The sequence below is a fragment of the Hippoglossus stenolepis genome, chromosome 3, assembly GCF_022539355.2.
Source record: "Hippoglossus stenolepis isolate QCI-W04-F060 chromosome 3, HSTE1.2, whole genome shotgun sequence".
Taxonomy (NCBI): Eukaryota; Metazoa; Chordata; class Actinopteri; order Pleuronectiformes; family Pleuronectidae; genus Hippoglossus; species Hippoglossus stenolepis.
This window is the reverse complement of record NC_061485.1, coordinates 15,870,038-16,004,344: the sequence shown is the minus strand read 5'-3', so window position 1 is coordinate 16,004,344 and position 134,307 is coordinate 15,870,038. Positions and strand designations below refer to the sequence as shown.

General features: G+C 41.8%; 3 protein-coding genes across 4 annotated transcripts; all 3 read right to left on the bottom strand.

Moving 5' to 3' along the window:
• Nucleotides 1–36,211: 36,211 nt before the first annotated feature.
• LOC118105405 (PAK4-inhibitor inka2) lies at nt 36,212–39,077 on the bottom strand. Its single transcript, XM_035153135.2, has 3 exons — nt 38,925–39,077; nt 38,797–38,834; nt 36,212–37,337 (listed from the first exon to the last, which is right to left on the bottom strand). The coding sequence occupies exons 2-3, from the start codon at nt 38,812–38,814 to the stop codon at nt 36,336–36,338; spliced, it is 1,020 nt and encodes a 339-aa protein (XP_035009026.1). The 5' UTR covers nt 38,815–38,834; nt 38,925–39,077; the 3' UTR covers nt 36,212–36,335.
• Nucleotides 39,078–43,467: 4,390 nt separating this feature from the next.
• LOC118104649 (guanine nucleotide-binding protein G(i) subunit alpha-2) lies at nt 43,468–93,370 on the bottom strand. Its single transcript, XM_035151682.1, has 10 exons — nt 93,169–93,370; nt 92,518–92,682; nt 54,316–54,358; nt 51,789–51,930; nt 51,163–51,323; nt 48,073–48,201; nt 46,011–46,140; nt 45,662–45,815; nt 44,521–44,733; nt 43,468–44,411 (listed from the first exon to the last, which is right to left on the bottom strand). The coding sequence occupies exons 2-9, from the start codon at nt 92,633–92,635 to the stop codon at nt 44,543–44,545; spliced, it is 1,068 nt and encodes a 355-aa protein (XP_035007573.1). The 5' UTR covers nt 92,636–92,682; nt 93,169–93,370; the 3' UTR covers nt 43,468–44,411; nt 44,521–44,542.
• Nucleotides 93,371–95,294: 1,924 nt separating this feature from the next.
• On the bottom strand, nt 95,295–131,190 carry LOC118105401 (sodium-coupled neutral amino acid transporter 3). Of its 2 annotated transcripts, XM_035153122.2 has the most exons (17): nt 130,906–131,190; nt 116,950–117,182; nt 115,623–115,655; nt 115,322–115,415; nt 114,861–114,976; nt 109,478–109,551; nt 109,198–109,290; nt 108,925–109,006; nt 104,551–104,633; nt 102,821–102,879; nt 102,291–102,437; nt 100,908–100,987; nt 100,407–100,507; nt 99,890–100,014; nt 99,629–99,773; nt 98,901–99,004; nt 95,295–98,211 (listed from the first exon to the last, which is right to left on the bottom strand). In XM_035153122.2, the coding sequence occupies exons 2-17, from the start codon at nt 117,084–117,086 to the stop codon at nt 98,107–98,109; spliced, it is 1,578 nt and encodes a 525-aa protein (XP_035009013.1). In that variant the 5' UTR covers nt 117,087–117,182; nt 130,906–131,190; the 3' UTR covers nt 95,295–98,106. The 2 variants fall into 2 exon arrangements, with proteins under 2 accessions (XP_035009013.1, XP_035009014.1); XM_035153123.2 differs by lacking the exon at nt 115,623–115,655 and having other exon boundaries at nt 130,906–131,189.
• Between the last annotated feature and the right edge of the window lie 3,117 nt (nt 131,191–134,307).

Here is a 134,307-nt window from a genome sequence, read left to right as displayed (position 1 = left end):
CCCTTTCCAGAGGAGTAAAGTGAAGTATCCTGTATCACCAGCAGAGGGAAGCACAGGTCAGTGAGAGTTTGTGTCATTTATAATCACGAAGCTCAACCAACTCAACTCTGTAGTTAGACATTGTGCTGTTTATCTTCTCTTTACATATAAATGTTATCAATGTTGAAATGGATCCCATGAAATCTGCTGAAGTCTTAACTTGACATGTATCATGTTTGTGTTTACATCATGTGGCTGCAAAATAGACACAGAAAAAACCACCTTGGAATCTTGTGTACTTTTGTCAAAACACTGTGAAAACAACAAAGAGGAACTGAACAAACTTCTGCATCTGGAAATACACGCATATAATAAACACACGTTGTTCAGGGACACTATAAACTATATTGCCTCCAGAGGGCAGCAAAGGTTCAGCCAGAGATTTTGTCTTTGAGATCAACTCTTGTTTTTGTTCATGTTGCCTTGTGTTGATCACAAATAAAGAATCATCACGTGTTTAGGGAGAAAGAAAGAATGGAGGTCATGCAGAGTATCCAGCTGACATTTTGTGCTGTAAATGTCAAAGTTGAGTTTACTTACAGAGGATTTAGATGCTTAAAGGAGAATGAAGAGCTTTTGTTTTTCAGTCAGGCCCGAGTTCACTGACCTTTCATTTTAAATCAACACAAACACCAACCTGTCTGAGAGTGAGTGTGTTGTTGACTCATCATCAGGCACCAAAACATGTGTCACAGAATAAAATCATTTTAATTAATGATCTTATTACAAACATCCAAAGCTTTTCCTTGTGTTTGTTTTCCACCATTTTTGGTGTTTATCTGTTGTTGCCGCCATCATGTTCAGACCTGTCAGTTTATGACACTGCAGGCAGGGCCCTGATGAAAGTCCCTGGACCTGCCCATCCTAATGTTTTTGTGCAATCCAGTCTGGGTCATTAGATTTTAATTCATCATTGCATGTTTGCAGTACTCAGACACACACAGCTGGTGACTGAGCCACTGCTGTGCTTTTATCACTCATACATGTTGTGAGAGCAAATGAATAGACATCCATTTTTCTTACTCAGACTAATACACACACCCATCGAGATGTGGCTTTTTTCATTCCTCTGATAAATGAGTTTTGCAGTAAATAGCACACAAAGATGCACGGGTCAAATCTAAAGACGGCTTTAAGCTTCCTCATAATGGGTGAAAAGTCTTTTATATCCTCAAGAGTCTTATGAAAAGACTCCAGCCTGCTCTTTTTTCTTCATAATCACATACACTTCTCCTTGTAATCCTTTCAGCCCTATTGGACACTTGGGGCGCAGTGAATGGCAGCTTTCCTCCCTCTGCTGAACTGTAGGGTGGACGAATGTATAATAAGGAGCTGAGAGCAGAGTGAAGGGGTTTGGGGGGGTACAGATTTGGAGGGAGGTGTGTGATGAGGTTCAGGCTGTTGATACCTGCTCAGATGAGAGATTTGTGGAAATGAAGGGGAGTTCCAGCAAAATAGTGATTTCCACACATACGTACGTGTAATAGTATCTGGTCTTTGAGCTCCTGGATCTCTTCAGATCTCACAACATGGGTGATACATACAACCACTGCTAAAATGTCTTTTAATGTTTCCATCATTTTGACTCCTTCGTTAAAATTTTAAAAGCTGGATTCTAACTTTCCATTTTACCGACAGTCTCTTGTCTGACTCTACGACTCTTTTCTGTTGAGCTACCCCAATCTGTATGAGTGAGATTTAAATGATGTTGTAGAAATCAATATTTGGAGCTGTGACAGAATACTGAATAATTCATTTATATTTTAATACTTGAACTAATTATTAACTAACCCAGACATTAAAAGTATAACCCAGACAGGGAAAGTGCAGTCAAGTTTATCACTATCGGGAAGGAAGTCCAGAGACCAGGGCCCTGATGGCAAAAGCTGCCTAACCTTTACCAACCAGCCTTGAGTTACTTACTTGCAAGTGTTAGCTGGAAGATCTTAGTTCTCTGAGTTCTGTAATATAACAGGGGGTCAGACCGTGCTGAACTTGAAAAATTATTTAAAGAATCTTAAAATCAGTCCTAAATTTAAGAGGCAGCCAATGAAGGAAGGCAAGAATAGGACAGATATGGACTCTACGCTTGGTCTTGTTACAGTGCAAGCAGAGGGTTAGTTAATGGTCAAGGCTCCTGTCCAGCCCTGCTGCTTCAGCTTCCATTCACTTCCACACTATGTTCAGCCTCCTCTTCTCTGCCACTGCCTCTTAAACTTTGTTCTGTTATTTTAAAGGACAGAGGAAGAAACTGCCTCCCTGTGTTTCTTTGCAGCCCTGATGCTCAGACACATGATGACAGAGGACAGGCTGCCTCTTATTTTTTTACAGGTTTTCCCTCTGGATGCAGTCTGGCTAAGCTATCTCTGTGTGGGACTGATACACTCATATCACCCTGGCTCTTGGCTGACTGCCACATACACCCATAAATCACTGTGTGCATGATTGTGCATTTCAGTGCATGCACCAGTAGTAGACACAAAGCTATTGATATGTGTTTGCATTAAGCCTCGTGCATGTGGCCCAACACTTTATTCTTGAGAAATAAACATTAATAACTGAGTTAGGGTTAGGGTTACCGTAATAGAGTGTAGTAATTAATTATTACAGCACTAACACGTCACAGCTCTGGAGTTGCATGACCAGCTCATCCTCACAACACACACTGCGTGGAATTCCAGGAAGCGTCACTCAGTGCGTCACAGTTTCAGTGTGTGTGTCTGTGCTTGTCTGAGGTGAATGAGAAGATTCAGTCACGTTCGCGTCGATCCCCACCTCCCTCCCTCTGGTCTCTCTATCATCTCCCTCTCCACCTGCCCTCCTTCCATCTGTGCTGCCTCTTTGTTTGTGCTGCTTGTGTGTTTTAGGCTTCTCTTACTGAGCAAACACGCTCGGTTTTCTTCAGTGAGGTCTTGTCACTTTGTCAGAGCTCCTGTCCTGACCCTCAAACACACACACACACACACGCACACGCACACGCACACGCAAACGCACACGCACACGCACACACACACACACACACACACACACACACACACACACACACACACACACACACATGATTTATGTTTATGAATATACATTTTCAAACTCTTCACTTTCAAAACTATAGGGATCCATATATAAAAATCGTATCTAATTTGGTCGGTCTCCATTAAACCACATCACTTCTGGTTTATCATTTTCAGATGCAGAAGCCAAATTCTCTCACAAAAACGACTCCATAACTCACGCAAATATTTTTGAAAATCATGTTTTAACAGCATTTTATGACACACTGGTACCTCAAACCTGCATGTTGCTCTTTAAAGAGACAATAACAAATAAATAACAAAAAATAGAGAATAGACGATATGTACTGTACAGATTAGGACTTTCTAAATCAGTTTACGTAAGATAATAATGTTAAGTGATGTCCATAGACAAGTATTTATAAACAATAAAAGGTCAAGCCCAAGATAGCTATTAACCAGTCTGATGAATGAAGGCACAAAGCTTGACATACGTTCCTGACTCGTATCTGCAGCCTGAACGTATGCGACTCTATCGGTTAGACTTTATTAATCAATCAATCGTTTTCTGGTCTTTACTCTCAACAGTGTGAGAGAGCTTTTAGTGTAAAATATATTTAAGGGATGATGCTAATAACATTATATCAATTTCTTATTGATAAAACCTTCTGTGTGAACAAATGCATACTTTCTGGCTTTAGTGATTTCAGGGGATTTGGTGATACCAAGAAAATGCGTTTGTGTTTTAATTTCCATGTCATATCATAATCATATTTATGTAAAGAGCAAACGTAGCAGTATCAACCCTTCAGGGCAGAGGTTGTGGGATCACTGCCAATCAGAGATAATGAGAAACACAGAGACACACAGATACCGAGCTCTTCCTCTCACGAGCAACTGTTTGTAAACTTTAAAGCTCTGAGTCTGTATATATAGAAGTCTGTGAAACTGTCCTGATGTGTGCACCGGCTGCCTGGTCTGTTTCTGACATTGGGTGGCCTCTCGACCAGTGTTGTCTCTGTGTCGCGGGGCTGAGCCTGGCACCCATCACACACAGGAAACAGGCCCTGGCCCTGAGCTTCACATTAAACACACAGGAAACCATGTCTCAACCCCCCTTGTGCGTGGCTCCCACACTCCTCCATCCTGCACTCCTCTCCTCCACATCCCGGAGGAGGTCTGTCGGCCAAAACTCTGCCGCGCTCTCAGCTGACAACCTGTGTAATTCCTCTGCAGTGTGTACAGTCTCCCGTTCACCCTTCAACCCCTTCACCCCACATCCTCCACATCTTCCGCTCCAGACTCAGACCCACAAGTCACAGAGCCAAATCGGGTTTAGAAAGCAGGAGCGAGGGCAGAGTTCACCCCTTACCCCCTGCACCTTATTTCAAATGAAGTCATTAATGGTTGCAGTACCATAACTAATTAATTGTTGAGGTCGGAAATAAAGGGCTGATTCTCATAAGCCTTTTTCAGACGTGTCATGCAGAGGATCTCCTGAGAAGTGGGTCCAGACTTTCTCCGCAGTTTGTCTGTCACACACGAACAATGCAGCGGGAGGTTCTCTGCTCAGAAGTGTTCACAACAGCAGCAAATCCTCCGCAGGATTCAGGTGAGGGGTGGTGCAGAAGACTGAGGCAGGAAGTAAGGTTCTAATTCTGCTGAGAGCACGTGATTTTGTTGACATTGCATTGATAACAGCATCAGCCCTTATCTTAGTCGGTCGGTTCTACGTGTGTGGCTCCGGAGGTATTTATATTTCTTTTTTTTTCTTCATTTTGGCGGAGAAAGTCCGGAGAAAGTCCAGAGGCTCTCACTCGGACATTAGCATTCACACATACACCTCCTCCAGAGAAAATGCAGAGGATCTCCAGCATTCATTGCATGTCTGAGAGCAGCTTGCTGCAGTATACATGAGCGGAGATGAGATGTACAAATCGTTTAATGTTACACTTGCAACAAGGTTTGAATGTTGTATCAGATTGAATGTTCACAGTTCCAGGTCCACAGTTCAGAGGGTTTTATGTTGAGGTGAAGGCTGACAGGTGTCCAGCGTGGATGAGAGCTAATGGAGGCTGACTGAGCGTGGCAGGAACTGCAGTTAGGTAGATGATCCTAAACACAGGCAAAGACATAGAGACTCATATTCAGGTGGAGAGGTAGGTGACAGTTCAAAAAGATGAAAGGCAGAAAAAAGATGTTCTACCTCAGAGGACATTGAAGATCTGGGAGAATATTGATGAACGAGGTTATAAAACATGATCATCATAACTATGACTTTCTACGTTCATTCAGTTATTATCAGTCAACAGAGACTGCATTTGAAATTCTGATGTGTATCTAAAAATTCACAAATTTCTGAACTTTAATGCTCTGCCAACAGCTCGTAGGAATAATTCACTCTCTGTAGCTTGAAGTTAACAAAGTACACGTGTTAGATTAGTGCATGATGATAAATAATATACATTCATCCTTTTACCTTCTTGAAGTTACCACACTGTGGTGTCCTATGCTGCTGTGTCTAAAACTTAATGCTCACAGATACGTCAGAGCAAATCAGAAGACCTAAGAAAAGAGAAGTCATACAAATACTCTGAAAAAGACGAAAGGTGAACAAGGCTCACAGTGTTAAGAGCTTTGATTTGTAGATTAGAAGCTCTGTGTAAATGCAGTCTATTCCATTTATTACGTCAGTTCAGGACATCATTAAGTCCTTAGAGACTAGATAACGAAGACCCTATCTGTAGAATACTGATGAATCGATGTCATGTCAAGATCTGTTCCTGTGAACTTAACTATTTAACTGTTGCACCTAAAACCTTAGGCACTTAAAATAACCTTAACGAAGCCAGATTCATTTGTTTTCATCTATAACCAATGCTACCTGTTCATATTATGTTTCAGGGTCTGGACTTTTATGCTAAGAAAACACATTTTATCGCTTTTACTTGTCAGAAAGGACATTCCTCTCTTTTTGCTATAAATAACAATGCACATTTGTTTATATTTGATTTTGGGTATGTAAGTGTATGAGTTTGTATATATATATATATATATATATATATATAGCCATATTTTTTATTAATTATATTGTATTTATTATTAGATATATTTTTTTGCACATTATATACAAAGTAGAGCACAGGTAAACAATATATTTGGTACTGTTGACACTGGTCCTGTGATGAGTGAGCAACGTCTGAGATGGAGTCACAACATGTGACTTTACTGGTGACCCTCGATTAAAGATAGAAATTAGCTGCCTGGTGGTCACAGGTTTCTACAACTAACTGGTTAAAGGATTTGATAAAAAGTCTCTTTGTTCAGCAATTTTTCCTCTGATGAGAAGTGACTAAAGCAGATGTTACTGTAATAAAAGTCTGTCACTAACGATTATTGCGTCAGCCATGAAAAAGTGAATCATTGGCTAAAAGATTTCTAATTTCTCCAAAATCCTTCAACTGATAAATCTACTGATAGTCAGAGAAGGAGCATCTCCAAGGCAGAAGTGAACCTCACTGTCGTCCTATTCATCACCAGGCTCCTGGGTTTCTGTCAGTCTACCATCTGGTTCATATGTCTGAGTTTCCATCATGGAGCTATCCATCACTGACAAAGACTTCTCCAGAACTTTTACTCTTTTCCTTCCTGTATTTTAGGACGTCGGTTAAAAAGTTGAGGCCCGAGGTCTTCTGGGTTTTTCTCCTGCTCTTCCTCTGTCATACATGTATATAAGAGCAGGGTCGACATGAATAAGCGCGGAAAGTTCATTTCCTGAGCTTAACAAAGAGAAATAATGTAGAGCCGAGTCACAGTACATTCCTCACACGCAGGTTTACATTCTCGCTTGATGTGTGGAAAGATGTGTTGAAGCTAAAATGCTGCGTTCAGCTTTTATGAACCGTACGAGAGAGCTTGGAGGTGCCGAGTGCTCACATGTCTCTGAGTGATAAAGTGTGATAGATGGGCAGAGTCACGGTCATGTTTGACAGAGCTGCCTTCGATTCCTTTGAGCTTTAATTGCAAAGATGGATTAGGAGTTTCATCTTAAGGCAAACCAGTTGGTTGTCCATATATCCTTGTGACACTTTGAGCTGCGACTTAATTGAAAACCGACCCCCAGTGTTTCAGGCAGTTCTACCCCCCGTCAGCCCCCTGAGGTAGAATGACCTCTCCCTCCAACCCGTGGCGACCTTGCTCCGGGACCCCGGGTGCCTGACTGATACTCACCTGCTTTTCATTACTTATCAATCACAGCACCTCTCACATCGGCAGCCAATATCATGTCTTAAACAAACCTACACTGATGTTTTCACTCATCTGATTTCTGTCAAAAAACACTCCACATGGGGCATGTAACGCGATACACATGATAGTGTGGTTTTTTCCTCCTTGCAAACGCTGTGTGTTTGTATGCATGACCCCAGAGTCCGCTGACCTGGTGTGGAGAATCAGATAAACGGCAGGTTAGCTCCACGTAAAGAGCTCATCATCTGTGCCTGTATTCTGTTACTCGGTGCTGACTTACCTGCCATGTGGTCGGAGAGCAGCATCCAGATGGAGGCATGACACATATGAATAGGAATGGTCATGAGGATCCCCATTACATACAAACACAACACACTCGCACATGCACATATACTGATCTGCAGTTTGCATCTCAGCTCTGGTGGAAAGTGTCTGGTGAGTGACCTGAGTGAACCTCGTTTTTTCCATGTAGGAAAGTAACTCTTTTAGGGCGATAAGGTTGCAGGTAGTGTTCTGTATTTAAATTGTAAATCACAGCTCTACGTCGACTGATAGAGCATGTCCAGAGGCTCTCTCTCTCTCTCTCTCTCTCTCTCTCTCTCTCTCTCTCTCTCTCTCTCTCTCTCTCTCACCTGCTACTCTAAGTTATTCTATACAGCGTCTCAGCACATAAAACGATTGCTCCCTCTCTCAAGGTCCAGCCTGACCGGTGTCCATGTGCTTAATGATCCAAGCAGTAAAACAACAGTCTTCACGGGACCATTACACTCTTAACAGCCCTCTCACTTTACACCCCGGCAATATGACAAGTCTTAAAGTCACCCATCCGAAGAAAAAGTCCCCATTTGTGGAAAAATGTGTCCTAAAATCAGGTCAAAGTTACATTTATGATCCCTATACGATAATGTGGCACTTCTGGCCTTCTTGTGGTCCAGACAAAATGGATGTGGGTCTAAAATGTCCCACTTGTAAAATAGAAAATTTGGCCCAAATATCCCAACAAACATGCTGTGCTCTAGGCAACGTGTAATCTGGATGTGAACCTAAAGTGGTCAATGTGGTAAAAATAGCACTAAACAAATTCGGGCCACCTTTGGTTGACATGCGGTATTGTTCTGGCTTACTTGTGGCTGAGATCTGGCAAATTGGAGCAGACCGCCCCAGTGCTATTATTCCAGGCAGCATGTGTCCAAATCTGGGCCAATACCATTTTGCTGGTTTCATGGTTCAAATATTCATTGTGTTGTTTGGAACAAGTATGTGAACTCTGAGGCTACAATGACATCAACAAACTCAAACTGGGGTCAGGTCAGTAAAATAAGATTAGAGGTGTGGTTTAGAGCTACTTTCACTTGTAGAAACACTCACACGTTTGAAGCATCTGCTTAAAGAGATTTACATAAAGCTGGAAATGATTACAAATTGAAAGATCTTGGATCATCTGTCCACAACTCGACAAAATGTCTATAAATGGAGATGATTTATTACTGTGGCTACTCTCCATAGATGACCTCACTAAGATGAATCCAAATGCGAATGCCAAGAACTAAAGATTAAGAAATGATTGGATCATTTTTATCATCTTTGTTCATGAGTCTACCACGTGCATGTTATTGCGTATAGTTGCATGGAGCATGGAGTCCATGGCAGGACACCACAGAAGCTGCTGCTCTCCAAAGCAAACATCACCGAGGCCTGAGGTTTACCCGAGTGCACCTTCACAAAACACAACACTATACTGAGAATATATTTCATGGAGCAATGAAACTGAGGTTGCTCTGTTTGGAAAGAACACGTAGCTTTACGTATGGGGTGAAAAGGAAAAAGGATACCAACATGAAAACATCATCCCAGAGGTGAACTACAGGGGAGATCATCATCATGGTTTGGGAGCTGCTTTGATGCCTCCCAGCCTGAATAGCTTGACATTATCACGGGGGAACATTAATTCCAGAGCTTATCAAGGTATCACGAAGGATAATGTCAGGGTGGCTGTCCACCAACCGAAGATCAGTAAAGGTTGGGTGATGCAGCTTTTCAAAGTGGCCCAATCAGAGCCCAGATTTTAGCCCAGACGCTGTGGAACGACCTCCAGAGAGCAGGTCACACAAGATATAGTCTGAGAATATGACTCAGCTGAAGTTTGAATAAAATTGGTTCAAAATGAATCACAAAAGTTCTGCAGGTTTAATCTGCAGTGCTTGTTTGGGGTCATTGGTGCCAAAAGAAGTTTTGACATGTTTCTTAATCCAAACTTTGAACTTATTCAGTTATTTTTTCCGTCAGCAATGTGAATATTCAAGGAATGTATTAAATTAATACTAAATCCTCATCCTCACATTTTCCCTATCCCATCTAAATGTATCATCATCACACCTCTGATGTACTGAGGTCAACAAAGTGAGGAGGACTAATGACGATGGAGGGTTTGCAGGGTTCGAGTCTCGCTACTCGGCTGATTTCAGATCATATCTGAAAGCTTTTGTCTTGCCAAACTAACGGAGGGTGTCCCAGTGAAACAGTGGCATGTGCTGTGTATGTAGAAACAACAGTAGAGACCTGTGCCATTACAATAAACACAACGTGTTCATGTTCACTGTCTGTATCTGATCCTGTGCCCAGACTCCCTGGGTCACTAAGCGCTCACACAGTGTTAAAGACAATTTGTCAGCTCCTGCTCTTTAGTTTGTAATGTGAGATGAGACGAGCTGTGGTAGAATAATACAGTATATCTGTTTCTCTGTTTCTCACCTTGAAACTGGGTTTAACATGTATATATTCACACACAACATACGTGATTTAGACACATGAAGCTTCCAGTGTACATGCAATGAGATGTCTTGTGTCTTTCAGTTAAAATATTTGAGACTATTTTATAGATGCCTGAAGGGATCTTTAAAGGGGGAACATTGTCGTTTTTCAACCAACTCTGAATGATTGTAATATCATTCGAGTATGAAAATGAAATATTTGATTCCCTCCTTGCTGCCTGCAGGGGACGTTTCCTATATCCCACATGCTGGCTGTCGCTGGAACTACAACATGCACTTCCACATTTTGTGAACGTCCTCCCACCAACAGTCAGATTGAGAGAGGAGAGTTGCAGAAATCAAAACATCCTGTTCAAAATGAACCGACACCAATGAGACTAAAACTTTCTTGTTTAACTCGCCCCTGCTTCAATATTCACGACAGGGAACAAAGTCTAGTACTTAACATATGAAAGTTGTCATTTTTGAGCTGATTAATCTGATTCCCCATGAGTTTGTGACAACATCATCACAATGGGCCACACCTGGAAATAGGTCACATTATGCTGTATAACAGCTGGATCTACTGACGCCTCATCCTGTTCCAGATATGAGACAATGCCACAGGGAAGGAAGAGTCCAGGGTGGAGAAACACACACCATCGTTCAGCACTGCTGCCTTAACAATGAAGCTCTCCTTATTACTTTACATCACTTTTCCTCTCCCACTCGGCTTTATGACTTACGGCACTTTGCTGAGTGATTAACCCCGAGGTCAGCCGTCAGAAGGCTGATGTGACCCGGCTCCATCCGGCCTCATATTCGTTTAAATTGTGTTTTTGTGTCCTTCTTTGCATGGATCACTTGTCTCAACAGACTCTGCGACCGGGAAGATTCTTTCCTTCTGAGTGTCTTTGCAGTAAAAAGGTGAAAAAAGGCTCGTCACCTTCCAAAGCCCCCCCCAGGACTCTCCTATTGGACAGACTTGACCGGAGCTTCTAGTGTGTTTAGACATGTTAGTGGTGGAGCCAGTGTCAATATACAAGCTTGCATGAGTAAGAAAACATCTGTTTGTTAAAAAACACACAAAAGCTTCTCAAAAAGAGCAGCTCAGTCCAAACAGCATTCACATCACTTGCAGTGGCTTCCTATTTTATCCATAAAACTGGCAAGTCATCGAACCTTGACTTCTGAATGTAAATCCAGCCCCAGAGGATTCGAGGACCTGAACAAGTGAACTGATTCGAACAGCAGGAAAAAGCCTCTCTGGTTCCTGTCACATCCTCTGGGGCCGAGGCCGGAGCCTTGAAGCCAGTTGTGGTATGTGGTGGGTGCGATGATGGCGTGTCCGCTGGGATATATTGTGTTACACTGCTGCTTTTCAGATCAGAAATAAGATTCAGGGTACTCTGATGCTGGGATTTTTTGGGATCAGTGGATCAGGCGGAGGTTTAAAGAGGAGTATTGATGTCATGTTTGGATAATGACCCTTGTCATCATGTGTTGAAACAGACTGATTTTGTTCTCCCTCGACACTTTTTCCAACTTTAAGTGATCCAGCAGTTACTTTTACTTTGTGAGAACTGAACAGGAAAAATACACATTTGAGTGAAGCCTGGTTCTTTTCACATCCGACTCTGAATCTGTCTGATTTATTTAGCTTGAAAGATGCAATATGGAGCAATCCTTCATTAAAATGTCTGAAAATTACTAGAGCTAAGTTGCATGTTTTGTTTATTGTATACTTACATTATGCAACAATACATATATTCCTTTTAATGTTCAAACCCAGAGAAATCAACAATTCTATTCTATTCTTCGACATTTCATTTTGGTAGCCTTTTAATTGTCATGTCCGCTTTACCCATAGCTTTGCTCGTGTCTGCTATAACTTCCAAGTCTCATACGATGTATGAAAAAGGAAAAACACACTGTAAGCCAGTTAGACAGTGGGATGATGTTTTTCCTTCCACTGTTTGTATTTCATTACTCGTCATTGCTGTTTGCTGATTCCACGCTCCTTCACAACGTCGTCCAACTAGGTCTTTTGTTATTGTTTTGACTGAGAGACCCCTTATGGCCGGAGTTACATTAGCTGCTTTAAGACATGAGGGACTGTCCGCACAATAGAGTCTGGAGTTTCTCTGGAGTTTGCATTTCACATATGAAGAACGCTGTCCGGTCAAACATGTTCAGGCGAACATTCAATCGAGGGATGGTGGAGCAACTGACTCTCACATACAGCCGCTCCGGATAATATCAGGAGATAATCTGGAGTTCCTTGCATGTCTGAAAGCAGCTATAAGCTACGGTATGTTAAAGAGAGCTTTCAATTATTTGTCTCCACATAGCTAAAACTTCTTTCTGCACTATTGCACTTGTGTAGCGATGAATGTGTCTATTTCTCTATTATTCAATGAATCATCACATGTGGCCAAAAATCGGAACTCTGGTCTTTCACAGACTTCACATTTTCCCACAACAGAATTCAAAGCATAACTTTCCATTACCCATCTGTTTGGGATTGGTATTATTAAAAAAAAAGACTTCACTCCTGGTTTGTGGGGTGGGGGGTGTTGGAGTGGTGCAGCAGGCTGCAGGGCAGAGAGGCAGGGAGAGGAGCGCAGTAGCTCGGTGGTGTGGAGAGCTGTTTCCTGTGAACGCAGCCTCATATTGGAAACAGATTTTCTCTGACAGTTGATTTGAGCCAAAGCTCGACTGAAACCACTCTCAGCTGCTGCAGCCAGCACGCAGGAGGAAAAAGAGAAGAAGGAGGGAGTTGAGGGGGGGTGCAGCTTTGAAACTCATCTCCCTCATCTTACAGGGTGTGGGGTACTTCCTTCAATGTTTTTTTTCCTTTTTTACCACCACATATTCCCTCTCTCTGTGTATATCTGTATTTCTTTTGCTCCCCTCACCAAACGGCTGCCTCACCTCTCCTCGTGCGGGGCTCACATTTCACTGCTGAGTGCAGTTTGGTTTTTCAAATGTCAACACAAGGGAGCCTGCCTGGGTGGAGGAGTTACCCCCAGCCTCAGCGGTATACAGTGAGGGTCCACACAGGCCCCTGGTATCGATGGAGCCAGCCAGGGTCCAAACATAAATACAACATGCGACACACCATCACAGCACGCTTTTAAAACCCTCAAACAGAGGAAGTTCACATCTGAGTGTTGCAGTGCGAGCAGCCAGTCATCTGTTGGGTATATAAAACTGTCAGGAGAAACCCGTCTGACCCTGGACTCAACCCAAACACAGTCTCTCTGCTGCGCGCTGCATGTGGAGACTCATGCTTATACATTAGAATAAATCTTGGGGGATCACAAAGTGTTGTTTGGATCTGACAGAAAGGAGAACTTATTATTTTCAAACATGCTCTTTTCACTTTTCCCGTACAATTTGTACAGTATGAGCTGTGAGGATTATTCACTGCAGTAAGAACATTTCTCACATTATTGAATCCACTGAAATCCTAATGAGAGATTAATACAAAACAGTTGTGGAAAAATGTTTTTAGAATATAATATGAGAATAGAATAGAATAGAATCCTTTATCGTCCATATTTATTGACATGATCACCAACACCCTAACGTGTGAATGATACGTCTATAGCGATGCAGCGAATGACTCCTCAGTGACCACCACACCACAACCCACACTTTACCTGTGTCCAGATATCACCCAGTAGCCATCATCATCCCTCATGGGTGCTGTTACCAGGCTTACCATGGTGATAACCCTGAGGTCGAGGGAAGTGTGCCAGGAGTGGGACCCCCCACACTGCAGGCAGCGTCCCCAGGGGCCATGTTGTTACCTCTCCAGGGAAAACTGTTTATACCTCATGTGCATTTAAAGTGGTCAAATGGACCCAACAAGAGGAAGTCTGCAAGAATATTCCCTCGTGGCTCAAGGTTTTCATGGAGGAAACTACTGGAGAGTGTTCATCTAAAGGATCATAGAGCCTCGATGAAAAAACTAAATTTCATGTGACTGCCATAACTTAAAATCATAAAAGGTTTATCAAATTAAAGTATGTCCATTTCATGTGATTATCTCATTATCTTATCTAAATATAACAGTTGTATGAATGTAAGTCATTTTCTTGAGAACATTTTACAGTCGTGTCTTATGTCTGTATGATTCCATAAAATATGATTAAATTACTCAACATTATACAGTGAAGTCAACTTTGACCAAAAATACACCCTGAGTTATATAATAACTTTTGATGCAACAATACTGTTATCATAAAATGATTCATAAGGGGTGTATCTGCATTGGATACTCATACTTTATTTAGTGTTTTGTAAACAATATGTACTTTTACTTGTGTGATATTTTCAATGCAGAACTTCAACATATACAGTAGTGTAGTAAATTTGGGCAATGTAAATATGAACCTCACTGAATCAGAAATTGAATCAAGGATGTTGGATGTATAATTGGCTCATCAGTGTAAATGTATGGCCACCGATATGGAGAAATCCTAGATCCACCATGTTGCCTCTCCATTTTCAAAATATTAATTAAAAAAAGACTTGATGGAAAATAAAATTCAATCTGTATGTGTCTCCACAATCCACATCTAATTTTGCTTTAGTATAATTGGAGTTTGTGGTGCAGTGGTCCATCTTTAAGGATTTCCTACCTTATACTGAGGTGTTGTATTTCTCTATCACTAATCCTCATCTCAGTTTGTTCTTTCAGTTCCGTGCTGATTTGGCCGACTCCTTATCTTTTGTGCTGCCCTGCTGGTGGGCCGGGTCTTCCCTTACCTTCCAGGTGTTCTAAATGAGCCATGGGTATCCTAGCAACCTGGAAGTGAGGTGCATTGTGGGAAGCCAAGGCAGATGTGGGTGCACTGTACACCCACCGATGCCAGCAATAAAATAATTCAAAACAATTTCCCTAATGTGTTTTTTTTCTCCTACAGTGCCGTTAGTGGATCTGTGCTTTAATTGTAGCAAATCAATGATTTATTATTCAACAGTGCACACACACACACACACACGCACGCACACACACACCACACACACACACACACACACACACACACACACACACACACAACACACACACACACACACACACACACACACACACACACATATATATGCACTGTGACACACTAATTAAACAACAGCAGAGAGGAGAGAACACATCTGCTGGAATGGAAAGTCTCCAGCTCTTCTTGTGGGAGAGGACGACTGTGTTCACAAAGGCCTGAGCATGCAGGCTGCAGCAGGGAGCTCTAAACCAGGGCTAATGGAGGAGAGGTTTCCCCCCATATATTTTATTCACAGAAGCACCACACTGCACAACAACATGTTGATTTTTCAGACGAGACTTCAGGGCGTGTGCTGCAAACTCCTGCTGAGGAAAGAATGTGCTCCCTGTGTCATTTTGAGTCTCGGCTCTCTTGTCTATATTTGAACGTAAAAAATCTTCGCTGTGGTCAGCCGGATGCTTTGCTCTGGGTTTAAATTGGGATGTTTTGCTTGGTCAGGAGATGAAAATGCTGCCAAAGAAGAGAGCAGCTGAGCAGATTGAATCCCTCTGCTTTTTTCTCCCACACTGCACATGCGTCTCTGTGGTCCCAGCGAGATGAGAGTTATTACCTCTCTAACTGCTGCATTCAAAGTACTTTCTGCCATACTTTTCCTGCTGAATTTTTTTAATCAGGATACACAATGAAGAACCAACATTTCATTGTCCTTTATCTGGAACAACACAGCAGACAGTGATGCATTTGTGTGAGATAAGAAGGCCTCTGTAAATAGCATACATCTGTTTAAAATAGCAGTGTATATGTAAGCAAAACATTTCTGTTCAGGGTTCTGTTCAAGTGTTTCTAAGTCAAAATCCACTGAGCTGCAGAAGCAGATGTCTCCCACTGCACTTCCTGTTTTAATTCTGCATATTTTCTATCTTGCATTCCCATCTTGGTATCTCCCTCATCTCGTCGAGGCTCCTCGTCCCTGTGCAAACCTGAAAGTGCGTATGGTTGTGATTTTGTGGGCCTGGATCCAGGGAGAGTTGCTTGTTTCCCCCACTGCATTCACAGCCTTTTCACACCTGTGTGCCATGGGAGGGGCAGCTTCCCCGAGCAGCACTCCTAATAACAGCTAATGAACTGTTCACCAGCCGGGTTATAGATCTGCACGTAAAGGATTCAAAAATCGGTACTGATTTAGTATGTTAGCAGAAGGGACATGTTTAAAGACAAATTAGTCATTTTGGGGAGTGCACTTGTTTTCACAGAGAGTTAAATGAGATGATTGACTCAAGTTGTCTAAATATGAAGCTGGCATAGTATAAAGACTGGAAGTAGGGGGAAACAGGTAGCCTGGATATTTCCAAAGGTAAAAAAAAGCAAATGTACTGCTAGGCTATATTTTGTTTGTTCAATCTGCACAAAAAAAATGACAAATGGTAAGTTTGTAGATAACACAATGTAGGGACAATTTTTAAGGTGCAATTACATCCTATCGAAGCACAACAGAAGCGAGATCCCACCGTCGCGCTCAACCAATCAGGAGTCAGTCTCAGATTAAAACGTAACATCTCATCTCATTTTTATAGCATCACATAAGTAATTTAAACCAAAGTTACAAGAAAAATAAGCACGTGAACAAACATCGGTCTGATAAGAACTACCAAAAGTGACAGGAATCATCTTGGAGAAAAAAATGATTAGAAGTGCACTTTGACTATTCAGTTTGGTCCATGTCCCATCCACTACCACAGATGAGGCAGGATTTATGACCTGTACTGCAGCCCACCACCAGGGGGCAATCGAGACACTTTGGCTTCACTTTTGCAGCAGTCACGACGTCCAACTTTATCTCTTTGGTTTGGCCACAGCATATTTCTAATAGCTAGCACACTGCTAACGTGCTTTGTAAAAAGACAACAAAAGACAGAAACCCACCAAAGCATAAAACACACTGATCTATGTTTTGATTCAGTTGATGGCAGCACTGGACCACTCACTAATAAACACATGTACGAGCTCAATCCTTCCTTTGTAATATGCAGTCTGGTGCCAATTATCCTGATTGGACGGGGCTCGCTGTGTGAAGGGGATTGCATACCAACACCAAAGCCACACACCATCAGGTGTGGGACCACATGAATAACCTGAAATCAGATATGGGTGGTGGTGGTGGAGGGGTACAGGGAGCTGGACACTGGTGTGGTCCAGCTGTGATTCACTTAACTAAATTGGATTTTAGTATTCTTCACATTAAGACTAATTAAAATTGGATTCTTTAACAAAACGACAATCATCATAGCTGGAAAGACCGAGCCCTCTCATTTCCCTGATGCTTGCACCAAACTAGGTTTCACAAAGAGGCGAGCAGTAAAAACAAATATGTGGGATGTGTTACTTCGTTGGAGGGGCAGCCCATTCGTCTCGGAGAATAACCGTGGGCACACAGAGGATTAAGCTGAGGCCAGGTTTAATTTTGGGTCAGTAGAAGCACACAAGTGGTTCCAGAGGCCGCTGATGTAAGCGTTCAGTAACAACTGGGTATGAGAAGTATTTCCTCCTACAGCCGAGGGCGAGGTTTAAAGTTAAATGCTGATTCAGGCGGTTGATAGTTGGACTCAACAGCAAAGCGAACACATCCCTCCCTTTAATGCTACATCCGAGAATCCAGAGAATTTGATATGGTGTGGAAGTGAATACTCTGTAATCCAAAATGTCACCAATCAAACGACAAGCACATAAACACAGCATCTAAAACAGAGTATAAAATAGTATTACAGTAATAGTATTGTAATAAGGAAGATGACATTACCTGGCAGATAGCATTTTGACTAATGCATCAATCAAATAACCTACACAGTTCCATAATGTAAGTATTTTTAACCTCTAAGCCTTTAACATACATTGATTTAAATGCGGCCACCGTTTCAATACCAACACCAACAGCTACAATTTGATTTTCTGTTGTTTCTTTTTCCGATTAAAAAAATCGTATTTCCTAGTAGAACTGTGTGCAGAGCATTAATTCGCTCAGCACCGTCTGATTGGCTGAAATGGTGTTTGTTTGATTCCATGTTAAATAGCGAGGACTGTGTAGGAGCACCAGATTTATTCTCATTTCACAACCAGAACAAACAGCTATAGCAGACTGTGTTGAGATTTTCACTTGAAGCCATCATGGCTGAAATTATATAGGGAGTATCTCATTTTTCAAGACACTGCTGGTGGTGCTCAGGTACAGTCGTTCATAAACAGCCTGATAAGCCACAGCTGTCACTTTCTTCCAAATATGGTGTTGGACACGTGGAGTAAAACCTTTTCCTCTCTCTGTCCACCTCACTTGCTATTGTTTAGACAAGTAGTTGTAAACGTCTGCCACATAGGGAGCACTAGCAGAAGTCCACTTCCCTGTTCGTCAGCTTCTTCAGCCCTCTCCTTATATAGACCTGGATCGTAACTTTGTTCGGCTGCAGCGTATCAGTTCCTCCAGAGCAGCGGGCAGCGGCCCCCTGTGAGAGGGCAACTCTCGGGGTCCAGGAGGTCACTGTGCTGCAGGCCCCCTTTTAACTCGAGTGGGCCCTTTTGTCTTTGTGAGGGTCCCTCTGTTCCTGCAGCGTTAACATTACCAACCTTTCTTCTCACATTAGCCCGCAGAAGCCGTGTTGTAAAGATGGCCGACCAGTCTGTCACAACTGACCCTTATTGATCTTCTCCTGACGACTGGGGCATCTGCTCAGCACTAATTGAGAGAAGTTTTATGTGTGGAACAGTCGGCCTGTGTAGAGCCAGACTGCTGTAAAACTGCCAATTATTGTCCCTATGGTGTTAACAAGTCGGTGTTGTTTACTGACAGGCACCAGGCAAGCACTGGCAAGCAAAGTCAAGATTAATGTTTTTAATATTTCTCTCTGTATACAAATTTTTAATTCAGCTGCTGAATGGGCAGTTACATTTCTCAAACGAAATAGATAAGAGTGTCAAAACATTCTCATATCACATGAGAGTAGTATTGATCTCTCTCTTTGCCCATTGACCTCAACGCAAGAAGTGTATTTTCCAAATGTCAAATATTGTTGTGCTGTTTATGCCGTTTTTTTTAATGGTGTTCATTTCTACTTTTTATGAATGATGTATAAAATGGTAGAGACAATTTTCCTCCCAAGTAGAAAATAAAACTTATCCTAATCCATGTTTTTGTAAGAGTGAGCAACATTCCATTGAGGGAAGGAACAAGTTGACGGGAGAGTAAATATTAAGCATATAACAGCTGATTAAACATCAGTTTAACAATATTTTTTTTATCTTGTGTAGACCTAAGCAAATCATTTGCTTTGGCGAATTTGTTGCATCAAACCAATCAAGAAATGGCCGACAATTCCTACTCTGACCGTGTAATCCCCATTGTAACTCATGAGATCACAACAACAGGGCATATGCCAGTGTGTCAGAAACCCCAGCGCAGAGAGCAGACTGAAGGGCACACATCACCTCAGGGTTCATGGGTCAAGAGGAGCCACACTTCCTGTAGCCTGCTCCGACGAACGCCTGCTGACTGCTTTACTGGCTCTCTCATTGTTCAGATTTATCATCCCTGCCATTGATGTGGCCTCTCGCAGAGGCCATTAAAGACCAAAGAGCATCACCCCAAACCAGATGTTGCACCTAGCAGGGTCCTCGGTGAAGGCTGTCACTGCTACACACAATGTGCATGCAAGACTGATGGACCCACGAACGAGGTCCAGGAGTCACAGGCCGACATAAAGCACTGCAGCAAATGAAAGGATGTGTGCAGGTACGAGACATTCCTGCAATGGTTTTAATTTGAACGACCACCATCCTTCACTGGGAGAATTGTGCACTTACTGTATATTATGAACTAACTGGTGATGAGCTGTAAATCCCACCAGAGTGAGACCCCCTTCATCTCTCAATGAACTTTTAACATTATGACTTCTTTCAACATGGCCAGACTTTTAGATAGACAATAGAATGACCTACAGGTTGATAATTACAACCTTATGAACAAATACTTAGAGAGCAGTGGCAGCAATTAACAACTACAGAATAATGTCTGTAACGTAGCAAGGTTGAATAAAACTGGGTTAGGGTTCCTGATGTGGCAGCAATAGAACTACGTGCGTTGTATATTGTTCAAATCATAGGTCTAATTTGTTGCATAATTTGCATAATGTTTGACCCTGTTTGACAAACTGTATGTATAAATGAATGACTTATGATTTGTGCTCGTAGTTGCGTGTAGAGTTGTGTTATTACTGTTCTATTCCATATTCAATGCTTTTATGAAAGATTTCCAAAGGACGTACTCTACAGTTTTTTTTTTTATATATATATATGCTCCACATTGACATGGCCCATAGGTTCCTGTAACTCAAGGTATTTCCACTATAAACTTGGAGCGCACACCAAAAATGCTATGTTAAAGAAAGTTCCTGTATCTGCGCCTCTGTCTAATTCCATGTCAAAATTCAATAGGTTCTTCCTTGGCCCATTTACCATCCTTCCACCAAGTTTCAGAGAAATCCATTGGGAATTTTTTGCATCATCCTGCTGACAAATAAACAAATAAACCAACAAACGGACAGGGCCAAAAACATAACCTCCATGGCAAAGGTAAAAAGAAGTTTTAAATTGATTTAAATTGTTATTATTATTTTGAAGATACTAATTTACTTTACTACCTCAATAGTTACCAGTGTTTCTCATGTTGTAAAAGCACTGAAGTGAGACACTGCAAAAAATAGGAGGGAACAGATTTGTTTGTCGTCTGCTCTTTTTCCCATGTTTGATCTGCACATGTCTATATGCAGAATGCGTTGATGAGGTTGCGACATTATGTCCTGACATACCACACATGACACGTTACACAAACAACTCAAGCCACAAGAAAAAAGCTTCTCAAACCTCAAGAGAGCCTCTGTCAACAAGATTTAACTGGAGCATATTTTCTGAGACGAAAATAGACCTCCAGCCTCATGAAGCAATGTTCCCACCCCACCAGGCCGTCTGAAGACAAAGATAGCGTGGAACATACATGTTACACATAATTTAGCTGTCAGTCTCCTCCATGCACAGCTCATTTTAGAGCCACTCTGGTGGTTATGTGACGTCGTGTGGGGCAGCTGTGTGTTTGTTGTGGGCGAGAGAGTCAGAGGAAACGCACAGAGAGAAAAACGATGAAAGAGATAGATATAGAATGAGAGAGTGGGGAAAAAGAGAGTCGGGTGAGGTGTGGTCTGATGATGTGACGAGAAAGCATTCTGTCACTCTGGAGTCAGGAGGACAGAGGATCACCACCCCGCTGGTTGAAGAGTCAGGCGGGGGGGGGGGGCTAATATCATCAAGACCATTAGCAGAGTGCATGGGGAGGAAAGCAGCCGCACACAAAGGAGCACAGTCTTCATCTCTGATAGAGGAGCATTCATGCCACATGCCTGTGTGATAACGACATTAGCATCTAATCAAAGGCAGCAGCTCCGGCTGCTCCCGTCGCAGAAGATGCACATTTGTCCTTGTGATGATGGTGTGGTTTCTCATTAGACTAAACAGGATGTGGAGGAGGGCAGTAAACAAGCTGCATCATGTCTGACTCAGTGTTCATGGAAGTAAGAGCGCTCTGGTCCCACATTCTGCAACGTTAGTGATCAGAACTTATTCCGAACAATTCAATCCAATTGTATTTGTATAGCTGGAAATCACAACATACTTTATCTCAAGGCATTTTGCAGGGTAATATTGACACCTTACAATTTTATAGAGAAACCATCAGTTCCCACAACGAGCAAACACTTGGCGACTGTGAAGAGAAAAAACTCCCCTTTAACAGAAAGGAATTTTTATCAAGAATCCACTCTGAGGATTGTACATGTGTAACGGATATGGATTGGCCACAAGGATGAATGACTCAGGGGGTTGGTTTCCAGCTTTTTATTCACCTCAGCAATGTAAAACAACACTGAGGGGGGAGGGGTTGACAGGAAGTATAAGCTTTCGGAGGAACACAAAAGGTGACGCACAGCAAGGTCACTTCCGCAGGTAGCGTTAATAAAGTAAAATAACTAATAAAATTCACAAATACAAATTCTAAATAAAAATAAATAAAGTACATTTCTAACTCTGTTACACATGTGCTGTTTGTTTGTGTTGTATATTTTTTTAGACTTTTACCTGGTTTAATAAGATATTACACTCTTTGGGAGGAACGTTTCAGACAGGAGAACATGCTGATTTAAGATGGCGACCACTCCCAGGTGAAATCCCTCATTATAGGCAATAATCTCAATTAACACCTCGGTGATGGTCTCAAGCAAAGTGTGACTGACTAGGCATACGATTAAAACCAAACAACTGCTGATGTGACGTGCAACACATCACAGAGCAAACTCCCAGGAAACCATGCAGGTTGGACAACTTCTGGACAATAGTGCAGTGCCTGTTTTAAATCTGCGTGTTTGGAATGAGCTGTTTGCTTAATGTTGAACATATTGCAAATCACACCAAATTCTTCACTGCACTTCCTTGGGCCCTCCAACTACACACATTGCATGAAGGGTTCTCCAGTAATCTGAGCCACATACAGATTTACAGAGATTTCTGGAATTAGTAGATTGATGCAAATTCCAGATTGAGAACCTCTTAATAGGAATGATCACAATTAACACCTCGTGATGTTCTAATGGAGGGTGTGACTGACTAAGCATTCATGAGCTTAAAACCAAACAACTGATCCTATAGTCAGAAACAATGACCTTAAAAGAACAGTTCATCATTCTGGAAAATAATCTTTTCTTAGTTATCTTGCCATTAAATGATGGATCGCTATTCAGCAGTGATTAACATCATATTTAGTGACCAGACATGAGATTGATTGCACCATTTAAACAGTATTTGCTTTTTGCAGTTTAATTACCTCAATCTCATCTGGAACGGTGAGTTAACACATTCCTGACCTAATTCTCAGCTGAAAACTATCAAATGCTTGTGGGTTTACCACACGGCAGGAATGTGGAAGTTAACTGCCCCAGATTTTTAGTGACATTCATACTCAGCCTTGCAGAGTGACACATCGCTGAAAGCCAGCCAAGAGCACTGACTTCTCTGTGTAAACACAAGTATTATCTGGGGTTTATTTGCTCTAGTTTGGCTGATGTATTCAAATACACAAGGTGAAAAGGCGGCGCAGATAGCAGAAATGGAACATAAATCGACTCCTGATTAGATCACACAGTGTTTATGTGATTAATAGTGCTGATAAGATGATGCAGAGGGGGAATGAGGGCTGTTATTTGAGCTGATATAGTGCTGAGTGGACCCCAATGGGAGACCCCAACTGTCATATATATAATATGTAGTGTCTTTGTAGATGAAAAGACGATGACTTTCACTTTTGTCTCTTTTGTGTTTTTGGCTCAGGCACCGTGTCTGTGTCTAGGGGGACTGACGGCTACATGCTGGGTGGGTGGTGACAAGTCACAAGGGGCCATGAGGTGACGGAGCTCAACAGCAGAGTAATTAGCGACACAGCGGTCAGTCTGTGTCGTCAGATGAAAAAGCTGCTGTTAATGTTTGGCCCTGCAGCAACGCAGGCGCTGCCGCAGTCATAAAGTCACAGACATCACAGGCTTTACTACTGTGTGAGTGTGCGTTTGTCTGTGTGTGTGTGTGTGTGTGTGTGTGTGTGTGTGTGTGTGTGTGTGTGTGTGTGTGTGTGTGTGTGTGTGTGTGTGTGTGTGTGTGTGTCATATGCTCAACTCACTGTCTCAAATTTAGTATCTGTGACTCAAAAGACAAATCTGAAATAAGCAGCCCCAGCTCAGTTCAGATTGAGACGCATCTCTCGAGATCTGATTATTATTATAGCATTTCAATCCACCTCCTGTGGTTTGGATTTGCAAACATCGCATTTTACTGTGTTTTTCCTGTCCAGACTTTCCTAAATCTATCTACAATCTGGATGTACCAGCAAATATATATTTGGCCAGGCAGTTCGCACAAGTCCCAAGAGTCTACAGCCAAACAGCAGCTCTGTTTGTCCTGCTGTTTCCCTCAGTGGTGCTTTATTGCACTACATGCAAACATCAACACGCTCCCTGTGACAATGCTGTCATGCTGATAGTTACCATTCAAGATTCTTTTGTATTGCAGACAACAACACCACGAAATTGCGATGGCACTCCCTACAACAGACATGAGCTGCAGGTAAAGTCCGGAGAATCAGGTCTGGAGTTTACCCAGAGTTTGCCTTTCACACATGCACAAGGCAGTTGCACCTCCTCCTGACAAAACACAGAGGATCTGCGGAGTTCATTATCATTCTTTAATGCGTTAGGATGTTAACATTTGCTAAGTAGCACTAAACACAAAGTACATCTGAGGTGAATGGGTCATTAATTTTGGACAGATTCAAATTTTGACCTGATCAAGTCCTTAAATATCTTGGGGTAAGTTGCTCACATGTCAGCAGCTCTAGGTACGCCAGATCACACCTGCCATTAGAATGCATCTCGACATACAATACGTCTCTAGGGACCACTAGTGATCGGACCTCACTTTCCAGGCAAATAAACACAGATCATTTTCAACATCGGTTCCGATCGAATGCATAATTAGTTTTAAAAAAGTGGGAGGCAGCAAAACACTTGCTGTGTGTAGTCTGCTGGAAATGAAAAGAAGAAGAATATGACAAAGAAGAACAAGAAGACAGGCGGCCTGCATCTATTCCATAAACTGTAAATGAAAATGCACGAAGAGAGTGAGGCCAATGCAGGAGACCCTGATACCTGTGTTCTGTGGGGCGATAGCAGGAGCAAAAATAAATATGTTTCTATAGTAGTCTAATGGATAATGACCCTACTTCTTATTTTAATTCATAAAATCAGTAAATAATTTCCCTCTGAGTTCATGGTCTCAATCATTCACTTTGTATATTAGAGAAAAATGGTGATAAAGCACAGTATGCATTGGGGCGTGGTGTGACAAAGGTGTTTGACGCACACATAATATATATATATATTTATGGGCTATATGTGATATAAAAACCAACTGAATGAGTATGAACAAATATGTACATATAAATACGACCTCATCTGAATGTCTGAACATAATAGATGTTGAGATATTTAACTCTAGAATAAAGTGCTGGACCAACTGACATTTCAATCACTAGAGAAATTAGTTTCATCATGGAAAACATCCATCTGGTCTCACAGGAAGATCGAACATTGAACTTTGAACACACACACGTCTTCAGTGAAGGGACAGCGATACCAGTAATATTTTTCCCACGCTACATCCTGCTTTCCGTTTCCCCACGTTATGGAGCTGGTTCAGCCGGTCTGAAGCCCGATCGGAGTTTTCACTGCGCTCTGCCTTTGGTGGAAAAGTGATCCATCCCGTTTCCTGACTCATTATCCAAATCAAATCTTCTGTGCTCCTGCCATTCACGTCCTGGTGAAGGGACAGAGGGCGTGGCGAGAGGAGGGGCAGCAGGTTATTTCCAGACTGATTTGCTGTGGCAGTTTGGTTAAGAGGCCTCCGGGACAAAGAGCGCCCAGACTGTTTCTGATTTTACAGCCGACACCTGCAGGAAGTCTGTCAGAAAGTCTGGATATTACAATTACACCGTCTACAGCTGAGTAATGTAGTGCTCCAGTGGCACTGCTCTACGGGGAAATCTGTCCCTGGACATTTCTGGAATATCTGTATTAAAGAAACATGATATTGTAATTTGTTTCCCAAATATCAATATAATAGAAGACACAAGTTCCCAAGCTTTACACTGAAAAGGAAATTGTGTTACCAACTTTAGTTAAACAAACTTTTGTTTGTGTGTTACGAATTAAAGTGATATTTTTAACTTGGTCTAACGAATTACTTTCTTTTTGTGTAAAACAATGTGTGTCTGCTTTTGAATGTATGTGAACCTTTGATCGTGTGATGGCCTCAGAGTTTACTCCTCCATTAAATTAGCCTCAGAAGTGATTAGTGCTGATCAGTTCTTAAAGATTGGTGTCAGATGAAACCAATGAGTGAGTCCAACCACAATTCTCACCACATGATTGCATACCACTGTCCGTCTGTCCGTCTGTCCTTGTGTCCTTCTCTGCTCTCTTCCGCAAAAGTGTGACTCTGATTACAGTAACTGGTTTCATGTAAGTGAATCCTCCCAGGAAGTGCAGTGCATTTGGAGAATAAATGTGATCTGTAAAATGAAATTAATTATGATTACACAACATGACCAATCTGCACAAATAAACCAATGTTTCTGTGACATTTCATCCAACCTGTCTTATGTTGTTTAGCATTGTGATTCAGAAAACTTATTAGAAACACAGTCAGGTGCCGATACAGCTTGAAATTCTGGTTATGAATCTGGAAAACTGGTTGTTCTTGACCAACGGTCGCTTTTGTAGTTTCACATTGACCCAAATCATCAACAACTTTCCATGTCTAATTTCTAACAACAATTCAGTTATTCTGTTGGTTTCGCACACCCAAGGGGTTTCTTTTTAAACGGTATAAAGGTAAATATTGCTCACATGCAGAGCAATAATTGTCAAAATAACTGAATAATTAATGGATTACTGAATCGACAGACATGTAATGACAATAATGAGGCTGATGAATAATTTTAATTTCCAATATATAAATAAAAAAGCTATATTAATAAATTAAGCTGCTGTTTTATACCATTATTCAGTATTCTTGTTTTGTCGGTTGGATAAAACAAGTAAATCGTGTGTGTCACCAGAAATAGTTTTTGACATTTTCCTCAAACTAATAATCATCAAATAAAAAAAAATAGGACGATTACAACACTAATCATAATCATAACTAGCAATATTATATTAAGCATCAATTCAACTCAAGTTCCATGTAGCAGCTTCTTCCAGAGTTTTCAGCAGTTACCAGCAGTTAAATTCAGAGGCACCAGCGCTGGATAAAGTGAAAGGGACCTAAATCTACAGAGCGGGACAATGTGTGCAGTGTGTACGGTGTGTCGGCTGAGTGGGAGTGAGACGTGAGAGGGGTTTACGGGGGTTGACAACTATTAAGTTTAATATTTGACTCGCACTGAGGCGGTCACCGGGCCGTGCAGTCTGCGCGAGGACTGACAGCTTTGTTTAAGATCAACAGTGGTCCAGGTGCGGCAGACGGCCATCTGGTGCCTGGAATAGCGCACCTCCACTGGGCCGTGTGTTGACACAGGGGCCATGAGGAGGACGTGCTGCTCTGCCAACCAGGAGCTTTTACCTCCGCCAAAATACTGCTGCAAAGGCAGATATGTTAAAAACAGGGTTTGTTGTACAAAATGACAATATCAATAATAGATTGTACATTTCCATGTTAGCTGTGTAGGAAGCCAACAGCCAACAGGCAAGAGTTAGATGAGGAGTTATCCAAAACGTTGAAGATCCTCGTGCACAGCAGTGCTTCCTCTGCTGGTGCAGGATCAATCACAATAAGAAAATAAAAAATCGAAAGAATTCCAGCGCACAGGATGCCAGGATTTGCACTATCTACTCAATTAACCTTTAAGGGGCGAACAAGATGTTTTGCATATCGCTTCATTGGAGCAAATCTAATGAAGTGATATGCAAAATGCGTTGTTCGCTCCTACAGGGAGAAACAGCTGAACAAAAAGATGAAAGTATGTATTTTCATGATTATCATATAGATGTGAGGTTTCTGTGATGTGTACATTTTGCAGCTGCAGCCCGCTGATTGCTGCCTCTACTTCAGGATGAGGGCAGAAGCACATTAGGCCCTGTATCCTTGTACCGAGCCACAGTATCCTGCTGGAGTGTCCTCCCTCTCCTCTCCCCCGCTGGCCTGCACTCACATTGCACATTCACAATAAATAATAAGCACCAACATTGATCAGAAGTTATGAGGACCTGTTTGGACAAGGGACAAGGCAGGACGAGACGCGCACAGCCAGGACATCGGGGTTAAAGTAAACCGGAACAATCTAGATTTGCAATCTGACACCCTTGATTATTGCCCCTGCCCCACTGCTAAAGCAAATTCTAGAAGAAACACTGTGAAATCTTCTAATCTAGCCACCGGCAAGAATGTGAATCCCCCAAAATGTCAAACTCGCCCTTTAAGTACTAAAAGGAAAAAAATAATAAAATGGGAAAAGTTGAATTTGTAGGCCAAAGGGATGAGGGAATTTGAGAAATGTGCAGAGAATTACATCACACGTTCATCGTTTACTACATTCCCACCTATTTACCTTCCAAGTCATTATAATGTCTGTGAATTTAGTCAGGGGGGGGGGAGGGGGTCACATGCAACCTCACCCTCTGACCCTCTCCTCACCCACATAATGCCCTCATACATTCAATCCAGCGGATTCTCTAACACTGATCCCAGCTTGGTTTATATAACACTGCTGTTTGATCATTTAAGGCCTTTTTCAAACATTGTATCCCTGCAGACTTTCATTAAAGGTATAACCACACAGCAATGACACCGCTTCAAATGAATTAGTGCAGCTCAGTAATTGGCTGCATGCACATCTGTTTTTAATGGAGATTTCTACATTCAAACCATGTTGGTTAAACTGGTCCAAGGTGTCCAGAATCTTGAAAACGGGGTTAACGGTGGGGTTAATGTTTGGAGTCACACTGCAGCTTCTCTCTACTCCACTATATTAGAAATAAATCTCTGAAAACATAAACAAACAAACCGCCGGGCATCATACTTGATGCATCATTTGTGTGTGACTGCGTGGCCTCCACAGACGTTTCTCTCATCTTCTCAACATTTCTATTTACACTCAGCCTGTTCTGGCATACATCAGTACAAGAGGTCACTAAACAAGATCAGCCTTCATAACAAATTATCCGTAGCCAGACTCAGCGTGAGAGCACGTCAGCCGTGACAGGCCGGTCCGACGGCGCTGTAAAAGCGAATTTTGAGAGAACAAATAGCTCATCTTAAATAACAAATACCTGCAGGGGTCTATTCTGCGGGAGGCTGTGTATAAAATGCATCATCTATATTGCAGTGAATTCAGAGGACATCAGACGACAGAAAATGATGAGTTTGGGGAAGTGGGGGGGTGGTCAGCAGGAAGTGAAAATGTCAGACAAAGAAGTACTTAGAGGAAGTGAGGGACTGAGAGATCTTTGAGACCACACAATGTCTGCTTTCTGTCTGTCTCCTCGGTGCGGCCTTCGAAGACGGGAAAATGACTCTATTGTGCGAACATCTACTGAGGGGTTTCTGTGTGGAGCTGTGGATGGGACCATGCTGAGGAGCACGGCAGGAAGCCGACTTATCAAGGTCGCTCCTCTGACCTCGGCTTCCTGCTCATCATAATGACCGATTGTGTGATTGGGCAGCTTGCAGGCCTACGGTCTGATTACTGATTTCCCAACCAGACGCCGTGCTCTCTCTCACATTGCTCTTTAGCGCTTGTATCACAATCTCATCTCTTCTCGCATCTGGTGTTTTATTCCTCTTTAGCATTTATCACCTCTCTTCCCTCCCCCTCCTCGCAGACACGGCTACATCCACATCCCTACATTTTTGAAAATACATAAACTCTACAACGTTTACGCCTGGTGTCCACTAATCCAGAGTTTTAGAGCCGCTTCAATATTTTTATATACGGCCTATGGCTAAAACTGGGAAGTTTGGAAGCGATGCTGGCCCCAAAACTCCAGGGCTGGTTTTTAGTCTACAGCAGAAACAGAGATGTTTGGAAACAATAACGTTGACACTCACAACCGCTTTGCTGATTCGTCGGGCTTCAATCACATGACCCCCTTCAAGAAGAAAACAACTAGCATCAGCCTCGGCTACCAGTGTAGACCACAACATGAATAATCAGTTACAAGCTTTCATGACCCTATTGTCTTTGCTAACAGCTGTTGTGCATTTTTTCAACGACACAACTGTTTACACGTGTAGGAGATGAGCTACTATTCGGACAATCTGGACCAATTCAACTAAATGCTTCCCGTTTAAACCGGCACGCACATGCCCAGTGTACGTGAGTGGTCTCCTGATATGTGTTTTCAGGCGTGTTGGATGGGAATTAAAAATGCTCATGTGGACAGAAATCCTTTTAGTTTGAAAATAGCATTTCCAAACGTAGTATTGATGTGGCCTACATCTCTGTACCTCCTCTTATCTCTGCACCTCCAGTTCAATAGACCACGAGCTCGGGCAGGCCCACACTCTCCTTCACGGCTCAAGTCTACGACTCTTGTTGTGTCTTTGAGATTTGGGCAAGAGAGAGGTTACATTGAATCTTTGAAAGTCACATGAACTATTTACAACCCAGAAAGATGGAGCTAGAAGGTCACAGGCAGGGCACTCTGGGTAAAAAGGCCTCATTATGCCCCCAAATCACAGGACACTGAGCGTATGTTCAGTCAATTTGTTGCGCATATCCATACATCACGGTTGAATTGATGTTTCTGCCAAAAAGACGAGATTAGATCTACTAGAAATCGTGTAAAGCAATGATTTTTAAAAGAAACCACTGTTATCTTTTCACTAAAAATGCAGCAACTGTTTTCTGCTCTCTGGCTCCGGGCGAGTTCCTCAGATGAGATTCTGTTTATTGGCTGCGGCCTTCTGTGTCTATTGTGTCGGAGTAAACTATGTGACGATGTTTGTGTGTATGGGGAGTGTGAATATTTGTGTTTGGCAGTGAAAGTGTGTGTTTGACCCAATCAGGCTGCTGGAGTCGATGCCTTGTCTGTGTGGCTCTAAACACACACTGGAGCATGTGGTGGTGAAAGGACTGTGAAGGGCCAAAGACACTCTCACACACTCGCATCCTCAAACAAGCAAGAGCACGAGGGAATGTGGACAGTTCGTTGCCATATGTGCCTTTGGCGTCTTCCACAGGCTTGGCTGAGATTTCTCCTTGTGACAGAGAGCTGCATCTTGATTCAAAAATGAAAGTGATGCATTGTCTCAGACAATCGCGCTCGCCAAGTGGACCTCTGTCTTTTTTTAGACAAGGGGGGAAATTGCTGCTTTATGAGAGGGCTGAAAAACAAGGCTCTGCGAAAAAAAAGGAAGAAAAAAACATTAATTGTCTGCAGAGCAGCTAATGCGTTTTCCGTTCCCTTTACTGCTCTGTTTTTCCAAGGAACGTCACGTTGTCAGCGAGCAGCAGGAACGGCTTCTCTCTGTGAACGTGCAGACTGGTTGTTCTGCTGTGAAGGGTAAAGTGGGTCATGAAGCGACGCAGGTTCAGACAGGTCCTGAGTTACAGCAAATACAGAGTAAGAATAGATGCCAAAGAGCCGAGGTGCATTCCACAGAAGGTGGTTGTTTGTTTAAGATTAAAAAATGTGCTGCACAGCAGCAAAGTCTCTTTTTAATAGTACGAAACATGAAAAATAGCTTTCGTTATGGATAAAAGTTTATGGAAACACTTCTACTATCGTACAAATGGTGAATCGATAGGGTACCAAAGCTGATATCATTATTATACATATAATTATTGATTTCCTGAAGAGAGGAAAACTAAATCCAGGCAGAAACTAGTATAATGGTGCTCTGGTCTTATAACCCATACAAGCAAAAGTTTCATGTGGATTGAAAAGTTTCTCCTCATGTAGAGACATTTAGAATAATGAAGCCTCTACTGATTAAGTGTTAAAATAGCAATTCATGACACAGGAAGAAAACATTCTGCGACTTGAACCTCTAATGAGGCCTTTTTATTTACACTGTGGGATGCTGGGATCGCTTGTGAAGCTCTGGTGTTGTACTGAACAGAGGAAGTGGGGTCTGACCTATGGAGGCCTTGCTTGGCCATGAGAACCAAAGCAAAGTCTTCTGGGATATTTCGCCCATGTCATGTCATCTGTTATGATTCCCATGAACCCCCCCTGTTCCGGTTTATAGTGAGCGGAGGCACAAAGCAGCTGTACGGTTTCTAAATAAAGTTGGTGCGATGATTTCCCTGATTCTCTGTCCAAAGCACAACGTGATCCCGACACAGACGAGGATAATCTGGTGTTTAAGTGGATTTAGATTGTGTTACATTGTGAAGGGGCTTCAAATAATAACATATGTTCATATGTATTATCCTGGAAAGATCAGAATTGGAAGAATAAGTATATAACAGATGATGATTTCGGTGAAAATCCAGTATTTAAACTCCAGATATTCTCCTGCAGGGGTCCATCAGCAGATGTCTGGATGTAATCAAGATAAGCAAGTATCAGAATTAGAGAAGGAACTGAATTAATGACTCAGGAAATTGTTTTTTAATCCAGTTTATAAGGGGGAGTTTTGTGTGGTGACCAGGGCCTCTGAGCTGACATGTGAAGATGTGATATTAAATGTTCTTTCTGGATTTATTTAGTTAAACATTTCATCGCCAAAAAAAAGAAAGAAAAGGGGGAAAAAAGACATTAATCAAATTCATTCTTTGTCCGACTGCAGGCTAAACACCCCCACTCTTCACTTCCTGTCCCAGTTTGCCAGATGATAGGTTAATAGGAATAGTCTGTGTGTGTGTGTGTGTGTGTGTGTGTGTGTGTGTGTGTGTGTGTGTGTGTGTGTGTGTGTGTGTGTGTGTGTGTGTGTGTGTGTAGCAGTCCCTCTTCAGTAAAGAAAACATTAAGTGATAAGTTGATTATCTCTATCTGTGACGGAGCATTTCTCTGGCTGCGCGGTCGACAGGCTCTTAAATCGTCGTCTGGTTTTGTGACAGGTTTGGAAACCAAACGCTGCTTTTGTCCAACACATAAATCAGCTGTTACAACATTTAACCCTCCCGCTCCTTCCAGAGGGAAAATCTGAGTATGAGGTCGGACTTTTGGTTTCTTTTTCAACATGGAACCTTGAAGCTCCAAGTTACGCAAGCAGCGCAGTGAGTCAGTGCGCTGAATTTGAAAGTAATCATGTTGTTAAATCTTGGCCAATATCCCATTATCTGTCATGATTTACCTGCAGCATCAAACGAAGGATAATAATTTAATCAGTATTTTCCCCACGTACTACATTTTCCCTTCCGTCGAATGGAAAACTTTTTGGGCAAGGAAGCATCCCATGATGCCACCTTGTTTCTAACTAAGTTGACACATAACAGAGTTATCTCTCATTTCCCAGTGTTTCATAATATTTCCACTGATTCCTCTGATTGAAAGAAGGTCTTGTAAAAACCCTTTTACTGACACATCTAAAAGAACAAAACAATCTAAGCTTTTCCCATATTCCTCTGTTTTTGTTGTCAAGAACAAGAGTGACCTGGCCCAGCAATGAAATCTATTTTATCCAATATGCAGAAGGTATAAGTAGGAGTAAGATAAAGGAAAAATGAAACATCAAGTAAATCATGACAGAGCAAAGAAATGATTATGTAACATCTCAACAGCCACAGACTGGATTAGGATGTCAGCGTCCTGCAGCACAAACATCTGCATCCACAACATCCTGCAGTGTTCTGGGGAAGATGCTTAAAGCTTATGTGACATGTGAAACTGTAGAGATTAATAACACATTAAATGAAGATGCTGTTTTAACACCCCAGTTTAATCCTGAATCTGGCTTCATAAGACTGTCGGGGCACAGAGTCACAGGTAGAAGCTCTAATTAGAGCCTCAGCACACAAGGACTGACAGAGACGAGGAGTTTCCTAAACTTAAACACATGGCAGATCCTCTGCTTCTGTTTACTGAGGAGATAATTACAACATGGGTGAGGGGAGCAGGGGGATTAGTGAACATGAGTTCATGCTCAGGACTATCGGTGACGACCAGAAATAAAATCCTCAGCAAAACTTTTAATTAGCTGGAGATTTGTTGTGTGTCCAGCGTGTTGGAGTGGGCCACCCTGTAAGTGTGTTAGGCTTCAGCAGACCTGCTGCACATCATCTTGTGAGCCAGAGCTGTGGACCCTGTGTATGGCAACTGCTCCTGTAAGAGTCAGAGGTGCCACCGATCGTTTATAGTTTGGGAGGTAAGTCATTTTTAAAGCATCCTTTGCTGGTGGAGTAACTACTCATCTGTCATTGTTTAACATTAAAGGGATAGGTCACCCAAAAAGGAAAATGCACTCATTATCTACTGACCACTATGCCGATGGAGCGGTGGGTGAAATGTTTGAGTCCACAAATGACTTCATGAGTTTCAGGGGTAAACAGCGTTGCAGCCAAATCCAATACAATTGAAGTAAATGGTGACCACTTCTTCAAACATAAAAAGAAAATAACATAGCATGCCTCCATACTGCTCCTGTGGAATCCGTAAGCCCGGACATTCAAATTTGACTCCAAACGGGTCATGTGCACTGTGTTTTAAACCTAAATGTCCTCTGTTATCCTCCTCCGGAGCGGCGTTCATGCTTGGATCACAGTTTCTTTGCGCTTGAAGAAGTGGTCACCAGTTACTTCAAATGTGTTGGATTTGACTGCAACACTGTTTACCCCTGAAACTTCTAAAGAGTTTTGTGGACTCGAACACTTCACCCGTCCCCTCCGTCGACATAGTGGTGAGTAGATAATGAGTGAATTTTCATTTTTGGGTGAACTATCCCTTTAAGGTACGTATGCATTTACATATAGGGCTCAGGGCAGTAACTCAAAAACTCATTGATTCTAATTCTTTGCAGTGAAGCTTCATGTAATCTACAGCTCAGTGGTCACAGTGTTTCACACGCACGACCTGCAGCCTCACTACACCCCTGGATCTGGGTGGTGGTCTCCTCTGAATACATGTCAGGTGTCTCTTCACCTGTGATGCTGCTGCTGCAGACACACTTAGCTGTTGTTGAAGGAGGCGGGGTCTAATGTTACCTGGCCACTCTGATTGGATCCCCTCTTGTTGTTGATTACTTTTAAATATTTAAAAAAACAACGTGAATATGTAACGTAATGTAAAAATGTTGTGAAGTCGAAGATATTTGCTGAGTTTAGTAAAAGTGAAAAATATCCCAAATTTTAATGTAAAGTACTGATACATGAAAAATATACCTAAGTACAGTAAAGATACCATATATAGGAATACAGGGATCTATAGAATAGTGGACCATGATGTGGGGACTATGTGCTGTCAAGATAAGTTTGTGTGGATCCATTACTTCCTCTTTCCTCTCCTCCTCTGCCCTGAGATGATTCTGAGTCAGCTGGTATATGTGGTATATTGCTGCACTGAACCTCTGGGAACCAGTGTACTCAGCCCAGCAGCGTGCCGCAGTGACACACCACCACCATGAGACCTAGATAAGCAGGCCGTAAGACAAATGACTCCCAGGAAGAAACCATCTCTCTTCTCTAGCCTCCCATGTCCTTGATATCAGACGTGGCCGGCGAGAGCAGCAGAGGTCCTGGGAAGCTAAATGTATCTTTCCTATGTCTGGTGATGTTTCTCTCCTGAATTGATGAACACAGTGAATTTCTAAAGGCAAAGGTGAAGTGATCATTACCTTATCTCGGTGCATATGTCACTGCCTTGTATTAATATGTTTTTACTCTCCTCACTGAGGCCAGAACTAATCGTACCATTAACCGATATGTGAGGATGAGTTGGCACCATCGGTTAAATGAGGTGGGGACCTCTTAGTGAGGCGTTCTGCTTCGTAAAGCTAAGGCGAGAGTAAACGTGGGCTCCATCTGCAGCCAGCTGCTTCGCCTCCCTTCACCTCTCTCTGCACGGACACATGGGGAATTACCTCATCAGGCGCACAACGCTCTGTGTTGATACAGCCTCTGTTCCTGGTCTGTAAATAGCTTCGTCGCCCTGTTTTAAAGCCTCTCCGAAGGATTCGACTTCGCCTTGAGCAAGACCAGAACTTTTCTGAGAACAGCGAGTCCCCTGGAATCAAACGAGCGTGCTTCAAAACCTATTCTAAAATACTCCTTGCCAACTTTAGTCCCAGGAAGACGGCAAGTCTGCACATCTGAGATGTTATCGCCTTTTCAATTTATCTTTTTTATTGCACTAAACCATGCATCTCCACACTCATGCGCGCCCAGAGTGTTCCATTTCTAATGAAAACAAATGGAGCCACACTCATTTGCTTTAATGCAGAGACAGTAAAGGCCTCTTTTAACTCATCGGGCAGTTAGGAGTCACTGTCTGACTGTAATTGGCTGTAATGAAACACAGATGACTGTTGCAGAAGTTTCCTGAGAATTGCAAATCATGAAGAATATAAATGAGAGTAAGAAGAGTTTGAAATACGTCAGCATTTTTTATTTCCAATAGTTTAATCACAGCATATAAAAAGTGAGAACAAAGCAGTCATATCAAAATAAAGTGACTCTGAGGATTGTCCATACGTGGTTCTACATGTCAGATGTAGCCGAAGATGTCTTTGCAGATGATGGGCTGTCGGCTGCCCGACTTCATGAGGGCAGCGAACTGGTAAAAGTCTGTGTCCAGCTCATTGATGCCTGAGTGGGACTGGTGGAAAAAGGGGACTTTGGGCTGCGACGCCACAACGGGACAGGACAGACGTTTCTGAGCATTTGCAGTTCTGTTCAGATGAGCCGAGTCCGTGGATCTCATCTTCACTCTCTCCTCCACACTCTTAGAAATCCCTGCAAGTTTCCTCCTCATGTTGACCAAGAAGCCTCTTCCCAGCCTCTGTCTCGAGTTCGGCTTCAGGTCAGCGGGCTCGGGGAAGTCTGGCAAATCCATCCAGTTCTGTATGAGGTCTGCAAAGCTGTTGTCCCCAAGGACCAGAGGCTGGCGGTTGCGTCCCCTGGTCAATAAAGAGTTTGTCCAGTCCTCTGGGTCACTGACCTCAAACGACGTCCACCTCTCTAGGCAGGCATCGGAGGTGGATTTGGGTCGGATACGTCCGCTCGGCGCTCTGTTTGTGCGAAGGCAGGCTGAAGAAGAAACCCGCACGTTCCTCGTCCTCCTGAGAACAACCCCTTCCTCCTGCCACGACGCCTCAGAGTAGCCCGAATCAAACTCCAGACTCTTGTGGCTGCTGGGAGAGGCCAGGCCCAGTCGGAGGCTCAGACCCAGCCGGCTGCTCGAGTCGTCCTCCTCCACCTCCTCTTCTTCTTCCAGGTGACTCGCCAGGCAGCAGGCCGAGTCGTATGTGCTGGCCGTGCTGGCGTCAGACATCCGCAGGCGCGTGCGCCGCTCGCGTTGCATCGCACGCTGCTGACAGGCACGTGCCAGCGCTGAGGGGCACGCTAACTCCGGGAGTTGGTTGCCGATGGGAGCAAGCGGTGGACGGGCTGCGGGACAGGTCCTCCTCAGCTGTTTGAGGTCCTGCAGTGACCTCATCATGTACTGCATGTGCTCCCGCAGGCAGTCCCCCGAGTCCCGTAAGCAAAGCTGAGGGAGACAAAGCAGGAAAGAGTCAAACAAAAGTCACATACAGTGAGCTAATGCAGGTGTGACTGGAAAGATTCAAAGCCTGGCTAATAATAACAGGAGCTGAGTATCAGAGCTTCATGGGCACGCTTGGGCACGCTCACACTGACAGACACATTTCAACACAAAGCACATTGATCTGTCTGTTCCTTTACTTGACCACACCAACAAATTGACTCCCTGTTGACCTACACCCTGCACTGACTCATGTGATTCAACTAAGACACATGTTATTACAGAGCGAGCCGCGCTAACGTCTCACCTCAGCTATTTATCTACGTAGTGCGACAACTCCAGGGCCTGAGTAAAAACATCTGCAGTGCATCAAGGAGAGACGGGATCTTTATTTGGTTACAGGGGTCCTGTCTCTTTAAGGGTGCAGCTCACTTGCCTATATGAGGCTCACCAGCCACATAGACTATAAGGTACATTATACAGCTTTTTTTCATCTGTGTGCTGATTGGTCAGAATTAGCCAATCAGCGGCGGAGGCTCGCTCTCAAACTCAAACGGCGCATGAGAGATCATGTGACAGTGTGAGAGAGAGAGAGGGAGAGTTTGGGAAGAAAATTGAACCCGAATACTCTTTGTAAACCTTGACGACAGCATTATTAACACACCCTGTGCACGTTTTAAACTAAACTTTTCTACATGGGTTTGTTTGCTTCTTTCAACCTTTTTAACAAACTTTTGAACGAGGAGAAACACAGGATATATACACCCTCATGTGGCTGTAGAGGTCACATCCAGTACAACAGAACGCTTCTCTCGTCCTGTGATGCCACGACACGAACACTGTAACCTGCACGACCTCTCTGCTCTGTCCCACCACTGTCCAGCAGAGGATCTCTGACCCTTGCTCAGAGACCTTCTGTCCCATTTTGTTTTCATCATAACTCTGCTAGATGTGGCAAGAACTTGAGAAAGTAGCCAGGAGGCACATGGTCTTGAACCAAGCAAGGAATGTGATTCACATATATAAAAAAAAAAAAGGAGAGCCGGGAAAATGACTTATCTCATAATGAGCAGTATCTACTCCTGTGTGTATGATCAGTGCATGTGTGTGTAACAGTTCAACTCATCCATCTGCTGCGTGAACAGAGGAAAATAATCAACTGTCCCTGTGAGATAAGCAATTGTACAATCTGAAAGCAACATCAGTGACAGTTCAGCCTTCTGCTGCAGAGCTGCACCGGCAGATGTTGCAGACATATGTTGAATCTTCTGTTCAGATCAGCACAAATACACTGTTCACTGTGTAGAGACACATGTCTGGATGAAGGTGTAATTACTCTGTGCATTTTTTTAACTTTTTTCTGTCAGTGAAACACTTTTGTAAGCCTTTTTTTTTAGAAATGCCATATAAATAAAGTTTATCACTATTTTTAAAAAAGTGTAAAGAGAGATAAAAGGAAACTCACCATTTCATTCGTTCTCATCTGTTCTCAAGATTCAATTCCTGCAACAGAAAAGATGAACCGGATTTAGAAACAGATCGAGGTCTTTCTGTAACAAGTTAAAACAACAAGTAAAAGTGGTGAACACTCACCCGTGGTGTGGCAGCTTCAGTCCAGAGGAAACAGTCCGCTTCATGAATTAAGATCCCGGCTGGTTTGTTAGTGTCACGGAGCTGCAGTCAGGGCGCAGAGCGGGTCTGAGGCAGATGTGTGAGTGAACTCTTCTCTTCTCTTCTCCTCGTTTTACAGCTTCAACAGCCACTCGTGCCTGAATGGGCCAATCAGAGCGCAGCATGCTCACGGCTCGTTAACAAATCAGCAGCAGATGCAGAGGAAACCTCTCTTATTGTCCTCTTGTTACACCAACACAGCACGTGAGAATAACTGTTCCTCTTTGAATAACTTACCTGTGTGTGTTAACGGTGAAATTAAAAAGAAATTAGATGCTTGTCCTCTTTCAGTTTCAGTTTTGCTCAAGAGATTTTAGAACTGAGCTCAGTCAAAATTTTACAGAAGAATCCCCACAACAGTCTCATGGACATGGGTTTTTCCAATTACCTTAAAAAAATGTTTAAAAAAATTTGGTTCTGGTTTATTTCACTACACGTCATTTATTCCACAAGCAAAACAATCCAGATCTGATTCAGGTGCAATGTCAAATGTGAGCGTTGGTTAATGTCTGTTGATGTTTTTGTTATATTGCTGCTTGGAAATGTCCCGTGATTATTTCTGCAAACCAATTCTCCTACGTAGAGAAATACAGAATCTTTCCATGTCCAAAACATATGTTTAATTAACACAAAGAGCTTGTTACGCCACTGGATTTAGTTTTCTGCCTTCAAGCTTGAACCTTTTTAAATGATGTGTCTCTGTTATTATACCTAATTATTTTTCTTTTAATGATCATTTCATTGGTTTATTGTTTGGACAACAAATGTCAGAGAATTTTGATGACACACATAATCTGAATATTTCCAATACTACTACCTAGCCAAGGACACCTTATAATATATCATATTTAAGCACATGAATAATTAAAGTAAAGTTAAGAAGTAACACTAAGGTTAAAATCAGGTTAAGAGGCAGAGATCTAACAATTTATATGTGAAAACAACAGATTCAAAGTAAAACCAGGGGTTAAAGGGAATATCAACAAAAACCTTCAAATATTTTTAGTTCATAAAGCTCAACGATGTCCTCTATGCTCAAATAGAATACTGCGAAAACAAATATTCACATTAGGTTTGATTTACATGCACTTTTTCTCTTCTTTCACATTTTCTGTCTCTTCTTATTTTAGGTTCCTTTGCTTCCTCTAGCTGCTCGTAACTTTAGTCGTTTAACTTGTGCTGCTGTTGACTTCGCTGCAAATCACTGCATCACAGTGTAAACAAAGTGCTTCAATGTAAATGCAGTGATCTTCACTCTTATTTGGACATTGAGCCAAACGTCGCTCCGACAGTCATGTACTCGACCCTCCATTCACACTGCTGCTGAGTGAATGGATGCTTATGTAAATGTGATGGGCGGCCCGGCCTGTTGGACATTCATCCCTAATGGGGAGTGATCCAGGTCTGATAGTTCGCTGTTCAAGTGCAGATTTTAGCTCCACAGCAGGTTCAGCGTTAACATACAGGCTCCAGTGGCATGTCCCAACCTGCTGCAGCCACATGACCAGGTAACACCACGGTGTGAAACACAATCTCTGACATTATGATGGCGTGATGAACACGATCAGATTCATGGTTTCTTGTACAAACTGTTCAAATTTGACTCTTTGAGAACTTCAACACAAAAGCATGTGATTTGTCCAGATTGAATTCTCTTTATAATCCTTGTATTTCCATATGAGGCTTCAGCATAAGCTTCAGTGCAGATGAACACTATGAAACAACATCTGCAGGTTCCCATTTCAGGTTTTCTTTTGTTATTAAAAGACACCATTGTAAGGATGGCGCCTCGTGAAGCCCCCACTCTAAAAACCCACCCACTTATATACACTCTACTCTGTGCATTAAGTAATTACACCGGGCAGCTAATGGAATTGTGATTATTTCAATTTTCTACCCAGGTCGACCTTCATCACGAGCACCTCTGCTTTTCCAAAAGCCTAATGGGTTTGATTACTGTACGAGGGTGTGAACACAGTCCATTACAGTCACCAATGAATTGTTTCCTCTCCTTCTTTACCCTACTTGATTTTTTATCATCACTGGGATGTTTTGTTTTCGGTGTTATCTCGACATCATAAGTATTGCAGCGGGGAAGGCCATTAAAGCTGAGGGGTTTTTCCACACTTCATCAGAAAGACTCATCGCACACAGACCTCACTATGATGTGTTGTGCTCCAGATTCTATGTTTGTGTGTCATTATTACTCATTGAGTGTCACAGTCAATGGTTGTAGCTGTGATTCAAAGCATCCGAGCCCTGTCCATTCATTTAGGCCTACAATTAATCACAGACATCAGAGCTGTCAGTGCAGATAATCATTGTCGAGCTTTTACATGAACCTAACAAAATAAAATAAAATAATACAAAATAAATGAAATAAAATCCCTGTTTGCTTGATGGAAACTTTAATCTTTAGAGTTGCTTTTAGCCTCTGACAGGCTGGATGAGAGTGTGTGACTGGTGGAGTCTTCAGATGTAGAACTTTAGCGCCCTCTAGAGAAACTACTGCTGAACGATTTAGGACCTTTTATTCAATGAAATCCACATTCACTGCGCTGAGAACACTGACCAATCGCATTGTTTTTATCCTTGCTCTTTTCATTGTAATCCTTCTTTGTATTCTTTCACAGTCTTTACATGTACTAGTTTGTTTTTAGTATAAACTACATAATGTCCCTACATTCATTTATTCATATTTGGAGTTTTGAGTTACGGTATATAGTAGCTGTGTTTAAATTTGGGGGCAAAAGTGTGTGTGTGTGTGTGTGTGTATTTGTTTTTGTTCTTTTCCAGCATTAACACTGACCTCATCAGGATCAGTGGACCACATGGAGACCAAATGTCTTAATGAGGCAAAACATCATTCCTGAGGTCCAGCTCAATGTTAGTGGTAAGAGGTGAACTATGGTGAGGTTAAGGTTGGGGTGAGGCATGAACTGCTCATGGTGAAATTTAGGGATAATATTTTGATTAGGCTGTTCACAAAGTCCTAATAAGGATAGAGGCGCAGACCTGTGTGTGTGTGTTTGTGTGTGTGTGTTACCCTCAACAAATGTTCTCAGGCATATTCACTGTCCTGTGAACACAACGGCTCAATAAACTTCATTCATTAGGTAATGACATTAAGCTATTTTGATGTAAGTTGTTAACAGATGTTTCTGCAGATAACATTATACACTTAGAGAGGTTGGGCTCATTCAGTGTAGTTAGTCAGCTGCTCCCCTTCCTTCCATTCTCCAGATCAAAACATTAAACTTGATCTGATAGAATTCCAGTTTGATTGTTTGTCCCTCGTCACGTGTAATTCACTGATGGTGTCCCTCGGTCTTTGTCCCTGACCACTGAGGTGGGAAAGACTCTGGAAGCAGCTGCACTGACAGAAGTCAGTAGCAGTGACGGCAGTTTGCTCCTCAGAGTCACTGACACACAGCAGTTGCTCATTTAACAGAAGAACTGCAGATACAGCAGCAGTTCTAATTCATATGTTGGTAAAATCAGAGTTTCCTTACTCTTTGTTTACATCGTACTGTCCTGTAACTTACTCACTTGGTAAGTAACTGATGCGTTGTAATTGAAGTGTCCACTAGATGGCGCCCCCAGCTCGTCTAAAAACGTCTTCAGAAGAAAGTAATGGTTTAAGTTGACTTGTGTTGAGATGATAAAACTGAATTATCTAAATAAACATTTTAGCAATTTTTGATGAAGTTACCTGTGTTTGTATTAGACTGGTTAAATGTTAGAACCGCTGGTATTGTGTGATTAATGTTTTTTAATGTATTTTATATGTCTAGTAGTTTGCTTTTATTCGCCTTCTGTTTTTGTAACCCATGGTAAGTGTTTTTGAGCATCGTAAATACTGCTATACATAATGATTGTTATTATTGGAGTGTTTGGAAAAGGAAATGGACACTGGCTCCTTTGCAATTTTAGATTCATGTTGTTGTTTAGGCTCAAACACCAGTGACAATGACCTTTTAAGAAAAAGCTTCACCTGAGGTGAACTTGAGAGGAGGAACTCATCACACAGTTTTCTACTTGTGTTTGAGAACAGCCTCCAAACAACGTGCAACTGACATTCAAGTGAATTACATCTTTTATTATTGTGACCAAACACCAGGGCTGTTTATTTGACGTGTTCCTTCCTGCACGGCTGAGGCTGTAATGGCTGAAATCTGCTCACTCTCCAGCCTCTGCGGCTGAATGATCCACCGATCACATCTATTTACTTAAATGGTATAAAACTGTCAGACTCCTTATGAGCATAATAATACCTTTTTGTATTTGGAAAGTTCTGATCCCCCTGTAACAACATTGTAGTTGTGTGTGCAATCGAATCCCCCTGCGTAACAACAACACAAACTAACGTGTGAGACTATCAGTGTGTTGCAACACAAAAAGATAAACAACGCTGCAATAAAAACATAGAGCACCAAAGCAGAGAGGAAGAACAAGTGTACAAGAGTCAAGTGATCTCTACTTTTATTTAAATTAAATCATATAGGACTTTTAAAGCATTTTAATATTTACCAAGAAAACACTAACCTTTTTTTTCTGAATTAGATTTTCGTCTGTCATTAATAATCACTATATATTCAGAGGGTGCTAGGCAGAGAAACAAAAAGAAAAGGTATCGGCGCACAGTTGGTCAGACGGTACTGAAAGCATATCTAGGATTCGGTTGTAAACAGAAGTCAAGGCACAAACATACTGCAACAGACATGGTAATGGTACTATAAAAAAGTGAAAGAATGTTAGGTACACACATACTTTAAATATCAGTTAGGATTTCATTTCTGCCTGCATGTGAAGCCATGTTTTTTTTGTTTTTAACTTTTTTATTTTTTATTTTATTTTGTAGGAATGTTAGATAATTTGTGCAGATTACAGAGCTACTATTTGCCATGTTGAGTCATGCAGAACAATATGCGGTCTGGCTATGAATGATGAACTTATGTAAACATAATAAAAAAAAAAAGCACTTTTCCTCTATCAATCATATCTTCTGTCCATGCCTGTACTTCATGTCTTAAAAAATAAGCTTCATGTGATTAAAAGTTTAATAATTTGCACATCAGAATCTCTAAAAGTAAAATGAATTCATTTATATAAAAAAGTTTTCCTTTGCCTCCTCTAGTAATTAAAAATAAAGAAGAAGAAAAAAAACAAAAAAGAACAAAAAATACAAAACAAACGTTGATTCTTTTCTGTGGTCATAGCCCAAAGAGTTAACGATACGAGGGACTGAATCAGCAACTGTTGAAATTCTGCGAGGCCCGTCGAGTTATCAGTCTCTTAGGTGTTTTTATAAAAAGCAGATCAAAGCAGGAATCGTGGTTGGCCAGTGCAGTCATTCATGATGTGTGTGTGTGTTTCCCCCGTCGTGGTTGTTAGAACTGTTCAAGTAATCTAATGAAACACAAAAAAGACACAAACAAGTCAGTCATTTTAACACGAGATCCGTTTTGTGACTTGTTAGAGAACTGATTCTCTGTCAGAGTATTTTCTCTGAGCGCACCTTGACTTTCTCAGATGTGTTATTAGAAGAGGCCACAGTCCTTCAGGTTGTTCTTGATGATGACGTCGGTGACGGCGTCAAACACAAACTGCACGTTCTTGGTGTCGGTGGCGCAGGTGAAGTGGGTGTAGATTTCCTTGGTGTCCTTCTTCTTGTTCAGGTCCTCGAATTTGGTCTGGATGTAAGCCTGGGCCTCCTCGTACTTGTTAGGACCTGAGAGGGAGAAAAGAAGTGAAAAGAGCCCGATGAATGAAAACGATGAAAACAAATAAAAAGCCACAATTTTCACTGAACAAACTATTATCCAGCAATGTTTTAAAACACAATTTTTAACAACACAAGTATTTCCAAAATCCTCAAAGACTCTTCTGATCATCTGGATGAAAAAATATATATATATATATATTTTTTTTAATCAGGTGGCGACTCTGTTGCTGAATGTTTTTAAACAAGCTTAACTCTGTCACTTTGATGCTGCTAATCACAGACTGTGGATCAGGAGTGAAGACGTATCGTCTTGATCCCTCCTGGTGGCCGGGTGCAGGACAGGTTATGTCCACCTTGTCCATAATAGTGGATGGGACTTGGATCAAACTAGTCATAATACACATCAAATAGATGTTGACGTTAAAAAGAAGGTTCCTGCCATCTAAGTTAGTTTCATCACAAAGGTATATGTTTAATTGGTAAGTTTGGTTTTAATACGTTTTTTGATGCTATAAAATTGGGCCACAACGTCATGATTGACAGCTGAGACTGACATGTAATTGGTCAAGCAAGTGTATCGGCGGGACCTCTGTGTTTCAGCTTCACCTTTTTACAACAGGAGGAAGTAGAGCCATCCATCTTTATACAGAGTCTATTCTTCTAATACATGACGCACCAACAGAGACTAGACATAATATTTGTGATTTCAGGAACAAAGAACTGGTAACATCGTAAGTATCACAGCCGTTTAACAGAATATTTCCCTCGAGTTTAAAAAAAAGACATTTTAAGGTTTAATTTGAGATTTCTCAGACTGAAAATTGCTTTTTCAATCAATGAAGTGGTTGTAAAAACACCAACATGAACGGAAGCTTTGTAAATCAGACAGCTACGGCCTCTTTGTGAATTGAGCCTTTGAATTGAGATACTGTACCAGTGTACTCAGGGAAACAGATGGTCAGAGGGCTGTGGGCAATCTTCTCCTCGAACAGATCCTTCTTGTTGAGGAACAGGATGATGGACGTCTCCGTGAACCACTTGTTGTTGCAGATGGAGTCAAACAGCTTCATGCTCTCGTGCATCCGGTTCTGGGTGGGACGCGCACAAATGAACAGAGATGAAGAGATTATCAAACAGCACAACTAGGGCACATAAAGGAAATGAGTTTGCTCAGACGCCAAACTCCCTCCCCATGTGGGAATTATCCTGGGAACGGGCTCGGCTGGGAAGTGATTGTGAAGCTATTGATTTGAAATTGAAAGAGAAGAAGCAGCTTAAGTCACCATCTCCTCATCCTCGGCCAGGACCAGGTCGTAAGCACTCATGGCGACGCAGAAGATAATGGCTGTGACTCCCTCGAAGCAGTGGATCCACTTCTTCCTTTCTGACCGCTGGCCACCAACATCAAACATCCTGCACACACACACACACGCAGTTTTTATGAGAGAGGGCGGATGGGAGTATGCACAGGAGGAAAACACTTTTTCAATATGACAGCCATGCCAAGCAGCTTCAAGGAAATGTGTGCGCTCTCTCTCCCCCGTTTCCTGTGAATACATCTCTGCTGCTTCCTCTCTTCTGGGCAGGGAGCTCGCTGCACAGGTCTCATCACTTTCCTGGCATCTGCTTGCATTTTAGTGCACTGCAGTTGCTGTGGTAACAGGCGGGCTTAAGACATGGCGGCGACAGGGCTTTCACTCAGATCCTATGTGACTTATTCATGAAGAGGGAGGAAACCTAGATGGATGAGCCCAATCCAGCTGCAGCCAGACTGAACATTATCTCCATCTGATACTTAGAGCGTCACCAGCAGTGACACTTTTTTCATGACCCCTTCTTTCTTCCTGCCGAGCATTTCAGAGAATTTGGTTCATTAGAGACGAACCTCGATTCTCACGGACAGCGCAGCTTTGGGCTGAGTAAGCAGAGCTCATTAGAACAGTGACACAGATCAGACTGTTTACTTCTACACTGTGATCCAGAGCTGCTTACGTAAGTGAGACACATCACAGCTGCACAGAGCTGAAGAGACTGCTGGAGGTAAACATATGCTGGTCGGATGTGGTTTATGTCTCCCACAAAGAAATTAAATATATCAAGAGGTAATTAGGAGACTAATACGACATGCAGACTCAATAGATTTTTTATTAAACATTTTCATTTCTACCGACTCATGTAATGAACTTAGAGTGAAGTCTGAGTGAAAGCTTTTTTCAATAAATATCTTGGATATTTTTCCAAACAATTTCCTCTGCTGTTTTCAAAGCATTAGTTATGGCTATTGTGCCCATCAGATATGTGTGTGTCTGTGTGTGTCTGTGTGTGTCTGTAGGGGGGGGCTAGAACCATCAGATTTTATTTTAACAATGTTTAAACACTGTTACTAGCACATGAACACAAAGACACAACATTTCCACTGTGAGAAACATATCAAGTGGGTTATAATAATTAGAGGTTGTATTCCGAAATACATTTTTAAAGTTACTGATGATTATAATCCTGCTGTAAAAACTTTACAGTAGAAGTTCCTGTTGTTACACTTATGCAGGGGCAGAATACACTGTTTAGAGTAAATGCAACTCAAGCTCAGCTGCTGATACAGAGGCTGATGTGTAGCAACAAAGAAAGTTTTCTTTATTGACTTTCCAAAAAGGGAAAGTTACATACATGTAACAACTTAAGTAAATTTATAAATATGTGCACACGCACCGATCAATTTTCCTCAGATAATCTTAGATGGCAAAATTCTACAATTGCCATCATTTTCAAGTATTGTTGTTATCATAGAGAAATACAAGGCAACAGCATGAGCAGCCATTTTTTCATTATAATATTTGAGATTTGAATGATTTCAACATCTGTGTGACATTAACTTGAAACACAGTGATGCATTTAAAAACACGTTAATTGTGTACATCCTTACATGTTCCAGAAACCTGTCAGAACACTTCAAACCCGATGATGAATTTCAGCAGATGATCAGAAGCCTGATTAAATGATTGCCGCCCCCTGCTGAGCTGAGCTGAGCCTGACCTCGTCCTCATCCACACTCATCACTTTAGTTTCTATATGTCTAAACAGCAGCTTCACTATTAAACATATGAGCGGAGGTGGTTGCTACATGCAGGGAAAGTGTTGGTTATTTTATCCAGCACTTGGTCGGGTTAGGGACACTTGGGTAATTTAAGTGAGTGAATTAGTCAGTTGTGGACTTTTGTAGGTGAAATTAAAGTGTGAGCTGCACAGTGTGAGCAGATGTGGTGATTGGACCTCTAATAACACGAGTTGTGTTTCTGAAATTAAGCGTAAGCAGCTGGGAAACACCGGGAAGAGGAGACGTCTTACTTGAAGTGCAGGTCCTTGAAGGTGAAATGTGTTTCCACGATGCCAGTGGTCTTGACCCGAGTCCGCAGCACGTCCTGCTGCGTGGGGATGTAATCTGTCTTGCCTATCCTCTCCAGGTCATTTAGGTAACTGATGGGACGACACAAACATAACACATAAGTATAAAATTAACTCTGTTGTCCTCTAGTCTCACAGGGGGAAAAAGATCTTAAGCTGCAGTTGTTGTTAAGATAAGGTGCGAGGGAAGGTCGCCTCAGGGGCAAAGTCTCAACTGTTCCTTCACACTGGAAGCGCTCGGATGACGGCGCTCTGCGTCGCCTCAGCACTGTCAGTTTATAATCACATTACATGGGGAGTCCGAGTCATAGAGCATCACAAGACTGTTTATTTACCTCTGCTGACTCCATGACAGCTCACACAGCCACCCTGTTTCCTCTTAGATTAAAATCACCACTCTATCTCATTTTGAAATATTAAGTCGTAAATAATTAGTTATTGTGATGCAGTTAATGAGTCGGTGTATTTGTTTAACGACTAGAATTATCCTCAGAAACTTCTGCCAGTGGAAACACGTGAAGAGCGGCCGTTCTGGTAGTAGCAGTGTGTAATTTTATTAGTGATCCTTGTCGACAACCACAGATTTATGTAATATGGTTGATGATGTAATCACTAAATCATGCTGAGTAGAGAGTTCAAATGCTCATGAGCAAAATACTTAAATCACCTTTGGAGACAGAAAACAGTGGAGTGGACAGGCAGAACACAGGAACCTATTCAGTTGTAAAATATTAATACAATAATAATACAATGTTCTCCTGCAATAAGGGAAGAAGCCGGATGTGAGAAAAGAAACGAGTCAGTTGCTCCGGACATTTTCCAGAAGTTTTTCTGCCAACCTCCTAGTAAGTAAGTGTCAGAGTGAGCCCATGTGAGAATACGGCAGGAAAACTCACAGAGAGCGAGTGGGCGAGTCGATAATGTTTTTCACACGTGACGGATGCTAAACTGAAAAAAAAAAAAGCGGTGCCATACACGTAGAAGACGCCAATGAAGATTTTGGAGTTGGAAAGACAATGAGAGCTTTTGACCATATTTTTCAACATAATCAACTGGATAAAAAGTCTGTTGTGTAACAAAGTGTTGGTGCTGAGTGTAATCCCACTCAAGCCACACAGTGTAGATATCAGAGCCTTCACATCACTACTTCGAGCCAGTGTAATCATAATCCCTCTCCCCACAGAGAGAAGGAGATTTAGGCTGCTTTTGTCGCCCACTCCACACATCAGATTCTACGACTCTGCTTGATTTGGCCGTCGGCTTTATAAACCTCGACGATTAATTGAATTTTGACAGCTTACACTCTAAAAAGAAGAAGTGAGAAAGTGAAGGTCGACTACAAACCCTGTCAGTCCACTGGAGACAGCATGTACCCAACAGGTAGTGAGAAACCAGAGTAGACGTGTGCAAGCCATGGCCAGTTAATATTGTTGCATACAAAGAATCAATTTTCTTTTTATACACACACACACACGTGAAAAGGTTTGGTATGTTTCCTTAAATAATGTCAGCGGGATCCATCATTTTCAGAGTGTACAGTGCACGTCTCTATCAAACCTAGAGAATGAGGGGAGAGATCTCTGTTAATGTGAGTTGTGCCTTCTCACTCTATCTTTATCTCGCCCTTCCTCTCTCTGGCTCTCAGCTTGTGCTCACACATGGATTATAGTCCAGTGCCAGGCTCGTTTATTCTTCGGTTATAGCGGCCGACTCGCTCAGTGCCCCACAAAGCCGTGATGGAACACTGTGCGTCGCCTGCTTCCACCGGGTCCCCTCGGCTTTAACACGAGCAGAGAGGATGTTGTGATTATAGTGGCTGAAAACAAACACAACAATATCGCTCCCCTTGGAAATAAAAAGCCGCCTTGACTGCAAAGTAATGATTCGAGAAACACGCACCTGACAGTTTATAGCACAACCTGGAGGTGTCATCGTATTGTCAAAGACCTTGTGTATTAAACATTAAGAGCAGTTAAGTCCTGCCGCTGTTTGTGAGCAGTGGACGATGGCGAGCCTGTCGGATATCAGAGTGATATCCCAGCTCTCACCTCCTCTCATCAGCAGCCGCTCACAATTACCTCATTCTCTCCCTGTTATTATACTGGTGCATTAGAAAAAAAGCACGGCCAACAAATGCAGCACTCAGAGAAGAGAGTAATTGAGGTAATTAACAACCTGCGGCTGACGGCAGCCACATTGCTGCAGATTAGCAGCACGACAGCTCTCAAAAGTAAAAGCCAGCGGTTAAACAAAACAGTAACGTCCTCTCTATTAATGACTGTAGCCGCTCTCTGTGGATTTCTCCTCACTGGTTAATGTGAGGAGGCAGAGAAAAGTAGTATGTTGACATATTAACGACGTGAGAAATGACAGAGACACAATCCAGCACGGAGAAAACGTTCGAAGCACAGAGGAGAGGAAGATGTGCACGAGATAGAAGAGGAGATGAAAAGAAGCAATGAAAAGATATTCTGGAGGAAGTTGAAAGTATATTAAGGCTAAGCTTCTTTGTGAACAATAATAATTTATTCAACTGTACGCTAAATGTTTTCTCCATTAGAGTGGAGTAAAGTGTCATGACATTACTCAAGTCCCGTTAGCAGGGAAAGTGCAGATCTGCATAACATTTTAACAAGCTAGTGTTTGTGTTGTATCAAGTGATTATATGTGTTTAGCTCCGACATGACACTTTGAATGCACACAGAGAATTCAACTGTTGAGTAGCTAACCCTAAATATTAAGTATTCCAAGTAATGTTAACATTGTTTTACCCTTAAACAACATTAGATGAGTTTGGGAAACAATGATTGCAGTTATTATTTTTGATCATATTTGTTATCACACATCTCATGCTCCTTTCTGCATCACATGCCCCGGTGTCAACTTACAACACAGCAGACTCGGCTCCAAAAGGTAATAAAGGGACGTTGATATGACTTTAGACCCTAGCACAGCTGTGTGCAGTGTTTTATGTTGACACACAATAATCCACAGCAGAATCTTGATGTTATTTTGTGTTATTAAAGCACTCACTATGCTGCGGAGTCGTTGAGCTGGTACTCTCGGGCCCGTGTGAAGCAGCCCTGGACGCCGCTGTCGGCCCACAGTCGTTGGATGACGTTGGCCAGGTCGTCAGGCAGCATGCCCTGCTCCTCCGCTGCTGCTGACAGGGCAAACAGTTGGCGAGCATCATCCTGGCAAGGAAAGAAAGACACCAATAAACTCACACACACGCATATGCAGTGATAACAGTAGGAAGCTTGAAAAACTAATTATATATCTACATGAGACAAAGCTGATCAGCGCAACACTGAAGGAAGAAGTTTGTTTCCACGTTGGCAATATTCTCCTTGTTTCTTACAATGTTCAGAAGTAATGGACCTGAACACATTTTATTATTACAAAATATGGAGTACTTCACTGATTTTGAGTCAGTGTTTAAAGTTTATAATCTTTAACCGATAGTAAGATTAAATTGTAGTTTTGAATGTATAAGTTTAGTGCAGTATTCTCCTTGTGCTTTTAAGCTTGGTCAGACTTTCTGTGTCCACAGAGAGCTGCGGACACGCTGGACATGGTATTCACATCCTGGTTCTTCAGAGGGTGACCATGGTTAATGTTTATGCATTTCAGTGTCTACTTTACTGTTAGAGACCTACCGCTCTGGAAGCTTCCTCATAGTCAATCTTGAGGTTTGCCATGGCTTTGATGATGGCCATAATGGACTGGATTGTGTTGCTGTAGACCACCGCTCTGTACTGCTTACACTCATCTTCTGAGTATCCATCCTCGTGAATGATCCTGAAATCAGAGAAAGAGAGAGGCTGTTAAAAAACACACAAACATATTTTTTAAGCCAGATTCTAAATTTTACAATAAAACCTAATCCTGAGGTCATTTACAGCTACACCCTTACTAGGGAGCGGCTGTGGCTCAGGGGTAGAGCGGGTTGTCCACTTATCAGAGGGTTGGTTGTCTGATCTCGGGATACAGCAGACACACCAGAGGACACGGACAAAGATGTCAAGAGAGTTTGTGCTGATAAGAACCGACACCGGTGTTTGGGTGTTGTCAATAAAATCACGTGATCTCCGCAGCGGAGTAAATAGGTCACTTCCTGTCTCTGTCTGCTGCACATTTTCAATATAACTCTAAATCTGGATAAATTGAAAACCTGTCATTAATGCTTTCCTGTGGCTGTCACTTTTCTTCAAAGCACGTCATCCTTTCTTCATCACAACATATGATAGTCAACTGTCAGAGGATTTTTTTTCTGAAGAACAGTGAAACTGTGATACTCACATGGTTTGCTAAGCATTTATCCTTTTGTTTAAAATTATGAAAAGGAAAATCCTTCGCATTGTATCTCTGAGATCTATAATTTCACCATGTTACAAAAGAAGTTGTGCAAAAGAAAGATCAATTACTCAGATAACTGTCTTTGAGTGTTGTCTACATGCAGTCTAAATAACTGACATTTAAAATGTCATAGCAGGAAAACCACAGGTGTCAAGAACTGCGGAAATTCATTTAAGTAAAGATCTAGGGCTCTGATATGTGACCTCTGTGGCAAATAAAAATGTATTTTCGATACTGATTATATACATTCAAATTAAAAAATATATCTATTATTCCTAAAATAAAATGATCAAACCCTTGTGACAAAGAAATTGAGGCTTGATAATTTACAGTAAAAAAACACAAATACAACCACATATATTGAACTTAAATTATGAAATAAAAACAAATATGTAAACTGTAAAATAAACATTTTAATATTGGTGCATATTGTCAAACAAAGATCCCAATATGTCCATCAGCCGATACTCTCAGCCAACCAACCTATGAGTCGGGCTCTAGGAATAAGTTGGTATTCATATTTGTATCGGCATTTCGGATATCGGCAAAAATCCAATATGGTGCATCTCTAATGTGAAGTAAAATTAAAATATTAAAAACAAACCAGAGATGTACCCGGGAACCAGTCGAGAGTACTGACGTACTGCATCTGTATTCTGCATAGTGACTCGACGACTCCTCCGCTGATTTAATGAATCACTTAACAATTGTTTTTTACCTCCATAGGGCTTGTGATAATGCTCATGCTGCATTAACTTCTAATGGCCTATTTCCAGCATGTTGCCTCTGAGCCAGGGGGCGTCTAACTCTATACATTAGTCACCATATCAGCGAGCAGGAAGATTCCACTTATCAGACGAGAAACACCCGTTTAAAATACGCTGCAGCGCAGAGGCAGATACAGCTCACCTGTGTGTGTGTGTGTGTGTGTGTGTGTGTGTGTGTGTGTGTGTGTGTGTGTGTGTGTGTGTGTGTGTGTGTGTGTGTGTGTGTGTGTGTGTGTGTGTGTGTGTGTGTGTGTGTGTGTGTGTGTGTGTGTGTGTGTGTAAGAGTAAAAAGTGGAGAGCAGAATGTTCTGATACAGGGGTCTCTCCTCCACTACGACTTTCTCTTGTGCTGTCACAGCAAAGTGTCTCATCTCAGAAAGACAGGAAGTAAGATGATGACTCATTCATTCATTCATGTCACTAAGCAGTATCTTCGGTGCATTTAGTCACATTCTGCATATTTTGAGTTCCGCATTTTTGACATTTCAACCCATTTCTAAATATAGGTGATTATTCTTGGGAACATGGAAGCCAATGAATATATCATATTATGTTGTGCAATCACTTCACAGAAAGGATCAGGTTTACACATAAGCGTTGAAGGAATCAGCTGAAACGCTGCTCATTCAGTTTGAATACTTTGCCGAACTGCGTTGTGGTTCCATTGCACTGCGTTGCTCACGTGGCATGCAGCAGACGTTGAGCAGAACTCAGCCTTTCATGTGGCAAACGGAGGCATGCAGCTAGCAGGGCTCATTGGCTTGAGAGCTGACTAAGTTGTAACTGTGATTATTGTCGTTATGACGATCTCGCCGACACCAAGTGCGCACATATGTGAGTCCAGTGTGAGATTCAAACCCAAGAAAGTCCCAGGAAGAAATCTGTGCCATATCTACAAATTATTGCGCTGCTATAATTCTTTTATTGGATGATGCAGTAAATACTGATCTTCAAATAAATGTTGTTGTTGTTTTAAACTATCTAATACTAGTGTCCCTAAATACATATTATTTTGTCAGACCTGTTGGGAGGAAAAGCAAAACAATTAGCAGTCACTCACTTCATCTGCTTCACAATGGTGCTCTTCCCTGACTCGCCAGCACCTGCAGAGAGAACAAAAACAGGCAGAGGTTAAAAATACGCTCCCGTTAGACCAGAAATGTAAACAGGCAGCCAGCTTGGCCGCTTCACATCTGGAGCTCCCCCCTCTCCATCTCTCACTTCCATCCTGAACCAGTCTACTCTTTCCTCTCACCGTGAACCAACGGGGATTCTGCCTCTACAGCTATAACCCAGACATTTCAAACTGAGTTGAAATGGCAATGAAGCAAAGTCTTTACTTCACAGTGGAAACATCAGAGACACTTTGAACCTCTGAAGCAACAAAACCCACCTGCCATCCTATCCTCCTCTTCTTCTTCTTCAAGACAAGTCACTTTATCGTAGTTAACATTTTAATGGAAACGTCTGACAGGATATGGGGCCTTTTTTTTTTTCTTATCCAGTGCTATGTTTATTCTACCAGCCTGAGGCGACCGGGGAGAGCTCATCTGCCACAAGGAATTTAACACTACACACATACAGACACATACACCCAGGGGTGCCTGTCAGTGCACTCTCCATTCGAACTCGCCCAGGGTGAAGTCTCTCTGGGATGACCCTCAAAATACACTACTACACAGCATGCAGCACGCACATGCACAGAGAGGCCCCCCCGGGTAGTAATGGGCAAAGATAGTTTCCATAGACAGCTGTCAGCTCCTGCTCCTCCATGGTCAATGAGCTCAGACTGGCTAATCAAGCAGAACAAACAGTTTGCCTTGAAATGAAGACGGTTTTAATAGACATCCCAGAGCCTAAAGGTGTCATTAGGTGTGTGCTATGTGGTCAGAAATGTAATGTCTGTGTCCGGGGCCTGAGCGTGCGGAGCCAGGACACTAGGGTGAAAGTAATTTTCTGTTTTCACGCAGAGGCATTGAGACATTCTCCATTTTGCATCCACCACATGGTTCTCGAGTCTCCACCGTCTCCACCAAGTAATCTGCAAATCAAACTGTGATGAAGCGCACGTCCATCTGCTGCACAGTCTGCGGACCATAGTGTTAAACCGGAGGAAAGGTGGGAAAGAAATGCTCTCTCTGGCTGCACTGTATACATTGGATATGAACTAAAACTGTAAACATATCTTCCTAGAAAATAAGAGACAAAACAAAAACATTGTTGTGGAGTGTGCCCTACATTTGATATAAAGCAGATACAATATTTAGCAGCGCGTAATTCCAGCTTCCCCGCAACCCCTCAAATGATAAGCAGTATAATTGATAGGTGGATTTGTCATATTTATCAAATTAGCACCATTACCAAGGAAGTTATGTTTCATCTGATTTTCTTTGTTCATTTGTTCATGCAACATTACAGAAAAATATCCATCCATCCATCCATCAATTATCTAAACCCCTTATAATTAAAGGGCCATAAGGGGAGCTGGAGCCAATCCCATTGATCGAGGCGGGAAAAACCCATTCACGTTTGGAGCGGATCCGGTTAAATGGGTTAACCCAGAATTTATTTTTAACAAGGTGAAAAAGGGCATTAGCCTTGACAGAGGTATGCACTCTCTGATCACCCTTCTACTTCTACTTAAGCTGGTTAAAACTACAAAAGGCCGTCAAACTGTTAAACCTCTTCACACTTACGCTGCATTTATTTAACTAGGTTTAAGCACTAATAAAGTATATTAATAATTTAGCATTAAATATCAGGAGGACAACACAGCAAAACAGAGTTGGCCAAATATGTCCCTGGAGCCTGTGCTATGTCTGGTTTCAAACTGCGGGAGCATATTTTCGAGACTTGTGAGTTCACACAAACACACACAAACGCAAGCTCTCCTGATGGTAGTAAACATGCCCTTTGGAGTTTGTCCAGTGAATCTGAAGCTAATAACAGTTAGAAACAAGCAGTGAATTTTGGCCCATATCTTGGTTGCGCTGCTGGTTTGATTAACGAAAAGGTAGCAGCTCTTTTCACTGCACAACACAAACACAAATACACATCATCTCCAGGCAGACTGTGTGTTCTCAGCATTCAAGCATGTGCGTGTGGAATCTGTCCGGAGCAAATGATATGCGCGCTAAAAAAAACACTCTGTTCATCTGCCTCTGACAGAGAATACTAAACGCCAAAGAAATGTAGAGCACAATAAATTAGGGAATATACTAGGATATTATGTATACAGTAATGTACTAAAGCTGCAGTAATAGTAGATCAACCACAACGTACAGTATATAGACACATGCAGAGGAAGTGCAGGCCTGTGATGCAATATTTGTCTTGAATATTTTATAGTTGCCAGCTGGTATTAAAGGCTGCCACCAACTGTACAAGCACATGTACTTTAGTAAGAATGTTTTCAGAATTCCTGCAGGGCTGGACACACTTTGTTTTTACTAATAATACCTTGACTGAACCAACAGGACTGCAGCAGTGCACACGCACGCACGCACACACACACGGCTTTTTTTCACAGAAGACCTATTCAAATGTCTTAGTAAAGCATTGATGCTACTAACAACATTATCAATGGCTCTGCTGAGTTTGAGTGTCCTCGTACAACATGTCAATGTGACAGTAAGGCCGTGTGCAAAATACCAAGACTATAAAGCAGCTAAATGGAATTCAACCAGCAATAAAATTATTATTCATCTGTGATTTTCCTACTACGATATATCAAAATATCTGCTATGAAACAGGCCTTTTTTGGGAAAAATATGACTGAGTACACATACCTTCATCATCAGATCTCACAGAGTGGGGGTTGTAGCAGACTAAGCTTTGTTTTATATGCTCTGAAGGATAAAATAAAAGACACTAGGAGAAGGAAGAATAACCATGGAGACATATTATATAGTAATAAAATAAAGCAGCAGAGAAATTGTAAATCTCTCTGCAACAGTCAGGAAATGACTGATTACTGACGGGGAGGACCAACATGGAGGCGGGTGCCAGGGGGAACCAGTACCATCAGGATTGACTGGGGTCCACCTGCAGCAGGACGGGGCCGGGTGTCATACCCATGATGAACCGACTGTATTCACAGGTGGTGAGTGTCATTATCAGTGACACAATCAGGTCAGCTGACAGTCACACTGAGGTTTTCCTTTCCTCTGCACATTACGACAGCAAATATAAACAGGAACAGTTCTAATCAAGTCCCACGTGACCACACACACACACACACGACTAAAGCAAACCTTAATTTCATAAAAGGAGAGAATACACTGCTCCCTTTGGGTCAGGTAAGATATAAACAACAAAGTGTGTTGTTGCAGTGGTGTACCCGGCACTTTCATTAATTTAATTGTTAGAGAGCAGATGAGGGAAATAACTCTTGCCTGTATTTATAGACAACATGGGACCTACGGATTTTAGCTGGGGCTTAATTTGGACTCAAATGAGTTTGTAATTGGGTGTCTACCTTTGTTTGAGGATGTGCAGGTAGCTGCCGAAGGGCCCCTCGGTATGAAAAACAATTATCATTGTTGTACCAGGGGAAATCGCTCAGTTCCCACTGTGCAGGTGGTTTTGGTGCTTGGGTACAATTATCCAGGTGTTAAGCTACAAGTTGAGAGATCTAAATGTTAAGAATAGATGAGTGCAGTCCACCTGAACCACCCGTTACCCAAACTTATCTCCAAGTCAAATCTGGACCTGTTCAAATATGTCCTGTGACCCGACCAATCACTCCTAAGAAATGGGTTATGGTCTCCTCGTCCTCCTGTTTTGGTGGTGGAAATATGTTCTTGGAAAAGTATTTGTGAATTGATGCAGCGTATGAGATCCTGCACCTTTCAATGTGTTTAACCCAGCAAAGATGTGCCTAGCTTGTGGCTCTCAAAGGTTGATACTTTACAATACTTTTTACAGGCAGCAAAGCTACTGAGTGTTCACCAATAACCACTTTTATCTATGTGATCTATTTTTATGTAATAGCTAGTTTGCTGTCGGTAAAGTTATAAGATAAATTTGATGTTGTCGGCCTTGAGAATAAAACGTATTCTTGTGGCTGACAAGACTTCACATTAGCTGATTTACTGCACAATCATTTTAATCTCTGACTTCCCAGACAAAGAACACACTTATTCAGTTCAGTGTTCAGGAGTCTGGTGTGAGCATTACAGTTTTCTACCTGTGCTTTATCAGACATAAAAAAAACGTGTTGACTGACTGGTCTCAAGGTTACATATCTCCACACCAAGATGTTATCTTGGCAAAGTTGGGGTCAAAAGTCCAGCAAAAAAATACCTGAAGATCTGCTTTAGTCAGCAATTTTAACTCATTGAATTTTTGAAAATTACATCCTAATGAGGAATTTGAGTTTTCTTTGACGGAGAGATTAACAGAAAGGTCTGACAGAGCTTTACCTACTCCCACATTTAACGAGTGATGGAATTAAATTAGACAAAGAAATGTTCTTGCTCTTCTGTGAGAATTCCTGACATGCTCACACAGTCTCTAGAGCTTTGTTATCCAGTTAAGCATGATGACAAGTCCAGATATAAAAAGAAGACATTTCAAAGGGTCCTTCCCACTGTCCTGTGTCAAGACTGACAGTCAACACCTCAAAACGATTGTTATCGTCCTGCAGTGCCGCCATCAGCATCTTGCATCCACAGCTTCATCTAGTTTAAAATGTAACTGTCCACCTCCACTGGTGTTAAAGCTATACTCTGTGTGTGAATAAGTGTGCATGTGTTTGGAGCAAGTGTGACCCATCCTGGTGGGACTGGGAACAAGACACAAAGGCAGCAGTGTGGGTGCCTGCTAGCTGAGAACACAGGGCCGCTGTTGATGTTTAGGCCTGAGCCGCTCCAATCTGAGCTATAGCTCACACGAGTAACTCACACTGCTCCGCCTCCTTTCAGTCAGCCTGACAACTGCCCTCGCCACCCGCAGCAAATCACTTTATGGCCACTAGCAAAGAGTAAATGAAACGCTTGTGGGGGCCTGACTGAAGAAGCTTCGTTTCACTGCAGATGAGAGGAACATGTGTTGAACTGGGAAATAAATTAAAACAATAAATACTTAAATAACAAAACCAATGCTGAGAGGGCTCTCAGTCCTGATGATTCTGACCAAGTGTTTTAAGGCATAAAATCAATGACTATACAATAAAAAGAAGACTGGAAGGAAATTCAGTGGCACTGACCTCGAAGGACACTTTGACATTTGAGGAGATTTTTAGACAACACATCAGTATCAGGGGGTGTCCTGATTGGAATTTCAATTACAGGAGAAAAGATGATTGAAGTTTAAGGTAAATATAATTCAACCAAGCATGCACAGACTAGAGTGCGATTCAGGACACAATTTTCTGTCGGAACTCGACCGAGCCTGAGAGAAAGATTCTGTGTTTTGTGTCAGAACCCAACCCGAGCCCGATGTTTTCCCTGTTGTTTTATGTGCAGCTTAAAAACATCAAGTAGATAGCCCAGTCAACATGACTGAACCAGAACCAAACAGTCATTGCAAAAATGTTTGTCCAGACCTGGCCCAGTTTGGGTATCCACAGTCTAGAACAGAGACAATATGGACAGAAGCCTCAGGTTTCATTGAGATTTCTTCCCTCTCACATTGAGGCTTTTTCTCGCTCCCCGGCTGATAAGCGTTCAGTAACAGCATGGCCTTAAACAGAGTGTGGGCACAATAACTCAAACACAATATAAAATAATCCAATTCAACAAGCGTGTGTTCTTGCAGAGATATTGTCCTACATTCCGCTAACTGCACACTGTTTGTGTTCATGTATTGTGTACAATATGTAGGAGTGGGCTGTTTGATACTTCTCCCTCAATGTGTTGCATGCAGTCCTCTTTCAAACATGCTTTTACAAGCTGCACAAAATATCCTAAATAAGACTGGCGGCCTCTGAGTAATTACTGTGTTGTAATTGTGGAGCCGTTTGCACTGCACCATCAGGCATGCAGTCATTTTTACTGAAAAATTAATAGTACATTGGCTCGGCTGTGTGAAAAATGAATGTCACATGCTTTAATGAGACAATTATTTAAGTTAGTCCTAAGCTGCCAATAACTGAGTTGCAAACAAAGCGAAAGTTGAATAAAACATCGTCAAGAGCAGGAGAATATTCCGCTGTCTACTAAATCTATAATGGAACGGCCCTCTGGTCTCCACTTCAGTGCAGACCTGTTAAATAAATCAATGTGTGACCTCAGTGGTGACGGGCCGCCCCATGAATATCAAATATGAACTGGCTTTCAAGTTGAACTCCGAGGACAATGGAGGCAAACATTGGATGTCATAAGGTTTCAAATCAATATCCACTTAGAGACACTGAGAGTTAATGTTGTTAAGTCCACTTTAATGTGATTTTTTCTGAGTACAGATAAATATTAGTCACAGTGCACGCAAGGCTCGTCTTATTGTTAGACATCGTTTCTCACCCACTTGAGACTCCTCGTCCTCACGGTCTCTTTTCTCACTCGCAGCAGCCTGGGACACATTGAGACTCCACTAAATAAAACAATGAGACGCTTGAATTCTCCCCACTAATATACAGTACACTGAGCATACAGTGGAAAAGTGATAGGGCGGTTTTCACGCCAAGATGAGTAACCTAAGTGGAAGCAATGGGAATTTAAGAAAACAAAAAGGTAGAGAAAAGGGGGGCGAGGTTAGAGGGGAAAAAATAACAATAAAAGTGCTGAGACGGCAACTCTTCGTGTAGGAGGATCCACAGAGAGGAACCAGCCTCACTACACTGAACTTTCTGACACATCTCTTACATAACAAAACAGCCTTCATCACTTTTCCATCTCCCCTGGGCCTCACTCTTTATTCTATAATCTAATTAATTTAATTTTCCATCATTCCCTCCAAGTCTCTCTCCAACTATCCTCGACCGCCTACACACCGAACGTGAGCGGTCCGATGGCGCCTGTTCCCTCGCCAAGCGTTGAGAAATGTGCCATCCCAGACCCGAGACCAAAGGCCCTCAGAGAGACACATGTGTCACTTCCTATTCTCAGATCCAATCAAGGAGGAAATGGAAGCAGCTTGCATGAACATGTGTACACTTGTGAATGCAAAGACACATGCATACACATTCACAGACATATCTGTCTGTTTGAAAGACAGCGACGGACGGATTCAGTCTCCTCCAACAGATGGTTACCCTGCCTCGGGCAATGAGCAAGTCTGGACAGCAGAGTCGCAACTGCTGCCAAAGCAGAGAGGAATAAGACGACGAGAAGTCTTCCTTCTTTATGTATATCGAGTGCATGTGAGGCAATGCTGATGATGGTGGTGGAAGAAAAGAGCATTTTATTTCCTTCACATAAGCCATTTGATGACAAGTTTCCTTAAGGATGCACATTCCCTTGACAAATTACAGACTGGAGCAACTATCAATAATCCAATAAATCATGAAAAGCTTCTACAATTGTAAAAAGGCATTTCCTCGATGGTAAAGCAGCCATTGCTGATGAGATGCAGAGCTGAAAGGAGCAGTATGTGACAATTAGGACTTGTTGAGCTGCAACATGCTTTACTGTGTATGGAAAACCCCCTCATTATGTTTATTATCGATGAATCATTAACCTCAACAATTCTGGAGTCATAACAATAAAAGCAAGACTTACACTCGTATGAACTGCGTTTTGATTGTGGGGCCATAAACATACAGCAAAGGCAGCAGTGGAGCTCGGAGCGCTACGTGCAGTTTATGAGTGAAAATGTGAACCACATTGTCAACACACCTCCTGAGCAATTAGCTGTTGTAAAGATTAACTGATGCATATCAGGAGAAATCAAGAAAGAAGAGGAAACAAACCTATTCAGATGAGAAGAATAAATTTAGGTGACGTATATATATATGACTTATTATTTTTGCATGAGATTGAAGGCCATAGATTAATTTAACAGTCAACAGTGAGACACAAATTCCCACCAGCAATAAACTGCCGATGATGCTGCACAGACAGATGCTCCTTCCATCAATAGAAGCTTGAAACGTGGAGAGCTGGGGAAAGAGGGAAACGCAAAGAAAGGAGAAGGTATCATGTTGGAAATGTGTCTGAAAAACCATCAAATGATACCATAGCTCACAGGAGCTCAGGAGTCTGTCATCTTTTAAAGTGTAAGAGGTAAAATGCTCCATCAGGCAACTGGGACCACTGGTATAAAATGTCTCTGTCCATTTACAGCTTTTCCCAGAAATTTTCCAGAGGGGCTGGATGTGAGAACATAAATGTCAGTTACTCTGGACATTTTCTGGGCTTGTCCTGCCAGGCCCTGAGTAAAATGTCAAACTGAGCCCATGTGAGAATTGAACAAGAAAATCTCAGGAAGAATTCACAGCGAGCGAGTGGGCATGTTGATGGTTTTAACACCCAACGGATGTCAAACTGGAAGAATACAAATATCTCAGCATGACGAAGAGAATCGAAGAAGATGCAGACGAAGACGCCAACTGGGAAAGATAAGAGAGCTTTGGGAGATGATGATAATTTTTAATCATCCCAAAATAGGAAAAGTGGTTTGAGAGGAATTATTTGGCACACTGAGATAAGCGGAATGGCAAACGTTGATTGTAGCAGACAGGAGAGAGGATCAGCTGAGGTAAGTGAAAGGTAAAGAGAGGACAGGAGGAGGAGAGAAACAGATGTGCTGCTGTTAGGGACCCTGATCTGACACTTAACGTCAGGCCCACCGTGAGGATGACATATTAACTGGCCAGTCCCCGGCCTTAACTGCCGATGATTGACAACCTTGACTCCCACTCAGTAGTAGATTAGAGCTCAAAACCTTAACAGGGCAGCTACAGCCGATCAGGCAACGATTTGAGTCGGTCAATATTTAATACAGAGCACTCACGCCCCTTAAATCTTGATGATCAGTAAAAAATCAAAAATCAAAATAATGGTGAGGTCTCTCTCGTTCTCGTTTCTGTCATGGCTTCGATCCGAGTGTCGCTCCCCCACCTCATTTCAGTGGCTCTGAATTTTTGCAGTGAAACCGTTTAACGGAGCGGCGAGCTATCAGGCACGCCACAGCGCCAGGAGCGGTAATCACAGTCCACCAGATGGAATGAATTCATAATTGATGTTGATTTTCAAACTGTATGCAAGGATGAGGGAGCGTCAAGCAGAACGGTGCTTAAAATCTGCAGCCCTCGAGATGTTCTAATGTGCTGCAACATCTGGAGAGGGCTTCCTCTGACATTACGCTACTACAATGCAAATAAGCAAGGAAATCAATTTTACAATAAAGAATGGCCTTCAAACACACATTTCTACTAACACGTTCCCCTGTGCTGCAAGTAAAGAGCAAAAATTATCATATCATTTGTTAAGCGATGGAATTAGCCGGCTGTTTTTAATCCATTATTATGTGTTTCATATCATATATGTGCAAGTTGGTGCTGCTTAAGATGTTGGTGACTGATCCTGATCCACAAAGACATTTTTACACTTTAGAAATGAAAATCTTGGCATGATGGAGACTATCTGACTTTCTCAAATTTTCCTACCACAGCTGTTGTTTGACAGGAAGCTGTGAGTATTTTTTTATTAATATCAGACAGAAATCTGCCAAAACAGCAAGAATTTGTAGTTTTATTCATCTGTTCATCCTCCCCCTGACTTTGACACCTTCTTTCATATATGTGGTTTAATCAGAGCTTACGTCTCGCAGGCATGTGGTGGGGTCAGTGTAAGGATTGTGTTACATGACCCCTGACATGGCGCTGCTGCCCCAGCTAAAGACAAAGACCTGGAAAGACAATCCCGCTGCACATACAGACACACACACAAAAAAAATAAATCACACCACATCTAAAGGCATATTATCCGTTATGGGATCGAACCGGGGTCAAACACTGATTTAAATCAGACAGATGTTCAACCTGTAAAGATGAAGAGAAAATACACAGCGCTTCTTTGGAAGGATAAAGAAGCGCACAGCTTTGTTCACTGCACACAAATCTAATGTGGAATGAGTTTGTGGGCTTTGTGCACAACAGCTTGTGGATTATTTCCCTTATTGTACATCACTGTGACCATACAGAAAAGTACAGCACTGAATCTGGCAGTCCTGGGACTGTGATTCAGTTTTGCATCAACACCAAATAGTCTGGAACATATACTGTAATTGAAGCAGGTCCCTGCACCCTAATGATCTGTACTGCCTCACACTGTTCTGTGTCTGAGAGCCATGTGACACTTGTACTACTCCCACAGGAAGGACCACACACACGAACAAATTAAATTCACTCATTATCTACTCACCACTATGCCGATACGGCTGCAACGCGGTTTACCCCTGAGACTCCAGAAGTGTTTTGTGGACTCAAACACCTCACCCACCCCTCCATCTGCATAGTGGTGAGTAGATAATGAGTGAAATTTCATTTTTCAGTGAACTATCCCTTGTAGCTTCAGTCTCAGTTCAAACGGTAAAACAAAACCAGGAGGTTGAGCATCTTTCACTGGCTCCACAGTCACTACGAAGAAAAACTTCACAGCATGAGTTTGTCCTACTGTTCTTTCACTGTAGGAAAACCCTTTCTTATTCGCCTTCAAATGGCAACACAGCGATGGTCCTAAACTCAACGGAGGCATCTGCTGCCTCATGGGCAATGGGCGACTAGGTAATGTACTGCTGATGCATTATACATACATCCATTACCTGCCCCCCTCCTGCACTAACCTTTGTACTCAGACACACATTCACATGTATGGGCACACAGAGATGGAAGAAAAAGGCTCGATGAATTATGGATTAGGGCATCACAATATAAGCAATGACCTGTGGGAGAAGCACAGTATAAACACTTGGCGAGAAACAAAAGCTATAGGTGGTGAGGAGATGAAACTCTCAAATATAAGAAGTCAAATGAAGCTGAGGGGAATATTCAATATCTGTGCAACTCTTTCAGAGACAAAGAATGTGGAATCGCTTTTTTGATGAAGGTGAAGTTAAAGCAACAAATTTTGCCTTTTAATGGGATTCCATTAACAGAAACCTTGAGAATAATTCATGATCATTCTTTTAGAGTTAGAATTGAAAAGCACATTGCTCTTCCTCAGTGAACTTACGCTGAACTCACATTTACGTACTAAATGAATGCTGGACCCTTCGCTGGGTACGGTCGCCGGCTCTCATGCGATAGTCTCATGCTAGCTATTGATGCAATGCTAAAGAAGTGCACAGAAAATAACCAGATGAACACACACCAGGTTCACCAGCTGACTCTGCCTCATCCTTCTAAACTACGTGATTTGATTGTCAGTTGTCTCCGCTGCTACAATGTAATTCTGCAAAACATAACATCACCCCATTCAAAGCGAATGAGCAGCGTTTCAGTTTAAGCCTCCAACATATGCAAATAGTCCTGCGTCACAATCCATATGTTACACATGCTGCATGGTTGAGAGAGGAGCAGAGACAGACACACTTATACACACAATGAGGCCTTGTCTACACTAACCCATATCTCCAAGTTTCCAAGATTTATTTCTGCTAACAGTAGCAGCTTTGCATGTGTAATGTTAAGAGAAGAGAAAACTGTCTGTTGCCTCCAGCTTTCTGTCAAATTATAAACTTCAATAATAGTCTGCCAACCAATACAACAGTCATAAAACTGTAATCATTATTTTCACAGTATCCTGTCAGACAAGTTCCTAACCATGATATAGTGATTCATTCAACAGTGTTTGTTCTACAAGTGGCTTTTATGAGCTACAATTGAATTCCTCTTTTACACAAACACGTGTAAACTAAAATGAATATCATATAAAATGACTAAATAATAATGAAAGTAAATTTATTATTATTAATAATAATAATAATAATAATAATAATAATAATAATAAATATAAATACAAATAGGAGGCGAACAGTTTAACCAGTGACCAGATTCCTTGCCGGATGACATTGTCGGCATTTTTTTTTTTTTACATTTCACCCAAGTCAATTAACCTTTTGCATGTAATCTGAAAACTCTGCTTTGAAAACAAGTCACATCCACATGTAATCCTACATTTTCAGGTTCATATATGTTTGTGTGGACACGGCAGCCAAATAAAATCAGCAGCCTCCTGGTCTGGCCTGCGGTAATTACTCAGAACTAAAAGGCCATCGATCAAAGAGCAGACGAGGCGACCAAGGCTGCCTGTGAAGACTGGCCTTCTCCCAGCCCCGAAGAAATCAGAGGCTGCCGTGGCCTTGAAGCCTGCAGACATGAAGGGTGCAACCAGACCAGTGCACCTGACATGGTCAGAGCAAACATCATCGCTCAGCATTTCAAATCACATTTAAATGACACTCTCCGACTTTGAAACCAACTTTAACTTGAGTATAAAACCTGCTCTCTCTCAAAATTAACTTTAAAGCCAAATAGTAAATGAAGCAAAGATAATTACACATGTTATATTTCCATTTGACACGGATTTTACGATGTACGATATGAGCAGAGGCCAAGAAACAAGACAAGGTGTTTCTCTTCAGTTAAAGCTAAAATTTAATTTACAATCAATAACCAAAGATGTAGTTTCAAAATACTTTCCTGAACTATAATCTGTTTCTCTTTCAGTGCAGTAACCGTTTTTGGCTAATTTGAACCCGTATCTGAAAAAATAAAATGTATCCTAAAATGTTTGAATAAACGGATTATCTACCCATATCGACTAGATGTGTAATTCTGGAGTCGACTTTGTTAAAGTAGCAGAGAAACGCCACGTTCATGAAGTGAACTGCCCAAAGGTTTTCGGGAAGTAGAGGGTTTTTAAGATTTAACTCATGAATAATGAAAAACACATTCTGATTTAATATTAGACTCACTGTGCAGCCACTTCTATATAGAGAGCAGTGCTCCTGCTGCTATGCTGCATGATTCTAAAAGCTGGAGGATGTCAGCTCATTAATGAAGCACTCTCTTTTTCTCAAGTCCTGACATATTAATTTTTGGCAACCTGGAAAGGCACAATGAAATAATTCACATTTAAAACGAAGGTTCTGAATATTAGCTCAGCTCAACAAGCAAACTGATGGAGTGAAGTGTAGATGATGATAATCTGATGTGTGCCAGTGATTCTAAAGAATAAATAAGTCCTCAATTAACCACAGGAAACAGACAGGAAGTTTATTCCTTCTCTGTGTCACTATAGCAACCTCAACTTGCAAGATGAAAAAGGGCACAGGAAATGAAAAGAGGAGGGGTGAAATGGGAGGTTTCTGAACGGTTTACACATTTTCCTGAGAGCACGCAGACTGAAACTTGCTTTGCCGACACCGTTCACTGCATGAAAGACTCGTTATATCATGAAGGCAAAGTTAATTGCAGAGTTCCTGGTTCCAACATTCAAACTCACATAGGACTTTGAATAAACTGTACAAGATGAAGAAATGATATTTAAATCATGATGGAAGCTCTGTAGGAGAGTGCTGCTGATATTCTAGGTTTTGACTGGGAGGGTATCTTTGCAATATATTGTAAAAACCTATAATTATTTTTGTCAAGACCTGTGAAGTAATTGGTTTCTCTGGTGTGGATGCCTTAGGTATGGAAACTGAAGACAGGTGTCAAATTCGACAAACCAAAAAACGCTCGTTTCCCTGAGCGGAACCAATGAGCTGCTGCTTCCTGCCCCCACCAGTGTACGTGTGAAGCTGCTGATGTATGAACACTGAGGACAGAGAAAAGCCCCTTGAGATACTGTATCCAAACATCAGGAGAGCCAAGTAAATGTTTATCTCATCAGAGAAAATTGAAACAAAAGAAAATGATAATGAAAGAGCAATGGACGTTTACAGGTATGATATCCAGCCTGTGATGCAAAGTAAAAGAGCTGATGCTGTATTAGTTTCTGTGCAGATAACAGAATGAAACCCTGGAATGGTTCCGTCACACCTAAGAGCCTTGGCACACTATGTAAAACCATCCCCTTTTCAAGGTAATATATAGGTTCAATATTTGTCAAAATGAAATTCCATTAAAAACAATTCTAAAGACGGGTGACAAACAAAGGAAAATGTGTTTTAGTAAGATGTTGGGCCTTCACGTGGAACAGACTCAATGCTCCTTCATATTTCTTCAAATCTCTGAACTGAAGGGATGAGAACCATTGTTCCACAAGTCACTCATTTGGTCTTTTGATGAGGGTAAACTAAATGTAGGGGTCTTCTAAAGGAAATATCGCAGGATCTGCATTAACTGCAAGGCCAAATAGTTTTTACAAAACAAAAACAAAAAAACATCATTTGATTTAATTTCCTCAGGTAAGATGTCCATTATTAGTTTAATTGTGTATTCTGGTATGTCTGAACAGGTCCCCAACCAGTGTCTCTCCTCGGCAGATTCATTAACGGTTCTCTGCTGTTTCAATCATTCAGTCCAGACTAGGTGACAGACAGTTGCACTTTATTTCTGTCAATTCTCTTTGACAACGTGATTGTGATTATCTCTGTTTGAAATGTCGAACAGACATTTTCCATCTGTTCATAATTCCCTCACACCAACTTCAACATTCAAATTTGGTTTACTACCAAACTCTGTGCTGTAACAACCATAAGTAAATGTGTATTACTTGTATTTTAGGGTTCATACTACATAGTATCAACAGTTCCTCTTCACTTGGAGGCTTGGGCTGGGAAAAATGCACATTACGTGTGTTTAATTTGCATTACTGTGCTGTAGGCAGGAAAAAAAAACTGAACAAGGCTCGACAGTGTGACAGTTTTCACTAGTGAATAAAAATACCTTTTGCGACTGTGAATTACATTTAGGAGCACGAGCGTGAAAACGTATCACGAAATACCGCTAAAGCAGCTTCTCTTTTAGGTTATGGTTAAAAATGTGATTTCACGTGGACTGCTGCCTGACGACCTGCATGCTTACAGAACTGCTGGACCTGTGACATCCTGTTCCTCTAAATGGACTGAGCCCTTGTTTTGGTGGTAGTGATCTCTACAGTTCAGTTACCTGCTGCATAAGCCAGTGAAATAGTGAAGGTAAAACATTTTCTGTTCTCTGAGCTCCAACGATAATAATCATTATCAAATCAGAGTAGAAAGCATTCAGCTGCAGCTTATTTTTTAAACCTGTCCTAAGTGTTGCTGTCGTCTGTTAAAATAACGCTGTCAGCGGCTTGTCATATCAGCTGTCACTACATTAACTCAGCTGCCGTCGGTAGCTGCTGTCGGTTTGTGTGTCTGCACGCCGCTTGTCAGTACCTGTTGAGAACAACCTCCACTCTGTAACAACACTATGAGCGTGATGAGTGATTCAACAAATCCAACAGAGGGAATCATCTTCTTTTAAGTGGATTGTCTCATCACTGTCAGGGGTGGCATTGTCCAAACTGAACTTTCATTTACATCTTAGCAGAAATGTCATAATTTGAGCCCCTGATTAAAATCAAGAAGCCCATAACAAATAAGCAGTGTGAGATGAAGTAGTCCACAGCTGTGTTGGATACACTGACAGTTTAATCAACATTTAAGGATTAGATAGGACTTAGTATCAGCAGATACTAAATATTAAACAACTCAGATCAGGGTCAGGGCGGAAAAACTCACTAATAAATACAGTTTAAAGCAAAAATAGCTAACAACCTACTTTACTTTTTCCATTCAAAAGGAGATAACTTTGCTTCTAAATGTCTCCTTGTTTACCATCATTAAGGAAAAACACATTAGATAGACTCTCACTGCGTCCCAAAAGTTATTTATACACTTTTTCAACTGAGGATCACAGAGTGGTCAGTGGGGAAAAGCACCCAAAGTCAAACACTAAAATGTAAATTTCAAGATTCATCCCTATCCTTATATTGCATATTTTCCCCTTGTATATATAGTATTATTTCTAACTTTATTGTATATACTATTTCGATTTCTATTCATATTTTTAATCTTACTTTTTGTTGCTAGCTTGTGCTTCTTACAGAAGATCAACATAGGTTAATCTAATCTTATTTTATGTCCTGGTGAAAGAAATGAGTTTGCCTAAAGTTACCTCTTTCCAAAATATATCTCACTTAACTAAAAGCTGAGTCCGTGTCAGCTCCAGTTGTGTTGTACTGGTACTCACCCTGCACCTTGACCTCCCTTTTGAAAGACTTACAGTATTTAATTCTATTGACAAATTGACCCAGGATTAAATGGGTACTCTTCTCAACAGCCATGTGATCATACCTTTTCTTTACAACTTTACAACTCATGTAACTTGTTTATTTACAGCCTGATGAGTTTTCCTGTTCTTCAGCCTGTTCTATGACTGACCTATGACTGACCTTATTCTGCCCTTCAACTGTCTCATGGTTTACTTAAATCATGGATTACATGACCATAATATGGTACAGACTATATATATGACATATACATGTGTACGCTACATGAGTAATATGCATTGGCTACCATCTGTTATTTACCATATGCTGTTCTTTTGTATCATAAGCAAGAGATTTACAGCGTCAATGACTAAGCGCAGCATTATCCTAAGAGGGTTGCCAATGTATGTGTTAGAGGGAGCGAGGAAAGAGAGAGACAGGAAGGAGCTCAACGAATCGATGTGCTGCATATAGATTTAGAATAAAGCAACGGCACAAAACACTTTATTATAGATCATTTAAGTTATTGTGAGGCGTGAAAAGGACATTTAAATTCAATATGAAACTGTGGCAGGACACATTAAGGGGTCTAGACCCTAGAGCTGTCTCGGTAATTCATGGCAGCGATTTAAGATATTTACTGACATATTCAGCAAAGTTAATGTGCCATAAAAACCATGTGTGTGAAACACTAGAATTGTGTGCTCATGTTACCTCTGTCACTGTGTACTATGCTGTGTGTCTGTACTCACTTTTATATCACTCATGTGCACAGAAAAGGAGGTCCCTATGAGCCCAGACTACTTTTATGAGGGTAAAGGATTGGTTTGGGGGTTTGTGTTGTGTTAGGTTTAATACTAGGGTCAAGGTTAGGCATTTAGTTAGGATGGTTAAGGTTGGGGTAGGGCCCTGGAATGCATTATGTCAATGAATTGTCCCCACAGGGATAGTGAAGCAAATGTGTGTGCGTGTGTGACTGAGCGAGTACTCCACAAGAATACGGAGCACCACCACTCTCACAGAGAGCTCTTTGTGTGAGCACGTCGCCCCTGAACCAGCAAGTCCACCAAAGCCTCGTTGCAGCTTTGTTTGGCTTGCTTTCCTTTTGTTTATGCTACTTCCTTTCAGGCTCGTCTCTCTGCAGCTGACCAGAGAGATGGCCCTGGACTCTTAAAAGAGGGAGCGAAAGAGACACAGTCAGAGACAGTGAAGGACAGACGGATGGATGGACAGGCTGACAGACAGACAAATGCTCTGTCTAGTGAATCGGGTTTAAAATGGGCCTGGGTAACTGACATATTACCATTTAAGATCGCAGAGACATTCAATTACCAAGTTTATGATTGAAATAAACCAACGCGATATCAAAAATAAAAAGTACTTAACAGTATTTTTCACTCATTGAAAGATATTGTCCAACCTGGGAAGTTTTACATGTAACCCACAAGTTCTGAGCCAACAGGCACAGTTTATTTTATTTGTCCACTAACTGCTGAACATTTGTTTTCGACACAACTTTAGCACACACAGTGTTTGTAACGATCAGCGGCACTTTTATTCTCTGACTTCAGGTTTAACAGTTATTGACAGAAATCCACAGTGAAAGGAGCTACTCTTACTGGCTGCAGGGTAAAATAAGTAAATGGGTCCGAAATGTACCAAAACCTTTTTTCCTCTGAGGAGTTACAGAATTTCACTGATATCTGATTGGCCACAGCATAAATTTTAAGTGGTGCTTTATTCCACCCTAATGTGGACAGATGGAAATGCAGACCATAATCAGTTTAAGTTACATTTAAGATTTAAGGAATGAAATTGAAGACCTATGTGGTAATATCAGGGTCAAAGAATGACATATACTTCCCCATAATTGACAATTAGTTGAAGTAGCTATGTAGAGAATAACCCTCGTTAACCTACGATATCTGGTCTTTACCACAGCCAAGCGTATTTATCAGTTCCCCTTTGGTCTTGTTTGTAGTTTTATTAGAGTTTGCTAATATGTATAGTTGAGAAAGAACTAAAAGTCATGACAAACTATGCATGCTGCCAAAATGTTTCTCTTAAAAAACCTACTCATTTTAAAGCAAGATGTCAGCAGAGTTAAATGAATTTTAACATAAGGAAGATCTACCTAAATGTATTTAAGGCCAAGTAGTAGGGGTGTAACGGTACAAAAAAAAACAGCAACAAAAGAGAACAGTCGCATATCAGCTGCTATAAAAACATAAATGGCGCTCGTCATTGCTTTGAAGTGGTCTGAATTATTTACAAGCTTAATTGCCATGAGTAGCTGGATTTGCACTGAACTTGTTTTTTCCTTGTCCCTCCAACGTTAGTGGGACGTCACTCTGTAGACATGTTCGACGTGCTACCAGCTACATATCCAATAGCAGTCACACAATGTGGACATGCAGCTTTTGTACAATCCACATGTCTTTGTCCGTCATCATTTTAGTTGACTTTGAAACTGAAGTGTTCCCACACAGCAGACCTAAATGATGAGGGAGGGTCTTCAAACTCCTGTTTGCCTGCGGCCGCCATGACCACGGGCCTACTGCACATCCAGTCTTTCGCTAAAGTTGCCCCTTGGACTTTGAGACCCGTATGCACACAAATAAGTTCTGCATGTGGACCCGCTGCATTCGTTCAGTAAACGTGCCTACTGAACTGAAAGTCCAGATCAAGTAGCCAATATTTTTACGTATATTAAGAATCTTAAAATTTCAGGTGATTCAATTTTAGACTTTTTGGGCATTTTAAGACCCCTGCAGAAACCCTGATTATGAAACCCATTAAATGTGACCAGTGTCATTAGTATTTTATGTCTGCAACGTTTGTGGAACTAGTTGGAAAATGCAGAGTCATCCTCATAAAACGAGCACCATGATTTATGTCACATCCCTACATTGTCATGAGAGAATCAAAGCCAAATCTACCCAGATAAGAAAACATTCTTTTAAAAACACACACAAACAGGCACACGCAGTGACTGTCTTTGCTGTCAGTGACATCCTCCCAGCTGGTTATAGTGCCAAAACAGACCTGTTTGCTTTCAAAACACACTCTGCTCCAGTGATAATCACCATAGTAACCAGAGAGCTGAAACCATAAGCTATCTGGACCTTTCCACACATTAACAATTACGGTTCGCTGGAGCTGACATGCAGAAGACTGTCATTAAACATTGGGTCGAATATGAGCAGACGAGGCAGATTATTTCATTAACACTATTACACCGAGGAGTAATACCTCACAGTTGACTGTCAACAACGAAAACATTACCTTGACAGTGCAGCCTGGCGACAGAGCCCTGTGGCTAGATGGCCGAGAGAAAGGCAGAGATAAGGTCTCTTTGCTGAGTACATACAACTGAGCTCTTTTTTCTGCCTTTTTTTACCCTTATTTACCAAACATAGATTCACAAAGATTGAACGCTGTGCTCCAACCCCCCTCCAAAACAACCACAGTGGGATCCACTGAACGGCACCAGTGGAGGGGTCAGGAATTAGCTGTCTTGCTCAAGGTCACCTCCACAGTGGTGATTTAAATGCTTGTTAGATATTTGTGTCACGATCATAGCAAGTACTTTTTTTTATAATTACCATGTTCCCTGTCTTTCAGCCTTAAGGAGAACCAAAATGCTGGTGGCTCAGTGCTAATTTGGGGAAGTGTGTGTCAAAGGAAAGAACAGGAATCAGAAAAGAAGACATCTTTACAATGACAGAGCTCATCTCCCTCGGCTTTCTGCTGCCGTCGACAGGAAGTCAGAGCTGAGAGCGGAACTTGCCCTTGTGAAGGTCAAACAGAATACACAGTGGTTCAGAGGTTTAAGTTTTCCACAAACTCTATGACCTCCTAAACCTTTTATCATGCATGATTTGAACATATTTGATAACCCTAACCCTTCATGAAGCCCAGCAAAAATGTCCTGTCAAAGTGAACAACAACAGAACTGAAGATAATCTGGAGAGAAATATTACAGATCTACTACAAAGCATTTTACAGCACCTGCAGCAGTCAGAGCGTCTCAAAGCCCTTTCATGAAGAATCTGGGGAAGAGTGAACCCAGCTGTCATCAAATTGCACGCCCAGATATGAGCACTTATCTGCCAAATAAAAGGATGCTGCTGATTCTAGAGTTGAAGGATGCTAAACCTTAAGGGTATATTTTGTCTGTTCAGTAATGTACAGCATGCACTGTATCGTTTCAAATAATCAATGTGTGCTACAAAGATTGGTTTCTTCAGTTCTCTCTGCTGGAAATTAACAGCAGACCTTACAGAGGAGGGTGGTGATGGGTTTTTTCCATCTCTTACCAGGGGGTCCATCTTCCACTACACTCCCAGTTTGGCTTATGATTTTGTCTATGTGTATGAATACAAAAAAAAGGGGGAGCAGCATAAGATCATATCCAAAACAGCTGCTTAATGTCAGTCTAAACCAACAAGACCCAAACAGCTGAGTCATCCATTTTTCTGCTCATTTAATTAAAATAAAAATGAATAACGTTCAAGATCATACAAATGTCGGGTTCCTTTTATGTTCCTATTATGTTGTTATGTTGTTAAGACCCTTCTGTGGCAAGAGCAACCTGAACACAGGTGTTTCCAGGGACCAGTGACCATTGTCATTTAGGACATTGTTAAGGTCTCAGGAGAAAAAAAAAAGACAATGATATACGGCTCCATGCAGCCGTAAGGGGTTGTGCTGACTGGCCAGTAAGACAAAACTGAATGAAGTAGTCAAATCATATCCAAGAATGAAATCAGAGGGAGGAGTGATGCTCCAATAGATTGTTTATTTTGGACTTTGGCAGCAGCAGTTCAGAGCAACAACTCATAGTGCTTCTGTGGTCTGACCCTGCTCACTTCCTGCCTCACAGGAAACATGCTGAACAGCCCCTGCCCTGCCCTTCCTGTTCCCCCTGCTTGTATTCATACACACACACACAAAGTGTCTGCCTAAGTTGAAGACTGCTTCTTCAACATCATCATCTTGCTTGACTGAAACATCCATCAAACCAATAACACACTGCTCTGGATCATTCCACCGTACAATGCGTAGCATCTGCAAAACCAGCCTTAAAACCATGTTAAGACAATCATTGGAAAATTAGACATTACAGCTCATAACAAGCCCTGCTGTGCCCTGCGTTTCCCAGACTGCAAACCCAAATTACCTCGTCTCTGCTCCTGAACCACTACACGAGACCGGGCCAAAGAAAACAGTGAGACACCGAGCTTGGAAAACATCAGGATTAAACATGTGCCTGGGCTGAGCTGGACTGTAATTGAGAAGTGACAATGTTAACAAAAGAGTCCTCCGGTAAAGATGGGGGAAAGCTGTATTTAGGGTCCACTGGAGAAGGAAGGGAGGCCATCCCCCACGGCGATGCAGCACCGAATCCTCCATTGTCTTGAAGCCTCATTTCACCACAGTCTTTAATCAAGCCGGAGTGTAACAGGCAGGCCATTTTTCACGCCTGAAGAACGGAGATCTAAAAAAAACCCAGAGCCAAATGGAACCAAAGTATGCACTGGCAATGTGGAGAGCTGAACGGAAACTTTCCTTCTGAATCTGATATGAGATTTATTTGTGTGTGGATGCACTGAGTGTTGTAGGTATAAATGTGTGCTGTGCTTCATGAAGGTAAAAACAAAGCAGAAAACAGGATCATCAACCTGCCACAACTGGCAGCCTTCGTGGTCAGGTTTGAGTCAATGCATTGCCTACTGCCTTAGGCTCAGTCTGCTTTTAAGGGCAGACTCTGAGAAGAGTGATCGATAAACAGATGCACAGAAAGGCTCTGAGTCACTGTCTATACACAGCACGTTTGACTTGAAACTAAAACGAAGAACAGCTCTTTTAAAAAGGATTTTCTGTTGAAAAAGTCAGGTCGATATAAAACAAATCATAACAAACACCAGAGGATAGTTCAGAATTCAGCAATTAAAAGGAGCATGCGGGTATAAACAGAAGAGAGAGAGAGAGGCTTCTGATGAAGCTGTGCTCCTCCTGCCCAGTTCTGAAACTGATCTCAGTACAGCCCTCTGTGCTCTTTAACTTAACTGGCACAGCTCAGCCCCCGACTGACAGCAAAATATGCACCACGGCAATTCAACACTCTAACACTTTGTTATCACCTCTGCTCTCTCGTCAGCCTCCTTCGTTTATCACCCCGTCAATCACCCATTTTCTTTCCGATTCGTGTGCAGCCTAAACTTGTCACTTCCCTTCTATTTTACATCTTTCTTTTTTATGTTAATAAGTGTTCCTCTTCAGACACCCGTAGACTATTTGTGCCCTTTTTTACCCATACTGGCTCACTTTTCTTCCACGGATCTCAATCATTCATTCAGCTCATGAATTATAACTAAATTTTCTACAAATGTGCAGTTGTCCGGTTTAAACATCATAACAACCTTAGACATGTTCATCCCACAAAGGAAATGGTGAGGAAAACGAAAGCTGCCAACCCTTTTTTCCAACAAGTCAAGTACACATATGAATGTAAATCTGACGGATTCTGTGTGGCTCCAATTCAACACTCCAGTGAAGCTCCAGCCATGTCTGCTCATTCTTGGTTTAGCAGAAATAGTGACCCCGGCCCCACCCTCTCTCTGTTCTCCTACTCAGTATTCCCTGGCTAAAAAGAGCCTTAGTGTGGGAGCGCACCAAACTGAGGCCCCACTGAAAACCACATAATTACAAATCACAATAAAGCCCTCAGTGCTGTGTCCCTGCCAGAGGCTCAGCTGCACTCTGCTCTGCTCCAACTTGAGGACTTTGCTTACAGGCCCCCCGTCCTTAACCATTTTTCAGTCTGCTAACTCGTTCCCGCTTTCCCTCCGGCACCGCTCTTTTTTTTTTGCCACTGCTGCAATACGGACAATTTTTCCGCCATGTCTCTTTTTCTTGCAAGTTTGCAACAACTAATTTAATCACTGCATATGCTTGTCATCACTTCGGTCAAGCAAAGAGAAAACGGAAAAGAGTCTGTTTACACCTGATTTCAACTTCAAATGCTATCGACACTAGATAGACAATTTAGAAGGTTTTAAGTATAGCTTCTTTAGGGAGGCCAGCAGAATCCTGATACAACAAGAGCAGAGACTGATTTTCTGGTGCAGACACAGACTCACCACTGACAAACACATTTCACCCTGTTGAAAAGGCCTTGAGCAATCGACTTTGAATTCCTACTAGCGGTCAGAGATCTGTCGATCTGCAACGCTACGTCTCTGACCACTCATGAACTTCGGTGTGGTAATCAGTAAGAATCATTGGGGCTGGCTATCAAACATGGTCATATTAAGAGTACCAATGGAATTACACCAGTACTTTTGACACCATAATATAGGACAAATATTATATTAATTGAAAATGCTATATGGACAAAACTCAAGCTATAAAGTTACACCTACAGAGAGAGTAAAGAACCAAAGATGTACTGTTGGGGACGGAGTTTTAGGAACCAGTAACATATTAGTTCAAATGTCAACTGTACCCAACCCAAGAATATTACTGTTGTTTTTTCAGAAAAATTAACTATAAAAACAACTCAGGACACTAGTGTAGACTGTATTGCTCAGCTCATTAGCTGAGAACTGCACAGTTATGCAGTATAATAATGTATGAAGTAGAACTCGCTTACTGCTCATCACTGGAGAGAACATCTGCAGTAATCAGTTTCTAATTGCTGCAACTATAACTCACATTACACAGTTACACAGACATACGCTCAACACAAGTAAAACTAAACTAAGTATAATTAGTTTACTTTTGGAGCAAGCTCCGACTACAAAGGCAAAAATGTGCTTTTATTGGCCAAGGAATGGTGCCAGAGCAATAAAGGCCTAATGCAGTCTAATACAGAGCTAAAGCTTCAGCTTTGAGCAAACAAAACTAATCCAATCATTAAGCTGAAATGAAAGGAGCAAATCTCTCCAGTGAGTAAAAGCTAATTATGGTTCAATTGTTCCTTCAGGGTATCAGTGGTGGTCTGACATTAGAGTCACCTTAACAGAGAGCTACTTGTCTGAAACCTCCATGCTAATTGGTCTGAGATAACGGCAAGGGCACTAATAATCATTGCCCCAAATAATAAAGTGAAACTGATATGGACCTATAGACTGGGCACACTGAAATATCAATGTGAAAAGCTTCAGAGACCCATACAAGTTTTTCTCTGTTTTGTTTCATTGTTGGTTTGACTGAATGAGATAACATCTAGCTTTGCCCTCGGCCACTGAGTCGAGTATCCAGAGCTGCAGTGGAAACGCTGATAAAATCTGTAACTTGGGGCAATGATATCAACAAAAAACACTCTGTTGTGTGTCATGTTTTAAAGATAAAGTCAATTGAAAAATTAAAAATTAAACCATTAAAAAAAAAAAACACACACTGGTGAGGTTATAGGTTGTTAAAGGACGAGCCTTATCTTATTGATTAATTCAGAGGTTTCCACATTAATGCTGTGAAGATAAAAAGTAAAATCTCAGCGCCCTTAATAGTTTATTGTCTGAGTGAAGACAAAACACAATCCTGCAGCATAAACAGTCAGCTAAAGTTGGTTTCTTTGACTGTCACCCCTACTTCAGTGAAATCTACCTGTCGGCACCTGTCACAGTCCCATATCGTTATCCAGTCTGTCTACAGCTACAGATCTCACCCCAGAAGTTCAAAGGTTGAAAAAGAAAGGAAAGAGTCATAAAAATGGAGTTGTGTGTTGTTGTGACTTTTAATAACCTGTGAATCAGACCATACCAAGCTGAGCCATTGCAGTTGTTTATAGACACATTTTCCAGAATTTTTCCTGCCAGCAACCTAGTTAAAATGTCCGGAAAGTGAAAATACAGCAAAACAAATTCGGCAAATCCAAAGCAAGCAAGTTGATGACATTTCTAACATGTAACAGTAGCAAAACTGGAAGAGCACAAATACCTCTGAATGAAAAAAAGAGTCAGACAAAGATGCCAACTAGTAAAGACAACAGGATCCTTGAGCTTTTGTCGATAAGGGCTGCTGTTGATGTGCTGCAAACAAAAACACTTTGCTTTCCGCAGCAGAGACACCATGAACTGCCTCCCATTTTCTACCAGGGCTCCACCACATCACATCCCCTTTTGTGACCCCGACAATCTCCTGCTGCGTTCTTCAGTAAAGAAAAGTAAACAGTCCATGTCTGGAAACAACTTGTGTTTACATCTGAGAGAAGCAGGAGAAGTGCGTCATCTTTAACACAATTTCTATTTTTCATTTTCTCTCTCTTCCAGATGGTGGGCACACACTGACTGATATCTCCTTGGCTGTTATTGTTATTTTCCTTTTGTCAGTGTATGGACTGTGATTACCCCAACACACAACTTGGCTATCACCACAACCGCAATGAACTCGCCTGTTTGTGGGAAGGAATTCTTAATAATGTGGATAAGACCATCATATGCTCTACTTATTAGTTTTCCTAACCTCCGGCTCACCAACATTCGTCAACTGTGGTAGGAATGGAAGGCACACAGCTCCTCGAGCCATTGGCACAGTTGTTGCAATTTGAGTTATTTAAGTGGAAAGTGCAAAAACAGTTTAACATCCAGAGTCGAAATCAAAAGAATTTAGTGGGAATGATGCAAACGTGGGAATTGATGTAGTTTCTTATTTATAAAGGATTTACAGCAAATAATCTAATCTTATTAGTTGTATTGAAATTCTTAAGATCCTATGAAAACAGTATTAAGGGACAAGCTGGAATATCGGAGCTGTTTCATTTGGCGTGGTAACACAGTGTTTAACATTACTGGTGAGATCAATCCATGGAAACTAACTCTGAGGAGAACCAATAAACTAATTCCCCATTCCCCCTGTGGGAATTTCCCACAGTTGTGAGCTTGTTGGGTTTTAAGCTGAATATTGAACTGGACAAAACTGAGCCTCGGTATTGAAGATATTTTCACTATGGGCTTAAAGAGGAGCTTTCCCCTATAAGTGTACACAGGCAGTATATGTACACATGGGCTTTTACGCATACTCTTCTGTGACCAGTTACAGCTGAGATGAGCTGTACTACTCATGACTCGCCCCACAGTATTTTCACTACATGCATCTTAGTGCAACCTCTGCAATGTTGTGAAGTCACAAATGCATGATTCTGCAGGGTTTTTAATCTGAAACAGCAGATAGAGGAAGAAGAGCCACCTGGCCTGAGCAAGTGAGTATATTGGGGTGCAGCCGCAGCCCAAGGCTAGAGGGAGGGGAATAAGAAAAATATAAGAGTGACAAAGGTAGATTTATTTAGTTGATATTCACTTAAATAAAGACTGTTGATATTCACACTGACCCAGGTGTAATGCACACATTCTTCACCCAGGTTGCTCAGACTGGCCTTGGTCTATTGTGGGAGACATACGGCTGAGGTGCCGCCCTTTTCCTCTGAAAAAAAGCAGCTCCCGCTTTACCAGCAGCGCTGATTAAAACCATCTTGGAGCCACTGGCAGGTGCTGAGTCAGCTTTTTCTCCCCCTTTCGCTTAAACTTGAAAACTCAGATGAAAACTTGCTTTAGAATGCATTTCTTCTTAAAGCGTCTCTCCCTAACTCACTCGCTTCCACCAAAATCAGCCGTTAAAAGCCTGGTGTTGCGTGCATATGGGTTAGTTGGTGTTCCTGCAAAAATAAATACTGTTGCCAATATGTCAGTGACAAACATCATAAAAGGTTTCAAATGAAACTCATTCACAAATAAATGGATTCAACTAATCGCTTAGAGGAAAAATAGAGTGAATTGGGCTTTTCTTCAGACTCAAGATAAGCTTTCCCCATAGGTTGACATGTTGTAAATTATTTATTATGTTACTTGTCTTGTGCAACACATTTAAATGCCCCCTTGTTAGTTTTATAAAAAAATGTTCCACAATGTTTTAACAGTCATTTAGACCATTGCCATTTAGGCTATTGTTAGATATACCATTAACTGTTATTTGTACACTGTTAAGTCAGCAGCACATGTTGACTGATTCAGTTATTCATCTCACAGCTGCAGAGAATATAATCTTAAAGGTTACATTATTAAGTTGCTCTATTTTCTCCCGACCACCGTGCATTTTAACATGCCTACTAATCCCTCATGGGAAAGTTTCTGAGCTCATTTTAAAGTAGAATTAGTTTATGTTGTATTTAATGTCCGCCGGCCTCCCACATCAAATTTTACACACGAAAGCCCCTCGATAACACACACAAGCCCACACAATAACAAGTGGCATTTTTTTTTTTTTTACATCTTGGTATGGGGTTTCCAACATGCTTCTCTATTGGGCCCTGCAGCTTTAGGAGTTTTTTTTTTTTTTTTTAAATGGGGTGGAAAACAAAACAACACCACAAAAGTACAAACATATTTTATGGCTCTACAACATTCTTTCCAAAAATCCCTCTCAGCTCAAGGGGTGTGTTCAGACACATACCAATGCTGACTGTGTATTATGAGTAAAAGATGAGTTATAACTACAAGTGTCATGGCTTACACTCAGCCAATTAATTAGTGTGTCAAGCTTAAGTCATTTTCATGTGTTTTTCCTTACTGTGAAATCTGTCACTGGCATGGTTTATACTGCCATAAAAAAAATGACAAAAGAAAGAGGAGGGAGGACTGCCTTCCGAGTACACAGTATTAAATGTACAAAATGTTTAAGGTGGACTTTTTTATGGGCTTCATTGTTGCGCGTGACAGATAGTGGTGCCAACAGACTGAGGATCAGAGCCAGACACCACTGACACAGGATGGGTGTGCTGATATCCTCAACCCATTGAACAAAAGACACAAATGTACTTCTCTTTTACATGCAGCCATCTGAAAGAGGAAGTGACAGCTTAAGGAGAGAAAGAGAGGGTGGGGGTGGGTGAAACAGGAAATGATGTCAATCCTATCTGCAACTGAGTCTGCAACCATAAAATGGTAACAGAGAGAGAGAGAGAGAGCCGAGTACAACAGTAAGAGAGACATATGAGAAAACCCTATGATGAAAATGAGCTGAAGAAAGTGTGGTTGTGGTCTCAATCTCCGCTCCATGTGGGCCTTTCTTATTTGAAAAGCGTGAAATCACTTGCATCCACAGAGGATCATAATGTGCTGAACAGAAGGAAACTGATTGGTTTTGGAAGGCGAACACAGCGTTTTTGAAGTAACACAATTTGTCAGGAAGAAACAGTATATTTGCTTCACAACCCGAGTCTAATTTGTTGGCATGAATCAATTTCAGAGCACCAATACATGTCTTTTTGTGCCATTAGTTGAGGTCATTCAGCTGCAAGTGTGGCTGGAGCAATAAGACCAAGCACTAAAAAGCCACAGATCTCATAGTTAACAGACTGTTTAAGTAGGCTGAACCCACATCATGACATGTTGCTATTTCTGAATAAAAAACAGTCGACAAACTGTCCGCTGTGCTGAGGGCTGAGGTTGGCCTGGCCTGTTTATGGGGGTCTTTTACCGCGATTGTCCACTGAACAGAATGCAGTTTATTCTAATGCACACCACAGTGACAAGAGAGGGCAGGTATTATGCCAAGTTCTGCTTGCCTCCTAAGAACAGTAAAAACTTTATGGATGTTTCTACAGATCATTGGGCCACGGCATGTTACCTCCAAGTGCTGCCAATAGCTGGTCTGACTTTGACACATAGGTCAATGTGTAATAATGTAAGAGAAAGAGGGGGGGAAGAGAGAAAGCAATGAAAAGAGCGCTGTGCACGGCTCTATGATGAAGTTTTGCACAAAACATTAACTAAGAGCTTTTTAACACTGACTAAGAGTCATATTGGTTCACAACATTTGGTTCACTATGAAACTGTGGCAGGACAAATAAAGACTATGGAGAGCTGACACCGTCTAGATAATTAATGGATAACAGTGTGTCTAGGCCCGGTGTGTGTGATATGTGAATATCACAATGTTGTGTTGGTATTTATTTTTATGTATTACAGAAACTAATTAATGTTGCCAGTTAATGGTTGGTAAATAAGCTTTGGTTCTCTGTTTAGAAAAAATGTATCAAACTGAACATGATCACACTCGGTTCCACAGCACTGTGAGTGTCTGTTTGGGTTCGTCTGAATGCAATACAAGTTGTAGCTGCTGGGAGAGGAGTAACAGTACACTGCTCCTAATCAATACCATTATAAAAGGCTAAAGAAGATCAGTATAGTGATCCAGTGAACATATGACCAATATTGTGAAGCTGACACGGTTCTAGATAAACGTGTTGTTCCTTTTCACAAACCCAAACCACGTGGGTGGTACGGTTTTATCTAAATGACCTCAAACAGTCTAACAAGAATCAAAAATATTGCGTTTCTAAAATTCTCAGCACATTCAGCATCCACAAATCTCAAACTGACCTTACAACTGAACCGGTGTTTAACTTTAATTTAGGTTTCATAGAGAGAATATGACAAAAGAACACGACAGACAAAAGTTCAGAGTAAAAACTTCTGAAGAGAAAAACTCTAGATAAGTGTGTGTATTGAAGTGTATGCATTTTATTTGTTCAGTTGTCACAGAGGACAACTGAGGACAGGCTGAAACAAATTGACCTCTCAATTACGGTCTTCATAGCACAGCTGTCACAACAATGTCACCCTAAGCACCCTGGGAAAGAACAACACACCCTCACCAAGTGTGACATCTAACGCTCCCCACCATCTATCGCCTTAAGACAGGCCCTGCTGTTCACGTTTTGTTAGGCACCTCAGCCAGTGTACTTTCTCCACAGCACGCAGCTCAGATGAACACTAACAGAAGCAGGCAGCAGCTAAAAGCCAGCAAGGATACAGAGACAGTGAGGTCCTGCGTCTGGTAATGGGAAAACTTTGGAGGAGTGAGGTAGGACAGTGCTGAGGACAGATATAACAGGCATTTCCACTCTGCATCTGGGTGAGCAGCACTCCTGTCTGCTTTTTGACAACTTCACTAAAATCGGCATTTCACATCACAGCAGCCCACTGTCATTTGGGCCCGAAGAGAGATATTTGAAGATGAAATCTCTGATTTGGCTTTTCTTTCTCATCAGGTAGAAATAATCTTTTCTCCTTTGTGCTCATTTTCTCTACCACTAGAACACATTTAAACAGCCACTATATTAAAAAAGCAGATATAAAGATATGGAGAGGGTCAAACCCTGGGCAGCAATGATAGCATTGGTTGTATGAATCCATCCTGCTTATCATAAGGACGTGTTCAATCTTCCACTCTGTTAAATATGAACTGTGACCCACCCTCTGCTCCCTTCCTCACTTATTATCTCATGAGCTTTCTGTCCCACATTTAACCCACTCCTTTCTTCTCTTTTCATCCCCACCTGCAGCGCTGCACACTTCCCCCATCAAAGACTGCCACAGGGTACGGTGTATCACGGAGTCAAAGCCTCCTTAGGCATTTTCTTTCAGTGTCTAACATTTTGACATTTGTATTCACGCTTCTTTGAACTTATATACAGGCTGCAACCTAAAAGATCCGAGGAGCACCCGACGACCCAGTGCAGAAAAATGACAGGATAACCCTACAAGGATGGAGGGGAACTGAAGTGAGCTAATTTCCTATAATGGCAACCAGAAGGAAATGGATTGTGGGAAAGGGGAGAGGGGATAATAGTTTACTGTATGTGTTTTTAATGACATGGTCAGACAAAGAGAGCACCCACCCAGCGCGCCTCGCTCCCCAAAGGCACTTGGAACTGTAAACAATATAAAGAGGGGAACTTTGACATTTCTGGTGATGCTACGGGTGGGGGGGGTCATGAACTTGAAGAGAGAATTGTGTATTTTCCGGATAATAGCTGAAAAAGCAGCATTACAGGGAGCATTGTGTGACTTTTACAGAATAATATCAATCACATTTCTGTCCCTAGGGTGCATTATTGAAGAAAGACTGAATACACTACACACTGGTCAAATCATTCATGCTGTATAAACACAGTATTGTATGTTCTTTCTATTCGCCTACATCCTTCTCCATCTCTCAGTCAGACAACTTTGCATTTTGCAACAGTTCCTGTGTCTGTGCAGCGCTGTCTGCAAGTCTGCATGTTGCAGTGTCTACTTCCCAAACACATTATTGGAGTCAAAGGGCGTTCACACTGAATCATACTCATGATGTAGTGCTGTCTTCATACACGGGCTCTGTGGTCAACAAAGCCAAGGTGAATCGTGAGGGATGCACTCATCAGTTACCACACACACACACACACACACACACACACACACACACACACACACACACACACACACACACACACACACACACACACACACACACACACACACACACACACACACACACACACACACACACACACACACACACACACACACACACACCTAAAGGCGATCTACCACCTTTCCTCTCTAAAATATTGATAGTTTTGCTACTGTCGTGTATCTATGAATCCACACAGTGTTTTATAACAGCAGGAATAGTTTCAGACTAAAGCATAGATATGAGGTCCATGCAAAGGTGGAATTCAGGCAGTGGTGGGGGATTTTCGAAGCCATCAGTGCCTTCAGAGCAGAGAGGATAGTGCAGCCTGGTCCCTGTGGACTTGCACTGACACTCACAGACTGCAGGAGCAGGCTTTATCTTAAGAGCTTTCCCTGTAATTGCAGGATATCCAGACTGTTCGCATACACACAAACTCGCGGGTCTGCAATCCAGTGAGTCACACAACTAATTGGGCAGCACTGTGGTGCAGACTGTTGAGTAAACAAGGTCAAGTCACCAAAAAAAAAACATAGGACAGCAGCTCATTTGATAAATCTCAGAGAATTGGCACATTTTGCCCATGGTAGCTGTAAATATCAGTTACAATGCAGCTGCTGAGTATCTGATGCTCGGATGAGATCTCCTGTGGAGCTGTGAAAGTGTCCTCTGGTGCCAGAGCAGGCACACAGACGTTGCCCTGGACCCGGTCAGTGTGAATCTCCAGAGATAAGCAGGTCTCCATAATCAGCCTGCAGTAATTACACATGACACCCACTAAAATGCCTCTGCTGACTTTAATAAGAGGGAGGAGCTCAGTGTCTGTGCAGTACTGACCACATGGGCTGACCTTGTGTAGTCATCAAACATGACTTATCTACAGTAAATAGACGACTGTGCTGGAGATTTCAAGTTCGGGCAACAATGTGCAGCAACTCTTTCATTCAGTACGAGACTAAAAAAAAATGTGCTTGTTCCCAGTTTCTGATCAGAAGGAATTGGGTTTGACAGCAGCAGCTTAAATTACAAGCATTTTTCCCTCTAATCACCAACTGGCAAAGTGATATTAATGAGTTCGGATCAGACAGAGGATCCAGCTCTCTGCGCCTCTTACCATACTATCATAGTAGGTTTAGCTCAGATGGATGGCTTCCTCAACTGGTAGCAGTGGCAAGGCTAGTCAAGAGAGGTCCTCTTTCTCTCTGATCAGTGATGTGTCAGCAGTGCCAGGCTTATAGAGGGATACTGAATCAGAGCATTTCAGAAAAATGAAGGTAACTGAACGACGGACTTAATTTCAGAGCAGATGTTAGATAGTATTAAGTGTTTCCAACCCCAGAAGCATTGAAAACAAAAATGGCACACAGTAGAGCGCATCCCTCTGCCCAGGCCCGACAGTCCCTTTAAATTCAAATCAAGCTGCACCAAACTGCACACACTCATAGATATCAGTCCTCTTAATATGCCTGATTTTATCCATCAAGATCCATGAATTATTTCCTGGGAATTGGTGAACATGTTCTGGATCCTGAAAATATCCTCAAAAAGAATTCCTGAATCTATCCCAAAATCACATGGGCTCTTACTTGCCCCAAGCCCCCATCCTTCCACCATGGATTTTTCATGGTATTTATTCGAAATCCTACAGACAGACAAACAGACAGGGGCAAAAGCATAACCCCATGACAAGGGTAATAATAATATCCATTATATAAATTTGTTTATGATTTTTTTTGGTTGGGAATCCATATATCCAAAAAACAGCTCCTACATTCACTGGAAGTCCATTTTCCTCCTTCCTGCCCAAGGCTTGAGCAAAGAATGCAGATTAATGAGCGAGCATCCTCACACACAAGACTCAAGATTTAAAACAGGAAGAGAAAATGACTGGTTTAACATCATATGTTTTTTCCTCATCTGTGGTTAAAATAAAAGTAGATGTTGGTTCATAATAATGAACAGCGACTTGGAAAAAAATGGCAACTATCAGGGTTAAGTTAAATAATAACATAAAATCCTCTCTCCACACATATTTAATATATTCTTAGCCTGAAAACATTAACAGCACATTCCCCATTCCATGGCATGAGCACTGTAATGTGACTGCCACCTTCATTTAAGGTTAACCATCTGATGCTTTGATCATGGAAAAAAAGAAAAAAGCCAGCTGGAGGCTAAACAGTATGTCAGCCATACAGTGTTACATGTGGCAGCCTTACTGCAGTAACCACGGGGAGCTATGTAATGGAATCCAAGTTATTTCAACACTACAGCAACGACCAAGTGTTAAATTGGAGTAGTACAGCACATGCTTTTATATATATCATAAAAAAACAACACGTCTGCTATCCTCGATGGAAGTGAAACAGTGCTGCCATTTAAGTTCAAGTTGTTTCTCTTCCAAGATCAGTATCAGCTTTTTTTTTTTTAGCCACAGCCTGATAAAGCTGTCTGCGTTTCCTTCATTTATCACCTTTACCATTTCAAGATGACATATCAAGTATACCCAACTGCACGCCCGTATTTAACACTTCTTCGGTCTACAATATATTTCAAAGATATTCTCAGTAAAATGTCTATTCATTTGTTTAAGAAGTAGTGCCATTGGCTGCATGCATGCATTTAGTATGCCGACATTTACATAACATAATTGCCTGTCAAGCCTCCGAGGGAATGGGTTTATATAGAATTAAGGTTGAACTGTGTGTGTGTGTGTGTACACTGGTATAGACATCTTTGTGAGGACGTTTTTGAGCCTAGAACCTACGGAGTGAGGACATTTCTGGTCAGTCCTCACTTTGACGCACTTTTAATGGGCTGTTTCAGGGTTAAGACTTAGTGTTAGGGTTAGAATTCAGTTTAGGTTAGGGTTAGGCATTTACTTGTGATGGTGGGGGGCCAGGGAATGCATTATGTCAATGAATGTCCTCAATAAGATAGAAGTACAAATATGTGTGTGTGTGTGTGTGTGTGTGTGTGTGTGTGTGTGTGTGTGTGTGTGTGTTGACAGTGAATCATAATCATGCAGAGATTTTTCCTACTACTAGTTCTGAGAGCTTAAGCAGAGCACAGTAGCACTGGATGGATGGACATCATCGCTGATGCCCCCCTCAAAAAAACAAATCGACTTCTACGAGCTAGTAGAGCAAAACAAACTCCATTGTTACCTTGGCTACAGCGACATCCACAGCTGCCCAGTAGCCTTTGGGTAAGGCACGTGACATTTATGACAAACTCTAAGAGGATGACCAACCACCAAAGAATGGGCCAGTTGCCCAATCACAGCAGAATTGGAGGCGGGCCGAAAGCTAAAAACTAAAGCAATAAAAGTGATTGTAAAAATATGCTTGGCACCAATGTAGAGTATTAGATTAATAATGCATATTTTGAACATTACAGCGTGTAAACCTAGTCTAGTAGACCTAAAGTAGTATTGATGCCAGGGGAAAACACAGTTAAAGTGATGTGTTTTAAAACGTGCTAAGCTGGAAAAAAGGTTACTAAGCTAAATAAAATCAACAATCATAAAGAGAGCTGCAAAATTTTGCCTGGTGACAGGAAAGAGATTAAATGTCAGTCAAAGAATCGGCAGTGAAGCCTGTGAAAGAGTGCTTCCTGTTAATGAATGTTTAAGCCTCAGCAGTATGAAGTCCTCTCTGCTGCATTAACTAATGGATTTCTCCAGGGAGAACTAACAAGACAAAAAAACGTGATACAGCCTCTCTTTTTTGTGAGGCTTGATTAGACAAAGACTGCTACCTGGGAGATTCCTGATTGAATTTGTTCAAACCAGGTAATAGATGAAAAACCAGCATTTTGATTAAGCTTTGTGTGGTTAGAAATCCTCAGCTTGTTGCAGGAAGGCAGTGATTCAGAGTTGATTCTAAAAGGGATCCATCATTTCTGTCTCTGCCTGGAAGTAGGAACAAGGCTCGTCCTTCCACCTAAACCCCACAAATTGTCTCTGGGTCTCTAGAGTTTTCTTTAGTAAGGACACAGGGACCTACATTTAAAGGCCATGCTACATTGGACTGACTGCTTCACCGGTGTGTCATGAAGGAAGCAGTGAGATTTTTTTCCCAGCTGTTCCAACACATACTACAGAGGAAGATGAGAGTGCTGAAAAGCAGACCTGGAGGTGTGATGTAGCACCTCTGGAGGGACACCTCAGTCACAAATGCAGCTAGTGAACAGACTACACTGCTGCATTTTTATTCAAAAGATTATATTTTCCAAGAAATCACAATTTAATAAAACCAAATTATTGTCAGTAACTAAAGTCTACTAGCATGATTGTAAGAAAAAAAACAAGAGTGTACAAAATCAGTGTCAAAATGACATGAGTTTTAAATATTGAGGGTATTATGAATGCACAACTGCATTTACCATTTAGTTAGCTGGAATTTAAATTTAACTTTTTACGAGACCAGAAATCCTCCACAAGGCATTCCAGATGTATATCTGGATCCAGGCTTCACAGCCTGTGACATGTTTTTCCAAATGGCACGAGCAAAGGGAAACCTCTCGCTTGCATGACGTGAGTCTTTACGCACAAATTCACGAACCCACAGCACAGATTCAGACCTCTCCTATAATTCCCCTCAAACCTCACACGCTGAACCATGGTGTAATTACTGATATGAAACCTGCTGTACAGAGCGGAGTATGTTATTAGTCTTCTAACAGAGGCAGAAGTTAACAACCAGCCGTCTCTTTAAAGAGCCAGGAGAGAGAAAAAGAACAGTTTGTGTATCTCGTCAATTTAAGCTGAATTTTCTGTTTTCTGTCAGAAATGAAGATGACAAATCAGCCCATTACACTGTTACTAGATACTATATACATTAAAATACATTAATTATTTCAGATTCAAACACACTATAAAGGAAATTTATCATATTTTTAAATATTTCACTTATAAATTGTCTATTAAAAAGGCCTCATGCAAGTTCCTCTGAGATTATGCCCCTAACAATTTACTGCCTAGGTGTAAATTAACAATCTGACACATCATATTTTGATAGACCATAATTTTAATGATTCAGAGAGCACCATCTGCGAACATCTTCTTAGTTCCCTTGGATTCATCTTCTCAACAAGATCAATATCATTTTAAACCTAAGCATATGTTCAGCAAGCTGTCCTCAATAAAAATCACTGTCTATGATAACAAAGTGACTCAGTGTTAGTTTAGAAAATTGCATTGATTCCCTTGAGGCAAAAGCTTCTGGAGAGTAAATCAATGAGCATGAGACAAAATATATATCACTGGTGCAGGTGTTAACTGATCTCAACTTTTAATTCATACGAATTACTGGGTTTGCAGCTACTAAGAAGAGCTGCTTCCTGTCTTTGTACAGCCATGAACGGTATGTCAGTTGAAAATGGTAGCTGAATATAAAAATGGGTAAGAATGGGGGAAGTAAACCCAACAGATGAGTTGTCAGTGTGGCTTCAATATCAAGACTTTGAGGAAAGAGTTAACATAAACTTAACTCAACAGCAATGTGTCCTGTAGCTCTGCTACTTAAGATGCTTTCAGACGTGCACTGAAGTCGGCACATTTTCCTGAAATTCTCTGGACAGGCTGTGGGAAAACAAATGTCCGAGTCGGTTGGTACAGACATTTTCCAGCACTTTTCCTGCCAGTCCCGTAGGAAAATGTGTGGAAAATGTCAGAGTGAGTGCATCAGCAGAATATTTTTCAGAAAATTCACAGTGAGCAAGTGGGTAGTTGATGACATTTCTAACATGGATGCAAAACTGAGAATACAAGTACTGAAAAAACAAAACACTGTTTTCAGCAGGGATACTCATAGTCATGTCCTGGCTCCTACATGCTATACAAAGGCGTCATGTCTCAAAATGGTGTAAGAGTTGCTGCTTCCTCCCTTTACACAGCCCTGAAATGCATGTCAGTAGAAAAATGAATGTTGGAAGCAAAGGTGATATGTCAGCATGGCTTCAATATCTAAGACGTTGAGTAGAAAGTTAAGAAACTTAACTCAACAATAATGTGTCCTGTATGTAGCAGATTCGAAGAGCCAGGAAGGAATTTTTAAGCCTGTGAAAGTGTTATTTTCTCCAACCACCAAACAGGTGTGGGTGTGTGTGTTTGTGTGTGTGTGTGTAACCTGGGAACAGTCAGGGCTGTTCACCCTCTATCCAAACAGCAGCCCCAATCATTATCAACCAGACTATGCCATGTGTAACCCAGTCTATCCTGTCATACTGGGAGGAAACCACTGCAAACTTAAGACTGGCAATTTGGACTGTCTTGGCAAAAAAGACATCACGCACTCCACATAAACATGTTGCTGGATGGAGACATGTGCTCTATGATTCGGTTTCATCTACAAACTTTCCAAAACATCTTCAGTAAAGCCCATATGTTAATGTCAAAGTATTAATTATGACATGCTACTTTTTTTTTATTAGAACATGTGGGGTATAGTGGAAGGTAAAGTGCACATGACTGCCACTGCTGCACACAAACACATGTACTGCTGGTGGCTTTACTGCTGCCACGTTTGTCCCCTCAGGAGGCGAGTGAAGAAACAGCCTCAAACCACTCAGAGGTGAGGGTGGACCGAAGGCGGTGTTTTTGAGGGCTAAAGACAAACCTCAACAAAAAAAAAATGTACTCGCTCAGGAACTTTTTGCCTTTGATCTTCCTGTGTCATGTACATGTCAAGGGAGTGTGAAGGAAACGGCCCGCCCCCAAACAATTCAGAGAGGTGAGGGTGCACACAAGGCCAATTTTGGGTAGGCCCCAGAGACACGGCTCAAAAATGTACCTCCCCTATGACCTTTTGCCTTTGATGCTCCCGTGTCATGTTTGTTTCAAGCATGTCATGCTGTTGCGTCATGTGTCAAGAGTTGTGACAGATAAAACTCACCAAGCAGCAGCAGTTTCACTTCTCTCGCCGCCTTCTCTCCATCTTCTCTCAGGTTTTTATCAATCATTTTAGACCTCTCGGCCGCGGCTTTATCTTCCTGACTGACTGTACACCCCATGGTTCCCAGTGCGCGCTTCAGGTCTGCTGTTTAGTGGGCAACTATCACTGGAGAAAAAATATATATATATAACGGCACAGTCCGAACACCCTTATTTTTAATTAAAAAAACAAGGGTTGAAGTTTGAAGTTTGGGGGCGACTTCCTTTTCTTTCCCTTCTTCTTCTTCAAGAGTGGCGACGGAGTCCTCTCATCCACGGAGACGACCGAGTTCCCGATGCGAACTTTTTTTGGGGGGGGCTTTCACGGAAATTCCCGAAGTGACGGCGGTGGTTTCGGTCACTCGGTCAGCATCGGTGCTCTCTGGAGAGCGTGGAGAAGTTGTCCAACGGCCGGAATGGAAACTTCTGATTCGGTCGAGTCGGGTCTAACTCCTCCTGCAGAACACGGGCAGCAGGTTACACACGCGCACGAGAACGGGCCACGAAGTTCGGCCGAGAAAGGAAAGGAAAGGGGGGGAAAAAGTATTCCAGCTGTTGAAAGGCGAGCACACGGATTCCTCCGTGTCAGTCAGGCTGCCCAGCACACACTCACTCTCTGCCTCTTTATCTTTGCTTTTTCAAAAATCAGTTTCTTTCTTGTCTAGCCTCAGTTCCTGTCGCCGCTAGGCATTCTTCACCCCGCGTTGAGATTTATCACGTTTGAAGCCACACCCGTAGTGGCCGCGAAGTTCCCCTCCGTCCGACAAACAGCGAGACAGCTCCGTCACCTCCTAACGCAACAGCAGCAGGGGCCAACCTTCGGGGCTAGGAAACGCCCACTCCCACTGCTTCATGGGAAATGTAGTCAAAGGGGGTGCGGGGGGTGCGGGGTGGGAGGCAGCGTTTCCTTCGAGAGCTACTGTGGGATTCTGCGTTAAGAAATGGAATTCGTTTAAGTCCCCTGAGTGCGAGCAAGCAACATTCAAAGTGTTTTTGATATTCAGAAACTATAATAGCTCACATTACTGTTTCATACTCCGTATTCTCAAATGACAGAAAAAACACCATTACAAGTAGAGCTAACTGCTCTGCATTCATTTGTTTTACTTAAAGGTTCAGTGTGTAAGATTTAGGTGAAAGGGATCTATTGGCCGATATCTCATTAAAAATAATCCTAGTGATGTTTTCACTACAGTGTATGAATTGTTGTTTTCTTTACCCTTGAATGGGCCCTTTATATTCAAATACTTTATTTTTACATCTGGAGCAGGTCCTCTCTACCGAGGCCGCCATGTTTTTACAGTAGTCCATTAAACCAATTCAGTCCTTCCCTCCAATTGCATGAAAGTCAGTCTATGCAATCATTTTTCATTTCAAAAGTTGAATTACTGCACTCAGCCTACGGGTGTGGGCCACTTCAGGTAATGATGCAGCACTTCTGGCCATTTTGTGGCCAGAAGTGCTAAAACAAATGTGAACTTAAAATGGTGAATATGTTCCGAATAGCACTAAACAAATTCTAGCCACATTTTGCACCATTGGTGGACATGAAGTATTGGCTTACTTGTGGCCCAGATCTGGCAAACTGAAGCAGACCGCCCAAGTGCCATCATTCCACGCGATGTGTGGGCCGAATGTGGGATGTGGGACAAATCTGGGCCAAAACAGTTTTGCAATGTGAGTGGGCGATACAAGATGTCTCCTACCTCACCATGTAAAGTGGGCCTGTGTCTAAGCAAAACCAGGATTGGAGTACAAACTAGTTGTGATGTCACAAAGGATACAAGCAGAAAAAAAAAAACAGCTTTCAATTTTAGGCGAGCTCAGTCAAACTTTGCTCTTCCATCAGAAGAATTTTTCCCTCTAGCGTCAAACTTTGAACGTACTCACAACATACTCGAGGTCAAACATCCAGGAGACACATTGACCATGGAAACCAGTTTTCTGTGTCCTTTACTCACCAGGCTGAATGGTCCCTCAGATGTTTTACTATCTATAGGCCGACAGCACAGGGCTGCATCTTACAAATATTTTCCATGACTGTTACTTTAATTTGCCAAGACAGCAGACTACAAACTACATCTATAGAATCAGTGTATTTTTTTTTTTTTAAACTGGTCATCCAAATTGGTTAATATAAATAATTTGATGTTAATAACAGCCATACCAGATAGAGCATAATAATTAAATGTGTGTATGGAGTCTAAACTGACTCAAATACAATGTGGAAAAATAAAGCTAAAAGAAAATACTGAATATAGCACTGTCACTGTCACATTACTTGATGGTCAATTAGAGCATTCACTCCACAGCTCTATGGTGCCACCTTGTGGATTTAAGAAGGATTACTTCTGAGAAGAATTAACATCTGATGATTTTCTTTTCTTTCTTTTTTCTCTTTTTTTGATTTATTACACTGTGTTTATACTACAGTCAAACAAAAAACAGATTTTTAGGCTTAAGAGAGACTATAAGATGATTCAGTAAGTTAGAATCGAGTTATATGCATCTGTGAAACGTTATAAGATTACAGTCCATGAAATATAGAACTTCATATTGTATTATCAGTGTCTTTTTACCGCTGCCTTAAGGTCAGGTTGAACTGGGGCTGGCTACTGTCATGGTCGCCCATTTAAATCTGTTTTGATTCTACATTATCATCCACAAGATCGAATGTATATTTCTCCTGTCTAGAGCAATATAAAATAATGTCCCAATGATCAAATCTGAGAGACGATAACAGATGCAACTTATGTTACCTCTTTATCTTTATTGCAACATTGTTTACAGTACAATAACTGCCAGAAACATATTAAAATATATAGAGATACAAGAAAATAGACATGAATCGAAGGACCAAAAGGTTTAAAAGCACTTGAATCAAATGATTACATTTATATTTTAATTGGACTAAAACTTTTAATTACTATTTACATTATACAAACTAGATATGCATATAGAATATAAAGGGTATACATTTATATACATTATTTATAATTGCTGGCCGGTGTCGATACTTTATTGTCACTATTCAATCATACACGTTTCAATAAATCACACAAAAAGAGGGAGACTGACATCACTGAGATCTGAACACAGGTCCTCAAAGATCATCTTGTATCAGCCACTAGCATTTCCCTTCACTTCTTTGCCTTGTGTTCATTTTTTTTTTTTGCATGTTGTAAGGTTTTGAAGTGTGTGTGTGTGTGTGTGTGAGAGTTGTGCATTTTACTTAATTTACCAAATGGCTTTATCATAGGCAAAAACAGGAAGTTGGGGATAGATATAACACACACATTGGTTTAGTAACACTTGCTTACACCCCAGTGGCTGATTCAGATGTTTCCCTCTGCATACAGGTACACATAGACAACCAAAGGCCTGGATACAATCAAATACAAATTGATTAGAAGAGGTTTGTTGTGTGATAAACGGACAGGACGACACTCAGTTACCCATACAGCACTCACTGTAGTCAGGCGGAAGAAGATTTTAACCTGCGAGAATATATTGAAATGTAGGCAAGTACACCAGCTCACTAACAACTCTGAGTTAGTAGGTTAATGTCTGCCAACGAGCAGCGAGGAAAGACCTAATCCATACCGCCGATGATAACAGGTTTAATTAAAAAATACAAGAGAAGACAATCATTGACAGGTTTCGCATCTTGCATTTCATCACTGATTCAGATTCAACTGATACGCCGAATAAACATTAAACGTGAAGTTTAAAACAACAGTTAATATATCAATGCTATGAATTATATTATTCTTCTGATCAGGTCATAGGTCCAGGTTTACAAGACAAATGCATACAGGTACTATAGTTCAAATACAGTGGAGCCATGTTTTCATTTTTTAAAACAACACGGACACTTAAAAACCTCCAACAGTCCATCCACCTAATTTGTCGTTGCATCTACAAAACAGACCAGAGGATGGCGCTGATGATCGCGGGGGCTCACGGGAAATGCTATAAGTAACAACATCAGTTCAAGTAATGTTCGAGAAGACATCCATATTATATCATTGATACATTGATAATTTCCTCTGAATCTACATTAGATTGATTAATTTAATTGACAGATTTAGTCATACAAAGGGATATGCATTGAAATCACATCTAGCTAATGTGAGCGAAATCTCTTACGAATTATTTGCGGTTTAAACGGCTACAAGAATTTTGTGCTTTTCAAAGGAAAGTGCTATTTCTAACCACCAACATTTCAAGATTGTTAAAGAGACGCTAAATCCCATGTCGGTCATCTCTGTTAAAGAGGGATCAAGCTTGTGCTGGACGCAGAAATATTTACAGATCCCACACTGCTGTTAACCACTGCATGAAGTGACCCTGTTGTTGTTTTGTTCATGATTCGGTTATCTCTGATTACCTCCAGTGAATATTCAGAAACAACACAAACCGATCTGCCAGTTCCTCCTCGTCCCGCTTGAGGACGAAGAGGAACTTACTTCCTGTCATTTCCTTTATCAGTTAATAATCCACCTTCTGTCTTCGGTACCATTTATCAATGTGTGCAGTTATACTGAAAAAGGAAAATCTCTCTGCACCACACAGGCCTTTTTGTATATGGAGATCTGTCACCTGAAACCTGCCTCTCTGACATTGATCAGTCCATACTGCATCGTCCGAGGTTTTCTATCAAGTAGAGACTGTTATTATTAAAAAATATACATCTAGATATATATTGTGTAGGAATGTGATGATAAATGTGCTCACAGCGCCGCACCACAGGCTCCCAGTGGTTCTGCACCCTGCTCTGTAAGAGGTGAGACTCTTAAATGCCTTTAAATAAACAACAGCAGCACAAGTTAGTGGAGCTGGAGATAAGGGCTGCACACAAATAAAGGAATAGTGCAACGTTTTCCCATCTTTATTCTAAGCTAAGGAAGCCTGGTGTCAAGCTGATAAGCAGACATTTTGAACTAATCCTTTAATTCATCTTTTAATCTGTGCATCAGCTTTTAGTATCACTTCCCTCTGCAGGTGCAGAGAATGGCAAATATACAGTTATTCAAATAACTTAGAATAAAAATATTAATAGACATACAAATCATATAAGAATTGTCTATTATTCAATTGTTTTCTGATCTGAGGAGCAGTTTACAAATCAATGATGCACGGACAGCAAGGGGAGGTGTATACAGACAGCAGCATTCTACATTATTACTTAGCGGGTTTTCTTTTTTTTTTTTTACATCCATCTCACAAGGCACAGCCTCCACAATATGTCAACATCAATCGCTCCGCACCCGGCCTCTCAGTGAATTCACCTTCAACTTTCCGAAAAAGTTGACCGGCCTGGAGGTGCACTGTTTGGCAGGATGTACAGTACGACTCAACGTGATCAGAGCGAGAGCGTTTGCAGAGGGACAGAGATGCGTCCCGAGCTCTCGACTCTAAACGTCTCTAATGGAAAACACAGAGGGCATCTTTAACATCACACATGATCCAGAGAAAACACGGTAACATTACAACACAGGTCTAAATCAACAATATAAAACCTGAAAAAAAGGAGGAGGGAATGTGGTGCCTAGTGACCACTGCTGGCTTTACTGGAGCCCGATGTCCAATCAATGATGATAAAGCTGAGGCTCATTATCATAAACAGGAAGCCGATCCCAGCGAAAATGAAAGCCTGGAAGAGAGAGGGAGTAATGAGAGTGTCAGGGAACAGGAGACAGAAAGAACATTGTAACTTCACTAGTAAATCATATTAGTGACTGTGACCAGGCATATTTTCAGTGTTATTCTACCTCTGGCTACCAGACATTACTGGATTCTTTTTAGGTTTATACTGGCATCAGTATTTGAGAATTACTGTGAAGTTATCAACCAATAAAAAGATTTCAGTTCACACACATACACTCACACATGAACGTCTCTCTATAGTTGTGAGGACATTCATTGACATAATTCATCCTCTAGTCCCGAACCCAAACCCTAACCATCACAACTAAATGCCTAACACTAACCTAAACCTAACCCTAAAACCAAGTCCTAACCCTCAAACAGCCCTTTGAATTTGTGAGGACCAGCAAAAATGTCCTCACAGCGTTAAAATGTCCTCACAATGATGGTATTGAACCAAAATTGTCTCGAATAACAATAGATACACACACACACACACACACACACACACACACACACACACACACACACACACACACACACACACACACACACACACACACACACACACACACACACACACACACACACACCCCTAACCTGAGATAACAAAACCCAAACCCAACTTAACTTGAGCTAATTTAACTTAACCTAACCTAACCTAAAATAATTGCATACTGAATATAATGTTCTCACCAGGATTTTGGGCCACGAGCTCAGCGGCTCCTCTTCTTTGGGAACAATACGGATGTAGAAGACAGCAGGGAAGATGAAGATGAGACAGGGGGCAGATGTGGCACCTGGAGAGCAGACAAAAACACAGAATCCTTCATGAAACCAACTCTCCATAAATTCTCTGCCCCTTCACTTTTCATTACACAGCTGCTGCCTGTCTGACAGCACTGTAGGAAAATACAGGGAGGGGAAAAAGAAAGAGCTCGTATTTATTCTAAATTACAAAAGATGATATGAGGCTATGGAATTTAATGTTTTAAACTTGAACGAGCCTGTGGGATTCCATCTGTAAATACTACAGACACCAAATATTACCACACACGAAGTCCAGAAATCGGTGAAAATTTATCAAAGTGTTTTTTTGTTTAATTTTTTATTATCTTAAGTTAATGGTGAAACTACAAATGTAATGGTGGTTCTCATCTGCCACATATGATTCTTTTTCTTTCCAAAGTGTTCATTCCTGTATACGTAATTACAGTGTACATAACATCCAGTATAAACATGTTTACATATTCAGGGATCTCTGGTCTTATTTGTCCTTGCGTATCGCAAACTTTGAAGAATGATGAACTTTGGCGGCAGCACACATAATCAATCAACAGATTTGACTTGTCGGAGATCATTTGTCCTGGTGCCAAACTAAGCCTGTGTCTTGTCCCCTTTGTTACCGGGTTGCTCAAACCTACCAATGATCCCAAAGATGCCCAGGATGTTGGGGGCAAAGATGACCAGCAGGTTGATGAACATGAGCAGAATGATGGCGATGACGATGTGGCGCGGCCAGTTGAAGGTCTTGTTGGGAAACATCATCTGCTGAATAGCTCTCCGGACCTGTTCATTATCAGATGAAAAGGCCATTTTCAGTCATTTCACTATGTCGAGTCACTGCACGATGAAAGTAACGAAGGTATCTAGGTGTGAAATGCAGGTGCTAAAACGTTACGCACAGGGAAGAGCACGATGGGCACAGTGAGTGTGACAGCAGTGAGCACGGCCACGCGCACACACAGAATCAGAGTGTCATACGGGTCGATGCGGCTGTAGGTGTGAAGCAGCTCAGACTCCACTTCACCTGGAAAACATGCAAAGAGAGGAAAATAGATCTAAAGGTGATGAACTCCTCCCAAAGCAAACAACTAAACATCAACTGTATTAAAAATATGAATACATGAATAGAATTCATAGTATTAATTTCAATACATTACATAATCAGTAGGAAAAAAACAAACATAATCATGCTACTTTATCTAACAAACCATTTGTAAATCTTGATGACTTTTAGTTGTTGTTAACAGGAACAGTGCAATGATTATTCTATCGTATGACCACAAGAGGGCGGGATTGCATCATGGTTTTCAGCACCTCCTGTTATAATATAATAGAATATTTTTTATTTATAAGATAGATGGATAGATGGATAGATGGATAGATAGATAGACAGACAGACAGAGGACCAGGCCTCACCATAGAAAGTTAGGTATCCAAATAGAGCAGCCAGGAAGTACATGCTGTACATGACTGCAATGGAGATGTTGGCCACATGCTGCATCTTTTTCTTGGTGGCACTGAAATCAGAAGATATTGCCATGTGATGTCACACACGCACACACACAAGCAAACACATACCGCATCAGGACATCCACCATCAAATGACAAACATGAAGCATGTAGCCCAGTTACTGTCAAATACAATCTGAAACTGTGAGGCTACCAAAATATTAAATACATTCAAACTAATCAGAGCAAGCAACAGTGGTTCAAAGCAGGATGATAAATTCAATCTACAACATGCTACATAACACAAGCAGTGCCAACTCATTTCAAGACAAAGTGAAAGCAGTGCATGTGACTGGGTTATGATCAGCCAAGCACAAAGCAGACTGTAGCTTTTCCTCTTTGTTATGCAGCTGAATCTTTTTTTTTTTGTCCAGAACTTAGCAGGAGTTTTCCATCGTAAGAACATACTTGCGCAGCTCTGTGTAGATGGGCAGGACCTCAGGGTGGCACACAAAGGCGAACGCCAGGATAGGGATGGTGTAGGCCGTCTGAAAATGAATCCCAACAAATCACCATAGATACCAGCAGTGCCATCCCAGACGTTTTACCACCAACCTTGTGCTTTACTGCCCATTACTCCCTCGAACACATCACAGAGAGCTAATTGTTTCCCTGTGATTAACTCGGGCCTGGCTACAGACCAGCTTCAGCCTATTTAAGAATGCCTAAATGTGAGCTGCTAAGCAGCAGGAATCGGTCTAGTCTGGGTTAGTAAAACTCATAGATCTTTAGATGTTGGATTTTTTATAATAATCCAGAATTACTGGTCAGTATTTAAATTGGTTTTGATAATGTCAGGCAATGTAATGTCAAAATCAGACAAATTTAGGTGATTAAGACTGCATCCATTCTACGGCTTTTTCAAACTAAAACAATCTCACACGAGCGTTTTTGGCTCTGTATCAGTTTTAATCCCTGTTCATACTAAAACACCTGAAAGACCAAATCACATGACCAGTCACATACACTGAGTATGCACGTGCTGGTGTTAACAGGCTAGTTTGTCCCAACAGACACAGGCTTTGTCACAGATCGCTCCGATAACAGCTTGTCTCCTACACATGTTGTATTATTGTTAAATGCAGAATTTGACTGCAACAGCTGTAAGCAAAGACAACAGGGTCAGCAATGCTTAATTAAATTATTATTATAATACTATTGAGTAACTGATTATACATGTAGACCGTACACTGGTAGCCGAGGTTAATCAGTAAGCGGTTGTGAGTGTTATAGTCATCGTTTCCAAACTTCTACGTTTTAGCAGATCTAAAGCTCCACAGTAATGTGGACGCCTGGCCTATCCATAGCAGAGTTGATGCATGTTCAATTAAAAACATTAAAGTGTGGATGTAACCTGAGAGTCCTTCAAGAATCTGCTCCTGCTGTGAAGGTATGTACTGTGTGTAAAAGGTAAACACACTCAGAGAAATGTTAGGTCTTTCCCATTTCACTCATTACTTTTTCTCTTTGTCCGACAAAGGGCAGACTTGACGAGCGGGAGAATGCCAAAGCAATTTTGACTCCTCAGCTGACGGGAGCTGGGAGCGGTTGCTCTCCATCTCTGAGCCTTGACTTAACCACAGACTTTTGTCTCATAATTAACAGCTTGATATAACAAAAAAAGGGCCTCATCTCCTCCTGGGTGCAACCAAGTGCTTCAAACCAAGTGTGACTTCCATGCTTGGATTATGATCCGTCACTAGCAACATGCTGAAGATGTCAGTGGGTGCTTGTCAGCGGCCGTTGCAGTGGAGGTGGACTTTCAGACTGAGTGACATGCGTGAAACCTACTTGCGAGTTGAGGTTGGCCATTTTGGGAATGCAAGCGGGGTTTTCCTCCCCGCCAGGGTCCATAGCAGTGATGTTCAGGATGCTGGCGGTTCCGTTGAATGCAAAGTCCACAAACGGACAAGGGATGTTGAACTTCTTGTAGATGACCTGCGCAGGGAAGAAGAGAGCGGCATTAACCAGGAACAAAGGCTATGGATCACATTTAGTATACAGGCAGGGGGAAAACATGGCCCTGAGGGAGAGAGAGAGAGAGAGACGTGCGTGGATTACAGCTCGCACACCAAAAACTAGGTCAGACAAAGACAGAGAACCAACACAGCCTGGAACTGCAGCATGCAAACACTACATCGTGGCAATGAGTAGCGACAGTGGGGAATATTACAGAGGTGGTGGGAAGGTGAAAAGAAGAATCGTTACAAGCTGATCCCAGTGCATCTGAAATATGCAGCCTTGATGTCTCTGCCAAAAGGCGAGCAACAAGAAGCATGACGCACGATATCGAGCTCGCATGTATAATCAGAGGAACTCACCGAAATGAGGAAGAAAACCATGCAGCTCAGGGAGAAGCCGCTCGTGTATCCCAGGTATCCTGAGGAAGAAGGATGATTAGTATGTGTCTGCAAAGTCACGCTTAATCTGACATATGTTACACAAAAAGAGCGCACGGAAAATGCTAGTTTAAGCTTTGTTTAATACTTAACCCTAATAACTAATCACTAGTGAGGTAAAGCAGAATTTGTCCTGTTTGTTGACCTGTGTTTTTCTACCGCCTGTTCTTCTTAATGCCTTGGGGTGCACAAATTGATTTAATGTGCACGGAGGCAGAGCTTATTAGTGACGTCGCTGCACTGCCTGGCTCTGTTTGTCCTCCATGTCTCGGCAGGAGATGGACTTCTAACAAGAGGTCGGCCAATATGCTTCAGTTTCTGACTTCCAGACTTTTGGCTTTTCCTGCCTTTTGCCTCTTTTCACGGAAGAGCTGTGATGCAGAGAGACTGCGTGACACACTCCAACCGCCTCAAACGTACTGGGTGTGTGTTTGTGTCAACAGAGGGATGTTGCTTTAAAGAATGAGGGAACCTTAGTCAATCTATGTGTGTTGAGAATTATCAGGCATGGCAGCTTTTGGTCAAGCAGAGGCGTAAGCAATGCAACATGGGGCATTTCCAGAGGACAGCAGGGGAAATGCTCATGAAAGACGAAGAGAGGACGGGAAAAACACAGCAGCATCACTTAGCTTTGAAAAATACTCTGTCAGGGAAAAAATTGTATATAATATAAACTAGAATAGCACACAGAGCGTATACCTCCGCCAGGGACAGTCCCCTTATGAAACCACAATTAAATTCACTAGATCCAGATTTTCACTTTGAACCTGCACCAAATTGCACACACTCATAAATATCACCCCCTAAAGATTTTTTTTCAAGATCCATGAATTATTATCTGAGAAATCAACAAAAGTGTTGAAAAATACACATCTCACAATATCAAAGAAAGTGAATAATTGTTCAGCACCAAACGTTAATTGGTTCTTCCTGGGGCCATACAACATCTTTCCACCAAGTTTCGTAGTAATAACTCCAGTAATTTTGCCTAATTCTGCTTATTATCAAACAAACAAATGTTGATGAAAACATAACCTCCTTGTGGAGTTACAAAGGGAGAACTCAACTCAGAAAAGGGAAAAATGGCCCTTGAATAGTAAAAAAAACTTCTACGTGTGGGTCTGAAACCTGTGTAGTCTCCAACTGAATATATCTTAATACAAGATATGGCAACAGTACAAATTTAGGAGTTGACAAGAAGGCCACCGAGTACAGGCTAGTTGTATTTGTTACGATAGCCTTAAAGAACCCGTTGTTTAAATGAGAGGAGAAACGACACATTCTTCATTTCAAATGAAAAGTGGAATTCTTTAGCAATGACGCAAACAATTGTTCAGTCCAACACACACAGAGTCTCTGCTGTCACAGCCTTACTTGGTCTGGTGTGGCCGTTAGTTTATGGTGCCTAGTGTTAAAGTAAATGTTGCTGTATTACAGACTTCACAGATTTGATAACTTACTTGTCATACTTTCACAATTGCTTAACATTTGAGCTAAATGCTAATTTATCCCATAACTGTCATTTGCAGCTGCAGTGGCCACTGTTCAACATTCTCCCTTTAACTTCATCATACAAAAAACTGCATAATAGAGTGAATCTCAGATGAGATGAGTATTCCTACTGTAAGAAGGACATGAAAGTACACACTCACCGAGCTGTTTCATTAGAGCCAGTGGTAATATTACAGCAATAGATACAATGATGACAAGGTAGTTTCCATTCATGTACCATTCACTGCAGAGAGACAGAAACACAAAGAGGCAATTAAACGTATTGATTGTGAATTACTGGGCTCAGAGCGTTTGCACTGAGTCAAGTATCGATTGAGTCGACACAGGAGAAAAGGAAAAAGCTCAGGTAGTGGATGTGTGTTATTTTATTTCTCCGTAACTATGACTATGTTATTTTTATTCACAGCTAAACAGATACAGTATGAACACAGATTGAACTCTGTGGTTGTCAAGAAACTTTTACTTGAAGAAAAATCAATACAATTTAAATTTTCAGGATTAAGATGATTAAGAGTCTGCCATCATTATAACAAGATTATAATGATGGCAATTTAGGCTTCAAAATAAGAGCTAGATAATTGATTTGAGATAAACCTACAGAAAATATAAGATAATGTTTAAATGAAAACATTATATATGAGTACAGTAAATTATCAGAATATTTTCAAATCTGTAAAATACGTTGATAAACGATTTTGACCTCTAAATAACCAAATAGTGATTATTGTTTTTGGCTGATTCTAAAAATGAAATAATTGAAAACTAGGTCACACAAGAGCAGTCACACATATGGGTTTGTTTAATACAAGCAGTGATATTTCAGAGATTGTTAACATGGTGATTAAATGTTAATATACTAAACTCTAAAACATTAACATATTATTCTTCATTCTTCTTCTCACACATGATAACAAATGTCCTAACTGTTTATACACTACTATACATAAACTGTTGGGATAATTCAATTTATTGTGAACTCACAGTCACATGGAATCTGACACAGAGTGAAGTGGAAACTATTGTTGAGGGTAAACACTGGCTCTGACTGGACGTTTGGCAGAACCCATGACAAACAGACACCAGCGACCACACGTCATAACCTCTACAAACACATCCAGGAAACAAACATCTGTGAGCTATTTTTAGACCAACACAGTAGGAGTGATTCATTTCTAGTCTGCGGAGATTCAACATCTGTTGCGGCGCACACTGCACTTTCACACGTCTCAGACAAGAAGAGGCTCATCTGGACCGTGAGCGCAATCTCTCATTGATACAGACGTTTGGCTAAAGGTAAACAAACACACAGATACACAATCACCAATAATCTAACAAAAAGAACAACAAACACACACAAACAAACACCTCGCTTGTTATTGGTTGGGTTTAACCCTGTTTACTATAAGCTTAAAATAAACCTCTGACACTGTTTACACAAATCATCTTTTTCATTTTTTACTGATTTTCATAGAAAATGTGCAGATCTTTGGGGAGAGGAAGATCAGTTTCAATAGAGATGCTATCTTGATATTTTTTGGGTTCGTATATGGAACCAAACGTTCTTGTGCTCTGAGGAGACCACATATACACATTAAATCTCCAGTAACAGATTGAAGAAAAAAACAGGAGAAAATGCAAATCAGCTTCTGATTATGGTCCAGAGTCCCTCAAACTGACAACATAACCAGTCACTGTGTTTCCTCAGCAAAAAGTAATTGTATAATTTGATTTTGGAGTTTTAATTTAACAATTTCTTCATCTAATTTCCTTTAAAAATGTTGTATAAATAAACAGTTTTATTTTGAAATAAAGAGATAGAGATTTCTACTGTAGAAACATGGTGGTGCAACATGCCGGACTCTGTGGAAGAGGAGCCACTGTCTCACTAAAGGTCTCACTCTCAGGTGATTAAAAACCCAATGGTTCTAAGTTATATTATATTATAAACTAACATTACAAATATCATAATGACATTCTGCCAATCTTAACCCTAAATAAATCTAGAAACTCATAATATTTATAACAAACATAACCAGTCGACGCAGTATTTATTTGTTGCAGAGTTGTTGTATTTGGGTGAATTGGACTGTGAGGTGGCCCTGTTATTTCTCCCACTCCTTGTACAATATAAACACAGGCCCACTGACAGGATAAGATGCCACCAGGACAATCTAGTCTGTCATTTCAAATAAACAGTGATTGTTGGCCGTGGCCCACAGCATCGAGCCCTGCTGCACGGAGACAACAGAGCTGACAACAGACAACAATGTACAAATGTTGTCATAGTGACTATTTAGAGGGGCTTTTCAGTCCATATGTTTATGAGCACTCGTTTGGTCGTGGTGGTCTTTGTTCCTTTAGGTTGAGACCACTGCAGGTGCATGCACTTGTTTCCTCAGTTTTCAGTTGTTGCATTATTGAGTAAAATATCATCACCCTATATTTTAACAAGAGGGGACATTCCCTCTGTTGCAGCAATGCAGATGAGAGTCTGCACATATATATTTAAGGTTGTGTAACCAGACAACAACATGCAAATGCTCAATTTTCTCCCCTCTTACCTTCACCCACCTTTCTCAACACTGTGCATGGGAGGAGAGTCTCTAACTGGGGTAAGGGTGAACGTGTAAAGGGGGGTGACATCACACTCTGAAATCTCATCCAAGGACGCAAGTGTTGTTTGTCTCTGGGGCCACCTGCACCGGCCAGTGATATCCCATGGTTTACGTTTTCTGCCGCTGTGTTTTGATATGAACATTTCTCCCGGTGGCCGCGCTGCTCCCCTCCTCCGGGGTCACTATCACAGCTGTTCTCACGCCAGCTGCTCGGCACATGAGCTGCAGCGCCAGGTTCGCCAATAACTGGCACAGGCTGACAGGACTGGATGACTGCATGAAGCCTGAAGGAGTGAAAGAACATCACACCGCCTGTTTTCTCCTCGTGATGAGGAAATTAATATTAAATCTTTTCAAATACAGTGTCTTTACAGAATTTACTGCATATTGACCCTTTTACTTCGGTAGTGATCAATATTTCGAGTTTTATGTCATGATGCTTCATTCTTTTCTGATTCTGCAGCATTTCATACAGTTACATTACAAAGGTTTGAACACAGGCCACACTGCCACACGCACACTTGTTTAGCATTATAGCACACAATAGCACACTTGATAGCTATAGAAGACAGAACTAACAAAGAAAAAAAATGCAAAATGCATTGTTTTTCTTGCAATTGGGTCTTTATATTTATATAGCATTGACTGTTTTTAAAGATGTGCGACAAGACAGCTCCCCAGAAGTGAGGCCAAAGCATGTTGATCGCCACCTGATGGAGGGCCACGGAACAAGTCATTAATCCCGCCTCCTCCATATTAATGGATGGGACGTGGGCCAAATTATAAGTCAAACTACACTGTGTGCACAATTATTAGGCAAGTTGTATTTTTGAGGATTCATTTTATTATTGAACAACTACAGTGCTCTCGGTCAATCCAAAATGTTAATAGACCTCAAACCTGAATATTTAAGAAAGTAAAAGTGAGGTTTTGGCTTTCTTAGGAGAATATCTATGTGTGCACAATTATTGGGAAACTATTAGTGTGCAGAATTATGATGCAACTAAATGAAAAACGAAAATTTTCCCATCTCACTTGTTTACTTTCATCTGTTAAAGTGAGAATAATAAATAAACAACTCAAAATTTACAAATAAACATTTCTGACATTTAAAAAAAAAAAATCAGTGACCAATATAGCCACCCTTCTTTTCAATAACAGTAATAAGCCTTCCATTCATGGATTCTGTCAGTTTCTTGATCTGTTGACGATCAACTTTTTGTGCAGCAGCAACCACAGCCTCCCAGATGCATGCGATGGAGCATTGTCCTGCATAAAAATCATGGTCTTCTTGAAAGATGCAGACTTTTTCCTGTACCACTGCTTGAAGAAAGTGTCTTCTAAAAACTGGCAGTAGGTTTGGGAATTGATTTTGAGTCCATCTTCAACCCGAAAAGGTCCAACTAGCTCATCTTTAATAATACCAGCCCATACCAGTACCCCACCTCCACCTTGCTGGCGTCTGAGTCGAAGTGGAGCTCTGTGCCCGTTACTGATCCAGCCATGGGCCCATCCCTCTGGTCCGTCAAGAGTCACTCTCATCTCATCAGTCCATAAAACCTTTGAAAAATCTGTCTTCAGATATTTCTTGGCCCAGTCTTGACGTTTCAACTTCTGTGTCTTGTTCAGTGGTGGTCGGGTTTCAGCCACCGGTGTGTGTTGTCGTGTTCATTTCATTGATGATGTAAAAATGGGGTAAAACATCATGGATGACAGACTCCATCCTTCTCCCTGCTGCGCAAACTCTGGAAAGTGTTAGCTTCATTTCTGGATAATGTCAGAAGGTGGAGATGCGTCATCCCTCTTTATATAAAGTCTATGGTATATACAAATTATATGGAGTGTTCCCTATAGATCTGAAGTCAAATGTTTTTGTACATAATATCAGTGACTACTCACCCTGCAGGTTTATCCACATTCAGAAAGGCCTGGATGACCAGAGGAAACTCGTACTTGACTATGTACAGGTAACTGGACATGGCTGTGGAGAGGATATATACACACAGACATACCAGTGTGTTATTTCTAACATATGAATATACATACACACACAGAGCACATGTAATTCCCTGGAAAGAAAATCACAGAATATTGTGAGTATTATCCCAGAAACGTCAGGGAAAATAAAAGAAAAGTGTGTGTATGGGTGAGGACAGATGGTGTGTGACTCACCTCCAATGTTCTGCAGTGTGATGGCGATACCTGCCGCCATTTTCCCCGCGGTCCCAAAGGCCCTGTAGCCGAGCTGCTCATACGCACGAATACCTGAGCCGCACACACCAGATTAAAAACAATGTAGTATCCACACGAACCAGGGCTTGGACTGTAAACAGACTTCAGATCTAATTCATATTTTATGACAAATTGTTGTATCGTGTACATGTATCTTATCCCTTGTGTACTTTAAAGGTTTGCTAATCAGGAGATGCAGACTGGGAAATGAGAAACGTACCTACGATACCAGAACACTTCAGCAGCAAATGGATGGAATATGATGAGAGTAGTGCCACCACTGTCAGAAGGACCCTGCAACGAGCAACACGCACATCAACAACATATATCACAACATATCACATCTTTATATGTTACATTACTGTACATTTCACCGTGGGCTATTTACACAGCTGCAGCACCGACATACATTTTCTGGAGGCCATGTACATAGATTGTGTTGGGAGATGAGAATCCCTGTGGATCCTCTTTACACTGGACTGTTACTCCAGCTGCCCCATCAGCCCCTCTGCCCTCGGCCACAGTCAGTACACACACTCCAGATGGACGGTTTCAACACAGACATTCACAATGCAGCGCTGAGATTGGCACAACGGGTAAGATCCTCGGCAAACATTAATCTGGTTCTTCTGTGTTTGTCAGTGGTGGAATAATCCAACTCAGTCACAGCAACAGCCTGTCCCTCAGTTTACAGCAAGACAATCTCAGGAGGGTGTGTATTTTTACATGTTATTTACATGTAGATGAGCAATCCACTCTAAAATCTTGTTGTACCGTTATTCTCAATAAAATCCCTCTGCAGTGTGTGCTTGTATAAACTAGGTTTATATTTCAAAAGCATCCAATCTTCCAGAATGGAATGTGCTGAGAAACACGAGGCCAAGAGGCAACACATGATGTCTGTCAGTGTGGATCAGGGATTTCTGTATCAATTTAAAAGGGTAAAAAAGTATTTAATCTTGATCAGGTTGTCCCTGATTCATATCAAAATGTTTACACTGTATCTTATTTAGGAAACGTTATTGTTCATCTTTTTGTGTCTGAACAGCATTTTTTTAATTGTAAAGCTTTGGTTCTAAAACCTCTTTATATGAGTTATGAAAAAACAACAAAACAATCAAAATGGAATCCCTTCATTTTTGAGTCAAACTGAACATTTGCACCAAGTTTAAAGAAGTTCCCTCAGGGTGTTCTTGTAGATATCGTGTTCACAAGAACAGGACAGACAAACGGACACTGGCTGTTTCCTGTGCGGTGGCATTATAAATGACACTCGAGACATTGACTACTAGTTTGATGAGTGACTTCTCAACTGTATCTGCAGCCCTACATGTTTATGTTTATATATACTGCTACTGATGCACTCCAACACTTGGGGTGTAAGCTCTCCATTAATGCTGTTTTACGGGTTAACAAGGTGCATGTGTTAAAACTTTTGACTTTAAAGCTAGAATTCACAATTCCCTAGCAGAACGAATCCTCGGCATGAGGGAGTTTTGTGAATGGAGCCTTGATCCACTCACTTTGTCTGACCCAGTCCACCTCATTCCAACTATTTTCTATTTTCTCTCTCCTTTGTCGTTACTGTTGGCAACATTAACTTTCTCTCACACACTCTCTTTCTTTTTGCAAAGGCCAAACATCCCATCTTTCACCCCGACTCCAACTCTTGGCCAGTTAACAGTTTTTTTTTTTGACTATTTGGCTTCTCTTTTCTCCGAGCTGTGTGGAAGAATGCTGGGCAGACTGGCGGTGCAGGATTTCAGTCGAGTGGCAGTGGGAGGACAGATCTGCTGACGGACGGACTGACACGCTCGGGCCACTGTGGCCCTGCTCGCAGCTTTCCACCCTGTTGCATTCCAACCAGGCCTGGGGCCACTGACCAACTGAGGACTCCCTAAGTAAAATCTGTATGATATGAAACACTGAGCCACAAGGGAAACAGAGAAAAACGACTTTCCCAATCATGCAGTGGATATCATAAGTAATCTAGTACGGTCAATAAGTGCATGAGTCACATTGTGGCCGTCACTGGTGTCCTAACCTCAACTTTATCCTCACTGTCATCTGAACACTGCGACTATAATAGCTGCAAATAGGATTGAACCATCTGTCATATAAAGCGTGAACATTATATTGTGCAGCTAATCCCTGACAATAAGCCAAACTCTTGACTTGTATTACCTCCACCAAGGAGGTTATGCTTTCACCCCTGTCCCTTTGTTGCTTGGTTGGTTGGTTGTTTGGTTTGTAAGCAAGACAACACAAAAACAACTGAACAGATTTCCACAAGACTTGGTGGAAGGATACGGTACATGTCAGCAAAGAACTCAGTACATTTTGGTGCAGATCCGGATCAGGGGGCAAATTGTAAGAGGGCATTTGTCAACACCTTTGCAGGGAATAATTCCTGGACCTTGCTGGAAAATAATCAGGCACATCTAGGGGACTGATTCCATATAGATACATTCATATGTTTTCATTAGTAAGTAGCATTTTCAAACTAAAAAAATCTCAGCATTTTGTCTCCCAACATCCATACTAACACACCTGAAAATATATCACATGACCGTCATGTGATAAGTATCTGACGAATCAACCAAGACTATGTCGTGACCGAAAAGACCCAATCGGCAAGCGGCTGTGGGTGTCTGCATCGACCAGCAGCGTTTCTCAACACCATGGTGTTATTTATATAGTTACAGCTATAATAGGCATACATGTTCATACAATAATGAGTGAACTGATCACATCAGTGGATTAATGAAAGGTTTAAGGATCAATGTAACAGTGGAGAGCGTGAAAACAACCTATGTGATGCAAATATTGTGCAACAGGCCTATTTTTTTGCTATTGATCTATATTTAGACTTTGTTTACCCGTCTGAGTTTGAGCAAACATGTTTTCCTCTGTACCCTTTCGGAGGAGGACCTTTAAGGTTCAGCATTACATGGCAAACGGGTGGAAAAGGATGAAATGTTTTTTGAGGCGATCATCGGCCTGGAGTCAAATGTGGAGCATGGAAAACTTGCCTGTATCCCTTTGCCAAATATGTCACTGACCCAGCCTGTGTTTCCCAGTAGCTCCTCTATTGTTTGACAAAAGATCATACAGACACACACACACAAAAGACACAGTGTTTCATCTACTGCATGGACGGATAAATATATACGCTATCTGCTCCATTCCGTCACATACCATTAATTCGCACACAATTACATGAATTCATCAGTGTGAAAATTAGAGATTAGTCGGCGACAGAGTTCATTTCGGAGCTGTCTAAGTGTCGAAGGCAGTGGCGTCTGGTGACACAAGGTTCAGCAGGTCCAGACATCAGACAGCTCGAAGAAAAAAAGAACTCAGCTCAAAGAATAAGGAGCTTTCTTGAACACGAGGGACAATCCTTCGGGTCATGACCGCCTAGGGAGCGAGGTTAAATGACGTCCTTGCTTGACGTTTTAGAGATGGACATCAAAAGCAGCGCTCAGTTTAAATCTTAAATGCTAACGAATTATGAATTTGCGGTCACATTGTTTCAAGTCTCCATGGAGCTCTGAATTCAGGGATACTTATTCTAAGTGCCCATACTTAGATTATTTAAAGTGGTGTTTATTCTGGGGTCTAATAGAGTCGGTTTACATGCTGTAATATTCAAAATACACAGTTCTCTCATACTGTGCATTGCAGCAGCACCTCTGTTTGCCCTCTTTCTGAAATTCTCAGTTTTTCCTCTTGGCCAACCTCCCAGAAAACCAAATCTGCTCTGATTGGCCAGCAGGTCCACTCTCCTGTGATTGGTCAACTTCTTCAAGCGTGTGTCGTGAAAATCCCGCCTCTAACCCAGAGGATTCCTGACCGTGCTGTAGCCACGGCAACATTGGCGTCGGCTCTGACATTCCAATTAAAGCCAAACTAGCTGGTGGACGGTAGATGTAGTTGATATCCTGTTAGAACTAAAGTAAGTGTTTTCTGTGGAAAATGAAAACTCCCTTTCTTGTGGATTTTGACCCTTTACAAGAAAGCTTGAATAAACAAAAGGAGAAAGAAAAGTATATATTGCAATTAATCTGCACTGCCTGGACTTTGCCAGCGATGTACTTCTGCTGTGCCCTTAAAAAACTATTTTCACGAAAAGACACTTGACTTTAGCACCAGCCACTCACAGACTAGCACCATCTGGAGGAGGTGTCAAAACAGCAAGAGGAAGACGAGGAAGGCAAGTGTTGATGCTGCCCGTGATATGTGCTGAGACTACCCTCGAGCAAATCTGATGACTTTTGCCAAACAACAAAACAGACTGTCAAAGTAAAGCTTTGACAGTCCATCGGTCCAGTATTACACCACTGTCTTTTTGCTGTTGTGTTATAGAACGCCGTTACGTCTTTGCCAGGATCAGACAGTTTAAATCCAAGACTGATTAGATGATCAACAAAACTGCCAGTGATGACGATGATGATGCCACCAAACTACATGACACACCAACAATAAAATGCCAGTGAAATGTTATGGATTTCCTGAAAGCAATAAGCTATTTCCCAGTCGTAGCAAAACAACGTGACATTACTGGCTAACCAGGTCAAGCTTATAGTGAGCGCCCTCTGCTGGAGGAAAACTACTGAGACGGAGACCGACAAAGTGTGTGTTTCTAGATTGTATATTATAAATTCATAGGGTTTGTTACAATTTGAATATGAACGTTATCGTTAACGATCGAATGAATGTTTGAATATCGTATAAAAAGAGTCAGCCCTAGTGTGTTTGCTGCGGAGCCCAGCTGCCTGAGCAAACACTCTTTTAACGTAGCCTTTTTAAAAGAATAAAAAACAAATGGAACTACATATGTTTGTAATAATTTACATCTTCAGTGGTCAGAAATTATTCAGCGACGATGAGTTTTGGTCTCATCATGGGATTTGTTGACAATGAGAAAATACAGAATATAAAAAATTGTCACCATGCTTGTCTGAGCTACATTCTAAAGTGATTGGTGTGACGTTAACTGATCCCGTGGGCAGAGAACAGACTTTAATGAATCACGTCAGAGTAGAGCAATGCCAGAAACGAGGCTACAATATGTTTACCTCAACCGGGGGATTAAACAAAGTGTCTTGACAGCTCTGGTTCTCTCCTTCATCATTCAATATTGACAAAGACTCAAAGTTATAAACACGGATGAACATATAAATAATCAACCTACAAGCTGCAGTCCACTGCGTCATAATCTTGACAGACAACGCTGCTGCTGCTGCGGAGGCTTTTCAAACGTTAAGCCCCTCATATACACAGAGCATATCAGAATCAACCACACAGACACATGTGGTTATTTTCTGCATCAGTAATTGCAGCTGCACACATTTATATCACAAGTAAATTCTTTCCCGCACACTGTTAATCGGATCCTTTATTATCAGATAAATGTGTCTTCAGTGTTATAAACAGGATCTGCTGACGAGCCAATTACAATACAATTAGGTGCTATTCTGTGTGATGTGGACGTCAAGTGGGAAGCGCTCAGTGGGAAGAGGATGAGTCACACAGCATCTGTGGGATGTAAGTTTGCTCACAGGCTGACGTCATGAAGAGACATGCACAGTGTTACTTACAGAAACAGGACGACCCCTGTGTTGGCCATGGCGTACGCCAGACCCAGGATTCCACTTCCCATGATGGCGTTGCCCAGGTTGAAGACTGACATCCCGAACGAGGTTTTTCCTTCAAACTACAACCGAAGCAAGACACAGGAGACAAATAAACATAATAATCCTCGTTAAGTCTGAGCAATTTGGTGCAGATCCAAATAAAAATCTGGAACTAGTGAATTTAAATGTCATTTCATAAGGGAACTGTTGTGCCTTGGCAAAGGCTCGCTTGTACGTAGACGTGTGAAGGTATTTGTAATAAGGTTTGTGGTTTCACTGTAAAATATCAAGCTTCAGTTAGCTTCAGTTTCTTTGCCTTATGGCTTTGATTATAACATATTGGGAATCATTGCTATATAAATATATATATCTAGAGTATATGAGGGAGAATATGAGAATGGCGTGCTGGCTGTGTTTCAGCTTACATCCGTGAAGCGTGTGGTCTTTTTGTCCTCCACCCCTGATAAGAACTCCTGGCTCTCTGGGAGGTTGGCCCCAGCGTTCTCAGTTCTGTGAGGACTGATGAGAAGAAACAATGTCACAAGAACATGGAGTAACAACCCGACTAACAAAAAACCCCGAGACTCATAACCAACAATGCCATTTCTTTGTTACAGAACATGCCGGCTCCGCTTTCACAACAATGTTCCTTTTTGTTCATCGGTGTGCAAATTTCCACACAAGAGAAACAGACTGGACACATTATTATTATTGTAACATACATACCTGTCATTCTGGGTGCTATTGGGTACAGTTTCCCTACAGGCACAGTGTAGAGAGGCCATCCATCACCCAACGAGAGCACAAAGTGGAAAAACAACACCCTCAGTCATAATATAATGAGGCAAGCAATACAGTGAAGGGACCAATGAATTAAAATCTGTGTTCTGGAGAGAGACATTTTAATTAAACCATCTATTACATGGTAAATGGTCTGAATACATAGAGCACTTTTCCAGTCTAGATGACAAAGGGCTTTAAAGTAGAGTTCTGCCTTTCACCCATTCACACCCATTCATACTGTGCATCTATGTGCAGCCCTTTCTCAAGACCTATCACACAGGAGCAATTTGGCATTCAGTGTCTTGTCCAGGGACACTTTGGGATCGACCCGCCAACCTTCTGGTTAGTGGACGACCCGCTCTACCCCCTGAGCCACGCCCACCCAATACAGACAATCCAGAGACAAAAAATACTGCAAAATGACCTGTGACATGAGCGTAAGACACCGAGCGTATCCCATTGTCCCTCAGTAATTATAATTCACAGTGAATAAGCAGGCAGGAGGTTAAGAATTTGCTCAAAGGCACTCCAGCAGGCAGTGAATGGACGTAAAGTATTTGCTGTTACACAAATTGTCCCCGCAACCCTGCAATTATGTGACAAGTGACGAGGCCGAGCTGCCCGCCCGAGGCAGCAGGATGACACGATCAGTCTCAACACTACACACACACCATTCGCTGCCGTGTTGTGTCTCTGTCACTGATGTATTGTGAGCGATGATTCATTCAGATATTTTACTAATCCATGGAGCTCATGTGTAGAACAACAGTCAAATCCACAACATCATATAAGTGAGGGTCCGGTCCTCCTCATGCTGATCAATGCAACCTCTCGATTAGTAATGAAACAGGCACATGCAACACATGACCCACGATGTGTTCATTGGATGTTGTGTTCCCACACGACATACAGCGTGTAATGTGACGTGATGTATGAGAAAAGACGTCTTCAGTAGATGGCAGATTAAGACAGGTAATCACAAATCTAATCGCCTGGCTTTAACAGTAGCAATTCTAAAATGGAGAAAGGGATGTTCAAACAGAAAGAAAGAAACTTGATTGAAAAGAGGTTGTTTATCACAGATTTAATGCTTCCCCCTGTTGCATTTAGGAATTGGAGACCAAGTAGCCATATTGTTTGGGTTCCAGATCTTTAAATCACTGCCTATATCTCAGATTGTTTCTCAACAAAATAGAATGAAAATGATATTTCCAAGCAATTCATTTCAAAAATGATTCAGAGACACTGTGTTATGAAGGAATATACTCACTTTTCGCTGTCCTGTGCTGCGGGGCTTTTGGCCGACGCGGTGATGTCCTCACCGGGGTCATGGCCTTTCCCATTAGGAATAGCGTTCCCCTCCGCAGGAGCAGTTTCCACAGTCTGGGTTGGATTATCTTCACTCATATCTGCGTGTGTGTAATAATCCGTCTGTGGATATGTTTTAATGCTTCAGGTCGTGTGAATGCGTTGGGAGGGAGGTTTATATTTTCCACCAGGAATCTGTGGAAGAAGAAAAAAACAGACATTTTGTTGTGAATCAAGCAGATCGATGTCCTTTCACTAATGGTGCAAGTATAAGACAGGAGCAATGACACTCCCATCAACCACTCATTTCATTTCATGTAGACTCAAATATTTTTGCAATATCAGAACCGGATTAAGGGATGTTCTTTTTTAGGTCATTGTAAAACTGGAAGTGCAGTGCCAGGAAACAAGAGGAGAGAGACGAGGGTATGAGACTGAAATCAGTAGAGCTGCATATTCAGCTATCAGGATCTGACCATCATTTCCTAACATCTCATACCTGTACAAACATCTACTAACATTCCAACATTAAAACTAAGTAATTAATTCCGCCTAACAATTCAAACCATTTTCTTGCCCTAACATCAGGAGGATTTTATGGTTTTATTCAGAAATGTTTCTCCTAAAAATACAGTGTATCTGAACACTTCATATGATGGTTCCATTACCGTTTGTTACTAAATCACTGGATCACTGTCACAACACGTATATCCACTATAAATACCAACCTTATATAAACTACTTGTTTAATACAGAAATGATATTAAAAATGTTTTCACAATTTATTTATAATGTGGCATCTCTTAGCGACTCTGCAAACTCATTGACACCCACACACGTGATTTGTATTCATTAAGGCTGAATCACACTATTTTAGCGACTGACAGAGACGAAGAGTTCTGTGTGCAGACTAATATCTCCTTCACTCTGAAGACACTTCGGTTCTACCGGCTAAGGTGGGACGAAATTTATTATTGAACTTTTGTCATATTGCTATTGATGAAAATTGTATTGTGATAATATCGTTTTATTGTCCGGCCCCAGCGGAGAGCCATGGTTTTGAATAGGACAGAGTCAACATGTATCTGTTGTTGGAGTTGGTGTTTGCTTTGGTTGAATGGAGGGAATTACATATTTGTGAGGTAATTGGCAGAAATGTCGCAACTTTGAGTAGATGACATCAGCAAGCTCAAAGTGACTAAGAGACTAAAACATCTTAAAATAATAATGATATTTGTGGTTTAAATAGATGTTTTTGCAAATCCCAGGAATAAGTGATACATCAGCTGACAGGTCTACGCACAGAGGAAGCAGAGCCTTCAGTTAACGGTGACACACTGGGCTTCGCTTCAAGCCTTTATTTCCTGGGTTTCCTGCTGCGGTGTCTCAGCTGACCAGCTGGCTTGTGGGGTCCCAAAAAAGGCCCCTGTGACTTGTTTCTCCTAGATGCTGTTGACCAGAGGCCCCTATCTGGCCGGCCCTGAATGCTCTCCTTTGCTCTGCTGCATAAACGGCAGCGGAGGCTATAATAGAGAGCACGTTGGGGGCCACAGAGGAGGAACACACACAAATGGTTGAACCCGCAGCACCAAGACAAAAAGAGAAGAACCAGCTACGACCAGCTATGAACCAGCTAGCCGTCTTTGTGCCTCCATTTTTCTGCTTGTCACTTTTCTCTCCATTTCCTCTTTAATTGAGGAGGGTTCAACGTGGCAACAATGCTCAGGGTTTTCTGTAGGACCGTTCCTGGCAACCACTCAGCTCTCTTTGTTCCCCCAAGGCTCTTTCCGCTCCACATTCTTCCCTTTTAAATGTAGTGTTTTTTTTGTAATATTATTTTAACACATCAAACGTAGTGTGAGGGGAAGAAAGCCTGTTCTACACCGAGCAGTCCTCTGAACCTGTCTTCCTCAACCACGTTGCTGCGAGCCTCACCGCGCAGCCTGGACTCTCGGTGTCTCTGGCTAAAGCCAGGCAACGTGGTTGGGCAGCAAAGCACACTGCACAATGGCACATGTTGTGCGGTTTCCTGGGAACGGGTTTGAGAACAGTGCTACTATTGTGCCAGGGATCATTATACCGCCGGGGCCCCCTTGGCTGCAGTTCGCCAGGCCACTCGAGAGGCTGAAAAGGTATTTCACTGGGCTCTAATTGAAAAGACGCTACCTTAAATTCAGCAAATGCCAAGATCCTGTATTCATGCACAGTTGTAGTGACGGTAGCAATGGCAGAGGCAGAGCCCCTCTCATGGGACAAATCACTGCACAGAACCGAGCTGCCAATCAGATCATCTACAAATCACGAGGAGGCTGGGGGTGCCATCCGAGGACAATGCACGAGGGGCCATGCGGCCACAGCGGTGCCCCTTAAACGGCCCAGAGCAGTGGAGCTTGAAACAGCAGAGCTGATTGGACAGTTGTGGCTCCTACAATCGTAATGTTTAATCACAAAAGAAATACATCACATCTTTGAAAACAGTCGAGTGAAAACACACTCACTCGGAGCTTGTTTTCCTGCCCTCCAAGTTTAAATCAAAGGAAGGAAGCTCAAATGCTTAAGGGAAACTATTCCTTCAATGGATTTTCCAGCAGAAACAGTGATTCTGATGTCAGGTATATGCTATATAAAGATATATGTTATGAACCATTATTAACTAATTTAAGCCAGGCTGCACAGTGGTGTTCCTGGTTCAGATCTCGGCTATAGGCCGAAGCCTGCTGAGTTTGCATGTTCTCCCGGGTCTGAGTGGGTTTTCCCCGGGTACTTCGGCTTCCTCCAACATGCAGACTGGGATTAGGTTCATTGAAGACTCTAAACTGACTGTATTTGTGGATGGGTGGTCGTCTCTGTATGCTGTTGTTATGTATTGTTGATAGCAACCTGTCCAGGCTGTACCCTGCCTCTCACCCAAAGTCACCTGGGATTAATGAGGATAGATGGTTTAGCTGATGGACGGATGGACGGACAGACAGACAGACTAATGGATGGACAGTTAAAGTAATAAATGTTAAGGAGAAGGTTTAAGGGTCAGATCCAGTATGGGAGTATTTACTGGGTTATTACTGTTTAAATATTGGAATGCAAAACTTTCATGTAATAGGATTATCAAACTATAGTGTGGATATAAGCAACTACTACTACTACAGTCATCTTAGATGACTGTAGTAGTAGTAGTTCTGTAGTAGTACTGTAGTATTCTACTGTAGTAGAATTTGTTTGTATCAAAGTGAAAATCCACTGCCAGCAGTCACAATCATGAAAATGAATAAAAATGAGGACGAGCATAAAAAAACAATAGCGTTCATCATCCCCTCAGACTGAACCCCCAGTTACCACAGCTCCATTGTGGTATGAAACAGAGGCAGAGCTGTGTTTACGTAAGAACATGTTCAGGGAAAGCCAAGACAACAAGACTGAACTGCTCTGTCGTGAAATGAAAATGTAATGTAGTCTGCAGACACGATGTCACCCCAAAAACACACGAGTGCATCAGTCTGCATGAGGACTTACAGTTTACCCTGATCTCCCAACAACAATGGGTTCCAGCATTTAATTCCCCAAAACATTTTTGTGAGAGACATATAGCTATTTAGATATATTTGAGTTAAATGTGGATTTCCACACTGATGAAGTTCTGTTTGCTGAGTGGTTTTTCATCTGAATACACCAAAGATCAATTGACTTAATCATTCTCAAGAGCAGACACTTCAACTGCTGCTATACGATACTGTACTACTACCACTACTTCCTTTATCAAAAACCAATCAGCTGGAGAAACAGAAATAAACATCAGAAGGACTACATGGGAAAAAAGGGATTATCTTAAGAAATACATTGTTTCTCCGTTCATATTCAAACAATCTGAATCCTAAGAAAGAGTTAATGGCAGCTTGTGATGCTCTTGGAGCGAGTAAATGAGTCTTTTCACAGTGACAACAGAGGCCATGTTTATTCAAGCCCTCATCCAAAACATCACCTCAGTTTGCCAACACACAGCAAGCGTATGCGCTTCAGTCCGCCGCCTCTGACGTGAGCCGCTCTGCCGAGAGACGTCACGCCATTGGAGGAGGAGAAAGAGAGCGAGGCCGTTTCACTGATTGTTAAACCGTAGCCGAAACCTGAACCAAATAACGCTGTGCATGCTGATTCATCTTCACCTATTGCTATGCATGTGCGCATCTGGGTTTGCAGTTCATTTTGGCGAATAATCAAATGTGTGCGGTTTATGCTGTGACACATCCTCCTCTCCGACTACTTAATGACCTTCTCCCAGGCCTCTGGCTGCATAAGCTTTTCTTGATTGAGTCTCCAGTGTAATTTTCACAGACGCTTAATCTGTGGACAATCATTAAATGTTTCTCACTCTTCTCTCTCACGTCCACGTCTGTGCAGTAAAAGAAGGTCTGAAATTGTTTTAATGTCAAGGAGAATCGTGTTATCCTCAAATGAATTTTCCTTAAAATTTTCTGCAGCATCATCATGTCCATGCAGGTCATTTGAAAGACAGTAAAGGGATCTCAATCGGATCTTATCTTAACTAGAAGAGCACCCTGAGAGTGCAGACCTCCCCGAGGCCAACTCCCTTTCTCACCATTTTAAAGTGAACAAATTATCCTGGATTTGCCACCTTGATCAAAAGTGTTCAAGGAGATAACCTACCCTGATATGAATATTTGTGTTTTGGATCTGAACAACATTGCATACACTAATAGATATCGGTCCCATAAGCATGACCATGAATCACTCCCTTGCAAGCTGGTGAAATTATCAAAAAACGGAATATATTTTGCAGCGTTAAAGAAAGACACCAAATTCCCAGATCCACCCCTTTGTTCGGATCCGCACCAAAATTAATTAGGTTATTCCCTGACTTAGACCACATCCTTCTGCATTTGTTTTATATAAATCCATTCAGTAGTTTTAGCATAATCCTGCTGACAAACAAACAAACAGGCCAAACAACAAACCAACTAACGGACAGGGGTGAATATTACTTAAACCTCTTACTAATAGATTGGGATTAGTAAGAGGTTTGCTTTTAAAAGTCACTGTAGTGGACCAATATACAGAAAATCATCTTAAGTAAATTATTCATCCGCCCTGTGTTCATAAACAGGAAGAGATTTCCTGCAGATTAAGAGATTACATATGCCCACAATTCCACTGATGAGCAGCTAATAGATCTATCAGTGACCGTTTCATTGTAAAACCTCCGACAGTCAGGAAGACGGAGTGGACCCGATTAGGGCCCATCTCGCTCAGGCAGGAAGTCAGGATCAAACTGCTCAGGTCACCACGTACACTGCTCCTGCTCCTGCATAAAAATAGCTGCAGAGGAGTGAATAGCCGGCCGTGCTGTAACCCCACATCATGTCACACATGAAGCTGCTGCCTTTAAGTGCTGCTGCTGCTGCTGCTGCATGTGCCACTGAAAACAGCGGCTGCCTTAAATAAGCTGTAAACAGTCAGCGAACGCATCGCACAACCATCTGTCTCTATTCTGTTTTTTCACACATGAGTGAACATGCACGTAAATACACCCTGTGATAACACACACGCACACACACAGACACTGCACAGTGCACACACATATGAAGTGTTATAATGAGAAAATGCCATGCTGCTGCCATGATGTTGTTGAAAGAAGGAAACATCCCATATAGCTGCGGGCAGAACATATAAAATCCTCAAAGTGGGTAGAATCTCACACAGTAGAAATGAGATCCTTGTAGATATCACATGTTTATAGACAGTGAACGAGCAGTGAAAGTAGCAGAGCATTAGTGGGATCGGTAACTCAATTTCAAACTGTAATCCCTTTACACCGCAGCTTGTTACTGAAAATGACTGAGTAAAAACTGTCCAGCAGTGAGTGAGAACACTAAGGGGATTTACCAAAGGTCTTATTCACCCACACAGGAGTTTGCAGTTATTCTGGCTGATTAAACCTGTGCTCTGGTTGAAGGTTTGTGTTCCTACAAATATGTGTGGGACCCTCAAATTAAACTGCAATTCAGTAAATGAGGGGAAAATACAGGATTCTCTCATAGGTAGAGTGAAAGTTGCTTGTTTTTTTTGTATTAGGGCCATATTGAAGAGAACAATGCTGAGATTTTGAGAATAAAGTGTTATTATTACAAGGACAAGTCATAATTCTTTGAGAAAAAAGTCATAACATCATGAGAATAAGAAAGTGGATCCAAACTCTCGAGAAACTATGAAACCTCTTTGAATATCACACAGATATAACCAGCAATATTCTAACAGCCGACCTCTACCAAACGTTTCCTCCATCAAAAATGAATCAATTTCCTCCGGGTCTGTGAGCTTCTTTCTTCAGAATAGACTCAGTTCCTTGAACAATCTTTTCTCTACTAAAGCAGAATTTACCAAGATGCTCCACATTCCTTAGTTTACACAGGCAACAAGCTAACTTTCTGATATCCCCCCTGTAACACATCCACATAGCCTACAAGTATGACTTCATTCTCGTAATCGCAGATTCTTTTTCCATTTAAGTGGGAAAAAAACATTTTTCACAAAACCTGATTCGTAATGAGGAAACTTCACGTCTCTCACATTTGCCCAACAGACCAGTGTCTATCCTCTGCCTCTCTTTCCTTTACAGTGTGCTGCCATCCCCCTCCCTCCCTCCCCGTGCTGCAGGCCCTGAGCATCAGCCGACATTGAGAAAACAGGAGATTCATTTCTGACTGTCAGCTTCTGAGATGCTCCTCATCCCAAGGTTCCTATAAGCTGCTGTGAGATGCACACGTCAGAGACTCTAAGATGACGCAGGAGGTGGTCTCTGCTCGGCAGAGCAATTTAAATATCCACCATCATGTGGCAGGTATTATCTCACAGAGAGTCAGGTGTTACAGACCGAGGATCTAATCTGGATTACTCTGTACAATCAATGCAGGGGAAAAAAAGATTGAAAATGATTTGACTTTAAATCTCCTCAGATCATTTGATAACCTATATCTTTACAAATGGATGCTGACCGGTACAAGTAGCCAACTGTACTGACCAGAGCATGACAGTGTGTAACTGTAATGATTATCTGGCTTTACAACATCATCACATAAAACCTTATGATGTGCCACATAGAATCGAGCACCAACATGTAAGCATTGGAGGCTTTAACAGAAAACACTGCTCTTTCACTTTGAACTGGGTCACGTCATGTTCTGACAAACTGCTTAGTCGTTGCTTCCGTTGCACCAGCCAACCAAATTGTGTCCAAGCAAATACTCAGGGGTGGAAGCCAATCAAATCACATTCATGCAAAAGTCCAGCCTGACTTCAAACATCAGACAGAGACTGGACTGATGTGGCAGAGTCAGTCAACACATGTGAGAATACATGTGAGTGCTCAGTGAGTCAGACCTGATTTGAAAAAACTCTTATTGACAGGCTTGCTGATTATTTACGTATCCCAAAATATTTAAGACCATGACAGAAAGTGTAATGAAGTTGGTCTTATTAAACTGGTTTTCCATGTGTCACACAGTTTTTATCACCCGGGCTTTTTGAGGCGATACAGGGGTGAGTACGGACGAAGGTCAAGTCTCAGTTTGAGATCCCAAATGACTGAACCCCAATGATATCCTGCTGAATTTGAAGACAAACATCTGATCCTCTGTTTCACTTCATTTCATCCATTCGAGATCAAAATAAAAAGCAGTGGCTACACTGACTCTGCAGTGCTCTCTGTACAAGACTATTCACACACACAGAGAAATGTAGCATTTCAGATTTAAATTCTGGGTTGTCACTTGTTTGTTGACTCAGTTTTATGTACTTCCTGGATAAGAGTGAAAGAGGCCAAGTGTTCCTCGGCTCGTGTTCCGTCTCTTAGCTTGACTGACGTGCTGTAAATTGAAGATGACAGGTGTCTGTGCCATGAGGTGACGCAGGAAAGAGTCAGGTATGACACAGCGATTATCTTTAGTGTTTTGTAGATGTGAACAGTGCAGCCACTGCAGGTGATGGCTTTAAACTACTGTGGATGGGGAAATGCTTCAGATGACAATGCAAGAGGTAATTGGCAGGGTCGCTGCCACAGGGTAGGCAAACCGGTCAATTGCCTGGGCTCCCGATCTGAGGGGGGGGGGGGCACCCGAGAACAGCTGATCATGTTTGTTTCCATGGCAACAAGAACTGTATAGAATCATCAGAGCCCCAAAAGTCCCTTGAAACGCCCCTGGTAATGGGTAATATCATAAAGTAATCAATATGATATTTAGGGTCAAATTCACACACATGAAAATGATAATTATGAACTACTCATTATCTAATGATTGAATTATATAGTATCTCCCAGTTTGTTCTCTAGTAGTGCACCATTATCTAATAATGTCCTCAGTTAAAGGTAATACAGAACTCATCAATAGTGATTAACAAATAATGAGGTCCTTCCTGATTGTTATCCTCACTTGTTCCTCAGTAACTACTCACTTTATTGTTTATGTTATTATTCTGATTGTGTTACCAGTGTAATCCAAAGCGAAAAGTGATGTTGATGCAGGCGGAGTAAATGATTCAGAGGACGTCCTGATAGCAACTGTCGACAGTTCAAGTTCAAAAAGCCAAAACTTTCCATCCCCTGTTTGTGTGGAGCTCAAAAACTGACTTATTATTACTACTCCTTTTCTGTCTATTTAGGTTTGCTATTTAAATATTTTATAATTTAATTGATTCAGTTTATGTTGTTTCTAATTCAGTGCCATTCATCGTCCATTGTTTTTTATTTGAATACACCAAGGGTTTTTAAATCCACATCAGGAATCTGTAATCAAGCAGACTTCCTCTCGTTTGCACGACCCTTCCAGTAACTGCATCTGCCTCGTGCCTGCAGGCGGCCGTGCACGTTTGATGCACAACATCAGACTCAGGCTTATCCAGGTGCAGCATGCACTTACAGTATAATTAGGATAGGGATATAATTAGGATATTTGAGAACGTAATAGATTTAAATCACTTGTTGACTTAAGATACTATCAGAAACAGAAACATTCAATCGAATTGATGAAGCCACCGGCATGGATACAAATTTTTTTTACAGCAAGGATGCAAAGCGCAGTGATGCTCTTATGATGAGCTGCTTCAAACAGTCGACAGATTATTTGTTGGACGCTGTACAGCTCCACATCTGTTTCAGTGACTTGCTGCATATTCATAACAAATTATTCCCTCGATTTGAATGTGATCTCAGCCCTGTGGCTCTGTGCCTCATGAGCTGCCTTCATCACCTCTGTGCACAACACGGTAACACAGTGCAATGCTGCAGACTGCAGATGAACTGTTAACAAGCAATGCTGACTGCATCACATATTTTACATACACTGGAAACTGGTACAACAAAGTAGAAGACAGCAGATTGTGGGTGCTGCCATTCGCAGATGGGAATCATGTTTGAAAGGTCAAAGCCAGAAAGATAAATAATTAAAGTATAAAAACAACACTATATTTGTATAAAGTGCTGAGAGTGTCTTTTCTCTAACTGTTCAAAACCTCAAAACACTTACTTTTAAGTAAGAAAAGAAGAAAATAAATATTTTGAATTAAGTGCTTAACATTTTTGTTCATAAAATGACTTAAACAACGAATTGATTATCAAAATTGGAGGAAACTATGCAAGTTGTACATTAGTTTGAACAATAGTACAGAGTTCAATCAGCTAACTGCTCGTCCACCCATGCAGTCCACTGTTCAAAGCCAGCTCTGTCCTCTCTCCATCATGTGCCCCACAACAAAGGACCAGCCTCTCCTGGCATCGAGCTCCAGACTCCCTCCTGTTTCCTCCTCATCACATGGCAGCAGAGAAAAAGAAAGAGAGCATCATTGGGCCGAATGCATTCATTCAGCCTGAAGTACAACTCACGCAGTGTGTGACCACCATGGTGGATGTTGCTCTGCTGACTCTGTCACATACCACAGCACCACACGAGCCCAAATCCCCAATCCACTGACAGAACTCCTGAGCACAGCAGGCACCCACTATAAGCAGATCAATGTAGGGCTTAAGTATAAAATCCCTCATACAACTAAGAATTGCACTGAGTACAATAGGCCAGTGATGGATAATGAGCAAAAATACAGCTCTCCATGAAGATCAGAAGCAATGTATTCTGACTTGGGCATGAGGTGGCCTAGGAGACTTTCTTCAGTCTGTCCTGCTCAAGTGTCACCAAAGCTGCTCTCGGACACGCACTGAAGTCTGGACATTTCCCTGAAACATTCCAGAGCGGCTGAATGTGAGAACGTAAGTTTCCCAGTCAGTTGCTCCAGACATTTTTGCAGAATTTTTGTCTTGAAAATCTCTTAGTGAGCCGATGTGAGAAGTCAGCAGGAAAATGTCGAGAAAATTAACTGCGAGCAAATTGATGAAGTTTCTAACATGCAACAGTGGATTGCAGGATTATGACGTACAACAACAACAAGATCACGGCAGGTCCGGCTGTTTCTGCGGCCTTCTCTCCTCTCATCTCTCCGCACGAGCACAATGCATGATGGTATATATTGCTCAGTTAGTGACCATCGGTTGGACACTACTTTTCACGATGCATAGTGGGAAACAATGAGTCCAATATATGGGTATAAGAAATGTCACTATACATTCGGACAGTACAACAAAATGGTGACCAAATAGTGAGTGCTTGTGGACACAGCCTGTTATTTTCGCATTAGAATCTTTACGTGAATTTTCCTGTTGTTGCAAGCTCCTGATACTGTCTTCATATGCGAAAGCAAAACTTGGAATATGAAATGTGCGGCCCCAAATTTCTGGGTATTTTCCAGAATTCCTCTCTAAAAACGTCTCAAGAGAGATTCAAAGTGACCCTATACTCTGTGGTGATGGTTTTGAACCTGTTTGTCTGGAATACAAATAAACACCCTGCTACACATAATTATATATAGTTTGCTGTGATATTTGTTTTCATATTAAATATGTTAAACCTCTTTAACGTCAAACTGTTTATGTCGACACTGCTTTGCATTAAGCGGTCATCAAAAAAGCAAGAGAGTATTGCAACATTTTATATTGCAATAGTTTTGTACATCCAGTCTTTCCCAGATAATGTAGGAAAAGGATTTCAGCCTGTGTAAAAATTCAATTAAACCGGCAGCAGCTCCCATAAGACATAAAGGATTTCACTCTCTTCTCAACCTACTGCTGATTACTAGACAGCATACTGTTCAGGGTATGATATTTTTCTCCCAGAGCTCATCTAACCAATAGGCTTGCATTCATCCTAAGTGGTATGACCTTCTACCAGCTGGAGTTTATGTGACCCCTCAGTACGTCCTCAGACACCACAGGTCCTTCATTAAACCAGACTGCACTTAGAAAAGGCTGCAATGTGATGAGCAAAAACGCCAGAACATGAAGAAGATAGACAATCTAACGGAGGGCAAGAAGGAACTGGCAAGTGTCCAGTTGTGCGTGACATGACAAATATTTACAGAAAGTTATCCAATATACAGAATTTATATCTATATTGTTTCCAAGCGTTATTTTAAAAAACGCAATGTTGTTTTAAACATAATGTATTGGGGCTACTGCCTCCATCCATTTTGGAATACAAATTGCTAGCACCCTCCACAACGTGTACATTGAGAGAGGAAGTTCTCCCTGTATCAGAAATTCTCGGAAATGCCAGCTAAAGCGACAGTGCACGTGCACACAAAACACATCACATCATCCCAATCTTTGTATCTTTGACTCTGTAAATAAAGGGCATTGTCTTTTTGTAACTCCAGAGAAAGAAACGAGGTTAAAGCAAACACTTCAGTTTACATTTTAAAAGACCAAAATCCAACCACTGCAATACCCCGAGGTCAAACCGAGGCTCGTGTCCTTTCCTGGTTTAATACCGTCAACAAAGTCACAGCGTGGCGTTGCTCTATTCTCACAGCGAACCGCATTGTGTTCATAAGACTGAACAAGCCCTTCATGTTTTCTTTTCATTCCTGCAGATGTAAACCAATAAACTCCAGCAGGATCTGAATATATTCCACACAAGACACACAGCTTTGATCCACTTAAATAGGAACTCAGCGAATCTCTGATCCCAAAGTGAAGGAAAGAAGACGACGTTTCTCATCCACCAACCTCAGATTTAAAAAAAAAAATGAAGAAAATAAATCTTGAAGGGAGTATTAAAGGCGACTATTTGATCGCTACAGGCTGAAATGTGTTGCTGGGGTTTTATCACTTTACCTGTTGGAACAGAGAAGCATTTACACTAAATGAGGGCCGTGACCTTTGATTCATGGCACTCCTCACTCTGTCCCACTTTTGTCGTCAATCGATACTCTCACCAACCTCAACAGTGATGACATTTATTTCACGCTATCCTTTCACTCTCCATTCCAATTGATGAGCTGTGTACAGACACCGTATTTACACACGCTTATTAATCTCAACACAACCCGAAAAGATGCAAGTGCAGGGATTAATCGCACAGCACGCAGAATACCGGCTGAGGCTGGATCAGTCTGCCCACACTGTGATTTCATCCTGGGATGGGGTATGAGAGAGAGGCGGCACATGGGCCAGTGACCAGTCGGAGAGAGAGAGGGGGACAGTCAATTCTAACAGCAGAGGCCAAGCGGGGCCAGACAGGAGCTCTCGTCTGCTCCAGCCTGTCAAGTGCAGCGGTCCCAGTCTCCCCTGCTGCCCACAAGCCCTTGACGTGACTCATCTTGGAGGAGAGAATCACTGCTGCAGGTGACTCGGAGAGATGCTGTTGTTAGACTCTTATCCAGGCAGCGAGGGCATTTTTGGGATATATATTTGTTGAACGTCGACCTATGCATCCTACTCAAACTAATTGTACATAAATTGGGCTAAGAAGAAGCATTATTACCGCCCAACAATATCAGATACAGACCAGATATATCTGACTGTAATGTAGGATTTCAGAGTTGGCATCCGTCTGTTGGTTAAATGTCCCTCAGGCAATCAGCAAGACCAAACATGAAGATCAGATGGCACCTGTGTGGCCAAGCTGAGACCAGCTGGGGATGCTTTCGCCAAGCAGCACGACTTAAAGGTCCAGTGTGTAGAATTTAGTGTTGATGTAGTGGTGAAGCTGCAGGTTGCATCTGAACCCCCCCTCACCTCACCCAAACACGAAAGAGAACCTGTGGTAACCTTCAATTGTCATAAAAACTCAAAAGGTGTTTAGCTTCTCCAGTTTTCCTATTTCTGCCAATGGATCCATTTAACCTAAATCGTACACAGGCAACCTTTAAAAATATGACAGGCAAATCCAAAATGTAAGATGTAGGATATAGAGAACGTGCATAATCTAAGCATCAATGTATCTCACAGGCACGACTACGCCTGAAATATCATACATGCAGTGAAGACCGTTCAGTGTAGAGCTGGTTTGGGCTCTCAGCGTTCAGTGTCCAGGAATCCACAGGGTGCATGATCCCTCCAGTGGTCAAGTTTGATCCCACTAAGCCACACTCCACCATGAGCCTGCAGTTTTAATCAGATAGTGTCACTCAGCGATCCTCCGAGGTGCAGAGCAAACATCTACCCTGCTGAGAGCCAAATCTTGCCACATTTTCCTCACAGAGCCCAAGAAAGGACGCGAGGAATCTGTGTAATCTAGAAAACTGAAATCCCTGTGCACGTTCGGGAATGTCACCTCTCGACAGCTTGCGCCAAGGACCGTGCATGTTGCGCGAACAACACAACCTGAGGACAGAATATCTCGAGCTGAGTTTCAATAGCAAACGCAAACCGTTTTGCACATGGGGAGCATACTGATGCTGCACGCACACAGAGCGCCCTTAACTGTACCGCTGCATCTCTCAGTATTAAAACATGCACACGCTCCGGGGCTGCACATGAAGGTGCACGGTCACATACAGACACAGCTGCGAGTCGGTGTCTTACCAAAAAAAGTACCAGCGTCCTCCTCCAACTCCAAATATCTCCACACGCACACACACGCACGCACACACACTCTTGGCTCCTCCGCTCGGTGCTCGGCTGCCGTCCTCCTGCCTGTGCCCCGCTATGCGTCCGTCCTCCTTCCCTGCGCACGGCGTTAATGTCGTGTGTTTCCTCCGCTGACTGACTGAATTGTCCTCGTAATCTCCAGTGAAGTGGGATGCTTTCAAAAAAAAAACCAGAAAGAGCGACCGGGTTCCGCCTACCGTTGCGCACACACGCACGCACTCACGGACGGACGGACGGATGGACGCACGCGCGACGACCCCCCCAATCAAATTACTGTTGGTGTGTATGTTACGGTATAAGACAAGAGAGCGCTCTATATTTGACACGCGCCTTCGTTAATCGCGTGGAAATGGTGGATTGATGCGATCGGTTTGTTAAAGGGTCGTGCGTGATGCTTTTTTCATGGTGGGGTATGTCTCATCGTGTTTATGGATTTACCGTCGTATGTGCGTGCGTTATGGGACAAAGAGACTGTATGAATGTGAGGAGACCACACACACACACACACACACACAGCATCGTGCACAATTGCATCCACAAATAATAATAATATTACATTCATACAGCACCTAAATAGGACAACAACCAAAAACAAGAATACAAAGCGTTCAATGACAAGAAATCTAAAACCAGAGGCAGGAGATCGCAGGTCGCAACCTTTAAGTGTCAAAAGAAAAAGATAAAAGACGCATAAGAAATAGCAAAAGTATATCTTTAAGAAAGCTAATCCAGCTGCTGTTTCTTCTTTATAATATACAGTCAACAATATAAACGGCTGCCTGAGCCATGTGCCACCAAAGCCCGCTGTTGCTTACGCACACAGGATATACACGCTCTATTTCTAGGTCATCAGCATTGTGATGTCACACTGCCCCTGGTATCGTCATTTGTCCCTCTCTCTCCTGCAGCTCATGTTCACCGAGGAAGACACACAGGCACGTACGCGCACACACACACGCATACACACCTGCAGTACTGTAGGCCTATATATTCTTAGGGATTAGATAGTCACACACACACACACACACACACACAAGCATGGGCCTCCCAACCACAGTTTCCTTTAAAGCTGTCACAGCAAACCTGACCTTGTGGAAAGCAGGAGGACATTCAACCTCTAGCTGGGACATCTAGCTGGGACATCATAAACTCAGAATCTTCTCTGAGGCTGAGCCAGTGGGGAATGGCTACAGCTCCCAGAGAGGAGAGAGGGCCAGAGATGCTGAGAAAGTGGCTTGAGCACGCCAGAGGTCAGTGGAGGGGCTCAACAGATGCAGTTCAAAGGAAGAAAGAAGCCGTGAACTTGAATCTGTCCTTCGATTCACAGGCCCCTGGTTGTTGACAAAACGCCGGTGTGCTAATTTAAGCCACTATCATATCAACTAATGAGGAGGACAGAAGGACATCTGGTTTTGGAGGTAGAGTATTTTCACCCAGCTGCGTGAGCTCCCCCTGTTCCCTTTTCTTTTAATGGTGTGTATGAGCCTCACCTTGCCCCGTCTGTCAGTTTTAAAGTGGTGATTCATGTGTGAAGTGCTCCAGATGACTTCATGACTGCCAGGAGCACGTGCACTGCAAGGTGTATCCATAGAAACTGGGTGGAGCACACGTCTGCAGCAGCATCCAATGAAATGCACCTTCTCTGGTCTGTGTTCACCATGTTTTAACCTGCTAGTTTAACCGGTTAGGACACTCATTTCAAAATTAAGACAAAAAAGCGAGTGATAAACTTAAGAACTTTTAATAATTTCTTTATAGAGATTTTTTTCGCAAACACATAACACAACGGCACAATATAGAATAAACAATAATCAATAGTAGTAATAGTAGTTGCAACCGAAATCCTTACCATATGTCATATGCATAGATAATCACATATGAAACATATGCAAATATAATAATAATAATAATAATAATAATAGCAGCCCTATTAGTCCCCCAGTATATATTAGTTTAGGTCATCATTTCCACCATCTACTTCAATATTATTATTCTTCAGCAAGTTACAGAAGATGGTCCATATTTTCCAAAGGATACACAAGAGCTTTGTACCAATTCAGGGGCTGGGTAGACCGCGTCCTCCAAAGGACACGGCCTTCGTGGGCCACGTAAACTCAGAAGGCCGAACCGAAATGAGATGGTCTGGTCCACAGAGGCTTTCCGTGATCAGTGTCAGCAGCTAGTCCAACCCTTGTTGCTGTTGCCTAGCAACAGAGCTGAAGTTGGACATAAGACAAACGTTTGAATGCCCCTTTTAACACCTGTGCTTACCTGTTCAGTTGAGTTGAAGTGAATTTGAAGTTGAAGGAGCCTTTGATATGGGACTGCCCAGTTGCACCGCTGTGATGTAATCTGTCTTCCAAAGCAGCCTCTGGAGGATGCAAACCCCCGGGATTGAGACACAGCTAAGGTGTTTGTTTCGTGAACAAGCTACAGAGTGTTTGCTTTCCTAGGCGCAGATGTTGAAAACTGATAATTTATTGGTCTAATATAGTTTCAATCTTTGATTACTCTCACCAGAAGAATGTACTAGTGCACTTTCCGGGGGAAAAAAAGCTGCAAGTCAACTGCACTACGAGCACAATTGAACCTAAGGTATTATATCATCAGAGCAGTCCGGCCCTCTGAACAGAGCTCTGAAACAATGGGGGCCTGTGACTTCTGGGAGGTCATGCGAACCAGAGTGAAGCTCAATACCTCTGACTTCGCAAATACATAAGTGGATTTAGTCGTATCAAAGACCTAAAAGAAAGAAAAAAAACAGGCCTATTATTTTCAATCTGTACAATTTTTTTTGATTTTTCCAGAGGCTGTTACTGTCCTGTACCAAAACTCTGGGAAATCTTCCCTTTAGCAATCCAATGTTTCTAACTCCGCCAAAGAGGTTATGTTTTTCTGTACGTTTGTTTGTCCGTCTGTCTGTTGTTAGCTGAATTACGCAAAAACCACTGGACGGATTAGAACCAAACTTGGTGGAAGAATGCTGAGTGGACAATTTCGATTTTGGTGCAGATCCAGGTCATAGTTTTTCTCACTTTATTTAACATAGTAAGAAAGAGCATTTCATTCAACATTTTTCATTGATTTCTCAGAGAATCATTTATGGATCTTGATGAAAAAATCTGTCAGGTTTAGGGGACTGTGCGGATCCAAATGAAAATCTGGATCTTTTGAATTTAAATGTCATTTCACGAGGGGACTGTTGGGCCTTGGCGGAGGTGTAGGCTCTCTGAGTAACCTTCTGGTTTTGAATACAGATTACCTCACATCTAGGGAGCTTCGCTGCCTCCTGTCCGCCCTCTGCAGCCCCACAGCCCCACCGTGCACATCATTAGC

Excerpts from the sequence above, each read along its gene's own strand:
- LOC118104649 (XM_035151682.1), bottom strand. The coding sequence starts at position 92,635 with ATGGGGTGTACAGTCAGTCAGGAAGATAAAGCCGCGGCCGAGAGGTCT. Across the intron at positions 51,931-54,315 it reads ACCATTGTGAAGCAGATGAA|GATCATTCACGAGGATGGAT; the intron begins GTGAGTGACTGC and ends CTCTGATTTCAG. Across the intron at positions 45,816-46,010 it reads TGGCCGAGGATGAGGAGATG|AACCGGATGCACGAGAGCAT; the intron begins GTGACTTAAGCT and ends CGTCCCACCCAG.
- LOC118105401 (XM_035153122.2), bottom strand. The coding sequence starts at position 117,086 with ATGAGTGAAGATAATCCAACCCAGACTGTGGAAACTGCTCCTGCGGAG. Across the intron at positions 115,416-115,622 it reads AATAGCACCCAGAATGACAG|TCCTCACAGAACTGAGAACG; the intron begins GTATGTATGTTA and ends TCTTCTCATCAG. Across the intron at positions 109,007-109,197 it reads CACACTGCAGAACATTGGAG|CCATGTCCAGTTACCTGTAC; the intron begins GTGAGTCACACA and ends TCCTCTCCACAG.